Source organism: Pelobates fuscus, chromosome 3, assembly GCF_036172605.1.
Source record: "Pelobates fuscus isolate aPelFus1 chromosome 3, aPelFus1.pri, whole genome shotgun sequence".
Classification (NCBI taxonomy): Eukaryota; Metazoa; Chordata; class Amphibia; order Anura; family Pelobatidae; genus Pelobates; species Pelobates fuscus.
The window spans coordinates 146759412-146881307 of record NC_086319.1 but is presented as its reverse complement, the minus strand read 5'-3'; the positions used below and the strand labels follow the sequence as shown (position 1 = coordinate 146881307).

At 41.3% G+C, this 121896-nt stretch overlaps 1 protein-coding gene across 2 annotated transcripts; it reads left to right on the top strand.

Moving 5' to 3' along the window:
* Window positions 1-363: 363 nt before the first annotated feature.
* On the top strand, window positions 364-96939 carry FBXW11 (F-box and WD repeat domain containing 11). Of its 2 annotated transcripts, XM_063447507.1 has the most exons (14): window positions 364-542; window positions 21493-21594; window positions 53025-53087; window positions 63023-63248; window positions 67609-67795; window positions 68524-68614; window positions 69119-69256; window positions 76439-76557; window positions 84324-84573; window positions 84765-84883; window positions 85802-85912; window positions 87249-87327; window positions 88541-88727; window positions 95702-96939. In XM_063447507.1, exons 1-13 carry the CDS (start codon window positions 498-500, stop codon window positions 88700-88702), a joined length of 1692 nt encoding a protein of 563 aa, XP_063303577.1. In that variant the 5' UTR covers window positions 364-497; the 3' UTR covers window positions 88703-88727; window positions 95702-96939. The 2 variants fall into 2 exon arrangements, with proteins under 2 accessions (XP_063303577.1, XP_063303578.1); XM_063447508.1 differs by lacking the exon at window positions 21493-21594 and having other exon boundaries at window positions 365-542.
* Window positions 96940-121896: the final 24957 nt, after the last annotated feature.

The window sequence follows — 121896 nt, the reverse complement described above, 5'->3', positions numbered from 1 at the left end:
GCATTCTGCCTTTTACGGGCTAGTCCTGAAATGGCAAGACATGGACACAGCCCGAGTTTTCATTGTCTGGGATCAATAGAATAAGACCCTCACAGTGAGTTTGCTCTTTCATTCCTTGGGAATTAGTAAAACTATATGAAATCACCAGTGGCTCTTTTATTTTTATTTATTTTTTGCTCTCTAAATAAGCTACACAATAAACTATATTATAATATTTCATATGGATCTTTTCGAAAATGGCGACATTTTCTCAGCCCTAATCCTCTCCAGGCGCGCGCGCGCTCTAGTGCATAGAACTCGGAATTCCGCTGCGTCACTCCCAGGCATCCGGTGTGTGAGTTGAGCTATCGGCTAACCTTTTACGTCATCACGTCATGACCTAGCGAGCCGCCGCTGTCGCCGCCACCGCTTGCGTCAGGCTTCCGTTTACATCTCTGCTGTGTGAGTCGGGGTGGGGGAGAGAGAGAGCGAGCGAGCTGCCTCGGTGACTTGAAAACATGGAGCCGGACTCAGTGATAGAGGATAAGACAATTGAACTGATGGTGAGTTTGATAGATAACCTGCCATCGGCTGAGTGCTCCCCCTTAGCTCCCTATTCACCGTGCTCCGCCTGCGGTGTGTGTAATGTCTGAATGGTACCGCGAGCTATGTGTTCGGTCTATAGGCCCGGACAGACATTTAATCGGGCTCCCAAAGGATGATTCGGAGAAATGTCCGCTTTGCCAACCCCGCCTCATCGCAGTCACAGCTCGGGTGTAATATCACGCACTGATGGCTGTAGGGGGATGGCTGCTATCCCAGTATCGGTGTGGTTACTGGGAGGATCATTAATGCCAGGGAAGGAGCGAGCTGCATTGTCTCCCCCTCCGCCTTGTTGGTGTGAGCTTCCAGTTAGCAGGCCCTGGGTTAAGGGGAGATGCGGGGAGGATCCTTGTTTCCAGGCAGAACCCTGTTAGTATCGTTCAAACCAAATGAGATCCATAGACAAGACGACGTCTGGATTTCAGCTCTTTAATTAGTGCTGTTTAGAAAGCATGTGCATAGCAGGGCCACCTTAGTAAAATTATTTTATTTGAATAAGCCTCTTTCATTTAATTGAGAAATATTATCACATTTGGTGTGTTAATTCACGTTATTTTCATTTTCAGAAATATGAATATGAGAGGGGAAAAATAATTAATACAAATGTTGTCCTGACACAAATTTTAAATTGGAAAGTTTGGGGACCCTGCTTAGACCGTGGCATTTGGAGGGTTATTCACAAAAAAATTAGATACATTTTATAAGAAATAGGCCAAAATACTGATTTGGAAAAATACGTGTGTGCGTGTGTCTGGTGTGCGTGTGTCTGGTGTGCGTGTGTCTGGTGTGCGTGTGTCTGGTGTGCGTGTGTCTGGTGTGCGTGTGTCTGGTGTGCGTGTGCCTGGTGTGCGTGTGCGTGTGTCTGGTTGGTGTGCGTGTCGTGTGTGTGTGCGTGCGCGCGTGTCGTGTGTGTGTGCGTGCGCGCGTGTCGTGTGTGTGTGCGCGCGCGTGTCGTGTGTGTGTGTGTGTCGCGTGCGTGCGTGTCTGGTGCGTGTGTGTCGCGTGCGTGCGTGTCTGGTGCGTGCGTGTCTGGTGCGTGCGTGTCTGGTGTGTGCGTGCGTGTCTGGTGCGTTTGTGTGCGTGCGTGTCTGGTGCGTTTGTGTGCGTGCGTGTCTGGTGTGTGTGTGCGTGTCTGGTGTGTGTGCGTGTCTGGTGCGTGTGTGTGTGTGCATGTGTGCGCGTGCGTGTCTGGTGTGTGTGCGCGTGCGTGTCTGGTGTGTGTGCGCGTGCGTGTCTGGTGTGTGTGCGCGTGCGTGCGTGCGTGCGTGTGTGCGGTGTGTGTGTGTGTCTGGTGTGTTCCGCCTGTGCGTGCTGGATGTATGTCATGTTCTGCCCGTGCGTGCTGGATGTATGTTGTGCGTGTGTGTGTCTGTCATGTGTGCTGGCTCTATTTGTAGTGTTCTTGCTCTGTGTGCTGGCTGTGGTTTCTGATGCACTAGAAAGCGCCAGAGCTGCGGTTTTAGCATCTACTGAGTCCTACAGGGACTAAGAGTGTAGTGCTCACAAATACTGTCCTCTCAATAGCTGCCCTGCTGCTTGACCACTGCAGGGCTAAATGTCCAAACAAACTGTCTCAGATGCCCGGAACTGCATGTACCAGATGTCAGATGATACAAAGTCCACATCACTGAATAAAATAGAACTGTAAAGAAAGTTACAGTGCAGTACAGTAAAATAATGCACATATGAAACAGGTGTAAGTTAAATGAGGCATGTTGTGTTTGTGATGGACCTGTGTTCTATATAATCCCCAAAACACAGGGATTTTGGTGTATGTCATCTAGGAATTACTCCTAAAATGTTGTAGTGGCTATTGTGTAGGCAGTCTTTTGGTGTAATCCTTACAAAAACAAAGAAACATAATAATGAAATCAAGCCACGAAGTTAACCTATTGGATTAAAAAAAAAAAAAAAAAGAATTCTGCTGCCCCTTAAAATCTGCCACACGTGGCCCAATCTGTATTGGCCTAGGGTTTATTTGCTATTCCATCATTGTTATTCAGGCTTGGAATATTGCATACATTTCTGAGATGTATTCTGTCATGATTTACAGTGTGTGTTTTGTATGTTGGAATTTTTTTTCACTTTTTTATTTTCATCATAACTTACAGCATAGACAAAATATGTGTATTATTAGGGCAGGGCTTGACCAATGCCAGGTCGCCATGGCGACTAGGAATTTTATTCTGGCGCCTGGAATTTGTCAGCCCGTTCAGCGGCAAGGGACACAGGAGCGAGGGAGCTGAAATCTTCCTGCTCTTCTTGCTATGCTACCTCCTCCTATGTGCCATGTCCTGCTGTGATGCCAGGATATGACTTCCCTTCGGCGCCGACATGAGTGCGTAGCAAGAAAAGTTTGAAGATTTCAGCAGCCGCACTGGACCCCAGTTAAAAGATTCACTCCAGCACTCAAAAAGAAAGGGAGGCCGGGTGGACCTATAGGGTCAGAAACAAAAATATGTATTCCTGACCCTATAGTGTTAAAACCACCATCTAGCCCCCCTGGGCCCCTCATGCCTCCATAAATATAGCAAAATCTTACTGTATTCAAGCCAGAAGCTGTAACTCTGCATGCTGTTTGTCTTAAAAAAAAAAAAAAGAAAGAAAAGTGTGCTGACATCAGCAGAAGTGGTGGCCTGATCCAATCACAGTGCTTCTCCATAGGATTGGTTGAGACTGACAAAGAGGCAGATCAGGGGCAGAGCCAGCATGATTCAAACACAGCCCTGGCCAATCAGTATCTCCTCATAGAGATTAATTGCATCAATGAATCTCTATGAGGAAAGTTCAGTCTCTGCATGCAGAGGGAAGAGATACTGAATGTTTGGATGCCTTTTAGGCAGCCATGAGCCAGGACGGATCTCTAACAGCCATCTAAGCCATATTGTCTCTGAAAAGACAGTGTTTACAGCAAAAAGCCTGAAGGCAATGATTCTACTCACCAGAAAAATTCAATAAGCTCTAGTTGTTCTAGTGACTATAGTGACCCATTAAATAAAAACCTCCGTGGCTGAGATAATCCGTTTTGATAATCTCAACCAAGCCAATGCTTTCACATTGAATCAATTCATCTCTATGGGGAACATTTAGTGCCTCTCTGCAGAGCGTGGAGACACAGAATGTAGGTACTGCAGCACTGTAATTAAAAGGACCTGTAATTGCACTAGAGGTGTTATTAGTCTACAATGAGCAATTCTCGGAGAGGGCAGTGTTTACATTGAAGGGCCAGCAGTGTCAGGATTTAGACACCAAAACTACTACTTTAACCCTTTAAGGACAGAGTTAGTTGTAATCAAAACAAAACGTAAACACAACCTGGAATTTCCACTATGTGTCTGTTCAACCATAATTCAAGTCTTTCATATTAAAGGAACACTATAGTAACCTAAATTACTTTAGCTAAATAAAGCAGTTTTAGTGTATAGATCATTCCCTTTCAATTTCACTGCTCAATTCACTGTCATTTAGGAGTTAAATCACTTTGTTTCTGTTTATGCAGCCCTAGCCACACCTCCCCTGGCTATGATTGACAGAGCCTGCATGAAAAAAAAAACAGATGTAATTTACCTTAAATAATTGTATCTCAATCTCTAAATTGAAGTTTAATCACATACAGGAGGCTCTTGCAGGGTCTAGCAAGCTATTAACATAGCAGGGGATAAGCAAATCTTAATTAAACAGAACTTGCAATAAAGAAAGCCTAAATAGGGCTCTCTTTACAGGAAGTGTTTATGGAAGGCTGTGCAAGTCACATGCAGGGAGGTGTGACTAGGGTTCATAAACAAAGGGATTTAACTCCTAAATGGCAGAGGATTGAGCAGTGAGGCTGAAGGGGCATGTTCTATAAACCAAAACTGCTTCATTAAGCCAAAGTTGTTCAGGTAACTATAGTGTCCCTTTAAGTACACCCACACATATTATATATTATTTTGTTCAGGAGAAACTGCTTTCATTTCATATCAAATATTTATATATGAAACATAACTTAATTTGAATAAACTTAACTTTTTTAAGTTCTGCATGGCATTTTAACTGTTAATATCATAATACTGTTTTTGCTTCAATAAATTACACATGCTTGTATTCAGCGATGTCTCACAAGTACAAAAGTACCCAATATGTACAGATTTTATGGTGTTTTGGAGAGTTACAGGATCAAATATAAGGCTTTCCCCTTTTTAATTTCACACATTGAAATTTACCAGCTTGGTTTGCTGGGCTATGTTGCCTTTGGAACTGTATGGCAGTCCAGGAATGAAAATTAACCCAGCATGGCATACCATTTGTAAAAGTAAACAACCCAGGGTATTCAAAATGGGGTATGTCCAGTCATTTGTAGTAGCCACTTGGTCACAAACCCTGGCCAAAGTTAGCATTCATATTAGTTTTTTTCATTTTTCACACAAAGGCTGCACTTTCATTAATTATATCATAGTTGTTATCCATTTTACTGCTATAAAACACTTAACATGTCACCAGTGGGGTACCTCAGGGATCTGTACTTGGACCCTTTCTCTTTAATATTTTTTATTAGTGATATTGCAGAAGATCTTGATGGTAAGGTGTGTCTTTTTGCGGATGATACTAAGATATGTAACAGGGTTGATATTCCAGGAGGGATAAGCCAAATGGCTAATTTAGGTAAACTAAAAAAATGGTCAGAGCTGTGGCAACTGACATTTAATGTGGATAAGTGCAAGATAATGCATCTTGGACGTAAAAACCCAAGGGCAGAGTATAGAATATTTGATTGAGTCCTAACCTCAACATCTGAGGAAAGGGATTTAGGGTTATTTCTGATGACTTAAAGGTAGACCGACAATGTAATAGAGCAGCAGGAAATATTTGGTTGTAAAGTGAGCGGTATTAGCAGTAGAAAGAGGGAAGTGCTCATGCCATTGTACAGAACACTGGTGAGACCTCACTTGGAGTATTGTAAATTTGTGATTTTTCTGTGGGAAAAGAAAGTCTTACGGTTTGACTGGTGTGCAGATTTTTGTTTAACAATGTATTGACTATCCATAGACTTCAGGTGGAAGGGGTTTGTAATCACATTTTTTTTTTCCCTTACCCCACCATAACCTTTTTGGTATCTATCTATGTGGGCAAGTGGGGCTGCTCTCTCTTCCTGCGTTTGAGAGAGCAGTAATCTACCTGCAGCTCCTCTCTGCTCTCTCGCTTTCTGTAGTGATGCAAGGGCCAGAGTGACGTCATATTCCGGCTCCAGGCATCATTGAACAGCAAGCAAGGGAGCACAGAGAAGCTGCAGGTAGATTACTGCTCGCTACCTCCTTGCTTCCTGAGCTGTCTGCCTCCTTGATCACCATGGCGGCTGGCTCCAAATTTCCTCATCGCGGGCGGCTCTAATGCTCTCTCGGGTGGCTGGCTTAAAGGGCTCACATCTCTGGTGCCTGGGAATTGTTGAGCTCTGCCTGACCCAATAATGTTAGCAACACTATTCCTCCCCTAAATATAGTACAATCTTACCTTTATTCCAGTCTGCTGGTGCTGGCTCTACCACTGATCTGCCTCTTTGACTGACATCATCAGAAGTGATGATCTCCGCTAATCACAATGCTTTCCCATTGGAAAGCATTGGATTGGCTGAGACTGTTAATTTTGGCCTGGCACCTCCTGGGTGTTTGTCAGCACAGGAGAACCTGGAGCCGGGTGGCCAGGGGACCAGAAATCTTCCTGCAGTATTTGTCTGCTTCCTCATGTGCCGAGCAAGAAGAGCTTGAAGATTACACAAGCCCCACTAGACCCCCACGGAAATGGTCCACTCCAGCTCTCCCAAAGGTAGAGAAGCTGGGTGGACATAAATGGTAAAAAAAAATAAAAAATTGCATGTGTGCTCAAATGCGTGTGTCTGATGTGTCTTTCAGGGACACTGTCTGTTTAGGTTACTGGCCCTCCTCTGATCGCATGGTGAAGATATTTTTACTCACCTTTTTTCCCATCCTGTGCCGGTCTTGCCGTGACTGAGTTTAAATTTTAATCTTGCTAGTTTCCAAGCTCAGATGGGGGAGGATTTGATCTAATGTGAATTGGTAGATCCAACTGTGTGTGGTTTGTAAGTCGTGAAAGATTTTTGGTCCAGGGTTGATGTAGTATAAAGGTCCCTACCTGGGACCCTGTCCAGGGTATGGCGGTATCTTGCTGCTAAATTATTTTCATAAATATTTGGTTATGTTGAACCCCAAATGAAAGGTTAATTTTTAATAACTGCATTTTTTTTATGGTTTTTAAAAGGTTATGAAATGATCAAAAGCAAATCGTTGATAGAAGTTGTCATGAGATCTGCAACTTTTGCAAACTGTTTATAGAAAATGCATAATAAACGCATGCATGTTTTCATTGGGGTATTTCTACTAAACTGTGATTTTACAATTTTTTTTATTTTTTTTGCATTTGTGCAGTCTAGTGTGTAGTGTATCTTTAAGGTGATTTAAAACACTAGTTCAGGCATAGGCAACCTTTGGCACTCTAGATGTTTTGGACTACACCTCCCATGATGATTTCCCAGCATCGTGGATGTAAGAGCATTATGGGGGGTGTAGTCCACAACATCTGGAGTGCCGAAGGTTGCCTATCCCTGCACTAGTCAATACAATTTGATTTAAAGGAACAGTTTGGGCACCATAAAATATGTTTATGAAAATTGCTTGAAAAAGGTACTTTTTGAAGCTGATTTTCTGAATAGGGAGCTATTAATTGACTTGGAGCATCAGCTGATTCTTCTAATACAATCAGTGCCATCCTTGTCTGGCAGCTCTCGCATTCTCCTGTTCTGGATGTGGATGTGGAAATTGCAGAGAGAAACTATGCTAGAGAGGAGTTTCTGGGGTTGAAACATTCACAAAGGATATAACTCCCAAAAGTAAGCCAGAGTCAGGGACCTTCTGGCACCATAACTTAATCTCTATGAAGTTACGGTGCCCGGAGTGTTGCTTTAAATCATGATTTTTAACCTTAAGACTCATTCCTAATGGTTGTTATAATTTTTAATATTTGCAACCAGATAAAAATTAAATTTTTGAAATAACTTTTCAGATTAAACGGTTATATCACAGCTTATTTTGTTATATACCATTAGAAAACCTAAATAATAATGAAATTATTGCAAGGTATACTACCTTCAGTTTAATATATAAATTACTTGTATTTGGAGAAATATTTTATGGTGTTTATTGTGTGTACATATATTTGCATACCAATAGATTCAGGTTTTTTTCACTGAACTTAAAGCATTTAAGGAAGTTACAGAGCTTTAGATGTCCCTATAAGTTAAAGGTGTTTTTTTTTTTTGCATCTACTTTTTATATTTTCTAACATATTTGCTGTGATAAAGTGCATGTTCTCTTTGTAGACACAAGTCCAGATTAATTGGATCCGTTGAACTAATTTACCAAAAAAATTAAATATTGCATAATTATGCAGCCTCATGCTAAATGACTAATTTGTATTTCATGCTGGATAACCTTGTGACTATAATGTATCTTAAATAGAAAACTATAGTTAGATATTTTTTCCCCCCCTTCAAATGCATTTTTATTAAAAGTAATCCAACTTAAAAGGGCACTAAAGTCATCCATATCACTTCATCTCAATAAAGGTCTGAGTACAGTAGTTGTATATGTTTAACCATTCAAATAAAAAAAAAAATAATGCTGTTTTGCAGAAAGGACAATGTTTTCATGGAAGGTTTAAAGAGACACATTGGTTTTGATGTCTATAGTCTGTCCCTGCTGGCTTTTCAACATAAATTTTACTTTTTCATAGAAAAACAAAAAAAAAAAACCCAAAAAAACTGGTCTAGTGACAGTCACTCATACGGATACTAGAGATTCTTCATAATTTAGTGCTGCACTGTGTGCAACGTTGGTGTTTAGCCTCTCCATAGCTCTATATGTAGATGCTGAATATTCCCCCTAGAGATGCATTGATTCAAAGCATCTCTGTAAGGAGATGCTGACTGGGGCAAAGTGGTGTTTTGTCTTGCATGCGCAAAGAAATTGGTTTGGCTAAGATCCGGATTAGATCTCAGCCATGGAGATGGGCCCAAATGACGAGACTGCCACAGCGTTCGAGAAAAGGTGAGTAAAATCATCTTTAAAAAATAAATAAAAATGTTCTACTGGGATCGAAGGTGGGGCGGTAATCTAAACAGCCACTTCAGGACTATAGAGTCAGGAGCATAGACATAGAATACCTAGATGCCGCATTGTGTGCTGAGCGTTGAGGAATGCAGACGCCATCTTGGACCGGTCGCCGCTCTACTGAAGTTATTGAAGAACCCTTAAAAAGTCCATCTCACAAAAGGTAAGTGAAGGACTTGGGGCACTTATAGTCCTTAATAACCCTACCCCTACAGTGTTAATACCCCTACCCCAGCCTATCCCAGCACACATAGTCCTTAATACCCCTACCCCAGCACACAGTGTTATTACTCCTACCCCAGCACACTATGTGTATTAACACTGTGTGTGTGCTGGGGTAGGGGTATTAAGGACTGTGTGTGCTGGGGTAGGGGTATTAAGGACTGTGTGTGCTGGGGTTAGGGGTATTAACACAGTAGAGGTATTAATGACATGGGGTTAGGGGTATTAAGGACTAGGACTAGGGGTACTAAGGACTATAAGTGCCCCAAGTCCTTCACTTACCTTTTGTGAGATGGACTTTCTAAGGGTTCTTCAATAGCTTCAGTAGAGTGGCGACCGGTCCAAGATGGCGCCCACATTCCTCGACGCTCCGCACACAATGCCATAGACGTGCGGCGTCTGTGTTCTATGTCTATGGTCAGGAGTACATGTTTGTGTTTCTGACACTATAGTGTTCCTTTAAAACACGCCTCTAATGGCTGTCATACTTAACCATTAGAGGAGCTCCTGCTGCATTGAGCGAGTAAACTTCATTCGCAGGATGCGGCATCTCATAGGTAAGAATTAAATACAAATTCTACAGAGCAGGAATGTTGTATTCCTACTGCAAGATAATTGTATTTGAACATAAGACAAACTATTCAGTAGAAAAAAAAAAAAAAAAGGGATGTCTTATATAAAGACTGCCCAGAGGGTAAATACCCAGTCCAATCTCAACAGTAGTGTAATTGCCAAAAAATAAAAAAGCCTTTATTGAAATCTATTAAAAACCTGGGTTATCAGTGATGGACAGAATAATATTGGGAGAAATATGTATGGTAGGAACAGGGCTAGTCAAGAGCCTAATAGCCAAAAGGAACCCTCACAAAAAACGGAGAGGGGATAGAAGGCAATATGTACCCCCATACATAACTCGGGTAACAAAGCAGTAGGAGAGAACAGGGAAAGGGAGAAACACACACTCCCAACCAATCAGTAGTGCTATGCTAATACCTTATCTCCTATAAAACACATTCGTGGGTGTTCTAATCTAAATGCTGTCATAACATCTGAAGCCCCAGGTTACACACACATGCTAGAAAAACATAAATGAAAAAGGTGCTCAGAGCAAAGTGCTCAAAGAGTATTAAAAACACAGAAGAACCCGACGTACGTTTCGGCGTAACCACACGCCGTCCTCAGGGGTATCAGCAGTGAGCAGAAACTGTCCGGGTGGTAAATTTATACCTTAAGCTCATAAGCTTTATTGTAATTTGGGCCTATCCTCCAATCAGATAAGCATCTGAAGGAAATTCTGCCGTCACTCCCTTCAATTACAGCACGGAGGGGCAAAAACTTGAGAGATATCCTAGCACCTAGTCACCTCTCAACTACGTCCCCGTCAGGTTATTTTCAAAAATACCTACCAATGGGTTCTTTCCAATGTGGTCACTGCAGTGCATGCCCGTTTATTACCAAGAGGGCCTCTGACAGCAAGTGCTTAATGAATTTCAAACCACGTTCCTTCTTTAATTGTAACACAACAGGAGTAGTTTACCTACTGTCTTGTTCCTGTGGCCTAAAATATGTAGGCAAGACTTTTCGCCACTTTAGGCTAAGGATACGTGAACATGTAAATTCTGTCAAGAGACGTTTGGAAACACCCGTCTCAAGGCATTTAGATCTACATCACAATCGCTCCTCGGCAGGCATCCGGTTCATGGGTCTTGAACATGTACCACAGCCTCCTAGGAAAGGAAACTGGGACCTAAAACTAAGACAAAGAGAGGCGTTTTGGATTTACCATCTCAAAACGCTATCTCCCCTGGGGTTAAATGAAGGGTTTTCATATTCCCCGTTTATTTAAAGTACTGCAATAATTCTGATAATAAATGGTATCTTAAGTTATGCCTGTATATATGTATATATTCTTTATTTATTTCTATATTTGGTGTTCATATGTCCATTCACTTTACTTGTATTATAGGTCTAAGAGTTTAGGGGTCTGTTTTGTGTTTGCAAAGCTAATGGGTTACTATTTACAGTGGCAATAAAATAATTGTCGGCTTCTGTGTATGATTGCCCATATAGCCATTGTACTTATCCCTTACTGGTTTACAACGGTTATAAGTTGTTTCTTTAATTGTACTAAAGCTACACAATACAGCCATAAGAATCAATCCACATACTTGACCTATATGACACAATTTGGACATTCCAAGGGTTAACTGTTAAGCTATGGATACTGCCCTTTAGACATAGTAAGTATCCATTTATATCTGTTCCGGGCGGGGCACTCAAAGGGTTAATTCCCTTCCACCTGATTATGTTCAGCTTTCTGTTCTGGCCACCTCTGACATAGAAATGTGGGCTGACACTATGGTGTGTTACACCACACCCCCACAGCCCCATTCGCAGGAGGACCAGAGCAGCTTAGACACAATCACAGGTGATTACAATAAAGCTTATGAGCTTAAGGTATAAATTTACCACCCGGACAGTTTCTGCTCACTGCTGGTACCCCTCGAGGACGGCGTGTGGTTACGCCGAAACGTACGCCGGGTTCTTCTGTGTTTTTAATACTCTTTGAGCACTTTGCTCTGAGCACCTTTTTCATTTATGTTTTTCTAGCATGTGTGTGTAACCTGGGGCTTCAGATGTTATGACAGCATTTAGATTAGAACACCCACGAAGGTGTTTTATAGGAGATGGGGTATTAGCATAGCACTACTGTTTGGTTGGGAGTGTGTGTTTCTCCCTTTCCCTGTTCTCTCCTACTGCTTTGTTACCCGAGTTATGTATGGGGGTACATATTGCCTTCTATCCCCTCTCCGTTTTTTGTGAGGGTTCCTTTTGGCTATTAGGCCCTTGACTAGCCCTGTTTCTACCATACATATTTCTCCCAGTATTATTCTGTCCATCACTGATAACCCAGGTTTTTAATAGATTTCAATAAAGGCTTTTTTATTTTTTGGCAATTACACTACTGTTGAGATTGGACTGGGTATTTACCCTCTGGGCGGTCTTTATATAAGACATCCCTTTTTTCTTTTTTTCTTTTTTTCTACAATATCCAGGGTTACCCCCTTTTAACCAGTCCAGGTGACCTCTATACTCTGGAGGCTCGGCAGTGGGATACGGGAGTGTCTTTTCCTCCCCCCACTTTCTAGCCTTTTGAGTTTCCTTTTTCTTGTTATTCAAACTATTCAGTACTTTGTCTTATGGCATCTTTTTGCGTTGGAATTTCAATTAATCATAAAGATTAAATTATAATAGGGCTCATTAATCTAATTGGGACCAGGGGCACACTAACATTATAATTTAATTTTCATATTTGTAATGTTGAAGTGTCCCTTATATATATTTTATTTTTTTCCCCTAAAATTTTCCTTTTAGACCATGGTGGAGGGGACTACAAGGATTAACCCTTTAAGGATCGAGATAATTGTACTGACCAAAACAAAACCTAGAATTTCAGCTATATGGTTGTTCAACCATAATTTACCTCTTTTGTGCATCCACACTTATTGTATATCATTTTGTTTAGAAAAAAAATGGGGATTTAATTTCACATCAAATATTTATATATGAAACACCATTTGATATGAATAAAATCTTTAAAAAAAGAAAAAAGGGAGAAATAAAGAATTTTAGTTCTGGTTGACATTTTAACTGTGAATGTCACAATACTGTTGGCTTTTCCTGCCATAAAATACACATATTTGCTGTGTTGATCACGAATACAACAATGCCCCCCATATACAGGGTTTATGGGGTTTGGAAAGTTACATGGTCAAATATAGGTCTTGCCCATTTCAATTTTTACACATTGAAATTTGCAACATAAACTTTTGAAACCATTTGCAAACGTAGACCACCATGGATGTTTTTTTTTTTTTTTTATTATTATTTTTTAAGTATCCACTTAGTCACAAACCCTTGCCAAAGTTTGTGCTCATATTTGTTATTTTCATTTTTCACAACCCTTCCCCCCTCACCTCCCTCATCATTATACATTTTACTGCTGTAAAACACTCATATCTGTGATATCTCACAAGTACAACAGTACCCCCCTCCATGTACAGCTTTTATGGGGGTTTTGGGAAGTTATTAGATCAAATAAAATGCTTGCTCATTTCAGTCTTTATAAATGGAAATCTGTTGAATTTTCTTCTCCGATGTTAAATTTTAGGGACCATGGCAGCGTGTGTAATAAAATTTCCACCATTATAGCATATACTTTTTAAAAGTATTCACAATAGTGGTGTTTTTTTTTTTTTTCTTCATCTAGCCACTTTATCACAAATAAGGCCCCATTTGGTGGTTCTAGTTTTCTTTTTTTTCCCCACGCACAAACTCCAATTTCACATTACTTTTCATAGTCCTGATATGAGTCAGTGCACCTAGAAATTTAAAAGTTGTGCTCCTCCTACTCTACCACGTCTCTTGGGTATAAAACAACAATCTGCTCACATAACTCCAGCTCTCTGCCTGCCTTTGGCTGGATAGGTACTTGCGTTTTTTTGTTCCAGGGACAATCTGAGACAGCTGAGACCAAAGAGGACTCTGCTCGAGGGGTAAGTGAGGTCTCTCAGGGGCCTCTGGGCCTCGCTGCGTTCCACCTTGTATTACTTCTGCCGAACTCCGTGCCAGATGTAGCAAAGGTGCAATTCGCACACATGCTTGGGAGATCCTGGCAGTTGAACGCATGTACAGGTTGCGATGCATTCTAAGGAGCGTAATTCGATCTTTAAATTTCAGGTGCCAAATTTACATTTTTCCAGGGCCATGGAAGATATACAGTTAGGTACGGAAATATTTGGACACTGACACAATCTTCATAATTTTGGCTCTTCAATGAATTTGAAAGGAAACAACCGAGATGCAATTGAAGTGCAGACTTTCAGCTTTAATTCAAGGAGTTGAACAAAAACATTGTATGAAATGTTTAGGAATTGCAACCATAATTTGTTTACATTTTTAAAAAAAATATAATTTTTATTTTTGTGTGCATAGAGAGACTTACAAGCTGAAAGGGACACTCCAGTGCCAGGAAAACAATCTGTTTTCCTGGCACTGCAGGTCCCCCATCCCCGGTTTCTGAAGGGGTGAAAACACCTTCAGTCACTTACCTGAGACCCCTGCCGATGTAACTCGGCGGTGGTTTCGGGTCGCTGCCGCTCCTCCTCTTCCTTACGTCAGCCGGTGGGCGAGACTGATCCCGCCCGCCGGCAGAGAAGACCTAATTAGCATGCACGGCATTCGCATTAGAGCTCTCCATAGGAAAGCATTGAAAATACTTTTCAATGATTTCCTAAGGGGGAATTGAGCGACGCTGGAGGCCCTCACACAGCGCGAGGACGTCCAGCGACGCTCTAGCACAGATAATCTGTGCTATGAAGCAGGAAGTGCCCTCTAGTGGCTGTCTAGTAGACAGCCACTAGAGGAGGAGTTAACCCTGCAAGGTAATAATTGCAGTTTATAAAAACTGCAATAATTACACTTGCAGGGTTAAGGGTAGTGGTAGTTGGCACGCAGAACACTCTAATGGGCAGAAGTGGCCTGGAGTGTCCATTTAAAGACTTAATAGTAGATATAGTATGAAACGTTACAGTTGTAGCTGAAAATTTCCCTATATATAACTGCACTTTTTGCAATAGTAATTCAAAATTAAAACCACGCTTAAACTATTTTGTATGAGAAAGTATAAAATTGGATGGTTTAGGTGGTTCACATAAGTCAAAACACAAAACCGAATTTGATGAGTAGCTGAAAAGTGCGTACAATATTGAGTATACAACTGGATTTGGACCTCAGGCAACAAGCGTGCTTTAGGACAGTGGATAAGTGAAAGAAAAAGAAAAGACAATATGCCACGAGTTAAAGAAAAGTAATATGACTGGTTGCCAATAGAAGCGTATGGCTGTAGGTTCCAAGCAGTATGCCTGTGAACAGCTTTAGTTCCTTCAGCCTATTCCAGCCACTGGGATACTACAGATATCTGCAGGAGGTACGGGAAAGGCAGAAGCAGCACGTGTCTGAAGCAGGGCATCCCCGTTGCCCATATCCATTTGGGTAGGCCTGCACCTTTGAACCACAGACTTGAGGTCTTTCTGAGTTCAAGTCTCTCCTGTAAATGTGGGTGCGGATGGGCCTTATGGTCATTCACCTCTTGCGGTGGTCGGTCCTCTGCTGCGTTAGCAGCACACTAGGGCCAAGCCCCTAGAGGCCTTCACCTCTGGTAGGCCAACAAGATAGTGAGGTGCGCTGCTTATGGGTGGTATGCCCAGTGGGGGCACTCCTTTTGTTTGCACCCACGATCAGCCGTCGAGGTGTTTTGTTGGATCTCAACGACACATGCCGCAAGGGTTGCCAAGAATCGGTCAAATAGTGCCTCTAGCTGCTGGAGAGAGCGTTCAGTTGCGCTAGATATAGCCCCTGACGAAGGTGCATCTCACTTAGCACCGAAACGCGCGTTGGGCATTTTTCTTCTTCCTGGGTTATGGGCACTAGGTACTTATTTATTTAGCACATTCTATCTAAATATGATAGTATATATTTTTTATTATCTAACTTGTCTGCTCCTAGGTCTATTTAGTTAGTTTACCCGGGAGAGAGACTTTCTAATTTTATTCTGCCAGTTTCTTTTAAACTGACTTATTAACCTGTACTGCCTACTCCTCCTTTTCTTACTAACTTTTTCTCAGAAACTATCCTCTGCTTCATTTGAGATGGTGGAGATCTATCTCATGTTCTGGTATCCTTAAGGATTGATTGCTACTTTTGATATCCTGTATGGAATAACCAACATATAACACTATATCAGGATTTGTAGCTTTTAATAATTTGGAACAGTTACTTTGAGGAGATTTTCTGCAGTGTATCATAGGCATGAGATACACTGGTGGTGGTTCTCTTCATACTTAGACAATTTCAATAATGCTTAATTTTAATATTTTGAACCACACCTATATACACGTGATTCTGACCTGTTCTATACTTTTGGTACATAGGAGCCTCTTGAGGCTATTTAGTAGTAATACTATTATTTTTTGAGCGTTTGATCTGGCGACATATATCCACTGCTATTAGCCATTTGGTATTCATCTTTACCTTTAAGATTATCCATAGCACTATCTTCGTTTCCAGGAGATGCCTCTAATCCTAAAACACTGTTAGTGTTGGGATTATTAGCATCTACTCTCTCTTTTGTTCGCTAGATATAGTAGCCTGCGTTGGCTGCCGCTCGCCTGTTATTGGCATCGGCCGATTGTTTAGAGGCATTGCTGATGTGCTTAGGCCATACTCTCTTTTCTGGGGAGCAAGCCACCATCTTGCATCCTAAGCTGGCTTTTTTTATTCTTGAGGTTTATGAATGGTTTGTACCTTGTGGTTGAACCCTCTGTAGCTGCTCTCATGAAGCTTTGATGTTTTGAAGGTTTCTTTCTTGGTTTTTACCCTGGAAAGGATCCTATGATCAGCCACCACTGTTGTTTCAAGTGGATGTCCAAGCTTTTTTGTGCAGGGCATTCCTTTTTTTTTTTCCTCAGACTTAACCAAACTGTTATGTGCCCACTCATAATGTTTCTGCTATCTCTCTGGATTTTTTTTTTTTTTTTTTTGCAGCCTAAGAATGGCCTGTTTCACTTGCATTGAGAGCTCTCTTGACCGCATGTTGTTAGTTCACAGCACCGGCTTCCAAATGCACATGCCACACCTGGAATTAACTACAGACCTTTTACCTGCTTAATTGATGAAGATATAACTAAGGAATAACTTGCATCTGTCCTTGAAACGGCTTTTGAGTCAACTGTCCATATTAAATACATATTAAAGAGCTGTAATTCCTAAACCCTTCCTCCAATTTGGATGTGAATACCCTCAAATTAAAGCCAAGATACTGTTTTTTTTTTTTTAAAGTCCATATTCAATATTTAACTGTAACATGAATTTATTTTGCTGAACAGGCGTATTTACAAAACTTGCGTCAGTATCCAAATATTTCCAGATCTAACTGTAAGACACAGGTGTGTAACTACCTGCTTGCCAGTTGTTCTCAGTTCTGTTGCAGTGTGCTCTCATTACTGCTTTTATTTTATGGTCTCTTGCCTAAATAATAGCCCTTAGTGAGTTAAGCTTTTTTTTTTTTTTATATAGTATGTCTAATTCTAAATCTTTTGATAAAGCTTTGGAAAAAGGGAAATGTGTGACAAAACCCAAGCATTTGATTTGTTCCACTTCCTCTCATCCCATGCTACAAGAATAAAATTTGTAGCAATTGTTCTAAAGAGACTTCTGAGGAAGCAAAAAGTCTGAAGCTTCCTCCTTATTATCCTGGTTCAAAAATTGTTTGCAATAGTTTTTGTTTGGATATAAGAACAGCTGCCATTCAATCTGCACAGACAGCTCTACATCCTGAGACGGCTAGTAATCTTCTCCTAAAAGTAGAAAGAGAAAGCATTGAATAGAAAGGATTTATGTTCTGAAGCCAGCAAACTCCTCCTCTGTGGACTCTGCAGTCTTCTCAGATGAGAAATTATTTTTCTGAAGACTGTCTTCGCAAATTATAGAAGCCTGACAAAAAATGTAAAGCATTGCCTAAAGTAGATGTACCGATTGCTCAATTGGGGAAGGAAGAAATCCACCCTACCTATAGGAAAGTTGTGTTCTCCAGGATGCTATGAATAAAAAAAACAATTTTCTACTATGGCAGCACAAAGTAAAGTGCTTGCTGTACGAACATCAGTAGCTAAGGACCTGCATTTTGGCTCGATTTCTTGGGAAAAATTTATATGGTGGAATCTGGTGAAAATTGTACAAAACATTAGTATGGCATCTGATCTACTTTCAAATTCCAAGTCCACTGATATGTAGCGAGAGAGAAAAGTGATGCAAATATGTTACTACATTCACCTGCAGACACATGCTCTAGACCAGTATTCTCTTTTTAAACTTACAATGACACAACCCACATTCTTCTGCATTTACATATAGGGTGGCCCATAAGTCCCTTCCCATCCAGCACATTGATACACTGGATACATAAGAGATATGGATGGGTAGGGACTTACGCGCGACCTTGTACAATACAAACAACTGCACAGTGTTCACCCGATTTATAATGTAGAGAGGTACAATGCCCCATTCATCTTAGTAATTCTTTAACTTCAAATGTGTCGAAGGGGGGGTTGATAATTAGTAGGGAATTGTGTACAAATTAGTTTTACAGATGTATAGACATAGAACATGTAACATGTTGTGTTTTTTTTTTATTTTATATATTTTAGTGAGTTTCTTCAACTGCAATGCCAGTGATCATACCCTGTTGTGGAATGCAACACTCAGGATACACACATTTATACCGACTTCTATTTTAGTGCACAACTGGGATTTATACCAGACGCCTGAGATTGATGGGTTTGATTGATGTCAAACTCCTGGTCTCCAGCTGAGATTTCTGATTTGCCATCTTTATGTGCCTCCTGTCCCACTAATATGGTGTAGAGGGAGATAAGAAGACACCAACTACACAAATTAGAATATTCTCTGCAAATAATTTAAAGGATCATTATAGTGTCAGGAAAACAAACTTGTTTTCCTGACACTGTACAACCCTTAGGTGTCCCCCACCCTCAGGGCCCCCCTACCTTGGCGCTGAAGGGGTTAAAACCCCCTCAGTTACTTACATTAATCCAGCGCCAGGCTCCCTCTGCGCTGGTGACCTCTCCTCCCACTCCGGCGTCGGCTCCCGAGTGGAGCGGAATGTGCATGCGCCTTCTATGGACGTTCTGCATGCTGAATGCGATTTTTCGCATCCAGCGTTGCAGAAGCGCCTCTAGCGGCTGTCAGGAAGATCAGCCACTAGAGGCTGGATTAACCCTGCAATGTAAACCATGTTTACATCTGAAGGGTTGAAACCTGGGGGACCTGGCACCCAGACCACTTCATTGAGCTGAAGAGGTCTGGGTGACTATAGTGTCCCTTTACAGGTCCACTTGAGATACCCAGACCCCAATATCTTAATGAAGTGGTCAGGTTGTAGCGGTCCTGTAGTTTTTAACATTGGCATTTTGAAGAGTTAAATACACCTCTAGTGGCTGTCTAGTAGCAGCATTTGTTTGGCTGCGCATCTACAATCCAATGTTTCCTTGTTGAAAGCATTGGATTAGATTGCAGAAGACGTCAGGCATGCTGATGTCTTCAGAGGCAAAGCGGGCAGAAGATACCCAGTGCTGGAAAAAGGGAGAGTAAATTTAGTTTAATTTTACAGAGGTTGGGCAGTGATCACACTGCTAGAACGGAATCTATAGTCCTGAAGAAACAGTTATTTTGGTGCTGCGTTCCTTTTAAAATAGTTATGACCTGTTTTTCACTTTTCTTAAGTTACCTCTGCAGTCACCCTAGTTTTATTCTTACTTTCCCCTACAAGGGAACGTTATAGTAGACTAAAATTGTCATTTTGTGCTGATGTACTTATTTCACTGGCACTTTGTTACTTTTTCTGCTATTAACCTTGTTAAGCAGTTTGGGTCAAATTATGCTGCTTAACAGTAGTAAATCCTAAAGTAAACTCAGTAATATAGGGAAATAGGCAAAAAGGAAGAAAGTATGTTAGTTTAAAAGGACACTATAGTCACCAGACCAACTACAGCTTAATGTAGTTTTTCTTGTGATTATAGTCAGTCCCTGCAGCATTTTTGCTGTAAACACTTATTCAGAGAAAAGACAGTGTTTACATTGCTCCCTAGGTACATCTCCAGTGGCCACTGGAGGTGTTTCCTGGGGCAGTAATTCAATGCATCGCTAGAAGGAGATGCTTATTGGACAAGCCAGAGTTTGGCCTTGACCCACCTCCCTAATGTTTTCAGCCAATTCAATGCTTTTCCTTTTAGAAAGCATTGGATTGGCGGAGATAAATTCTGTCAGCCATGGAGGTAGTTCAGGGGTGGGGCCAGTGCCGGCAGACTGGAAATAGCATTTATTTATTTATTTATTTTGGTACTTTTTAAGAGGGTTAGGAGGGGCAAGCCACCTAAATGGTGGTTTTAACACTATCTGGTCAGTAATACATGTTTGTGCTCCTGACCACCCTATAGTGTTCCTTTAACCAAATGATATGGGTTACAATGAAGAGAATGTAACCATAATTACCTTAAGACATGGGTAATAGACTTTAAATTGGAGGAGCCCTAATGCTAGAACTCCCAAATGTCTGCATTTGAATTGACAATTATTGTGAATAATATAAACACATATCTACTTAAATGAAACTCTGCATGAAATTTGGAACAATTAAACTTTCCCTTTTGTGAGTAAATATTTTTTTTTTCATTTATAGAAATATTTTTCATGGGGAGCACAGAATTGAAAAAGGGGACAAGTAAACACCAAGCCTCTTTCTTTAGAGGACCACTAAAGTCACACCCAGGCTACCTCATCTCAATGAAGTGGCTTGGGTACAGTGGTCCTAAAAATTCAACCATTTAAGGTAAAACATTGCCATAAACCAGAAATGGCATTGATTACCTTTTTAAATGTTAAGCACACATTCAGTGGCTGTTACACTGACATCCTCTGGGGGCACTTCCGCTGCAATGACTGATTTAAAATTTGATCACATGAACCAAATGCCCAATTAGGGAAGCTTGCATGTGTATCAGGTTCCCAATGCATCTCTGAGGAGCATTGGTTTTAACCACCCTGAACGATGCCATGCCTTCTTCATGACGATATGGGAAAAGCAGAGGTAAGCAGCGCTGAAGGAGCCTTGGCACTGGAATAGAATGTAAGTAAAAACATTTTATTTTATTATTTGTATGGGGTTGGGGGGATATATAACTAGGGTCAGGGACACAAGCCTTAAGGAATACAGGTTTATATTCTTAACACTTAATCACTTAATCTAAGGGTTCTAATCACCGCTAATGTCAAGTCTTTTGGTGACATCCAAAAACAAATTGACATCTAGTGGGGAGATTTATCAAGGCAAAACAGGTGCATTTCAGGGTCAAAGTGCTAAATATGGACAAATTACCATGGAAACCGATAGAATGTATTTCGGCATTTAGAACTTTAGCACTTTGTTTTGTCTTGATAAATCTCAGAGCCTTTAATCTTTTTGTTTTGTGTTTTCTCAAATGTTAATTTTGGCATGTGTGGTTCATAATATATGGGTCACAGATCTCCTCTTTTTTTTTTTGCCGCCATCTTTATATACCCACCCACAAAATCATTAGAGACTGTCTCCTAGGTTTTATTTCTTAGAAAACTTCAATTTATTGCAAGTTTCTATTTTTGACCCATCAAATTTTTGTTTTTTTGTTATTCCTGACAAGATGTGAGGACAAATTAGTGTATGATGCCTGCTCAGGACACAGTGTTCATCAAACTGGTTCAAAATTGGTTATTTATTTAAAGGATCTGACCTGATAAGCATGCATGATTTCTTGTCCATTCTTATCATTGGTAATATAGTAGTAAGTTGCCTGCCTGAAGTAATTTTGTGGCATCTAACTGCTTCCTTTCTCCCTTCCTTTTTGTCACCCTGCAGTGTTCTGTGCCAAGGTCTGTGTGGCTAGGCTGCTCCAACCTTGTTGAGAGCATGTGCGCACTGAGATGCCTGCAGAGCATGCCCAGTGTCAGATGTCTCCAGGTGCCCTTCTTATTACTTGTTGTACATGTTATTTGTGTTCTCTGTGCTGTGCAACACTTATTAATGTTAACATGCTCTTTAGTTTGCATGATATGTTTTTTGTTTTAATTTTGATTTATTTATTATTTTTTGATAGTTTGAAATGCTTCAGTGGTATTGTCAAATATAAATAGATTGAATGTTTTCGTCATTATATAGTAAAGAATACCAAATAACAAATGGCAATCTCAGAAATAGTAAACCATATTATTGTTTAATGAGAATGCTCTAGTACAGTGGTTCTTAATCTTTCAGATTATCTTCCAAATTATGTACTTGGCCTTAACTAGCGGACCCATTATTCAGTTGTAATAAACTTGACAAAACCACATGCTCCTATTATAAATACTACAACTGTCAGCAATCTTAATTATTTTTCCCATTGTGAAATGGGTATTGTCACTTGAAACAACATTACGGAGGCAAAAAACTTACTTTTGTAAGCCAGATATTAGGAACCACTGCTCTAGTAGTTATTTATGTGTATACTTGCAACTAGCGACGTAGAAAAGCAACAAATACATAGGTAACTAGACCTGTTACAAACGTCAAAAATATATGTAAAAATGCCGGTATAGGAACTTCATATACTCTTTAAGTTTAATAGTTTTAATTAGTTGATGGAAATAATGTCCATTATCCTTGAGTGAACTGCTCCTATTTTGGACCCAAATCCCAGGTATGAATGTATCATAAATCTCCATCACAAAAAGAAAAATTAATGCACGTTTGAATTGTGGTATGCATTATTAAAATTTTATTGGATTTGTTTTGCATAAAGTTCTTACAAATTGGCATAATTGTTTTTTTAATCTGACGGTAATGGTTCATAATTCCTCAAAACCACAATATGTTCAAAATTACCCCCATTTTTTGGTGAATTATATATGTGATGCATTAAAAATCAAATCAAGATGTCAATCACAAAGAATAAGCATATAAGATGCATTTTCGCTTCTACCTGACGCATCTACGGCTGTTTAGGATGCACGAATCCCAATTTACCGGTGATGGAATGGTTGTGGCGAGGTGGTCCTTTATCCACTGTTGGTGGACCTGACCTAAAAATCCAGCCTATGTGGTTTGAAGTCAATACCATGTTAATAAAAATCTTCTGGTTAAACCTTATCCTGTAGATGCATGGCCTTTGTTGCTCTCCCCACACCAGGGCACCTGAAACTAAAAGCTAGAATAGCTTTCTACTCAGAGGGCAATTGGGGTGCTATGGGTAGTGCTGGAGGCATCTGTCATGGAAGCAATCATTTGTAAATCATACGAGGCTATAGAATAAGATCTCTGCACAAGTACATGACACCCCCAAAAATGTTCTACAGAATCTGGGATCCTTGGTTCATTAAAAACCATCTAGTGCATAAGTAAACCTTACTATCTCAGGATTAAATCGCTACTTATTTCTGGAAAAGATGTAGTCAGAATTATTCAATTTCTTTTTTTTGTTTTTATGTTGTCAAAATTTACAGACTTTTAGCTGTTTGCAATGAACAAATCAATCAAAAGCAATTGAAATCGCTCAATACAATGAAGACTCCCAAGAGGTTTCCCCAAATTGACTTCTCCAGCTCAAAATTATTCATAGCTTTCATGGCAAGCATCTTTAGCACTTACTAGGAGCACCCTTTTGCGGTTATGACCTGCTATAAACGAGATGCATAGCCAGACACCAGCTTCTTGCAGCGTTCCTTAGGAATCTTATGCCATTGCTCATGAGCAATGGCCTCCAGTTAGGTAATGCTCTTGGGTTTGCATGTTGCAACCGCCTTCTTTAAATCCCACCAGAGATTTTCTATGGGGTCCAAGTCAGGTGATTGGCCACTGTAGAATTTTCCAGGGCTTCTTCTGCAACCAAGCCTTGGTGGAATTTGAGTTATGCTTGGGAGTTTTTTCTTGCTAGAAGGTCCAATGACGCCCAAGCTTCAGTTTCCTCACAGACAGCACACCATTTTCTACTAGAAATTCTTCAATAAGTCCTTTTTGACTTCCACACACTGCAGGTTTCCAGTTCCAGAGCAACACTGAGCCACCACCATGCTTAACTGTAGGCAGAGTGTTCTTTTCAGTGTATACTTCATTCTTTTTCCTCCAGACATACTCCTTATCCATTGGGCCAAAATGTTCCAGTTTTGCTCCACAGAAGAGGATCCCAAAACTTCAGTGACTTATTTATTTGATTTTGAGCATATTGGAGCCGACTTCTCTTGTGCTTTTCGGTCAGTAATGGATGGAAGCCACAAAGTCTTGCTGCAGTTCTTTTGCAGTCACTCGAGGGTATTTCACAACCTGCCTTCGCATAAATCTGGTTGCAGCCATTGATAGCTTCCTTTTCCTGCCCCATCCAGGTAGTGTAACCACTGTTCTTTCAACTTTGAACTTGTAAACTATGCTTCCAAAGGTCTCTAGGAGCATTCAGTACATTTGCAATATTTCTGAATTCTGTTTGTTGTTTGTAAAGGGCAATGATATATTCTCTTAACTTTGGGGACCATTGTTTTGACTTAGCCATATTTCTATCATGCAGTCAAACATGATACTCAACATACAGTAACACAGTAAAGGAGTTTAAGCATGCGTGGGATAGGCATAAGGCTATCCTAACTATAAGATAATGCCAGGGACTAATGAAAGTATTTAGAAAACTGGGCAGACTAGATGGGCCGAATGGTTCTTATCTGCCGTCACATTCTATGTTTCTATACCCCTAGCCAGGTTAGGTATTTCAAGTGTTCTAGCTTAAGCACGCCTGGTGCAACTAAGCCTTGATTGGTTGCATCAGGTGTGCTTTAGACAACACCTGTTTTGCATATTTGTGCTGTTGTGAGGGATTCTATTCAGGGGGTTGAATCATTTTGAGACTCGAGAAGTAATAATTTGCATTTTCAGTCGAATTTGGGAAAACCACTTGAAGCATTTGTTTTTGTTGAGCTATTTCAATTGCGTACTGTTTTGATTTGTTCATTGCAAACATCTCAAAGTCTGTGCATTTTGACAATAAACCTGATTTTCAATGGGGAGTGAATCATTTTTATTACAACATTGTCTTCTTTTTTTTCCCCTCTCTCCTCCTCCCCCCACCTACACACACACACACTTCTTTTTCCACTACCATGTACCCTCTTCTACTTTCTTCTTCGATAACTTGTATATAGTTGTTCTAACTATATTGCCCCCTGGAACTTGTTACCCTTACTACTTTCACATCACCCCTAGAGACCAAAGCTCCTCACGAATACCACAAGACCTGTTAAGTTCTTAGCTGCATCTACAATGCTGGACATCTTAGTATCTAGTATAGGACATTTCTTTGGTCACCCAACTTATAACTTAGTCTCCTTATTTGGGGAATTTAAAAACGAGCCTTCCCATTACCCTTTCTTTCTTTTGACTTTGTAATTGACATATGTTTACTAATGTACAATCTGGATCGTTTGGCTTGTTTTCTGCAGCATGACTCGTCCTACTGCATCACGTTATCCAGGGACAGGCAGGTTACATTGTCTATCCTTTCTATTGATTTATCATAGTATAATTGTTTGCTGTTGCTTTCTGTACTGAACGCCTATAAATATTAAAAAAATTAATAAAAATGAATTCCTTTAAATCTTGTGAAGCTACTGTACATGCACATGCATGGTGCAAAAGTAGTCTTCCCAGACCAAGAAGATCAGTCACCAAAAACTGTTTGTCGTCAGTGTGCACATTGCGCAGGCAGCAGACATAATGAACTTTTTCCTTGTAGGCAGCATTTACAAGAGGAAGCATGTATCTCCCCTCTAAACTTTCAGTCGATTCTCTCTCCCCCCACCCACTTTTTCCTATACCCTTAACATCACATTATTTTTTTTATAATCCTTTCCTGTGTAACCCCTCTCTCCTCTTGCCCTGGCTCAGAATGCAAGCATGCTGTCTAAGATAGTAGAACCTCGAACAGGCTACAGTGAAGTAAGCGTGGGCATGGAAACCAATTGGGGTGCTTCCAGAAAACTCTTAATTTTACAGGCTTTTGGGGGGGGTTGGCAATTAGTAATGCCCCATAGGGCAATTAATTATTATTTTTTTTTTTTATTTGGGTTAGAGTAACTCGTATTTAGTACCAGAGCTGCGCCACTCACATTGCTTTGCATGGCGCAAGGTTAATATGGAGTGTTTATTTGGTATTCTGTTTACTGGTGCCGTTAACCAAGTACTAATTGGTTCAGAGTCAAACCAGTTAAAAGGCATACAGATGTACACTTTTCACATATTGCTGTCACTATTTAAATATACTTTCATTCATTTGCTTGAATACTTTAGCACTGGGCTGAGATTTCTTTTTTACTCCGTTTCTGCTCTTGCATACTCTTACAGCATGGAACATATGAGTATAAGTAAATGACTCTCTTTTCTTACTAGACACAATAACTTTAACTTTGATGGCATTTCTTGTATGTAGGCTACCTTGAGGTTAGATTTTGATTGATTGGCTTTGTAGCCTAGTTATTTTGATTTATGTAGTATGTGTATATATAATTTCATTGTTTTGGTCTACATCATTTTATTTTTTTTCTTCTGGTTTTCTGTTCTTTCCCTGTTTGTCAGTTGACATACAGGAAAACCATTTTCTTTTCTTTTTCAAATAGATGGCCCCATCTGACAACATAACAGTATGTTCACTTTAGCATTTTCAAGTTGTTAAACTTGAACCCTTTCACACCGTCCTTTATTTAATGGGCTTAAAAGTCATTGCAGCGGCATAGAATGCCATAACGGTTTTGAGCCCCTGAGTCGCCGGTTGCACAAACCAAACACAGCCCTGACCAATCAGAATCTCCTCCATAGAGTTTCATTGAATCAATACTTCTCTATGAGGAAAGTTCAGTGTCTTCATGAAGAGGGTGGAGACTCTGAATAGCAGTGCTAGGAAGCACTTCTAGCTGCCGTCTGAGGAGCGGCCAATGAAGATTACCCTAGGCTGTAATGTAAACACTGCATTTTCTCTGAATAATCATACATGATCATACATTGCATAAACCTGCAACAACGTCAGTGTCCCCCATTTTTGTCAGGTCCTAAATTTAATTCATGCATTTTTCTATTAATATCAAAATACACTGCTAATAGAATATATGTGTGTAATTTTACTCTAACTGTATTTTATTTTGTGTATCTATATCATGGGTCGTCAACCTGGTCCCTACCGCCCACTAGTGGGCGTTTTAGGATTTCAGGTGGGCGGTAGGGATTTCCAGGTTTTGACGACCGGGCGGACGGGCGGGCGGGTGCGAGCCGGCGGTACCCCTGCGACTGGGTACCGCCGTGACAAATTGCGGCTCCGGCCCGCGCGGCAAACCGCCGGGGCCGCATATGGAGGGGTCCATCGGGTGGCCCATGCTGTCAGGGCCACCCGATGGATGTGGATTGTAAGGGGGCCCGGTCAGCGCTGGGCGCTTTAACAGCGCGACCGGGCCCCATGTGATGACATCGCAGAGCTGGGAGGAAGTGACTGCACATCACTCCTCCCAGCTAACCCTGAGAGCCGCGCGGGAGGAAGACCAGGGAGTCAGAGTGGGAACTCTGACTCCCATCCACCTGAGCCACCACTGGACCCCAGGGAAAGTCACCCTCCTGAATCTAAAAGGTAGGAAACAGGAGGGTGACTTAAATATAATGTGTGTGTGTGTGTGTGTGTGTGTCTTTGTATGTATGTCTTGTGTGTGTGTGTGTGTGTGTGTCTGTATATATGTGTGTCTTGTGTGTGTATGTATGTGTGACTGTCTGTTGGTATGTGTGTCTTGTGTGTGTCTGTATGTATGTGTCTTGTGTGTTCCTGTATGTGTCGTGTGTGTTCCTGTATGTGTCGTGTGTGTCTTGTGTATGTGTGTGTGTGTGTGTATGTATGTGTGTGTATGTATGTGTGTGTATGTATGTATGTGTGTGTATGTATGTATGTGTGTGTATGTATGTATGTGTGTGTATGTATGTGTCGTGTGTGTCTGTATGTGTCGTGTGTGTCTGTATGTGTCGTGTGTGTCTGTATGTGTCGTGTGTGTGTTTGTGTCGTGTGTGTGTTTGTGTCTGTATGTGTGTTTGTGTCTGTATGTGTTGTGTGTATGTATGTGTCGTGTGTGTATGTATGTGTCGTGTGTGTATGTATGTGTCGTGTGTGTATGTATGTGTCGTGTGTGTATGTATGTACGTACGTGTGTGTGTGTCGTGTGTGTCTGTATGTGTCGTGTGTGTCTGTATGTGTCGTGTGTGTCTGTGTGTCGTGTGTGTGTGTGTATGTATGTGTGTCGTGTGTGTGTGCCGTGTGTGTGTCTGTGTGTGTGTATGTATGTGTCGTGTGTGTGTGTATCTATGTGTCTGTATTTGTGTATCTATGTGTCTGTATTTGTGTCTGTATGTGTGTTGTGTGTGTGTGTATGTATGTCGTGTGTGTGTGTATGTGTGTCGTGTGTGTCGTGTGTGTATGTATGTGTCGTGTGTGTCGTGTGTGTGTGTATGTGTCGTGTGTATGTGTGTGTCGTGTGTGTCTGTATGTGTGACTTGTACGTGTGTCTTGTACGTGTGTCTGTCTGTTATAGTGGACTATATAGTAAGTGGGATACCTAGCTCAGCCTTCCTACTGGGCATTGCTACAAGGAAGGTTAAAAAATAGAAAAAAGGGGGGAAAAAAAGGTGGGGAGGGGAATTGAGGAGGGAGAGGAGATGAGCTGACGCACAAGAAAAATCATAGAGAGATAATATGAGAAATCATATTATGCGCAAACAGAGAAGTCGTCTGAATATCACTGAAAGAGACCTTCGTTTGTTCCTTATGAAAATCGAACCGGATATCAAATATTTAGTCTCGCAGCATCAACCTCAAGGATCTCATTAATCACTAGTAAAGGTAATTTCAATTTACTTTATTGTTTTCTCATTAAACTTTATAAAGTTAAAAACCTTATAAACCTGCATTAAGTAGAAATAAAAAGATAAATGTACGTACATTTATTTTTTGTCAAACACCCTCCTTTCTAAAAAATATTCCGCATTTGCGCGAAAACTGGTGGGCGGTAAGGAAATTTTTTCAACCAAAAAGTTGCATTAGTGGGCGGTAGGTAAAAAAAGGTTGACTACCACTGATCTATATAAACAAGTGTGTGTGTGTGTGTGTGTGTGTGTGTGTATATATATATATATATATATATATATATATGTGTGTGTGTGTGTGTGTATATATATATATATATATATATATATATATATATATAATATATAATATTTTGGAGCAGAGGGTGACAGGGGATGATGCTGCAGCTGAAATTTCTCTCCCAGATTAGCCGCCTCGCTAGATAATTTTAACTTATTATTGCACACGTAGCTGGTAGTCCGCTTCGGCTGAACTTCCAGCACCAGGGGGAAGGAGATTGTTTGCTCCTTCAATAATGGGCGATGGGAGTTGGGAATATGCTAACTTTATAATTATTTGGATCTCTAGACGATTAAGACAATTTCATTATCTACTTACCCCCTCCCCCCCCCCCACCCCCCTATCCAAGCCATAGACACTAACATTAAACTGCAGTACGCTTTAGCATACCTCTTTCCTACCGTTTTCTTTACTTGGTAAGTTTTATATATAGGTATTTTAGTCTTCAATTTAATTAAGTTACATGTTTATTTTTATTGACTTAAAGGGGTTGCTTTTATACTCTTAAGGCTTTGAACAGGAATGTTTGAGACTTGCCTATTTCTGTCCTAGCTTTTTTCTTTTGTTTCTCAGTTTCTCCACAGAAACTATTTGGGTGAGACAGTAGGGACGATGCAATTGGTGCAGAGCAAATAAGTGTGGCACAAATGCTTCAGATGGTCTAGAATCTGACAGATTTAGTGCTTCTGGCTTTTCCAAAAACTAACATCACCTTTTAAAAGGGAAGAGATTTTAGACAATCAATTAGATTCAAGTAAATACGACAAGGCAGCTGATGTCAATTTCAACAAAGGATTTTCCAGAGTGTTTTGAACAGTGGAAGAGACTTTGGGTGAACTTTGTAAGGTCCCAAGGTGCTTACTTTTGAAGGTGACTGAGGCGTCATTGTCCTATGTACAATGTTTTTTGTGTCTTAAAAAAAAAAAAAAAAAAATTATTTTTCATATTACGTGGCTGGATGCTTTCTGGACGGACCGTGTGTGTGTGTGTATATATTTATAATTTCATAAATGTTTTCATAAAACTGCACATAGAATTAAAATGTTTATAAACTATATTTATGTAATATTTTTACATAATTATGTGATTTTAAAATAACAACCCAGGCAGAAAGTTTAGAGTATTTTTAATTTGAAAGCCTTATATTTGACCCATAAAACTTGTACGTGGGGCGTACTGTACTTGAGATACTTTTCTGAACACAAATTGGAGTGTTTTAGAGCAGTACAACATATCAAGATGTGAATATCATCCGTAAAAATTGCAAAAAACTAATATTAATGCAACGTTTGATTGTGGTTTGTGATTAAGTGGCTACTAAAAAATACTGGACATAGCCCATTTTGACTGCCCTGCGTTATCTACTTTTTCAAATGTTATTCCATGGTGGAGATAATTCTCCTTCCTGGGCTGCCTTATAGTCTCAAAGGCAAACCAATGTAGGGGGAAAGCCCTACATTTAAACCTGTAAGTTTGAAAAACCCCATAAAACCTGTACATGGAGGGATACTGTTTTACTCGTGATAAATCACAGAACACAAATATGTCAATTTTGTTGAAGCAAAAGCCCAACAATATTATGATAGTCCCATTAAAATTCCATGCAGAATTAAGATAACATTTCTTAATTTCTCACACTTTTTTTTTTTACATTTTATTTGTATTAAATTATGTTAAATATATAAATATTGATGTGAAATGAAAGCCCTGTTTTTCCTGAACAAAATCATATATAAGTTTTGTTACCCTTGATATGAAAGCGGTAAATTATGCTTGAATTGATCAGAACTTGTTTAATTGCCTCCTTCCTTAAGGGTTAATTTATAACTGCACAAATGTCATTAGAACCATAGTCTTAAATTGTCACTCTAAGCCTCATAACAACACAATTTTCCAGCCAGGATCCTTGCCATCCACTTGGCCTATGTGCAAGTCTCCATTTTAATCAAATGATTTGAAAATGATTTGATACAAACTAAGGTAATGTTACCCTTAGACCTTTTGCACCATAACCCTTGTGACGAACTGTAGGGGTTATTGCGTGTATAGTTTAATTTAGAGTTTCATGATGAATACAGTGTCTTTGATGTTTCCTGGAAGTACAATGGGGTTATTAGGATATTACAACTTTTGTATGTCATAATTAACCCCTTAAGGACAAAACTTCTGGAATAAAAGGGAATCATGACATGTCACACATGTCATGTGTCCTTAAGGTGTTAAAGAGATGACCCTGCATTCTCAGTTCTCAATTCTCTGCCATTAAGGAGTTATATCACTTTTGTTTCAGTTTATGTAGCCCTGGCTGTGACTCACAGCCTTTGTGGTAATATATTTAATTTTTAATCCGATATTATACAGACCCTATAGTCACAAGAACCACCATTACAGCTTAAAGTAGTGGTTCCGGTGTCTTAAGCTCAGAGCTCGACAAATCCCATGCAGATAGGGAGACACTTTAGTAGCAATTTGAGTGGCTGACACTAGAGATGTTACTAGGCAGCAATGTAAACACTACATATAAAGCCTGCAGGGACAGGGTACAGATATCAGAGCCACTATATTAGGCTTTAGTGGTTTTGGTGACTATAGTGTTCCTTTAAGAATTGTATTTTCGTTGTTTGGGGAAAAAACTGTCTCCTAACTTTTTTAGCTGGCTCCTGGATTCAAAGCAAATTTGTCAAGCCGAACACTGGCTTTTCATAGAAAAATCTGTGTTTACATTGCTGCCTAGTAACACCTCTAGTGACGTCACTCAGACAGCCACTAGAAGTGCTTTCCAATCCAGTGATGCACATTGTGCAGTATGTATGTTCAGCATCTCCACGCTCTGCATGTAGGCAGTAAACGTTCTCCACAGGGATGCATTAACTCAGTGCATCTCTATGAAGAGTTGCTGAGTGGTGCAGCACTTTCATGCGCATGCAAATAACCTCTCAATACTTAACTATGGGAAAACATTGGATTGGCTGAGATTAAGATTGATGTTCTCTGCTATGGAGACGGAGGCAGGTGGGGCTTGCCATGACGAGGGAGAAAAGGTGAATAAATTCACCTTTTTACAAAGATCGGAGTGGGGCCGGGTACCTTAACAACCACTTCAGGACTATAGTGTCAGGAATACATGCTTGTATAGCACGGGTTAAGCAACCTTTGGTACTCCAGATGTTGTGGAATACATCTCCCTTGATGCCCTGCCAGCATTTTGGCAGATGTAGTCCACAAGATCTTGAGTGCTGATGGTTGCCTATCCCTGCATTTGAGTGTTCCTTTAACTTGTTTTAGCAGTTTTTATTTCCTGCTCTGTAAATGTAACTTTAATCACAAACAGGAGACTCCTGCAGAGTAACTAAGTTCCTTTGTAGGAAGTATGTAAGAAGGCTGTAGTCACATGCAGGGAGGTGAGAGTAGGGCTGTATAAAGAAATGGATTTAAAGGAACACTTTAGTCACCTGAATTACTTTAGCTAAATAAAGCCGTTTTAGTGTATAGATCAGGGGTAGGCAACCTTTTAGCAGCACTGTGCCGATATAGGATTGTGATGTCCCTTAGCGTGCCGATCCTATTTTTTTAAATTGAGGTGTGTATGCTGCCGTATTCTGCTTGTGTTATTTTTACTGTAATTGCTTTGTATTGTTGTATTTGTGCGTATATGAGCTATTATATTGTATATGTTCATTAGTACTTTATGGTATCGTGTATGATACCTATGAATGTGGGCGGTGTATGGGGGCTGCTTGTGGAATTGTGGGTGGATGGATATGTCACATTGTGTGTTTGGTAGTGTGTGTATGTGTGGGGGCTGTTTGGGGTATTGCATGTGAGATGCTGCATGCGGGGTTGTGTGCATGTATGTGGATTGTTAGTGGTGTTGCGTTTGTGGGGATTGTGTATATGTTTGTGTGTAGGCTGTTCGTATTATTTGTATGAGGGGAGGGTTATTTCTGTGTATATCTAGCAGTATGGGTGGCTTCCCTAGGTTCCAGTGAGGACCAGGCCGGCCAGGTATAGCTCAAGTATAGGCGCTGCAACAGCAGCGGCAGGCTGCTCTGCTACAGTGTGGATTCCCATTCACAAGTGCTGGGAGGATGTGATCTGAGATCACTTCCTCTATGTGCTGCAATGCTTAAATTGAGGATTGTCCTTCACCACCTCTTCGTATTAGCAGATATTTGAAGTTTCACTGGGAATCCTGATAGGACAGAGCCTGTTTGGCTCTAGCAGCCTTGAGTGCCGTGCAAAGTCACCTTGAGTGCCGTAGGTTGCCTACCCCTGGTATAGATCATTCCCCTGCAATTTCACTGCTCAATTCACTGTCATTTAGGAGTTAAATCACCTTTTCTGTTTATGCAGCCCTAGCCACTCCTCCCCTGGCTATGATTGACAGAGCCTGCATGAAAAAAAACTGGTTTCACTTTCAAACAGATATAATTTACCTTAAATAATTGTATCTCAATCTCTAAATTGAAGTTTAATCACATACAGGAGGCTCTTGCAGGGTCTAGCAAGCTATTAACATAGCAGGGGATAAGAAAATCTTAAATAAACAGAACTTGCAATAAAGAGCCTAAATAGGGCTCTCTTTACAGAAAGTGTATAAGGAAGGCTGTGCAAGTCACATGCAGGGAGGTGTGACTAGGGTTCATAAACAAAGGGATTTAACTCCTAAATGGCAGAGGATTGAGCAGTGAGGCTGCAGGGGCATGTTCTATAAACCAAAACTGCTTCATTAAGCTAAAGTTGTCCAGGTGACTATAGTGTCCCTTTAACTCCTAAATGGCAGAGAAATGAGATGACAATAGTGTCCCTTGTTCCTTGTGATACGTTTAATTACAACTTTTTGTGATTGTAAAGTTGATGCTGCAGAGCGGTCTAGGACTGGCAAGAACTAGGCATTTGCCCTCTTGACCCCTGTTATGCAAGGATGGCTGTTGGCACAGTACTGCAGGAGTGATGTAGCAGGTAGGAATTGCCAGCCCAGCACAGTGTGGTTTTGTGCATGCATGCATTGGTACCTGTGATCTCAGAACCTGTATCGGCCCACTTGTATATGTCCTGGGATCAGATGCATTTGATCATCAGGCCAACAATTGCCAAAATGCCAGTGGTGAAGAGTGCACACTATCAGCTCTGATTTAAAATCCTTAAAGGGACACTATAGTCACCAGAACAACTACAGTTTATTGTAGAGTCATAAATAAATGTTAGTGTTCCTTTAAGTTATTAGGTTGCTGGAATAGTTTTCTTTTTCCGTGATATAAATGTTGCCTAAAATTGTGTATGCAGCATGCATCGCCATGGCTGAAATCTCTACCAGGAGGAAGTGAGCTGTGGACCAGTACATATAGCCTACTTCAGTAAACTGATAGCAGGTGCAGTGTGGCTATCTATTTACAATATAATTCTGCACAAGTGCTGGACAGGAGTTTATGGCATAAGCTAATTCCATAGACCAAAATGAGTGTCCTGATCATGGTTGGAATATCAAAGGGAAGGATATATATATATATATATATATATATATATATATATATATATATATATATATATATATATATATATATATATATATAATATCTCTATCTTTATTTTTTTAAAGTTAGGCAAACCCCATAATCCTAACTTGTGTTGGCTACATAAGAATTCACCCCTTTGAGTTCCTTTTATCTGCAATTCGCTGTTAGCCTCATGGGGGTAGGAGCTCTGCTAGCTTTGCACATCTAAATGCGGCAATGTTTAAAAACATATTTTTTTTTCTGTCAAGTTTCATCAGTTTGCATAAGGCGCCATTAAGGAACAACCGTATTTAAATTTGTTTCTCATATTTTTGTTTTGCTTAAATTCTGGGTATTGACTAGATCCCAATAAGATATTCAAGTTTTGGCTTTGATTTTTAAAAAATATATATTTATATACTGAGCTTGCAATGCCACGACAGCAGTTGCAAGTGCAGCACAATACATAGAAAAACAATAGTGTATTGGTGTGGCTGGCCTTCCCAAAGCACAACATGCTTAACGGAATCAAATTTGACAGAGTAGAACTCAAGTCGCTGCACTTCAGCCCCGCTGGTCTTAGAGCCTGGGCCGTGGCGGGATCCTGCTCCATGCAGCAGGGTCAGTGGTAAACAGGATCTTCGGATCACAAAGCACCTTGTGGATATGTGGACAATGGGTTGAAAGGGACTTCAACTGGGTTCCTATCTCAGAGGAAGATCTGCGAGACAGATCAATGCATTGCAAATCAGCAAGGCATCGTTAAGGCAAAGATACGGCCTGCCCCAGCAGGGACCGGGATAACCCACACCTGCCCGGGGCTGGGGTGTTGAATGGGGTTTATAGAAGGCTTTAAAAAGTAGGACTCACTGGAGCAGTAGATCGGCTGCCTCTCCCAGTCATCAGGCTCGCTAGGCTGCAGGTCCAGACTGTATGAGACCATCACTCCAAGGTAATCCAAGTATATAAATGTGCCGGTATAAACCGTGTCAGTCTGCAGTGGCTTCAGGACAGTTTCAGATGAGCAGGAAGGTGTATAAAAAAACGATTTTGTCTAGACACGACAGAGCTATGTAGAAACATGTCTGGCCATCTTGGGTGGCATACCCCGCCCCATTGTTTTTGGTGATTAAAGCATGCGTGATTTAGTGAACACTCTTAACATGTACCTCCTTGCATTCAGACTCCATTGAATTTAAGGGTTAGTCTAAACACCAAAACCATTTTAGCATTATTAATTGGCTTTGTCACATAGTTCATGACCCAGTATTGCATAATTTTCTCCTGTTTGGAGTTCTATCTCCTTTTTTCTTCAGCCACACCTCCCCTAGCTGGGACACACAAAGGCTATCTTCTGGTATAAAATGTTCAGTTTTGATCCTTCCATAGCAGAGTGTGTTTACTTTAGAAGCTCTTATTGTATGCTCTGTTAAAGGGGAGCTCTCATTTAACTGAAAATTGGATAACTCTTATCTTTTTTTTTCATGTGATGTTCAATTCTATTTTAAATTATATTAAAGATTTTGCAAATAACGTGACAGTTCAGTGTAGGCACAGTCATGCTTCCAGTGGAAACCTGGGAAAAGGAATAGAAAAATTGTTTAATTTCTCCCTGACCTGTTTTTCCTATGCTGACAGCATTTTCAAAAATGTTTTTTCAGCATGGAGGCACCCAGTTGCAGTATTTAGAGGTGTTTTTGTACATTTGTTGACCTTAGGATTGGAACATTCCATGCCAATTCCCAATGAGTGGACTTTAATAATATTTGGACTGCATGGGATGTTCTAATGCAGGGGTAGGCAAACTTTGGCGCTCCAGATGTTTTGAAATACACCTCCCATGGTGCTTTACTTCAGTCCTAATGTTTTTAGTGTCTATCAAAGGATACCTGGGGTTCACCTATGTCACCTATGGCCATATTGAGTGCTGCAAACAGCCCTTTTAAATGGGGATTTAAATCTGTGTAGCTCAGCCACTGTGATTCTTTGCTGCCCGTCAAGAGTCGGAAAATACAATAAGGTCTGCCTGCATGACCCTTGCTTAATTGTAAATCGGCACTGGGCTTTGCCCAACTACCTTTTATCGTACAGGGTGTGATTGGCAGAGAAGTCATGCCAGTGCTGCTGCATGAGAGGGAGATCTCCCTCTCATGCTGCAAGCACCCAGTAGATGATGCTCATGCAGCACTGATGTCTTCAGAGGGAATCCCTATAATCTAGGAGTAGGGTAAGCTCTAATGCTATTTGAGGGTTAAAGTTAGGGGTAAGGTTAGGATAGGTATATAGTTAGAATTAGTGTAAGCCTAGGGTTTGGTAAAGGTCTATCTTCAACTACCAATTAGGGATGCACCGAAATGAAAAATCTGGATGGCCTTGGCCGAAAACCGAAACTGACTTTTTAAAAATGATTTTAAAATATTTTTTTATCAAATACTCACGTAGACTGTATACACAGTCAAGAGATATACTAAAACAAAAAAGTGGACTAGACATTAGTATGTTATCTATGCCTGATGAAAGGCAAACCTACCGCTGTCAAGTTTTGTCATTTCCGCCGGCTGAAGAGAAAAAAACATGGTCTATGGAAGATCCTGTGATCTAAAGTGAGGCATTAAGACCTATTCAGTATTTTCAGCAATATCGGTATCAGCCAATAAAGATACTGATATTGCCGAGAATACATACCAGGACCGCCGGGCCCGTGACAAGCCTGGCGGTCCTGGGGTGCCCGCAGCAAGCTCTTGCTTACCTTCCCAGCAGCTCCCCTGTGTAAATCTCGCGAGTCCCGTGGCCGTCAGAGCGTTGCCACGGGGTTACCATGGCAACGCTCCGCGCTGCACACCGGCATATAAAATGGAATATTCAATTTTTTTTTTAAATAAATGCGGCCCCCCCTCACTTCCTATTTTACACAAATTACATACCTACAGAAACACACACACTGCATTCATCATATACACACACTGCATTCATCATATACACACACTGCATTCATCATATACACACTGCATTCATCATATACACACACTGCATTCATCATATACACACACTGCATTCATCATATACACACACACACTACACAAACACACTGCATTCATTATATACACACACACACTACACAAACACACTGCATTCATTATATACACACACACACACACACACTACACAAACACACTGCATTCATTATACACACACACACACACTACACAAACACACTGCATTCATTATATACACACACACACACACACTACACAAACACACTGCATTCATTATATACACACACACACACACACTACACAAACACACTGCATTCATTATATACACACACACACACACACTACACAAACACACTGCATTCATTATATACACACACACACACACACTACACAAACACACTGCATTCATTATATACACACACACACACACACTACACAAACACACTGCATTCATTATATACACACACACACACACTACACAAACACACTGCATTCATTATATACACACACACACACACTACACAAACACACTGCATTCATTATATACACACACACACTACACAAACACACTGCATTCATTATATACACACACACACACTACACAAACACACTGCATTCATTATATACACACACACACTACACAAACACACTGCATTCATTATACAGGGCGTGCAGAATTATTAGGCAAGTTGTATTTTTGAGGATTAATTTTATTATTGAACCACAACCATGTTCTCAATGAACCCCAAAAAACTCCTTAATATCAAAGCTGAATATTTTTGGAAATAGTTTTTAGTTTGTTTTTAGTTTTAGCTATTTTAGGGGGATATCTGTGTGTGCAGGTGACTATTACTGTGCATAATTATTAGGCAACTTAACAAAAAACAAATATATACCCATTTAAATTATTTATTTTTACCAGTGAAACCAATATAACATCTCAACATTCACAAATATACATTTCTTTTTTTTTTCCATATATAATCTTTATTTTGCCAACAGCATGAACAAGCATACATTGCAGACATTGTCAGTTATATCGGGTTTACATGTCAGTAGGAAATCCGTAACAATGCCAGTTGAGCAGTACAATTTATGCATCACGGAACAGTGAATATATGCACATTACTTATAAACATCAGATAACTTTGTGCTCCTGAGTTGGTGGTGCCTTATACCTAGGTTCCAACTTCGTTCATTTGGTGTTGTGTCGGCAGATTTTGGGGGGAGGTCAGGAGCAGGAGCAGATTGGGAAGGGGGAGGGGGGGGGAATAAACTTGGAATGGAGACTCCCCAGCCTTGCTACCCTTTTCTTGCTCGGTCTAGTTAGCCTCTCAAAAACACTTTTAGACTTTCTCTGGGTGCTATAACATCAAACAAATATACATTTCTGACATTCAAAAACAAAAACAAATCGGTGACCAAAATAGTTACCTTTCTTTGCAAGGACACTCAAAAGCCTGCCATCCATGGATTCTGTCAGTGTTTTTATCTGTTCACCATCAACATTGCGTGCAGAAGCAACCACAGCCTCCCAGACACTGTTCAGAGAGGTGTACTGTTTCCCCTCCTTGTAAATCTCACATTTGATGATGGACCACAGGTTCTCAATGGGGTTCAGATCAGGTGAACAAGGAGGCCATGTCATTAGATTTTCTTCTTTTATACCCTTTCTTGCCAGCCACGCTGTGGAGTACTTGGACGCGTGTGATGGAGCATTGTCCTGCATGAAAATCATGTTTTTCTTGAAGGATGCAGACTTCTTCCTGTACCACTGCTTGAAGAAGGTGTCTTCCAGAAACTGGCAGTAGGACTGGGAGTTGAGCTTGACTCCATCCTCAACCCGAAAAGGCCCCACAAGCTCATCTTTGATGATACCAGCCCAAACCAGTACTCCACCTCCACCTTGCTGGCGTCTGAGTCGGACTGGAGCTGTCTGCCCTTTACCAATCCAGCCACGGGCCCATCCATCTGGCCCATCAAGACTCACTCTCATTTCATCAGTCCATAAAACCTTAGAAAAATCAGGTTTGAGATATTTCTTGGCCCAGTCTTGACGTTTCAGCTTGTGTGTCTTGTTCAGTGGTGGTCGTCTTTCAGCCTTTCTTACCTTGGCCATGTCTCTGAGTATTGCACACCTTGTGCTTTTGGGCACTCCAGTGATGTTGCAGCTCTGAAATATGGCCAAACTGGTGGCAAGTGGCATCTTGGCAGCTGCACGCTTGACTTTTCTCAGTTCATGGGCAGTTATTTTGCGCCTTGGTTTTTCCACACGCTTCTTGCGACCCTGTTGACTATTTTGAATGAAACGCTTGATTGTTCAATGATCACGCTTCAGAAGCTTTGCAATTTTAAGAGTGCTGCATCCCTCTGCAAGATATCTCACTATTTTTGACTTTTCTGAGCCTGTCAAGTCCTTCTTTTGACCCATTTTGCCAAAGGAAAGGAAGTTGCCTAATAATTATGCACACCTGATATAGGGTGTTGATGTAATTAGACCACACCCCTTCTCATTACAGAGATGCACATCACCTAATATGCTTAATTGGTAGTAGGCTTTCGAGCCTATACAGCTTGGAGTAAGACAACATGCATAAAGAGGATGATGTGGTCAAAATACTAATTTGCCTAATAATTCTGCACTCCCTGTATACACACACTACACAAACACACTGCATTCATTATATACACACACTACACAAACACACTGCATTCATTATATACACACACTACACACACACTGCATTCATTATATACACACACTACACAAACACACTGCATTTATTATATATACACACTACAGAAACACACTGCATTCATTATATACACACACTACACAAGCACACTGCATTCATTATATACACACACTACACAAGCACACTGCATTCATTATATACACACACTACACAAGCACACTGCATTCATTATATACACACACTACACAAGCACACTGCATTCATTATATACACACACTACACAAGCACACTGCATTCATTATATACACACACTACACAAGCACACTGCATTCATTATATACACACACTACACAAGCACACTGCATTCATTATATACACACACTACACAAGCACACTGCATTCATTATATACACACACTACACAAGCACACTGCATTCATTATATACACACACACTACACAAGCACACTGCATTCATTATATACACACACTACACAAGCACACTGCATTCATTATATACACACACTACACAAGCACACTGCATTCATTATATACACACACTACACAAGCACACTGCATTCATTATATACACACACTACACAAGCACACTGCATTCATTATATACACACACTACACAAGCACACTGCATTCATTATATACACACACTACACAAGCACACTGCATTCATTATATACACACACTACACAAGCACACTGCATTCATTATATACACACACTACACACGCACACTGCATTCATTATATACACACACTACACACGCACACTGCATTCATTATATACACACACTACACACGCACACTGCATTCATTATATACACACACTACACACGCACACTGCATTCATTATATACACACACTACACACGCACACTGCATTCATTATATACACACACTACACACGCACACTGCATTCATTATATACACACACTACACACGCACACTGCATTCATTATATACACACACTACACACACGCACACTGCATTCATTATATACACACACTACACACACGCACACTGCATTCATTATATACACACACTACACACACGCACACTGCATTCATTATATACACACACTACACACACTGCATTCATTATATACACACACTGCATTCATTATATACACACACTACACACACTGCATTCATTATATACACACACTACACACACTGCATTCATTATATACACACACTACACACACTGCATTCATTATATACACACACACACACTACACACACACTGCATTCATTATATATACACACACACACACACTGCATTTACCTTTGGAAATAGTTTATTTTTTTCAAAATGGTAAATGTACAGAATATCATTATTGGCTATCGGCCTGAAAGTTCACAGATTAGTAGAATATTTTCCTTAATAAAAAAACAAAAAAAAAAAACTCTTCTTGAAAATACACTCCTGACCTCACTTGTACTAGTTAAAGGTGTAAATGGAATATATCTTAAAACTTATATAAGTCAAATATAACATTGGATTAGTATTCAGTTGATATATAACTACTAACAGGAAGTCAAGAGTGTACTTCATAACAAACCCTTAAAAACCCATACAAAAGAATATAAAAAAGTGTATAAATAAATATATGCACCATTCTACTAAAAAATAACTATAAAAAGTGACAGTTACCCCTCCAATTTATTTTCACCTTTGGAATTCCAAATTTTTTACATTTATTAGGGTCACTATTATGAAAATGTTTAAAATGTAGGGATACACTGTGCTTAACAAAGCCATTCGTCATGTTCCTAATGTGCTCTTGTAGACTCACCTGAAGGGGGTGAATGGTACGTCATATATATATACTAATCCACATGGGCAAGTAATCATATAGACTACTCTCTTGGAATGGCAAGTAATGATATCATCAATTTAATCAATTTAAAACTTTATTTATGGGGGATTTTTTGGATGTGTGAATTCCTTAATAACCCTTTTTTTTACTTGTTGTGTTCCTACAGGCCTCACAGATACCACAACCATAAAAGACTTTAGATTCATTGAATGGTTTCTGTGTATCTATCCTTATATTTGTGTAATTATTTGTTAGGTTGTTTTGCAAATTGGGTACACCTCAATAAATTATTTTAGGTTTATCAGGTAAAATGGCAATATGTGCTTCATCATTTGTTAAAATTGGCCAGTGTTTAGAGATCACTTTTCTCACTTCTTTGCTCTGGATATTAAAATCACCTATAAGAGATATCTGGCTTTCCTTGGATGACATTGTTTTTTCTTTATAAATCAAAAGAGTGTATCTCTCTAAGCATTACTTCTTGGTATGCAGTGTTTTAAAGTTCTCTATTATAGCCTTTATCTGAAAAATAGTTTGATTTTTTTTTTGTGCCTGTTCTTGAAATATATTGGTGTCCATACAGTTTTGTTTAATTCTTAATAACTGGGCTTTTGGTGCATTTAAGAGCCAGGGAGAATAGTGGCAACTGTTTTCTTTGATGTAACTGTTCACATGAACTTTCTTAAAGAAAGTGCTATTTTTAAAGTTATCTTCTATATAAATATTCAGGTCTAAAAATTCTACTGAACTTTTACTGCAATTCTTCGTAAGTTTAATGCCCCAGTCATTGTTCCCAAGGTGTGTAAAGAAAAGTTCTAGGGATTCACTGTCCCCTTTCCAAATAAAGAAAATGTCATTTATGTACCGGCGATAGGTCACCAGGTTTGCAACCCATCTTTGATCTTCAAAAAGACATAAATTTGTGTAGCTATTTGCTATTGCCGTTCCCCAGACCTGTAAATAAAAATTCTCATTAAACCAAAAATAATTGTTATTAAAGATCCAATTAATTCCTTCTAGAATGAAATCTACCTGAGGTTGTGGGAAAGTTCCCAAGTTTTCCAAGTTTCAAAAATTGGTTGCAAACCTTGGGAACAATGACTGGGGCATTAAACTTACGAAGAAGTGCAGTGAAAGTTCAGTTGAATTTTTAGACCTGAATATTTATATAGAAGATAACATTAAAAATAGCATTTTGTTTAAGAAAGCTGCCACTATTCTCCCTGGCTCTTAAATGCACCAAAAGCCCAGTTATTAAGAATTAAACGAAACTGTATGGACACCAATACAGTCCAAGAACAGGCACAACAAATCATAAACAATTTTTCAGATAAAAGGCTATAATAGAGAACTTTTAAACACTGCATTACTCTTTTGAATTATAAAGACATCTTTTATAATTGATTTTAATATCCAGAGCAAAGAAGCGAGAAAAGCGGTCTCTAAACATTGGCCAATTATTAAAAATGACTAAGCACTTAATGCCATTATACCTGATAAACGTAAAATAATTTATCGAGATGTATCCAATTTGCGAAACAACCTTACAATTACACAAATATTAGGCTTTTATGGTTGTTGTATCTGTGGGGCCTGTAGGAACACAAGTAAAAAAAAAAAAAAAAGGGGGTTATTAAGGAATTAACACATCAAAAAAAAAGTTGTAAAATTGATATCATTACTTACCATTCCAAGAGAGTAATCTATATGATGACTTGCCCATGTGTATTAGTGTATATAATAGGATGCACAATTTGCCCCCTTCAGGTGATTATACAAGAGCACATTAGGAATGTGAGTAATGGCTTTGTTAAAGGGACACTATAGTCACCAGAACAACTACAGCTTATTGAATTTGTTCTGGTGAGTAGAATCATTACCTTCAGGCTTTTTGCTGTAAACACTATCTTTTCAGAAAAAATGCAGTGTTTACATTACAGCCTAGTGATAATTTCACTGGCCACTCCTCAGATGGCTGTTAGAGATCCTTCCTGGGTCATGGCTGCCTAAAATGCATCCAAACATTGTCTCCTCCCTCTGCATGCAGACACTGAACTTTCCTCATAGAGATTCATTGATTCAATTCATCTCTATGAGGAGATGCTGATTGACCAGGGCTGTGTTTGAATCATGCTGGCTCTTCCCCTGATCTGCCTCTTTGTCAGTATCAGCCAATCCTATGGAGAAGCACTGTGATTGGGTCAGGCTACCACTCCTGATGTCAGTAGACTGCTTGTTTTTTTTTTTTAGGCAAACCGCATGCAGAGTTTCAGCTTCTGGCTTGAATACAGTAAGATTTTGCTGTATGTATTGAGGCATGAGGGGCCCAGGGGGGCTAGATGGTGGTTTTAACACTATAGGGTCAGGAATACATGTTTGTGTTCCTGACTGTATAGTGATCCTTTAAGCATAGTGTATCCCTACATTTTAAAATTTTTCATAATAATTACCGTAATAAATTAAACATTTTTGGAATTCCAAAAGTGAAAATAATTTGATAGTGACAATATAACAAGAAAAATGGGACAATACCAAATGAGAGGGATTTTTAATCTGGACATCTTACATCTACAGGGTTTAAATAACGACTTTCAACGTTGTCACTTTTTATAGTTATTTTTTAGTAAAATGGTAAATGTATATTTTTATACACTTTTTTTTTAATATTCTTTTGTATGGGTTTTTAAGGGTTTGTTATGACGTACTCTCTTGACTTCTCGTTAGTAGTTGTATATCAACTGAATACTAATCCAATGTTATATTAATTTGTTATATTCGACTTGTATAAGTCTTAAGATATATTCCATTTACAATTTTAACTAGCACAAGTGAGGTCAGGAGTGTATTTTCATGAAGTGTTTTTTATTGAGGAATATATTCTACTGATATCCTCCTTTCTTTTATTTTTTTCTATATAATGGACTGTACTGCAATATGTTACTGCCAAATGAACTGCCAAAAAGTTACACAAACTTTGGACTATCCGTTACATTACTCTTTTGCACGACTGAACAGGGCTATGTCCACACTGAAAATGGTGACCTTGACCAAACAAGAAGTGACATTACGAAGACTCCTCCGATATGTCACTTTGCATACGTAAGAAAGGGGAACTACTGTCAGCTGAGTGGAAATACACCTCCACATACCGGTTGAGTGATTGGTCGTTGTGCCCTGTAATCAACCAATCACAGGAAGATCTCTCGGTATATACACTAACACATGAGAAGCAGGAATCTGATTGAGACAGCCTCTGAACAAGGTGAAACTCGTCTCTGGCGATCAGGATTTACTTTGGGCCTACTACCCTGTGGTATTTAGCTTACTTTTTATTGTTTTTAAAAAAATTTGGTTTGAATAAATTGGTTTAGCCTTTACAAGTCATGTGAGTTCCTGCACTTTCCTGCTTTTAAAGAAGAGTTGTGCCCTCTTAAAGGCACAGTGTCCAGAACACCGAGAGTCCAGTTTATTTGGCTCTCTAAAATGTGAGCAGTTTATTGCATTATTTCAATGAATGTTTATGCACTGAGGATGATACACTAGGAGCATTTGTTCAATCTTTCTTTCTCCTGAGAACCTAGGTCCACATATAGAAGAAGTTTTTATTATCTATAAATACCTCTGCGATTGTGACCTGAGCCTATCCTCCCTAGGCTCTATGCCATGTGAGTGTGTTGCACATATATCTTCTAACCACTCTGTGGCGAAAGTAACCTCACCACTGTTTTTTGGAGGGGCCTGTTTTCCGGCCTCCTACCCTGTGACTATGGCCCCTGCAATAGACCTGGCTAAAATACTTTAAACAGGTTTTGTTCATGCAATTGGGACTATATGGTTTGTTTGTCGAACAGCCGCACGAACCGGAGACCACCCTAGAGCTTGTTAAGCTTAATTGATACATTGTTGCAATTTCCACCGCAGTGGTCTATGTTTGTCAGGGTGGCCGCAATTCCTATGGACGACCACGAGGTGGCTGCCATCTTGTTCGCATGGATCAAAACTGAGAATAGAGTTCAGGAGGACTGTGATTCTATTGACAACAAGGGGCACCCTACAGGCATTGGCGTGGCGTCCTGTGCTGGTGAAGTGATTTGTGCCGGAGGACCGGTGTTCAGGTAGGGAAATTTAATAGAACACCGAGTTTATTTGCGAGAGCGCTGACGCTCAAAGGAATGGGAGATTGGCATGGGAGATGAAGTATTTCCAGGCACATAGAGGAGCATGGATAATATACTGATAGCATCAGAGCACATTACTTATGAATTTAGCAGTGCAGGACTTTGCTCACAGAAGGCTTAGAAAATTAGACATTTACAGCAATAACCCTCTCTTGCATGTCTCTGACAGGGTTTGTGAAGGTGCAGGCTAAATAACAGTGTTGTAATTTTGTTTTAAATCATCATGAATACTGTGGGGGAAGAGGGAGGCGGGTGATCTTCGGCAGATTTGACCCATTTTCGTGATAGGCACATTTTTGGCCGAAAATTTCAACTGCCGAAATTTCGGTGCATCCCTACTACCAATACTTTATTTCCTAGTCATATAAGCAACAGTCTGATAAGTCTGTGAGTTCTTGGACTTGATGTGTAAAAATTATTAGGATATTTTTCCTTTTCCATCCTTGCTCCCTACACTCTTTTTTTTTTTTTTTTTTTTTAAATCTTCTTTCACATTTTATTTATACTTTGTTTTGTTAGGTGTACATTTAGGATATTGAAATTTGTTTCCATAACTTAGAATAGGGATCGAAATATAGCAGATAGCTTACCGATATTCTGTACATTTACCATTTTGAAAAAATAAACTATTTCTAAAGGTAAAGGCACAAAATATACATGCCACATGTAGTGGATGCAGTGTGTTTAGACAGGGGATCAGTGTGTGTGTGTGTAGTGGATGTAGTGTGTATATAACGAATGCAGAATGTGTTTGTGTAGTGTGTATAGTGAATGCAGTGTGTGTGTGTGTGTGTGTGTTTCTGTGGGTATGTAACTGGGGGTAATGGGGGAATTTTTTTTTTCCCCCTCCCTTCTACTTACTTGGCCAGGGAGGGGGATATAGCACTCCCTGGTGGTCCAGTGGCATGGACTGTGCAGTGGGGGCCCGCAGCAAGCTCTTACCTTTCCAGCAGCTGCCCTGTCTAACTCTTGCTGCCTGTGGGTGCACGGAGTGTTGCCATGGCAACCCATGCTGTGAAGGTAAGAGCTTGCTGCGTGCCCCCCAGGTATGTATTATCGGCAATATGGCCTAAATACAGAATATCGGCCAGACCGATAATAGGTCGATCCCTAACTTAGATAACCATATGTAGTGAAGATCTCTTAACCCCTTAAGGACGGCGGGCTTGCTATGCCATCCTTGGGGACACTGCTCTAAACGCCTGCGGGTGGCATAGTACGTTCCCGCAGTCTGATCTGCCCCCCTTTGGGCCATGTGATCGTGAGGACCTCACGATCACATGGACGGAATAGCTGTCCATTGCAGTGCCAGCAGGGGAAGTGCTTGGAATGACAGGTAGTCCCCCTGCTGCCTGTAGTAAAGTAAAATAAAGGTTTAAAACACCTTAAAATTAAATATATACTTAGATTTTTATATATATATATATATATATATATATATATATACACATACACTGTCACTTTATTTTAATATATATAATAAATATATACATGCATTATAAAAAAGGGGGGAATTTTGTTCTAACTGTATTTTGATATTATATATTGATATAAAAAAACTTGGAACAAATGAATCTATATATCTATATACTTTAATATATGTATATATCACTATATATGTTAAAATAGTTTTAAAAATTATATATTTAAATTCTATGTGTATATTGTATTTAATATTTTTTACATAATTAAGTAATTTTATTAATTACAATTTGCGGGACCTGTCTGATAACCCAGTCCAGAGAATTTGATTTGCTAGCACTATATTTAACCCTGTAACTGTCCAAGACACAATAAAACCTGTACATGGGGAGTACTGTTTTACTCAGGAGACTTTACTGAACACAAATATTAGTGTTTCAAAACCGTAAAATGTATCACGATGATATCATCAGTGAAAGTGACTTTTTTTTTTTTTTTTCATACACAAATGGCACTTACACTGACAATATAATTCTTGTGATACATTTTATGGTTTTCAAACACTAATATTTGTGCTCAGCGAAGTCTCCAGAGTATAACAGTACCTATCATGTACAGGCTTTATGGTGTTTTTAAAAGTTATATAAGTCATATAAGACTTGTTTCAGTTTTTTCACATTGACATTCGCCAGATTGGTTACGTTGCCTTTGAAACCGTATTGTAGCCCAGAAATGAGAATTACCCCCATGATGGCATACCATTTGCAAAAGTAGACAACCGAAGGTATTGCAAATGTGGTATGTCCTGTCTTTTGTAATAGCCACTTAGTCACAAACACTGGTCAAAATTCTCGTTCAAATTCGTTTATTTGCATTTTTTACACACAAATATTAGCGCTAACTTTGGCCAGTGTTTGTGACTAAATGGCTACTAAAAAGACTGGACATACCCCATTTGCAATACCTTGGGTTGTCTACTATTGCAAATAGTATGCCATCATGGAGTAATTCTCATTCCTGGGCTACCATACAATCTCAAAAGCAACGTAACCAATCTGGCGAATTTCAATGTGAAAAAAATGAAAAATGTAACATGCTATATTTACCCATGTAACTTCCCAAAACACCGTAACACCTGTACATAGGGGATACTGTTTTACACGTGAGACATTGCTGAACACAAATAAGTGTATTTTTTTTATTGCAGTAAAAGCAAACCGTATTATAACATTCACAGTTAAAATGTCATGCAGAACTAAAAAAAACAAAACTTAATTTTTCAATTTTTTTTGTATTTTATTCATACTAAATTGTTTCATATCTAAATATTTGATGATATATAAAAGTCCTATTTCTCCTGAATAAAATTTGTATAATAAGTGTGGGTGCATTTAATATGAAAGAGGTTAATTACGGCTATTCTAGTCAAATTCCAGGTTTTGTTTAAGTTTTATTCTTATCAAAACGTGTACATTTGGCTCAGTCCTAAAGGGGTTAAATTACGGAATAAACAAACAGCACAGATTTCTGTTTTTGTTTTGGTTCAGAAGTTGGATAATGTTCTTCCTAATGAATTCCTGAATATTATCTCTTAAAGGACCAATATAGGCACCCAGACCACTTCAGCTCAATGAAGTGGTCTGGGTGCCAGCTCCCACTACCCTGTCTGCTGTAAACATAGCAGTTTCAGAGAAACTGCTATGTTTACAATAGGTTAATCCAGCATCTAGTGGTTTTCAGTGAGAAGACGCCAGCGTCCATAGGAAAGCATTGAGAATGCTTTCCTATGGACTGACTGACTGCGCGCGCATTCAGCCGATGACGTCCAAAGGAGAAGGAGAGTCACCGGCGCTGGAGTAAGGTAAGTTTTTTTTTTTTTTTTTTTTAATTCTTTATTTTTGGAAGCGCAATGTTAAGTACAAGCTCAAAATAAGACATGCATTTCACAAGAAGTATAGTCACAGGTATATGCAGAAAATGTCAAGATGTTGTGCGCTTAATTTTTTTTTGTAGGTGTACAAGTAAGATTATACATGCAGAAAAAATAAGAGAATAAACAAACAGTTGTCGCTGAGTAGTCGATTAATATAAGATAAAGCATTTCTATCTGAGTGTTGCGCTACGCTTGTGTAGACTATTATACAATAACAAGTTATCAACATAAAGTTAAGCACATTAAGAACAGTGAGACATACGCTTAATATCGAGTAAGCTTTTAACAAGCATGTGCCATGAGGAACAGTGTGACACTAGTACGGTAGAGCAGTAGACTATTGGCATCAATAGTGAATAACAGAGTTAAGCTGGTCGTAATGGCTTACTAATATTATAGCTTAAACTGGTGGCGAAAGGTGTTTACAGCAATACATTTGTGTCAGGCAGGTTATAAGTTCGCACAGGTTTGCCTGTGTGAGAGTGTGTGTAAGTAGAGGAGTAACATGGAGGGAGCTGTGAGCTCATAGCAAGCCTGGTCGTTTGAGTGTAATGGGAAGACAATTTTAAGGCTAAGTAAAGGGCAATACCAGCGCATACCAGTATGAGTGGAGCTACGGTGTGTTAGCGTTGTAGCATCATAATTAACTAAGCGTTGCTTTAGCATATAAGTCGCTTGCTGAGCTCTGTCAGTTGAGAGGTTTGCGTTGCGCTTTTTAGTAAATGCAAATCTAAATAATAATAAAACATAACATCATATAAGACTGTGGTGATACCAGAAAATAACAGTGCAAGCAAATCGGTTTGGCTCAAAATTAACCGGGTACAGGCTTAGTTAAAAACGGCCAATTATATTTAGCAAACAGTTTAACTAGGTAAATTATTCAAAGCAGGTATGGGTTATATTCAGACCCAGATAGGGAGCAATATGGGGTATGGGGCAGTTGTCTTATCTGAGGTGGTAAATGTCCCGTTCAGCCAACTCCTGCCTGGGGTATTTTACAGTCCCGTTTAGATGTCCTTGACGCTTTTCCTCTGCTTGGGTACAGGTCTGATGGGTGAGGTTGATCCATAGGGCTGTGTGGAGCGGCAGTGTTACTCCTTCCTTGTTCTGATTCTACCGCCATGTAGGGTGTAAGTGCTTGTGGGTTAATCAAGGTGGCATTTATGCTTCTGTCTCGTTTTGAGCCCATCATCTTGCCTTCGTGTATTCGATGGCCCCAGGAGGTTTGTGGTCTTCCTTGCCGGTGTCTTGCGCCAGGGTTGCTTTGCATAGTGGGAGTTGCATTGCAGTGTGGTGACAGGGAGTCCCCTCTGCCCCGGGCCTGCGTTGGAGCTGGTGCCCTCCTGCCACTGACCTGGGGTCCAGTATGGTCCTGGGTCATCCCTTTCGGGATATAGCGGTGAGTGGTGTTGCCCCGTTTGTTTTGCCGCTTAGTAGCTCTCCGCCGATGTGGTCGGCACTTGTGGGGTGTTCCCCTCGTTGCTCCCAGCCCGGGCGGGTCCATTTTATGGGGGTTCGTAGCTTGGGACTTCTTCATGCCCTGAGATGGAGGCCCCGACCTCTTCCCACCATAGGTTCCATCGTGTGTGGGCATTTTGGAGAGAGACTTCACTGGTGTCAGTCGTACTATCCATTTAGCCCAGAGTCGGTCAAAGATTTCAGAGATGGGGTCCCTAGCTTGGTTGTAGGTGCCTGGGGTGAGGCAATGTTGTTGCGAGTCTCGTGTAGCTGGGTAATTCTGCGCCGCCATCTTGGAGGCCGTCGCCACCACTTTACATAGGGGGCTAGCAGGGGCCATCGCTTGGTGTGATGTGCGAGATCTCCCTTCTGGCGGGGACCGGGATATCCCCCACCGGTCCACAGGGGGGGGGGGGGGGGGGGGGGGGAAGCCTTTTCCAGTCGCTTGTGTGTCGCAGAGTCGGGCGGGAAGGCGGCCGTCCTTCCCCCTCACCTCCTCCGGTAGGCCCAAGCCGGCCACTGCGGTTCTCGGGCATGCCGGGTCTCGATTTAGGTATCGCCGGGTGCACAGATGCTGCAGCTTTCCGGTGGGCTTGGTTTCGGGTGAGTCTTGCCGTTGTGACCCGAGTTATTCACTCTGTTAAGCCCCCGCGTGGCCGGAGCTCATGGTGTGTGCGACTTGTCGGTTCGCCTGCTCGGCTCCGCCCGTAAGGTAAGTTTTTAACCCCCTTCCTCCAACTTCAGCCCGGCGGGAGGTGGGCCATGAGGGTTGAATGGGACGTATTAACACTATAGTGCCAGGAAAACTAGTTTGTTTTCCTGGCACTATAGTGGTCCTTTAATAGCCCTTCAAATATTTTCCCAGCCACAGAAACTAAGCTCACAGGTCTATAATTGCAAGGAAAAGATTTTGAATATAGGCACCACATCTGCCTGCATCCAATCTTTAAGGAAGGAAGAGCATTTAGTAGCAGTCTAGCAGAAACTGCAAAAAAAATATAGCATCTGTTCCTCAAAACCACTTAATTACGAGGAAATTGTTTTAAAGCTTGGTGTGTCCATAAAGCTAGGCCGAACCCTAAGAAATCTTTAATGTAGCATCCCCCCCAAGTTGACTGCCAGTCTTATAGAGACAACTGCTTCAATGACATTGCCTTAGATGACTGATAAAGCAAGTGTTTATTATGATGACAGCTTAGGGGTCATTTTCTCTGCATTTAGTGTAATTTAATTTGCCTCTCCAACCACTATAAACACAACAGGGCACCATTTTGTTAAAGTTTTGACATCTTACCCATGGCTGCTGGGCATCACTCCATGTATCCACTATTTCATATTAAGAGCACAAGCTCCCAGCAGTGCAGGTTTAGCTCATTTGCTGAGAGCAATCATCTGATGCTCTCTGTCAGTGAGCTAACCCTGCACTGAAGGACTTGACTGAGGTGAACTTACAGAAGCGTCTTTTTCTAAATCGGGAAAGTGACAGACAGACGCCAGGTTAGTCGTCAAACCGTTCTAAACAATTGGACTACTTACACTGGAAAATACACCAGGGCGCTCCACTTGTAGCGGTCATGGTGCTTGGAGTGTTCCTTTAATACATTTTGAAACCTGCATAGTTTATATATTTGCATTCTGTTTATGGTTAGGAATAGCATTGGGGATTTGTTAATCTTAGACCAGGACATGCATGTACCAATATGCTTGATGTTAGTGGGAGTTGCATTACTGGGCAGCAGTTGCCACCATTCATTTAAACCATATCTCTTGGTAATGTGGCTTATAGAGCATTCGCAATTATTTATCCACATCGTCTCTCTATAACAGTGGGAGAAGGCTGAATTGAAAAGGTAGCAGCTGCAAAGTCAAACTTCTACCCAGGAATCAAACTCTCACTCTTCTCATGTACGTGTTGTCTTTACCTGGACCTTACACCCATGTACTGCTCAGTCAAACCAAACATTAGAGTATGATAAACAGATGCCACCATCTACGGTCCAGTTGAATGTTTCAAAACACAGTTTTTACCTATTAAAATAATGGATAGATTTTCCTTTATTTGAAGAAATTTCATTAGGGTATCTACTGCTTGCATGACAATAAGTATAGTATGGCAAGTTTTGAAAAATAATTGCATTGATATTGATAAATGCTTGTATTTTTGACATATTGCCATGTTCTCTTTTGTTTAGAATACTTCTAGAATGGATGACCTAAATGAAGATGAGTCTCCAAAGAAAAATACTATATGGCAGGTAAGGCTGTTATTTTAGAATTGTGATTTAAATAAATAAAAAAATACTAAACTAGTGTCCTATATTTAATCTTTAATGACTGCACCCTGGCCTTTCAAGATATTCATGTTTTGCTTTTGGTTCTGTTTGTTAAATATAAAATATAAATATATACAGTAAAAGTGTAACTCCACCTGGATGTAATTCAAATACTGTACATTATATTCGTGGTTGCATGTTTCCGAGGTGTACTTTGTGATGACTAAGCAAAGTGGTATTTCCTTTGTGGCATCCAATGCACTGACACATTTTTCTACCAAGAAATTATGCAGGCAACCAACTGTACAAGTAACATTGTTAAAAGGAAAGGCTTTTACAGTTATATAGACCTGCCTAATGTCTGGGCATGATGGGAAATTAAATACAGAAAAATATATTTGCAGTAATTACTAACTTTTTTTTGTGAATGTATCTGTTTTTGGACGTAATTTATTATGAAGCATCAAGGTTGCCTAAGAATCCTGAGAAATGATAACAGATACAATCACAAATCCCCGTGTTTGCCATTGGGCATTCCAGACTGGCACACATCTATGCCCATGGCCGCCGCCTCCTGGAGATTACATAATAGACATTTCCTGGCCATAGCAATAATGCTCTCGGTTTGGAGATCAAAGTAAGTGAGGGGGTGGGGAGGAGGGGGAAGTGTGAATGCTACTTGCGGTTACAGAAATTTAGCCTGATTAAAAAAAAAAAAAATATATATATATATATATATATATATATTTTTTTTTTTTCTGCGTGCTGTGATAATTTTTATGTCTCTTCTGCTCTCCCTATAATGCATTGTGATGCTGTGCCAATATATCACACCCTCCCAGCAGTTGCATAGCTAGAGCTTTTGCAAGCCCGGCACCATCCGCACTGTAAGGAATACAGGAAGCAGAAAAGGACTGTGGCGAAACCGACCTCGCCACGTGTCCTTGGAGGGGGCTGATTGCCCGCCTCTTGCCTTTGGACTATGGACCAGACTTTATGGGAATGTGATACCCCAGATAGCCATACCATGGAGCCTATTCATATAATGAAAGACTATGGGAAAGACTTTAGCTCCATGGCAATTGTACTGTGTGAGTAGGATCTGCGCGCTATTCGGTAGTTTTGTGCGTGCAGATCCCAGCTATCTGGGGGATAGGTGAAATGTCTGTGTGTTATGTGTAAATGTGACTTTATGTATTTTAAAGTGTTTTATGTCGTTTTGCAACCATGTGGTTAATGGAGTCTGCCTTTAGTCCTGGGTAATTGGATTACTTCTCCAATTAACTCCAGGGCAGAAGGGAGGAAACCAGGGTGCATTGTGGGGATGTTTTTCTGCCAGCCAAAAAGGAACAAAAGATACTTTTGGCAACTTTTGAACCCCTGGTCGGATTCATGCAATTTTTTAATATGTTGTTCCCCTGAATGGATTGATTGTGGATATGTATTTTTATGTGAATGTGATGTATGGTTTTAAAGTTACGAAAGTTGTGTAAAAGTATATTTTACACTGTATGCATAATGGGATTATGTGTCACACTAAGGGGAGGGGATGTGTGGGAGGTAACATCTATGTCATTGGTTCTTTTATGCCTCCCCCTGGGTGTGGCATGTATGTGTGAGTTGGAAATAAAAGCCAGGCTGGATGAGCCAGTCCAGAGTTCCTGTTTTACCCTCAAAGTGATGTGTCGTCTCATTATTGGGGGGAAGGATTTATTGCATGCTGTTCCAGTTGACTGCTAGGAGTACAAGCCTATTCGTATGGTTCCTATTCAATGGTCTACAGCATTCATATGCTTGGGAGAATTTAAAGGTTTCTCGGATTCGGTGATTGTGGTGTCTGCCAGAGTGCTTGGAGTCCTCAGGAAGCACTAGGAGCATCCATTAACGGAGGTACTCAGTCGGGGTGCCAGGTGATCCGTTACAAGGACATGATTCAAATTGCTGCCCCCTCCACACAGACTGCAGCATGTGTATTTGTAAGCAGTGTTGGAATGCAGGGGTGTGCTTGTGTGCAATGTTGGCATTGGAATGCTGGGATGTACACATTGACTGACACACACACACACACACACACACACACAATTCAACAGGAGGTTGGCTAAAGTAAGTTTAAGAAGGGTGACATCGGGGGTGTGGTTTGGACACCAGCGAAGATGGCCGCATAGAGCGAGTGCTCCGCACCCTGGTGCTCAAAAACGCACTGTAACCAGCTATAGCCCCGACTTTGGACCTGCAAAACTTACCCCAAACGCCCCGTTATTGCAGCCGGACTGAGGGGCCGGATGTCCAACCGCAGGCCACCCAAGAAAAGAGGCACCAACAAAGCTCCGTCAGTGGTGGACATGTTTGCAGCACAAAGGCCTGCTGCACATGGCGCGCCCACGACCACAAGCCCTGGCGCAACTCACCCAACTGGCTCCCTCCGGATGGGGGACCCTCCACAGGAGGCATCCTCTAGTGCCATCCTGCAATCTCTAGCAGAAGTAAAAGGCTATCTGGCTGAAGAAATCAAGCGAACAGCCGCAGAGGTCAAAGCTGAAATAGCAGCCATAGGGCCGCGCACCACTCAGGTGGAACAGCAACTGGGAACCGTTGTAAAAGCCCATAACAAAGCTGCGAGTCTCACAAATACACTCTTCTCCAGGATTGCAGACCTTTAACTGCGCATTCGAGGCCTGCCGGAAATGGTAGGGGAAACAGACCTTGGAGAGACTCTAGTCGCTAATTTTAAACGGAGCCTCCCAGACATCCCCGACCATCTCTGGATGATGGATAGGGTACATAGAGCCCTGCGGGCCAGAGGGCCGAAGAACAGCCCCCCGCGAGATATCATCAAATGGCATTATTAAAAGACCAAGGAAGCCATACTGCGATATAGCAGGACGAAGGCCTACGACCACGAGGGGACTGCTATCCAAATATATCAAGACGTGGCGCCAGCCACACTCCTTCGGAGGAAGGAGTGGAAACCAGTCAGAGACCTACTGAGGAGCAATGGACTGCGTTTTGCCTGGGTAAGGATAACCCTTTAAGATCCTGGTCTTCAAAGGCCCGAAGCAGTCGGTACTGCTCCCGTTCATGGATATCTCCGCCTTCCTTCAAGATCTGGGCCTGGACTTTCTGGCGGACTTCCGAGCCCCACCAATGCATGCAGAGGCTCTGTCCATGCTCAGAGACTGAGGAGCCCTGAGGCCCCCGGCGGACTGATACCGGGGCAGTGAACACTCCGTAACCCTAACACAGGCCGCACATAAGCCCCCATCGACTGCTGGACATACTGAACCCGCATAAGTATATACCTGGGCATCATGGTTACTCACCTTAATGTGTTTACTAGTGGGGCGGGCGGTGGATGCAGGGCACTGGCACTCACTGATGTTGGGCTGGGGGGTGGGGGTGGGAGTGCGGGGGATCGGGATGTATTTTGTTTCTGGCATTGTACTTAACGTGTTGCTTAGAGGTTGGGGGCAACAGCTGCAGACGCAGCTTAAACCATTACAAACCGCAATAGACAACTATATTTGGGCGGGTAAGAGACACAGGATAGCAAGACACACGCTATATGCTCCAAAGTGTAGAGGAGGCCTTGGGCTCCCGAACCTACACCTTTACTACCTAGCAGCTCATCTAGCGCAAATCGTAGAATGGCACTCACCACCTGATACGCACTGATGGGTTGACATAGAAACGCTTCTTATGAGCACCGACTTGCCTCAATACTGGATATGGGTACACAGGCCTGACCGCCTAGAGCTACGAACCACATGCCCTGCCATCCTGAACTCAATATGAATCTGGAATGCTAAAGCACACAAGTAGGCCCTCACACATCCTGTCTCACCTATGACACCATATCTCCGAAATAAAGCCTTTCCCCCAGGCATGACCCCTAGGGATTTCCAGGGCCTTGAGGACACGGGTTTACAACGGTATTGTCACCTATTCAAAGACGCTACATTCCACACCTTTGACAACTTAAAAACCCGGGCCCCACTAACCACTAGAGATTATTTTAGATACCTTCAATTAAGGGACTATGTAAGAAAACCACACATAATAAAAGCGGCTAGAACAAAGCCCAAGCTCTGCAAAACACTGTGTATGTCAGACGGACCACGTGCCGGCCTTATAACTCGACTATATGAGCAGCTCAGCGCACCCACAAAGAAAACCCAAACACCCTCATACATATCACAATGGGAAGCAGAACTCCAGCTAACACTTGATAGCGGGGACTGGCAAGACATATGGGAGGTAGTGACCAAATCCTCAATATGCGTCATTCACCAAGAACAATGCTACAAAACGATAATGAGGTGGTACACCACCCCCGTCAAGCTACATCGCATGGGTAAAACACCCTCAGATGTGTGCTGGAGAGGCTGTGGGGAAAAAGGTTACCTATTTACACATGTAGTGGACCTGCCCGAAGGTTGCCCGATACTGGAGTGATATAACTCACCTTCTGACAGAAATACTGAAAAAAACAATACAACCTGACCCCTGGACTTGCCTACTAGCCAAACCATTTGACAATCTCCCCAACAAGGAACAAAAGCTCTTAAACAAAATCAATTTGTCAGCCAGACGCGCCTTGGCGCAGACATGGCTTCAAGTAGATACCCCGCACATGGACAGAGTAATTGGCAACATTAAAGAAGCCTTTCTCATGGACAAACTCACGGCACAGGTGCGTGATCCGTATACAAATTTTCTCAAGGTGTGGGAACCGTGGGAAGACTATATATATTGACTCTTGAACCCAGACTTAATCCCCATTAGAGGAATAACCGCTGACCCACCCTGACAGACCCTTTCCTCCTCCCAGCACTGGGTCCTACACGGATGGTAAGGGAGACATGTTCTTGGCACGAAGACCAATATCTGGGTCTTAAATTGACCTGGAATCTTTAACACTTGTACAACTGTGTTATTGGGTATTACAGGTTTGGAGGGCTTCAACAGCAAGAGGAACTATTATAGTATTCCCTGGCAGGCTCTGCGAAAGATAAAAAAATAAATTTTTTCACAGAGAATGAAGCTTTATACCCCATGATCCTTAATTTTATTTGAAGCACACAGTTACGCTTCTAGCTATTACAGCACTGCGCAACAGCCCTCTTGCCTTTCCTATTAATTTCATGTCAGGCACCTTTTACTTTTTGATGATTAGTCTTTAGTCTGGTAATTCGTTTGTCTTACGTCATTCATTTAAGTCAGATTGCACAACAGTTTACCAATAATAAATACATAATAATATTGCAATTATTGGTTTATTTTATATTATTCTATACTTTATTTAACCCTTTCCCGACCAGAGACTGACATTTTCCGTCAACCTTGTCCTTGAGTTAAGGACCATTGACGGAAAATTTCCATAATTTACTAAAGTTAACCCCAGATCGCGGCGATCGCGGTGTTAACGGTGCTCTGGTCTGCCTCTCTATTGGAGGCAGACCGGGAGCACCCGATCACGCTGCCCCTGCAGCAGTGCTCGCTCTGACAGGCTGTCAGAGCGAGCACATGTACAGCAGGTACTTACCATCCGCCTCCCTGCACTTCCAGGTTCTGTGTGAAGCGCAGGGAGATGGATCAGTGATGATCCTGCTTCCTGTAAAAATAAAAATGATTAATGATCCCACTCCCCCTTTACCCATTTTAATAAAAAATTAACCCCTTCCCTGCCAATTGATCACTGACTACAGTGATCAATTGGCAGGGTATACATTTTACTATGATCTATTTATTAATTTTTAAACCCTCCAGGGTTAATTTTATTTTATTAATTTAAATGTATTAAAATAATATATTTAGGCCAAGAGTAGCCACCAGGCTCTTGCAAAGACCAACCACAAAAGGGGGACTGGGATTGCCAAGCATACACACATACTACAAAGCAGCCCAATTAGCAACAATCAAAGGGGCGACGACAGGGAGGGAGTTACCACAATGGACCCAGATAGAGACCCACTGGATAGGTAGTCCAACACTTGGGGAACTATTTTGGATCCCACAGCAGCTTCGACCCCGGACCATGAAGCCCCTACAGACCACACAACAGACACTCAGAGCCTGGGATGATCTCCGAACGCAGGGAGGGGAAGGGGAAGCCATAGACTGGGATGCCCCAATATCATGCCTAGCAATAGTGATCCCGACATTTGACTCCAAAAAATGGGCGAAGGCGGGGTGCACCAAGATCAAACATCTATACCAGGCAAATAAGCTGATACCTTTCCTGGAACTACAATCTAGGTATGACATCCCCACCAGAGCTATGTTCCAACACATGCAACTACGATCACTGCTGACAGGGGTAAAACTACAAAGTAGGTCAGCACTACAAGGGCAAACAATAGAACAACTATGCCTATCAAATAAGCCACCCAGAAAAACACTCTCAACCATATACAACGCACTCACAGACGATAAGACAGAAGCAGACATGACATTCCAAGCAGCATGGCACAAAGAACTGGGGTATGTCCTAGACAAAGACCAATGGCGCAGGTCTCTCACAATACATAAAGGTAATACACGATGCATGACACACCTCGAAACGATTAGGAAGCTGCAATATAGGTGTTACATGGTGCCAGAGAAACTGACCAGGTTATAACCGAACCACCCTAACGTGTGCTGGAGATGCGGGGTGAAAGGGGGGTCCATGAACATACGTGGTGGTCCTGCACACAGCAGGACCTACTGGAAAATGGTAGGGGACATAGCAACAAACCTACTAGATATACCATGGCCACTGACCATAGAACAGAGCATATTATTCATGTTACCACAGACACTGACCAAAACAGATGAATGCCTGTTATTCCACCTGCTGATTTCAGCAGTAACACTCCTAGCCAGAGCGTGGAAATCGACTCTGGTACCAACAAGAGAAGCTCTAATAACACAAATTTCCACAAACTGGAAGTACGAGATAATGGCAAACACATAAGACCACTGAAACACACAGGTCAAGCGGGGGAGAGATGGAGTGCATACACAGACGAGGGCACATAAGTGCAACAGCTCCAAGAAGGTGAATAGGGGTGGAGGAAGGGGGCCACATGAAGGAAGCCCAACAGGCATCATACTATGAACACCCAAGCACAATAAGAAGCAGGCCACAAAGGAACAATGGGAAACCCAGGGCTAGAGAGCCACAGCAGGCAGATACAACACAGGCATGAGGCCAATGAGACACATTGGTAACCCGGTGATGAAGGGTTAAAATCACCTGCACAATCCAAACTAATCTCTATAATGTCCCCTTGTGCAGCACACACCGAGTGGCGAATCACATGCGTGGTAAACTATCAACAAACTGTATATCATGGAATGTTTGACTTATTTTTTTTTCCCCTTCCCCTTTTTTCTTTCTGTACCCCAAAGTTCATATATCTTAAAATGACAAAAATAATAAAAATTGTCAAATTGAAAAAATAATAATATATATTTAGCTGGGGTGTGTGGAAGTTAGTGGGGAATTTGGTGTTAGGCTAACTAGGGGTTAAAGTTTTAAAATAAGCTTTAAAAAGTTATATATTTTTAAAAAAAGTTTTTGTAACGTTTAAGTAAAAAATAAAAAAATACCACCCCCTTTACCCAGTCCAAATAAAAATGAACCCCTTCCCTGCCAGTTGATCACTGCCTACAGTAATCAAAATACAGATCACATACTGTGATCTACATTTTTTTTTAACCCCTGAGGATTAACTTTTATTTATTTTTTTTAACCCCAATTTATTTAATTTAAATATTTTATTATATATTTTGCTAGCTGGGGTGGGTGGGAGTTATGGTAAAGTGGGGAATTTACGGTTAGTGCTGCTTACTGCTAGTTAGGGGTTAACGGTAAAAGAAAAGTTTCTAAAAAAAAATTTAAGTGTAAAAAGTTAGTTTAATACATTTAATAAGTAAAAAAAAAAAAGTTTAAAAACGAGTTTTACAAAGTAAAAAAATACATTAAAAAATGCTCCCTACCACTACACTTGGAACATACTAGCGAAAAAATGATCCCACGCTAAGGTTCACAATATGCCTTTTGAATTACCCCATGGTGTATTCTTTAATACATAGTATGTGTTTGTGGGGAATTTGAATAACCAGCCAGCTAATCTACTCCAAAATGGAACATGGACACAGCTTAAAACTTCAAAGTTAGAAAAAAAATGAATCGCTGCATCTCAAATGTGCCCCTTCAACATCCACATATACCTGGCAAAGGTACATATGGGGGTATTGCTGTACTCAGCCAACATAGCTGAGCAACATATGAAATATGATACAGGCGTAGCACACATAAGGTTTCAAAATATACTGCGCAAACTCACTTTGTGTCAAAAAGGCACTTGGTACAAGCTAGCGGAAAAATTATCCCATGCTAAGGTTCAAAATCTGCCTTTTGAATTGCCCTGTGATGTCTTCTTTAAGAAATGGTATGCCTTTATGGGGTAATTGTAATATGTAGCCTCCTCAAGTGCTCCAAAGTAGGACATCAAAACCCTCCCTGAAAATTCAAACTTAAAAACCTGAACTTGTCACGTCTCTTTTACAGCTCTGTAACTTCACAAAATAGTGTCTAGTTCATGCATTGGGCATATTGTTTTACTTATTTAGCTGAGCATAATTTGTGGATTTTTATGACAGTGGTACATATCAAATGCAAGAAATACTCAGCAAAAATGCAATTTTTTTCCCCCCTCACTACAAACATTGACATAAATTGGTGACAAAATGGTGACAAGTTAAGGCACAATATACACCATAATATATACCCTGGGGTGTCTGCTTTATCAAATGAAAGCCCTTTGTGGGGTTATTTGAACAGTCACACTGCAAGAATACCCTAAAATGAGACACAGGCCTGCCAAATCCATCTATGACAATTCTAACTATAGAAACTGAAATAGCCTTGTCTCTTATATGGCACTGTAGCTTTACAGAAAAGTGCCAAAGGCATACAATGGGGGTATCGTTATACTCAGCAGATGTAGCTGAACACAATATGGGGTTATGTGCAGGAATAGCACACTCCAGCTGTACAAAATACACAATACAAAAACCTTGTTATATGAATATATGCCAAAATAGAGAAAAAACACAATTTTACTCCAATATTTAGCAAAGATTGGCGATGAAATGGCTATGTAAAAAGTGTCAAACTAACCTTCAGTAAATAGCCTGTGATGTCTACCTTATATAAATATATACTTTTGTGTGGCAATTTTTTCTGTGGTGGCTAGTAAACCTACAAAACAAACATACCAACTTCTAAAATTGTTTCACATTAAAATTGTATTTTAGTCCTTGTATTTTGTGACCTGTAACTTTCAAAATAAGCTGAAATCCTATATATATTATGTATTCTGTAAATCAAGACACATGGATGAATTTATTTTTAATTACTTTTTCTAAGCTGGACATATTATGGACACGCTATTATTGCCAAAACTGTGAAAAGTGTTTATTTATTTATTTTCATTTTTTGGCATTTTTTTTTTTTTAATAATTAATGAGTATGTATATGTGACCTAAAATGTCATAAAATTAAAGCCATGTTTGGCCTCTGAAAAACATATATGTGTTGTTGCAATAAATGACAGAGATGCAAATTGCGTTTGAACACAAACAGCATAAAAAGGAAAAAATGTCTTGTGTCCTTAAGGGGTTAAAGCAAAGTCATACTGCTTTTGTTTTTCATTTTTTTTCGTAACTAACAAAAGCTTGTGTTGTGAGAACCAAAAAAATTATATTTTTATGTTATGTAACACTATACAGTAGAACACTTTCTTAAACATATTTGCTTGTCTAATAGTTTCGGTGTCAAATGAATCGATTTTGTTTAAGGAAGAGTGCAACAAACGCACATGTCTATTGTACAATATTAAAGACATAGAAATATTTTTTTTGACCAGATAAGTAATGGAACGTCTTCAATGATTGTACCAAGAAAACGTGCATCGGAAGGAAATTATGAGAAAGAAAAAGACTTGTGCATTAAATTTTTTGACCAGTGGTCTGAAGCCGACCAAGTTGAATTTGTGGAACATCTTATTTCACGAATGTGTCATTATCAGCATGGACATATTAATTCTTACTTGAAACCCATGTTACAACGAGACTTCATCACAGCTTTACCAGGTAAGTACAATACTACATATTTATGAGAGTAATTTCTCTGTATACATTGGCTTTTTGTTTTTAACATTTTCAGCATGTTCCAGTCAACAATTTGTTAGAACAAAAATAAATTTATACTCTTGCTTATTTGCAAGCCCATTTATTTATTAATAAATTAAAAAAGACATAAACATTAAAAATAAAAGAATAAAAAAAAAAATAGTAATTGTGCACAGCTGTAAATAAACTTCTTGTATCCTTTAAGTTTATTAGTGGATCTACAACTATAATCTGTGTTCCATAGTTATTGATGGATGTCTTTCACTTTGGTTTTTTTTTTTACCTGTACTTTTTTGGAAATGAACAAGATCCATGAAGGTAGCACTCAGTTCTTAGTAGTTTGAGGATTAGCTTTTTTTTCTTCTCTTTTCTAGAGAACTTTTTATAGTTTGATGGTTCCCCACCATGCGGCTGCAGCATCTATAATAATCTGCCACTTTTTTGTTCTTGAATAAGAGACCTTGGTGAAGGTAATGGGAAGTTATCCACCAGTTGAAACTGAGTTGTAGATTCCCACAGTGGTATTAGTTACTCCAGAGACCTTTCGCTGATCCCATTCTGCTAGGATGTTGATCTCAAAGTGGTCTCATCCTTGATTTTTCCCAGTTGACTGCTGTCATAGAAGAAGTGAGACGTCTTAAAGTTCTCATGGCATTTCTGACTACACAAATCATCTTCTTTAAAATAAAAGTTTTCCTTATTTTCTTCAGTTTTTCTCTGGGGAGCATGATTTTCAGGTTTATGTAGTCCAGTAAGACCCAAGAAGTTTATTCTTGAGTCAAGTGCGACTTCTCCCAGCTTAAAATCCACCCATGCTGTTGCAGACATTCTGTGGCTATGTGAATTTGTGGAAATAAACATGCTTTAAATCCAAGGATATCATCTAGTCCAAGCATGTCAAACTTGCGGCCCACTGGCTGCATGCCACCCACAATGAATATATTTGCGGCCCGCCTGCCCTGGGTCCACTTTGTGCTGTGGCTTCTGCCAGCCACAAGACGGGAAAGGTATTTCCTGTCTGATTCTTGCCTTCCCTCTCATGGCCTCTAGAGGGCAGGCTGTCTGTCTGCAGAGCAGGCCAGCCACACACTCTTCCTTCCTGCTCGCAGTGCCAGAGGAGCGTCTGGCCTGCTTGAGCAGAACTGGAACATGGGTGGCTCATCTTAACATAGGAGAAGAGGGGCTTGGGGGAACTTAATGTGTAGTGTAATTTGGGCGAGGGAGTGGGGCAGTGTATTAAATCGGGGGAGGGAGTGGGGCAGTGTATTAAATCGGGGGAGGGAGTGGGGCAGTGTATTAAATCGGGGGAGGGAGTGGGGCAGTGTATTAAATCGGGGGAGGGAGTGGGGCAGTGTATTAAATCGGGGGAGGGAGTGGGGCAGTGTATTAAATCGGGGGAGGGAGTGGGGCAGTGTATTAAATCGGGGGAGGGAGTGGGGCAGTGTATTAAATCGGGGGAGGGAGTGGGGCAGTGTATTAAATCGGGGGAGGGAGTGGGGCAGTGTATTAAATCGGGGGAGGGAGTGGGGCAGTGTATTAAATCGGGGGAGGGAGTGGGGCAGTGTATTAAATCGGGGGAGGCAGTGGGGCAGTGTGTTTAAATTCGGGAGAGGGTAGTGTTTTATAGTCGGGATAGGGGGACTGTATATTAGTGGTGGGAGGGCGTTGTATGTTAAATTGGGGGAGAAGGGCAGTGTATTCAATTAGAGTGGAGGGAGGAGAAGCAGTGTGTATTTGGGTGGAGGGGGAGCGGTGAATTAGATTGGGTCTGCATGGAGGCGCTGAACGCTCCCAATGAAGATGCTGATTGGCCGTGCAGCTTTTTGCCACACATGCACAATAGCCTTCCGATTCTTTCCTATGGAAAAGCATTTGATTGGCTAAGATCATCAAGTTTGATGATCTCAGCCAACGTGAAGAACACACTCATAGGCCTGAAGTATTTGTTTTATTTTGTGGCCCACATAAACTTAAACCTTTCCTATTTGGCCCTGTTAGCCTTTGAGTTTGACATGCTTGATCTAGTCTTTTTCTTAAAGTATTTGGGTTGTTGAGAGAATAGTTTCCATTTGGCATTTGTTCTTTACTGCATACTGATACACATTTTCAAATCCAGAACTAGCCTGTAACATTAGTCTGGTTTCTGAACCAGAAAGATTCACGAATAGGTGCCCTTGTTTCTTTTTGATATTGGGACTTCTTCCACAACCTTTTTTTCTACTTTTTGAAATATGTAATTTGAAAGCCAAAAGGGGTGGTGAGCAAGGGAATCTTTCTATACGGTAACCTTATGGAATCACCATTAGAACTAATGAATCAGTTTTTTTTTTTCTTTTTCCTCTCCTTATTTTTAGGATGGAATCTGTCCTTTTCTTTAGATTTTGAATTATGGTGTTTTGCACAGCAGACGTTTAAAATACTCCCCTTTAGCAACATTACTAGCAAGACAGCCACTAGAGGCGGGATTAACCCTGCAATGTAAACATAGCAGTTTCTGGCACCCAAACCACTGCATTGAGCTGAAATGGTCTGGGTGACTATATAGTGGTCCTTTTAATATCTAGTTATGTCTGTTGTAAATTTGCATGGAACTAAATGAAGAATGAAGACACACTTTCATGGCTTCATCTGCAGCACCTTTCGTGCAGAGGATTCACAACTTCTCTTTAGAACATGACTGCTGTTAGCGCAGACCAACTAATTGTCAGTGGGCCCTATATCTACAGGGGCCCAGTCAGCGCTGCGGCCGTGCAATAGCGCGACCGGGCCCCATTAAAAAAAATGGAGCCGCAACTAGTGCTGGGAGGAAGTGACGTCTGGTCACTTCCTCCCAGCTCCCTCCGCTCGGGAAGGAAGAGAGGCAGGACGGGAGAGCCATGCAGACTCCCATCAGCCATAGCCACTCTCCTGCAAAGAAAAGTAAGAAAAATTAGCTGTGTGTGTATGTCAGTGTGTGTATGTACATCTGTAAGTGTATGTATGTATGTATGTATGTATGTGTGTGTGTTTTTGTGTGTATTGTATGTATGTGACTGTGTGTATGTATTTCTGCATACATGCACCTTGGGTCAGACAGTGTTAAAATTTGACAGGTTAGTTAGTCTGATGATGTCCATGCACTGTGCAGAGAAGACCATTATTATATAGAGCTTTTCAAACCGTGTCTGACCCAAGATGCATATATATGGCTGCATGATCCTGTTATATAAAAAAAAAAAAAAAAAAACTATTTCTAACACTATAGTGTCCCTTTGACCCAACTCCTCTCTCGCTAAATAAAGAGCTTTTAAATCTTTTTGTACTTACCTGATTTCAGTGCCCATGTTCCTTGTGCTAGTTTGTGCTCCTCCACCTACGTCAGCCGAGTGGGGAATTCAATACGCATGTGATTTTCTATGGCTATTTTAACTCTGTGAAAAAGCAGGAAGCGCCTCTAGTGGCTGTTTTGTACACAGCTACTATGAGCAGTCTTAGCACTGAAATATATAATTGAACAACAAAAAAACTATTCCTTTTCCTGTTTCCTTTATAGTTTGAGTCTTCTGCATGAATATGATGAAATGGCAAAGACTAGTGTTGAGTTTAAGTTTTTAAGCCTTGGGTGAATAACCTCATTTCAAGTTATCAAATATTTGTTTCCAGAAATGACTCTCTGGCACTGTACAACAGTAAAATGTAAGCATGTGTGATGCACAGAAATGTTTCTTTCTTTAAACCATATAGGGTCAGTAATACAAACGTATTCCAAACCCTATAGTGTGAAAAAACCTATAAGTGGCTGTACTCTTATAAAGAGTCACAACTCATATTTATTCCAACGCTGCATGGGTCTGCTGGCACTGGGCCTGCCCCCCCCCCTTCCCACTCCCTTTCGGCTGACATCAGTATTGATCTCAGCCAATCCAACACTTTCCCGTGGGAAAGCATTGGTTGAGATTTTCAAATCTGACAACAGCCGAAAAGGCAGGGCAGGAGCAGAGCCAAACACTGTGCAGTCCAATAAGCATCTCCTAACAAAGATGCATTGACCCTTTCTGTGTGGAAAGTTTCAGCGTCTCCACGTTCTGAAGCATTGACCCAGGAAGAACCTCTAGTGGCCATCTGAGTGACTGCCAGAGGAGGTTTCTCTAGGCAGCAATGTAAACGCTGCCTTTTCTCTGGAATGGCAATGCTTACTTTAAAAGCCTGCCTGGAAATGCTATACTCTCCAGAGCTACTACATTAAGCTGTAGTTGTTCTCGTGACTATAGTGTCCATTTAAGTGCATTTCTCTTCTAGAAGCTCTTATTGATTTTCTAATATATGATGTTTTGTTTTGTAGAACAGGGCTTAGAACACATAGCAGAAAATATTCTCTCTTATTTGGATGCAAGATCCTTGTGTGCTGCAGAACTTGTGTGCAAGGAATGGCAAAGAGTTATTTCAGAGGGTATGCTATGGAAAAAATTGATTGAAAGAATGGTTCGTACTGACCCGTTGTGGAAGGGACTATCGGAAAGAAGAGGCTGGTAAGTGACTGTTTTTGTAATGGAATTACATATTGTGACAAAAGTACTCCTTTCCCTTGGTACCTTGTCCTGGGATTGGGGTGTTACACACAGTCTTTTCAGGCTTTAGAGACACTTCACACGCTGGATGAGGTAAAAGGACTTGCTCTTTTATTGTGGCTCCCAAATAAATGCACAGTAAGGTATAAAGGTAACAAAAATATACAAAACAAAAGCCTTGCTCTTCTGAGCACTAACTAAACAAAATAATCAGCTAATTGGGTTGGATGGCTTGTCCATTTCCCAACATAAACAACCTTACTGTTTCAGGTTTTCAGCTCTCTGTTTCCACTCACAGAAACCAAACACAATCTCCCTCCTTCCTTGGCAGGGGAGTACTTTATAGCACTGGTAATTGACAATCCTTTTCAGGTGAGTTAAATTAGGATTCAAACTCTGGAACTGGACTTCTCACCTGTAGGTTACAAGCAACTTCCAAAATGTGGAGTGGAGCACTGGCCCACCCTACTCTCCAAGTACTCCACCCCAGGGCCCAAATATACACATATTTAAAGTGCATCATTCATTATAACATAACACATTTCCCTGGGGCTAATTACACAAAGTAGGATCCTTGCAAAATCTGGGGAGGTATATAGATTCCCTCCAGCACAATTCCTTGCTTTCGGTCACAATATGTATGTATATGTGTATTTAAGATTGAAAAATTCAAAATGTTTGTTTTTCAGGGATCAGTACCTTTTTAAAAATCGACCTACAGATGGCCCACCAAACTCCTTTTATCGGTCGTTATACCCCAAGATTATTGAGGATATAGAGGTATTTATTTTTATTTTGTGATATGTAGACAAATAGACCACTTGTACCATAATGCACTAAAATTCTTTCATTAAGCAATGCTCAGTTTTTATATTCATAATTGTATTTTTTATGTTTACTTTAGGCCTTCATGTGAGCTCTTTTTTCAGTAGATAATAAGACCAACTCATTGATTTGCTAGCATTGAAATATGCATGCTATTTGCTTGTGCTACTGAAATCTAAATGTAGGAAGATATCATCATTTTGTCTGTGTGTGTATAGCGAAAATATCCTTTTAAATTTGTAGCTTTTATATACTGCATTCAAAAATATTTGTACTTCACTTTTTAATCCAGTAACAAGGAATGTATATATTTAATTAGAATACCTCTGCATACAAAACTTTACATTTTGTAAGTGTCATAAGTCAGATGCACATTTTATTTGTGTAAAATGTAATTAACGATAATTTTTGTGTGTAATTTTTGTATTTCAAATCTGTTTACTACTCATTCTGTTTTAGACAATAGAAGCAAACTGGCGATGTGGAAGGCATAACTTACAAAGAATTCAGTGTCGTTCTGAAAATAGTAAAGGAGTGTACTGTTTACAGTATGATGATGAGAAGATAATAAGTGGTCTAAGGGACAACTCAATCAAAGTAAGAAATAAAAATTTTAGTATTTTACTGTGAGTTTTTGAATTGGTAATTGTTAGCTAGGATTGGTGGAAGTTAGTGGAAAATTGGAGAATTTAGTGTTAGGCTAGTTTGGGGTGTAAAGTAAAAATACATTTGAAAAAAATGGTAATTGTCATTTGTGCACCATGCTTTTGTTTAAGTATAGTGCCGAGGAAGCCTATAGAACTTTAATGGCCGGCTCAGAACCAACAGACACCAGACACCTCAGAGAGTGATGCTAGTGACTATTTCCTGGGTGCTGCCCATGATTTCTTACCTGATATCCCTGAGTTCACAGGCATTCATGCTGATTTATCTCACTATAGCTTGTTGGATTTTATGCAGGTACTCTTGGGGGATGATATATTAAGGGAGGTTGTCACCCATACGAACATTTAGTTCAAGCAGTACCTGACACAAAACAAAGTCTCTCATCACCGAAAAAGAGAGCTAAGCGTTAGGTCCAAAAAGTATTCTGGTCCAAAATTCCAGTATGTAGTTCCCCAGTTTTCCTCACATATGGTGGCAGTACCTAAGGGATGTTCTCAGCTATGGTGGATGAGTAAACCTGGCACTAAAGATGAAATAAAACCTCCCTCTTATACCTTTTTAAAAGGTTGTCCCCAGCAGAGCACCCCAGGGCAGACAGGTACTCAATGGTTAGGATCTGGTAAAGCACAAGGGTTGATGCTTGAGGTTGTGCGGCCTTGTAGCTCCCCACATGGTGAGCTGCATGGCATTGGTTTCCGGATAATCCGACATCGCAGAGTGCTAGAAGAAGTCATATTTTTCTATTTCCAGAATTATAGGCCGTCACGGGTGGTGCTCCAATCACATTTCAGCACTGTAGTCTGTGCACAGCAGTGGAATGCCTGCCCGGATGTCCTTGCATTCCACAGTAAGTCTGATTTGTGCTACTGCACATCCACAATCGGAATTTCAATCTTTTGAATATTCTGTTTGTTTTTCCAGATGTATGAAGGCTAAACTTGATGGACGCATGTCTCTTTTCAGTTATGTAACTAGTCCTGCCTCTTCTTAGTTTTTCCTTAGACTTTCTCTTTTTCCTGATGAATGTTCCCACACATTTATCCCTGAGGTCTCTAGCGTGGACTCTAGTATGGAGGCGGGTTTTCCACCTGAAGAATTAAATCCGATAAGAGGTTACGGTGGTCATGAAAGATGAAGATTCTTCTAAAAAGAAAGGAAATGATTTCCTGTATATCCTAAATTACTTGAGTTGATACAGAGAGAATGGAAACACTGTGAACTGCCCCTTGTGTAAATTGCCCCTTGTTTATTCAAGGTTGTTCTTGGTTGTAAAACAAGATCTTTCATTCCAACGTGTTAGACTTAAAAATGGTCAGTGGTTCTGTATGGAAACCATCCATCACTCATGTAGTCTTAAAAAGGAGACTAAATGGCTACTCTAGATTTAAGATTCCTACTTGCATGTGCTTATGGCAGTCACTTCAACAAAGTTAAGATTTGCCATCAAATCAGAGAAGAGATTCCAGCACTTCCTGTTCAGGGCTTTACCATTCAGCCTGCTCTAAGAGAAAAGGACATTTCAATCGTTCCATATGGGGACGACTGGTTCCTCAAACCCTACTCTACATCAAGGGGTTTAGTCCGAAGAAGAGGCAAATCAATCCTCCAATTTTCAGGATATAAGGGCAGTTTTCTAGTATTCAAGACATGGATTACACATGAAGCAATAAATATAAACATATATTGGCACTCAGAGCTGTAATCAGGTGCAGATATCAAGGTTACCCACCTATTGACAACCTCAAAATATAAATACAAAATCTAGTTAATGATACTGCACTCCAATTTATTATTTATATATCACCAGCAAATTCTGTAGCACTGTACAGTGGATGGACTAACAGACACGTAATTGTAACCAGACAAATGTACGCACAGGAACAGAGGGGTTGAGGGCCCTGCTCAATGAGCTTACATGGGAGTGGGGTATAGTGACCCAAAGGGTATAAGTAGGGGTAATGAAATAGGTTGCTAGAAAAGTATTCACTGGGAACTTGATTATTTATTTTTGACTGTTGCAGGAGAGGAACTATGGGTGGGAGGGGGATTGACCGATATAGCATTTTTTTTTTTTTTTTTAGAGCCGATACTGATTATCTGTGAACTTTCAGGTCAATAGCCGATAACTTATCGATACCGATATTCTGTACAATTACCGTTTTGAAAAAATAAATTATTTCTGCACACATCTACTGTTAACTGAACAGGTTTATTTATTGTTGTTTTTTTATTTTTTATTACGGTAAATGCACAAAATATACATGCCAATCAGAATTTTGTTATGTGTTCAAGAATATGTGTGTAGTGGATACAGTGAGAGTATTTGATTAGTGAATGCAGTGTGTGTGTGTAGTGAATGCAGTGTGTGTGTGTAGTGAATGCAGTGTGTGTGTGTGTGTGTGTGTAAATATGTGGGGTAGGAATCAGGGGCACTGGGGTAGATGGGGTTGTAGGCACCCACTGGTGGGGTAGATGGCGTAGTAGGGGCACTGGGATCGTAGGGACACTGGGGTAGTAGGGGCCCTGGGGTAGATAGATGGGGAGCAGGGACTCCTAGCTTTCCCCACACTTACCAGTCCGTGCCAGATTTAGCCCCGCCACACACTAAGCTCCGCCCCATTGCCCCATCTGCAATATCGTTATCTTTATAGGCCAATACCGATATTGCTGAAAATTCTGAATATCTGCCAATAATATCAGCCAGACCGATAATCAATCATCGATCCCTTCCGCTAACAGTTTAAATTATATGCTCTCCTGAAGAAGTGTGTTTTCAAAGATTTTATGGAGTGGAACCTGGATGAAAGTCTAACAGAGAAGGGAAGGGAGTTCCACAGAAAAGGTGCAGCCCTGGAGAAGTCGTGGAGGTGAGCATCAGATGTGGGAGTACGGATTGAGGATAGACGCAGGTCTTCGGCAGAGCGCAGGGGCCTCGAGAGGACATACTTGTGTATTAGGGAGGATAGGTAGGTTGGAGCAGCATAATGTAGGGACGTGTAATCAAGCACCAGAATCTTAAATTGAGCCCTATATCTAACTGGAAGCCAATGTAGTTACTGACAGAAGGGGGAGGTGCAGGCGGTCAGGAAAATGAACCTCGCCGCCGCATCTATTATAGATTGCAGTGGTGCAGTCTGGGAACACTTAAGACCATTGAGAAGGGGATTGCAGTAGTCAAGGCGAGAAAGAACAATGGCATGGACCAGCACCTTAGCTGCCTCTGGTGTTAAATAGGGGTGGATGTGAGCTATGTTTATGAGATGAAAGCGGCAGGATTTGGCGATCAACTTGACATGAGGGGTGAAGGAGTGGTCGGAGTCAAAGAGAACACCTAGGCAGCGATTCTGCGAGGTAGAGGTGATGGTAGCACCATTAACGTGGAGGGAGACAGAGATGGGAGTAGCAACACTTGAGGGAGGAAAGACCAGAAGTTCTGTTTTGGACAGGTTGAGTTTAAGGAAGTGAGCAGCCATCCAGTTGAAAATCGCAGAGAGGCAGTCCAGATAGGCGGAGAGAGATCAGGAGAGGACGGGTATATTTGCATGTCATCTGCATATAAAAGATAATGGAAGCCAAAGGAGCTGATGAGTTTACCAAGGGAGGCAGTGTAGACTGAGAACAATAGGGGACTAAGGACAGAACCTTGGGGAATGCCAAAAGAGAGGGGTTGGTGAGAAGAGGCAGAGCCAGAGAAAGAAACACTCAAAAAGCGCTGGGAGAGGTAGGAAGAGTACCAGGAGAGAGCAGTATCTCGTAGACTGAGATTACAGAGAATGAGAAGAAGCTGTTGATGATCAACAGTGTCAAAAGCAGCAGAAAGGTCGAGGAGAATTAGGATAGAGTAATGGCCGTGAATTGTAGCCGCAATTAAATCGTTGGATACTTTGGTCACAGCTGTTTCAACAGAGTGACGAGTGCGGAATCCAGACTGAAGCGGGTCAAGCAGAGAGTTGGATTTGAGGAAGTCTGTCAATCTCTCATACACAACTCTCTCAAGGATTTTGGAGGCAAATGTCAGTAGCGATATAGGGCGGTAGTTTGATGGGCAGTTTAGGTCGAGGTTGGGCTTTTTCAGAATCAGTGCTATAGTTGTATGCTTGAAAGGGTGAAGGAAATGTGCCGGAGTTAAGGGAGAGATTGATCATTTTAGTGAGAGGGAGACAGAGTGCGGATGAGATATGAGGGAATAGAATCCAAGGGAAAACCTCTTCCCTTGTAGTAAGTGCAAATGAGCATAGAACAGTTGGGTTAGGTGATTGTAGAAGTCTTCTCAGTGAAGTGAGTTGCAGAGTTTGAGGCGGACAGGGTGGTATGGTGAGGGGGAGCAACAGGGTAAAGGAGAGCATTAAATGTGTGAAATAGGCATTTGGGTTGGCGGGACAGTGTGCTTATGAGGGTGTTGAAGTAATTTACTTTTGCGGAGCAAAGAGCCAGAGTGTAGGAGCGCAGCATACATTTATTTTGGAGGAAGTCCAATGCAGAGTGAGACTTTCTCCAACAGCGTTCAGCCGTTCTGTAACATTGAGATATCGGGTCAGCTTGGTGTGCCAGGGTTGTAATTGGGAATGCTTGCTGCGTTTAAATGTAAGAGGTGCCACGACGTCAAGTTGAGAGTGCAGTTGTAGAGTGAGGTTGCCGAGTTAAGGCAAGTGAGATTTGAGATGGGTAAAAGGAGAGTCTGGAGATTAGTGGAGAAATGCTCTAGGTCAAGACATTGGAGGTTTCTGCGAGATTGGAGAGTTGGGAAATTTGGGTATGTGATTGTGTTGTTGAGGGAAGTGGGTGTAAGGAGATATTTTGATGCTGAGGGAGAGGAGAGGAAAGGAAAAGAGGAGAAGATAGAGCATTGCTAAGATGAGTAAGTACTTTGAGAAAAGCAGAATGGGCAGAAATAAGGAGAATGAGGACTGAGTGTTAGGGGTTAAGGGACTGTAGGAGTGTTCTGATTGTAGGTAGAATTGGCAGCTGTTATTTCTAATTATCTAAAATTGTATGTGAGATTCTATATATAAATGGAATAAAGGGTTTGAGGTGGGGTGGGCGGGCAAATGAGAACCGTTCTGGTTTCCAGCAGGGAACTTTTAACGCAGATTGTGGAAGACAGAGATGATCGGGTCAAAATGGCCTCCATTAAAGCTATGGAATGGAGATGCACAGATGAGGTGAGGATTGGTCAAGCAAAACATTTGGGTGGGTATTAATAAAATAAGGAGGGGGGTGCAGAAATAAGAGAAAATCTTTAAAGATAGGTGAATAACATTTAAGTTAACAAGCTTGAGTGTGGCTGGGAACAACTAGCTTTAGCATGCAGGGCAAGACAAAGTAAAATATATATGTTTAAATAAACATGTACACATACACACCCACAACAGTAAATACATATATGGTATGAGGTGTGTAGATGAAAACAAAACACATAGTAAAAATAAAAAATTGATGCTCACAAAAATATATATTTTTTTTAATTCATATTCAAAATCAAACAAAATATGGGAAAACGTAACTCCTATTCTGTACAAGATCAAAAACATGGTTCATATTATGTACAAAAATCAAAAGCAATCTATAGTGCATCCCTTCATACCTGAAGGATTATACAGTAAGGACAAACAATATCCTAAATCCTATTATGCAGTAATATATGTCTCAAATAACCTTATATGAGTTAATACACCTTGGGGTTCCTCCCACAATAGAATATATTTATTCCAAGACCCAAAAAATATTCTGCTTGTCTCTCTATGTGTTAACTCTCTTGAGCTACTCCAAGGCCTCTAAAAAAGAAAAAATTGAGAAAAAAAAATCGAAATCAAGAAAAATAAATATATATAAAAAAAAACTAGTCATGAAAAAAATGAAAAAAAACTTCTGAGTGCGGTTGTAAACTGATACCTATCTGAATATACCACTGTGTATGGATTTAAAAAAAAAAAAAAAAAGTCTTAAAAATCTTAGCAGATTTTGTTATGTGATCCAAAGTCAAATTTTCACTTGTCTGTCAAACCGTATAACGTTTTCTAGAATGCACTTTTTATGCTGTGTCACGTTAACCGCTTTGTCAGTCAAAACATGAGCAATCCTATCTTAGTCTTGCAGTTGTTTCTTGTGAGTTTATGGGAGAGAAATCCACTGTTTATCCTAGTAGTGTATCAATCCTGGCGTTCATGGACATTATATTTGATAAAAGCTCAGTGTTGTCTTACTCCGGGTCATTCAGTGAGAATTCAAAGTGAATTTCTAATTTATACCACTGTAGCTTAAAGGGACACTATAGTCACCTGAACAACTTTAGCTTAATGAAGCAGTTTTGGTGTATAGAACATGCCCCTGCAGCCTCACTGCTCAATCCCTTTTGTTTATTAACCCTAATCACACCTCCCTGCATGTGACTTGCACAGCCTTCCATAAACACTTCCTGTAAAGAGAGCCCTATTTAGGCTTTCTTTATTGCAAGATCTGTTTAATTAAGATTTTCTTATCCCCTGCTATGTTAATAGCTTGCTAGACCCTGCAAGAGCCTCCTGTATGTGATTAAACTTCAATTTAGAGATTGAGATACAATTATTTAAGGTAAATTACATCTGTTTGAAAGTGAAACCAGTTTTTTTTTCATGCAGGCTCTGTCAATCATAGCCAGGGGAGGTGTGGCTAGGGCTGCATAAACAGAAACAAAGTGATTTAACTCCTAAATGACAGTGAATTGAGCAGTGAAATTGCAGGGGAATGATCTATACACTAAAATTGCTTTATTTAGCTAAAGTAATTTAGGTGACTATAGTGTTCCTTTAACTGGAAGCATTTTAGAATTTGAAATTCAATTTGAATTCTTACTTTAGTGAATAACCATGTACTGTGCTTTCCATCCAGGTTTATTTATCACACAGACTGTTATTCTAGGAACTGGTATTAAGTAGTTTTATTCGTTAGCTGTAGCAAAAGCATGGTTTGTGAGGAATTGTTCTTCACATCCATTATATTGTGAGCAACATAATATAATGCTTGTTGTTTTTTGTTTTTTTTTAATAGGAATACAGCCTTTAAGAACTACATGGCATTTTGATTACTTTTCCTCTGCTTTAACGTATATACTTTTTCTTTTGTATTCATAAACAGATTTGGGACAAAACAAGCTTGGAGTGCCTGAAAATACTGACAGGACACACTGGTTCAGTCCTATGTTTACAGTATGATGAAAGAGTTATAGTTACCGGGTCTTCAGATTCTACTGTTAGGTAATTTCTTCTCACATTTCTAGTTAAGTTTTATTAGAATATGCCAGTAACTGGCTCAAATATCCCACTCACCATTAATGATTGGTGAGTAAAAACTTCTCTGGCAAGATTTACCCATGGAGGTTATTCTTCGGCTTGCAGTGGTAAGTAACTTTTAAATCGTCAATGTTGCACCGAACTTACCTTTCTCCTATTGTTTCCTCTTCTCTTCCTCTATCAAAATCTGATCTTTTTATTCCTTCTTTATTTCTGATCTAGTTGTCTTTAAAACATAAGACAAAGTAAGGATTACTTTGTCTTGCGTATTTTTGTACATCTGGCATTCTCTGAGACAAGGAGGAGCTTAAGTCAGCTCCATTTACTATGTCGAGGAGGGCGAGTATTGTTGGAAATCTTTCTTTGACACAGGAAATGGATCTTATTTAAGCGCCTTCTTGTGTCAAAGAATGTCAGGGAAAAAATATATATGTAGTGGGAAAAAAAACAAAACAAGCTTAACCTCTTAAGTACCGCAGACATACTAGGTACGTCCAACAAAAAAAACTGTCCTTAAGGACCACGGACGTACCTGGTACGTCCGCGGCAAATATGAGACATATTGCAGGATGTCGAGGCATCCTGCAATAAGTCTCCTGACTGCTGGGCCGCCGAGTGATCGCTCCCCAGGAGCAATCTCTTCCGGGTTGCCCCACGTGGCGCCCGGCAGTGTAGCAGAGCATAGGAAGCCATCGGGCAGGCTTCCAATGCTCTGCCTGTGTGCTGAGTGCCTCGAGGGTTCATGGCACTCAGTGAAGATTTAAATAAAATAAATTACATTGAAAAAAAAACAAAAAAACAATAAAATGTATGTATTAATCTGTGTTTAGGTAGAGAGATTAAGGTAGTTTTATGTAGGGATTTGTAAAATTGTGAGACCCAAAGGCTCTTTTTAGAGCTATTAATCCCTATCCTGCCAGTGATCACTATTAATCGCTGGCTCTTGCACAGCAGCACTTTTTTTGCTGTCTGTGCATTTTATTTAGGTGTTAAATTTTTTTGTGATATGTTTATTTATTTTTTTGACAGATCATTAATGTCAGAGGTTGTATAGCGCTGAGGAGGCATATGCTATCCTTGCTTTAGTCTGGCATGTCTATGTCTGACTCTGACCATGATTTTTGACCCTGCCAGTTGCTCAGATACATCACTAGATACAGTGTCTGCTGCTAGTGATGTATCTGTGGCTGCTAGGCCCCCTTCCAGAAGGAGACGTGCTGCTCCAGCTGGCAGTGCTGCTGAGGAGTGGGTAGCGCCTCATCGACAGAGGCCAGATATCCCACCCTTCACTGTAAATTCTGGCATCAATGTGGATGTTGCAGGATTTAGCCCCCAGCAGTTTATGGAGGTGTTTCTGGGCAAAGATGTATTGGGGAACATTGTCGCCCAAACTAATGTATATGCCCATCAGTTCCGTGCTTCAAAGCCTGACTTTTTTTTTTGGTGGGGGTGGGGGCAGAGCGCATCAATTGGCCCCCATCAATGTGCCAGAATGTAAAAAATTCTGGGCATTGACTAATCTGATGGGCGTCATAAAGAAACCCTCCATCCGCTCCTACTGGAGCAGTAACCCCATCTTCTCTACCCCCATTTACTCCCAGTGTATGTTGCGGAAAAGGTATGAAATGATTCTACATTTCATGCACCTCAGCGACAACAGCCTGTGCCTCCCTATGGAGCATCCCCTGTTTGACAGGCTGCATAAAATCCACCCCCTGATTACCCACTTTGCCAGGTTTGCAGAGGCTTATACACCTGGAAGGAATATATGCGTGGATGTTTCCCTGATGAAGTATAAGGGAAGGCTGGAATTCAAGCATTATATTCCTTCCAAGCACTCCAGGTATGATGTAAAGGTGTATATGCTTTGTGAGAGCGAGAGTGGGTATATTCAGGCCTGCCGGGTGTACGAGGGAAAGAATAGCCACCTTGACCCTCCAGGTTGCCCAGAACATATGGGAACCAGTGGCAAGATTGTCTGGGACCTGATATTCCCCCTGATGAACAAAGGGTATGTATCACTTGTATATAGACAATTTTTATACAAGTGTCCCTTTGTTCAAGCTACTGTAATGTATTGATACAGTAGTTTGCGGTACAATCCGAAAGAACCACGCAGGTTTTCCAGGACAACTTGCACGCACTCTGCTATGAAGGGGGGCTCCACGCCAAGGAGCTGTTGGCAGTTAAGTACAGAGACAAGAAGTATGTGTACCTTCTTACCACCATCCACACTGAGAGGACTGTGGAGGTCTCTGTACGTGGCAGAGCTGAGCGCACAAGGAAGCCAGTGTGCATCAAGGCCTATAACCGGCATATAGATGGGGTTGATCTGTCAGATCAGCTGCTGCAGCCCTACCTAATTATACGGAAGATAAAAGCCTGGTACAAAAAGGTTGCAGTTTACTTAGTGCAGATTGCAAACCACAACGCTTTTTTGTTGTTCAAAAAAGCAAACCCCAGAATGAAACTGACTTTTTTACAGTTTCAGCTCCAGATCATTTCGTATATGGCTTGATAGGGGTAAATTATATTGACCGGCTTCACAAATGTCTCAAATAGGACATGGGTGCATGATAACCAAATGGGAAAATTCTATGTTGGAAAACTGGAATGCACACCCTCCAAATAAGGTCTTTAAGCCCCCCGAGAACCTGACATACCTATACATGGGTGGTATCGCTGTACTCGGGAGATGTTGCTGAACACATATTGCTATGTGTGTCAAAAAAATCACCCAATATTTTTTTTTTGGTGGTAAAATGGTTGCATGAAGAGTCAAAATACCCCAAGTGTAATACCTTAGGTTGTCTTCTTTTAAAAAGAAATATATACATGTGAAGGGTTATTCAGGGATTCCTGACCAATATCAGTGTTACAATTTAACCTTTTTGTTAATTTTGAAAAAAAATAAAATGGTTTGGAAATAGCAAAAGTGCTAGTTGTACTCATTGCCCTATAACTTTCCAAAAAAAGCTATGAACATGTTAACGTTGGGTATTTCTAAACTCAGGACAAAAATTATTGAAACTATTTAGCAAGGGCGTTTTTTTGGGGGGGTTGGTTGTAGATGCGTCACAGATTTTGAGGGTCAAAGTTAGAAAAAGTGTGTTTGTTTTTTAAATTGATTTCATCATAATTTTTTTATATATAGTCAATTATATGATATGATGAAAATAATGGTATCTTTAGAAAGACCATTTAATGGCGATAACATTTGCTGTGGGTGCATCTAGCCTCTGGGTGCAACCATTGCGAGACAATAACTCTGAATGTGCAATATTTCAAGCCGAAGCACTGCACATCCAAACTCCTAGCACCATGACTACTACAAAAAGCAAGTGGTCATGGTGGTTGCAGTAACCCTTTAAAGTTCAGTCTCGTGCCAGTAATGTTTTGTTCATACAAATTTCCTTTAAGGATTGAGAAAAGGTCAGTTGTGTCAGAAAATAGAAACCACATTAGGAAGTACCGTGTATACAAATGTACTATATGATTAACACCAACTATCACAAGATCTTTTTTCCCCATCCTCTGCCTCGACAGCTACCTGACCAAGAAACCTATTTAACCCCTTCAGGACGGAGTCAATAGTACACGTTCTGATCAAAACAAAACGTAAACAAAAACTGGAATTTGCGCTATGTGTCTGTTCACCCGTAGTTCCCCTCTTTCATATTATATGCACCCACACTTATTATATATCATTTTGTTCAGGAGAAACAGGGCTTTCATTTTATATCAAATATTTATATATGAAACATAATTTATTATGAATAAAATTTAAAAAACTGTGAGAAATTAAATTTTTATTTTTTTAATTTGTAGTTCCGCCTCACATTTTAGCTGTACATGTCATAATACTGGTTTTACTGCAACAAAAAGCACATATTTGTAATCAGCGATGTCTCACGAGTACAACAGTACCCCCTATTAACAGGTTTTATGGTGTTTTGGAAAGTTACAGGGTCAAATATAGAACGTTCCATTTTCAAATTGAAATTTGCCAGATAAGTAATGTTACCTTTGAGACAGTGTGGTAGCCCAGGAATGAGAATTACCCCCATAATGGCATACCATTTGAAAAAGTAGGCAACCCAAGGTATTGAACGTGGGGTATGTTTAGTCTTTTTTAGTAGCCACTTAGTCACAAACACTGGCCAAAGTTAGCGTTCATATTTGTTTTTGTGTGGAAAAAGCAAAAAACTAATATTTGGCCAGTGTTTGTGACTAAGTGGCTACTAAAAATGACTGGGCATACCCCATTTGCAATACCTTGGGTTGTTTACTTTTGCAAATGGTATGCCATCATGGGGGTAATTCTTATTCCTGGGCTACCATACGATCTCAAAGGCAACATAACTAATCTGGCAAATTTCAATGTAAAAAAAATGAAATGCAAGCCTTATATGTGACTCTCTAACTTTCCAAAACACCATAAAACCTGTACATGAGGGGTACTGTTATTCTCGGGAGACTTCACTAAACACAAATATTAGTGTTTTAAAACAGTAAAACATATTACAACAATAATATAGTCCATAAAAGTGCCGTTTGTTTGAAAAAAATGCAAAAAACGTCACTTTTACTTAAAATATCATTGTTTTAATAAAATTTACCAGTTTTAAACACTAATATTTGAGTTCAGCGAAGTCTCCCGAGTAAAACAGTACCCCCTATGTACAGGTTTTATGGTGTCTTGGAGAGTTACAGGGTCAAATATAGTGCTTGCGAATTAAATTTGCTGCACTTTCTCCGTGTTGTCAGGCATGTCAATCAAATTTTAATTAATCAAATGACATAATTATGTTAAAAAATGACTTAAATATATACGTAGAATTTTAATATATATGCATTTATAGGTATTTAAATTCTACGTGCATACTAATGTAATCTTTTATGTAATTATATGTATTTATCTCTATATATATATATATATATATATATATATATATTTATATTTGCGGTTATTTGCATTTTATATATAGATAGATATATATAGAATGTCATTCTAAGTGTATTTTGTTACCAATATATATATATTAATAGCAAATTACAGTTAGAATGAAATTACATATGCATATATAATTTATTTTAAATTTTGTTTCAATATTTTATTTATTTTATTATTTTATTTATTATTGTAATTAGACGTATTTATATATAATATATGTGTATATATCTATTATATATACATATTATATATATGTAACGTCATTCTAAGTGTATTTTAATATTAATATATATACTAATATTAATATTAAAATAGACTTTGTATGACATTACATATATATGTGTGTGTATGTATATATATATATATATATATATATATATATATATATATATATATATATATATATATATACACACATACTTTTAATTTAATTTTACAGATCCATAGCCAGCTATAGGGGGCCATGTGAGAGCGATCACATGGCCCCCGGGGGCCTCATTTGCCATGGGGGGGGGCTGCCTGGGCTGTCAGGCAGCCCCCCAGAAGAGGATCGCGGCGGAGGTAAGTAGCTGCGATCTTCTGGGGGCTTAAGCCGTTACATCGTTCTATGCCGCCGCAACGGCTTTAAAGCCCTTTAAAGCCGTGACGGCATAGAACGGCGTTAACGGGTTATAATAGCAGTCATTTGTGTTTAGATAACTATTTTTGGATATTGTCTTTTTGTATTTCCATCTTCTTTTCCATGTAGTTTAAATGTCATGTTAGTTTAACAATTAATCTCACTTGGCCCATTATCTGAAATAGCTTTTTAAGTTTATGGCTTTGATACAAAGTGCACTGTTAAGGTAGATGTCACAATTTGAGTTGTTAGGTCCAATCTGTTTGTATCTATCTGTGTCGGTGATTGCAATTTTCTACATTATATATGTATAGTATTATTTATTCATTGATCTGAAAGGTAACATTTACTTTAAAGGCACTGTCTCAGCACTTTAAACCACAACATGCCATTGTTGTGGTTATACTGCTAGTAGGCTGTGGACATCTCCCACCCCCGTACCTGTGACTTGGCCCCTGTTTGCTGCATTCATTGCTTGTGCTTAAAGGAACACTCTGGTTACCGTAATAACTTCAAACCGTTTAAATCGAGATGGTATTCAAAAAATGTCAGCGCTATATATGGTAGCCTATACAATGAGGCAACCTGTAACAATGTGCAGAAAAAAAATCGTCAACCAAAATTCTGTGAGTTCAATAGTGAATAGATAGAAACACTTAAAATCCCACAGTAGTCTAGATTTATGCACTAGAAATATATAAAAACTTGTTTAAGAGTCCATATAGTCTTATAAGGGAATCTTGAAGGGGTTAATCCTGTGTTGAGATGGGAGATACACTGTAGCTTTTACCTTTAAAAGATACAAAAGAAAACTTTCATAGTGTAAAACCGTTTTATTAAATCACAAGATACCCTTCCCCCCAAATAGGAACCCTTACTTGAACAAGTTGTGATAATTGTTTCCAATATATCACGAAAAACACTTTTGTAAAATCAGAGGCTGTGTAGCCGTTTACCGTCCGCTGCTACTCAGTGGTTTCAAACTTCCCGCCCGATCTCAGCGCTGATACGGTGGGTATTCTCCTGCAGCTTGGGAGCGTCAGTGTGTGGACGATGGTAAACCGGCTATGAGCATCAGACCTCTGCACCCGATATCACATCAACGCGTTTCGCCCCTTACACCGGGCTTTGTCCACACACTGACGCTCCCAAGCTGCAGGAGAATACCCACCGTATCAGCGCTGAGATCGGGCGGGAAGTTTGAAACCACTGAGTAGCAGCGGACGGTAAACGGCTACACAGCCTCTGATTTTACAAAAGTGTTTTTCGTGATATATTGGAAACAATTATCACAACTTGTTCAAGTAAGGGTTCCTATTTGGGGGGAAGGGTATCTTGTGATTTAATAAAACGGTTTTACACTATGAAAGTTTTCTTTTGTATCTTTTAAAGGTAAAAGCTACAGTGTATCTCCCATCTCAACACAGGATTAACCCCTTCAAGATTCCCTTATAAGACTATATGGACTCTTAAACAAGTTTTTATATATTTCTAGTGCATAAATCTAGACTACTGTGGGATTTTAAGTGTTTCTATCTATTCACTATTGAACTCACAGAATTTTGGTTGACGATTTTTTTTCTGCACATTGTTACAGGTTGCCTCATTGTATAGGCTACCATATATAGCGCTGAAATTTTTTGAATTCTATATACTAGGGCATGATCATTAAGGAGTTTTGCTTTATGTCTAGCTGCTAACGTTTATACCACTATTTTTATTATTTATTACTTTTATTACTTGTATCTTGTTTGTATTTACTTTTTAAAAGGTGCGCTCTCCTGTATTTTTTAAATCGAGATGGTGCCTATCTGCTCATTAATTCTCCACCTCATCTGACACTGTCATCATTAGTTTCTTATTGAGAAAATGCACAAGAGAGACTTAGAGCCCAGTGTTCCTTTAAGTTCCTCTTCTACATTCACAAGATCCATTTTGCCATTATTTGGACACCAGTCTAGGCTGAGCAATCAAAAACAAAAGGAAGTTAAAAAAACAATGCAATTTATTATCCAGAAGGGAATACGTAGTCATGTTTAAATATACAAAGTAACATCTAATATGTGGGATTTTTTGGGCCTCCGTGTGTATAGTGCAATTTATCTCTGGAAGATGTCCAACTTCAGTAATGGAGCAGTGTCTTTTATTGTATTGTAGAGTGTGGGATGTAAACACTGGTGAAGTTTTGAACACATTGATTCATCATAATGAGGCAGTGCTTCATCTGCGTTTCTGCAATGGTTTGATGGTAACCTGTTCAAAGGATCGGTCAATTGCTGTTTGGGATATGGCATCTCCTACTGACATCACTCTTCGTCGTGTCCTAGTTGGCCATCGTGCTGCTGTTAATGTAGTTGACTTTGATGACAAATACATTGTTTCAGCTTCTGGAGATAGGACCATCAAAGTAAGTCCAACTCTGGGGGATTTTTAATTTTTTTTTTTTTAACTTTGTGATGGTTATGATATGTGTTCATTGTAAAAAGCAAAATGTTATGTTTCCACTTGCAGTAAAATCAGCAATTGCTCTAATATATAGCTGAAAAAAACATATGAACATAGAGAAGAGACAAGGCCACTTGTCTTCTTATATTTTAGGTTTGGAGCACTAGTACTTGTGAATTTGTTCGCACATTAAATGGGCATAAACGTGGCATTGCTTGTCTCCAGTATCGAGATCGGTTAGTTGTCAGTGGCTCTTCAGATAACACAATACGGTAAGCAAATTATTTACTTTCATTTGCTGTTCCTGATGTTCGTTTTCTGAATAATGTTCTCACATGCATAAATCATTTAGTTTCTTAATTAGTTTTGTTAAAATTCAATGTTTGAGGAAAAACTTCAGGCTAAAAAAAAGCAGATGACAAAAACTTTTGAATCTACAAGCTTGGGCCCAAATATAAAAAAAACAATTATTTTTTAAATGTCCAGGCTTTTATTACAGTGGAATCTTGCTAAATGTATCACAAAGTTAATCTAGTTTTAGCTATAATTACACACAGTGATTTCCAGTGCATTTAAGGTTTTAAATTGCATTGCAACTTAAACACCATTGTAAAAAAAAATAAAAAAAAATTCACTAATTCAAAAGGCAGAAAACATGGATAGATTATGTAATTACAATCCTTATAGGGTTTTCCACTGAACTACATGTTGTAGGGAATTTATATCCTAACTGCAACTTGAGACTAAAATTAAAAAAGCCATTACTCCAGTTTATTTGGAGAATTTTTCAAATTGGCAATGTTGACCTAATTTGTTCAGTTCTTATCCTTCACTTTCCTCAATTTACTGCATTATTTTATTTAAGTGGAATGTCTGTTTATTTAAGGCTTATACTATTAAAAATATTTTATGATTAAGTGCCACTATTGATTTTATTATGCACAGACTATATTTGTATATCCTAAATTGCACATTGCATCATGCCATAATGAATGTTTTCGATACCAGACAATGAGGATCCATGTCCGCTTCTGGTGCATGGGCAAAAGGCTCTGGCAACAGTACACATAGGAGAATAGCAGCATCTCCAAGTGTAATTTGTGCATTTATTTTCAGTTTTAAAGATTTTTGATTTTCACTGTTATGTCATTTTTATTTTTACTCTTTAATTGTGGATCCTATGCAAACAGACTATGGGACATAGAATGTGGAGCATGTTTACGAGTATTAGAAGGTCATGAAGAGCTTGTTCGATGCATTAGATTTGATAACAAAAGGATTGTAAGCGGAGCATATGACGGGTATGTATTTTTACATTTGTTAAGCTCTTTGACTATGAGCGATGTTTCTGAATCAGCCAGCCTGAGCTCAGTGAGGACAAGGCTTTTTAGATTTAGATTGCTTCAGCTTTGTACTCATTATTTATTTTGTGATGCTCGTCGTTAAAAATAACTTCCTTAAATGTAATACTTTTATATTCAGAACTTTGGCTCTTGATTATATCTCGAAGTAAAGCCACTAAAATGGTGAATTGGCCAATATATATCCATACATATGGACAATGTATTCATCATAAGTGACACGTCGGTATAATCTAAAGTGACATAAACAATTTTTGTTTGTGCTCATGATACCACTTAATATATTTTGCTTATTTAATCATTCAGAGTAATATACTACTTGCTTGGTTTAAAATAATCAAAAACTGTTTATACACAACTGTTTCCTCTGAACATGTAAAATTAGATTAAATGGGCACTGCAGGTTTTATAGGCACATCATCTTATTTTAATTTATTATATTGCCTGGAGTCCATGCTGTCCCTACATTAAGTGTTAAACCATTTTCAAGTAAAAATGGGATCTCCTGGCATATGCTGGAGGTATGGCTGAGGCAGAGATTATGCTTCCGTTTGGCAATACCAATTTATACCAGCAATGGGTGCTGTGCTAGGCTGAAATTAGTTCGCTTACACTCTCAGCCATTCAAAGCCCACCTAGTTCTGTTTAGGCTGATGCTTCCTCTTTAGCTAAAGGGGATGGGCTGCTGGAGACTCTTGTTTACCGTTAAAACATTTTAAAACGCTTAAACACTGAATGGAAGGAATGAGCTTGGGGTACTCTAGACACTATAACCATTTTAAAGAGATAAAGTGCTTACAGTTACAAAATATATATATATATATATATATATATATATATATATATATATATATATATATATATATATATATATATATTCTCGACTATAAAGACTTTTATTTTACCTGAGCTGCCTTAGTGTTGTGTGTCTTTATAAATTGCAACGCAGTATGGAAAACCTAATTAACCCCTTAAGGACCAAACTTCTGGAATAAAAGGGAATCATGACATGTCACACATGATGTGTGTCCTTAAGGGGTTAAAGTGTGCAGCTTTTAAAACCTGGAATATTTTCCCCTTTTCAGTGACCACTAGTTAGGCTCATTCCAGATAATGATTTTAAAATATATTTATTATGCACAATATACCATATGTAGTAAATGCTTTCCTTCCATGTAAGCAGATCTTTTGATTTTTTGTGTATTGGTTGTATTTACTTGGTATACATATTTCCTTCCATGTTTTCTAATCTAATGTATGAATGTTCTTCATGTAGAAAAATCAAAGTGTGGGACCTGCAGGCTGCTTTGGATCCCCGTGCACCGGCAAGCACCTTGTGCTTGCGTACGTTGGTGGTAGGTACACATTCATTAATATGGCAATAATACATAAAGTATGAGTCACATTTTATAATATCTCGTCCTAAAGAAACTTTGGGCTGCTTCCATGTTTGTCACAATCATTTAGCGGCAAGTTGCCAATTATTACAATAGCTGCTCCTGCTATTGGCTATTACTATAACTGGCTCTTTTCAGGCTATAAAACTTAATGTTTAACACTTATTTAGCAAATGCAAAAAGCTTTATTTATCCAGTCGACATGTATTAAGAGTTGTTAAACACAAACTAGTACCAGGTTTCCATTCTAAGCAGTAAAGCTACCATCTGACTAAAAATAACTACTGCTTCATCTAGTTGTAAAAATAACAGGTCAAGTTAACAATTATAAAAGGTTAGAAACAAAGTTTAAATGGACACTATATTCACCAAAACAACTACTGGCGTCTATAGCCTGTTCCTACAGGCTTTTTTTTTTAAATGTAAAACAGCTTTTTTAAAAAAAGGCATGGTTTACATTGCTGCCTAGGGATATCTCTAGTGGCCGTTATTCACTTGGAGGCACTGAACTTTTCCCCACAAAGATGCATTGAGTCAATGCATCTCTACAAGGAGATACTAATTGGCGTAGCATGTTGTTTTGCTGCGCATGCGCAACAGCCTCCCAATGCTTTCCTATGGGGATAGCTTTGGATTGGCTGAGCTAAAGTTTGATCACAGTCACGGGGCGGAGCGTGGGAAGGCCAGCTTCACCCGGAAGCTGAGAAAGGTGAGTAAGCTCACCTTTTTAAGATGAGGTAAGCGAGCAGGAGCCTAAACTGCTATTTAGACCTGTAGTTTTTAGGAATTAAATAATGCATGTTTTTTATTGAAGAGTTAAACAGACAGGGACATTGTACCCAGACAACTTTATAGCGTGAAGTCCATTTTGCAAAATGATAAATGTTCAGATGAAGTTATATTGGCTATACCTCTTTGTATGTTTTAGCTGCAAACATCTACCTATTATTGGCAATGGCTACCTTTTTATTAACATACACAGAAATTAACCTCTTTCTATTTAATAAATTTTAATCTGTGGTTATTCTTTTTTTATAATATCAATAACTATATGTATATTTGTCTACCAGTTCAACATGATTACAGACTATACAGGTGCTTAATTAACAAATATCTTGTTAGAAAATGTGTTGACTAAGAATGTATTTGTAACGGTTTTAAATATTTGCAGGAACATTCTGGGCGCGTGTTTCGTCTTCAGTTTGATGAATTTCAGATCATTAGCAGTTCCCATGATGATACAATTTTGATCTGGGATTTTTTAAATGTTCAACCTAGTGCGCCTAATGAAACACGATCTCCGTCTAGAACATATACCTATATCTCCAGATAGCATGCACTTTTTTTGTCCTTACCAGGTAAGTAGAGAAAATAGAAAATCCTAGTTAATGCAAATTTTATAGAACAGTGTTTCTCAACCTTTTACAGAGAAGTACCCCTGCCTCAAAGTACCGTATTTATCGGCGTATAACACGCACCCCATTTTCAGAAGGAAATTCCAGGAAATTCCCCTCCCCCTCCCATAGTATCCCCCCCTCCCCCTCATCCCATAGTGTCCCCCCACCTTTCCATAGTATTCTCCACCCCCTCCCATTGTGTTCCCCCCCCTTTCCATAGTATTCTCCCCCCCCATAGTAATTCTCCCCCCCTTTCCATAGTATTCTCCACCCCCTCCCATAGTATTCTCCACCCCCTCCCATAGTATTCTCCACCCCCTCCCATAGTATTCTCCACCCCCTCCCATAGTATTCTCCACCCCCTCCCATAGTATTCTCCACCCCCTCCCATAGTATTCTCCACCCCCTCCCATAGTATTCTCCACCCCCTCCCATAGTATTCTCCACCCCCTCCCATAGTATTCTCCACCCCCTCCCATAGTGTCCCCTAGTGCACTTTCCCTCTTGTCCCATATTTACTTACCTGTCTTGAAGCGTGGGCCGGTGTTCAGCGTGCACCGCGGTACTGGAACTTCAATTTCAGGTTCCAGTTTCCGGCGGGACTGAAAGGAAGTGTGCACAAGTGTGCACACTTCCTTTCAGTCCCGCCGGAAACCGGAACCTGAAATTGAAGTTCCAGTACTGCGGTGCGCGCTGAACACCGGCCCGCGCTTCAAGACAGGTAAGTAAATATGGTATATCGGCGTATAACATGCACACATCATTTTCCCCCTATTTTCAGGGAGAAAAAGTGCGTGTTATACGCCGATAAATACGGTAATTTCTATTGATTTTAAGTTCCAAATGAAACATGTAGACACAGATATTTGTTATTTCTATATTGGAGTCTGAATAAAGAATATTTTAAAAATAAATATAAAATAATTTGAATATTGTGTATGTAAGGTGGAGTGTATGAACTGTCAATCTAAAGTATAAATATAACACAAAATATAAACATAATACACTCATAACCGTTACACACAGAGAGCACGGACACATACGCTTACTGATTTGACACATACTGAACGACACATACACATTTTTTTTCACACACACTCACAAATTATTTTGGGGACCCTTCTGTAGGAAATCCATAAGTCCTGGATTTTCACACATCAATGGATATGATATATAAAATGTTGCCATTGAAACATTAATGGCCAGTTAAGTCTGTTTGAAATTGTCTTTCCTTACCGACGTTTACCTCCCACCTTTAAAATAGGTGGAATGCATCCCATTAAAGGCAGCATAAGCAAGTATATGCATCTCCCTCATGTTCATTGCCTATTTCCTTACACATCGTCACTGGTTTCTCTGCATCTGCTCAAACCAACCTCTTTTTTTTTTTTTTTTTTTTCTCCTCTCGCATCTTCTACTTCTGTCTGTCTCCTGTTCACTCCTTTTATCCTTTATTTTCCCTCCAGTTTAGAGGCAGTGCACAGCAGGGATATCCACCATGTCTTTACTGAAAAATGTAGGCAGGCATATTTAAAATTTAAGTCCCTCCTAATACTCCTCCCCAGGCACCTGAGTTACACTACTCTATCAATTCCACCTACATCTGTGCTGGAAATGGCTAAGCTTGGGCAGACTAGATGGGCCGAATGGTTCTTATCTGCGTCATAAGCTTCATCTAACACCTGCTGGGACTCTGGCATGCACAGGTTGCGATACCGTCCACTGGGGGTCTTGGTGTGCTATGCACAAAATGATCTCCAATTATAGGTGCCAAATTAATTTTTTCCATGGCTATGGAGGCTATTAATTCCAAGTTTGCAGCTACCTGTTTGGGTGCTCTCACAAGCCCTCCAACACTTTGGCACTTTGATTTTACTTCTGTGGTCTCTTATTTTTTTTTTTTTTCTTTCAATTGGCATTTCTTAACATTTTTTTCTTTTTTTGAGAAAGGGAAATGTCTGTCAAAGCATTTTTCACCATCCCCTCTCCCCACATGCCATTTTCCCTCAGACTGTGACAGCTCAGTCTGAGGGAAAGGAGGAGGGAGGTGCTGGAGACCGAATTCAGGTTGCCAGGCTTTTGGAGGTAGTAGTGTGAGGCTCCCTTCTGAATCCCTAGCAATTTGTTGCCTTTATGCTTCGCCCCCCCCACACTCACGCGCCGGAAGGAAGAGGACAGACTTAGCCTCCCAGTGCTCAAGTCTCCCACAGCCTTCTGGGACAGGTAGTGAGTGAGCGTGTGTGTGTGCCTGATAGTGAGTGAGCTTGTGTGTGCGTGTGTGCCTGATAGTGAGTGAGCTTGTGTGTGCGTGTGTGCCTGATAGTGAGTGAGCTTGTGTGTGCGTGTGTGCCTGATAGTGAGTGAGCTTGTGTGTGCGTGTGTGCCTGATAGTGAGTGAGCTTGTGTGTGCGGGTGTGCCTGATAGTGAGTGAGCTTGTGTGTGCGTGTGTGCCTGATAGTGAGTGAGCTTGTGTGCGCGTGTGCCTGATAGTGAGTGAGCTTGTGCGCGTGTGCCTGATAGTGTGAGCTTGTGTGTATGTGTGCCTGAAAGTGAGTGAACTTGTGTGTGTGTGTGTGTGTGTGTGTGCCTGAAAGTGAGTGAACTTGTGTGTGTGTGTGTGCGTGTGTGCCTGAAAGTGAGTGAACTTGTGTGTGCCTGAAAGTGAGTGAACTTGTGTGTGCCTGAAAGTGAGTGAACTTGTGTGTGCCTGAAAGTGAGTGAACTTGTGTGTGTGTGTGTGTGTGTGTGAGAAAGTGAGTGAACTTGTGTGTGTGTGTGTGTGAGAAAGTGAGTGAACTTGTGTGTGTGTGTGTGTGTGAGAAAGTGAGTGAACTTGTGTGTGTGTGTGTGTGAGAAAGTGAGTGAACTTGTGTGTGTGTGTCTGAAAGTGAGCGAACTTGTGTGTGTGTGTGTGTGTGTGCCTGAAAGTGAGTGAACGTGTGTGTGCCTGAAAGTGAGTGAACGTGTGTGTGCCTGAAAGTGAGTGAACGTGTGTGTGTGCCTGAAAGTGAGTGAACGTGTGTGTGTGCCTGAAAGTGAGTGAACGTGTGTGTGTGCCTGAAAGTGAGTGAACGTGTGTGTGTGCCTGAAAGTGAGTGAACGTGTGTGTGTGCCTGAAAGTGAGTGAGCGTGTGTGTGTGCCTGATAGTGAGCGTGTGTGTGCCCCTGATAGTGAGCGTGTGTGTGCCCCTGATAGTGAGCGTGTGTGTGTGCCCCTGATAGTGAGCGTGTGTGTGTGTGCCCCTGATAGTGAGCGTGTGTGTGTGCCCCTGATAGTGAGCGTGTGTGTGTGTGCCCCTGATAGTGAGCGTGTGTGTGTGTGCCCCTGATAGTGAGCGTGTGTGTGTGTGCCCCTGATAGTGAGCGAGCTGTGTGTGTGCGTGCCTGCTTGTGTGTGTGTGTGTGCCCCTGCCTGATAGTGAGCTTGTGTGTGTTTTTGTGTGTGCCTGATGGGGAGTGAGCTTGTGTGTGCGCGCGCCTGATGTGGAGCTTGTGTGCGCGCCTGATGTGGAGCTTGTGTGCGCGCCTGATGGGGAGCTTGTGTGCGCGCCTGATGGGGAGCTTATGTGCGTGTGCCTGATGGGGAAAGAGCTTGTGTGTGCGCGCCTGATGGGGAGAGAGCTTGTGTGTGTGCGCGCCTGATGGGGAGAGAGCTTGTGTGTGTGCGCGCCTGATGGGGAGAGAGCTTGTGTGTGTGCGCGCCTGATGGGGAAGAGGGCTTGTGTGTGTGTGCGCGCGCGCCTGATGGGGAGAGGGCTTGTGTGTGCGCGCGCGCCTGATGGGGAGTGAGCTTGTGTGTTTGCGCGCCTGATGGGGAGTGAGCTTGTGTGTGTGCACCTGATGGGGAGTGAGCGTGTGTGTGTGTGCGCCTGATGGGGAAGAAGGCTTGTGTGTGTGTGTGCGCGCCTGATGGGGAGAGGGCTTGTGTGTGTGCGCGCGCGCCTGATGGGGAGTGAGCTTGTGTGTTTGCGCGCCTGATGGGGAGTGAGCTTGTGTGTTTGCGCGCCTGATGGGGAGTGAGCTTGTGTGTGTGCACCTGATGGGGAGTGAGCGTGTGTGTGTGTGTGCGCCTGATGGGGAGAGAGCTTGTGTGTGTGTGTGTGTGTCCGCTGGGGAGTGAGCTTGTGTGTGCGCGCGCCTGATGGGGAGTGAGCTTGTGTGTGTGTGTGTGTGCGCGCGCCTGATGGGGAGTGAGCTTGTGTGTGTGTGTGTGTGTGTGTGTGTGCGCCTGATGGGGAGTGAGCTTGTGTGTGTGCGCGCCTGATGGGGAGTGAGCTTGTGTGTGCGCGCGCCTGATGGGGAGTGAGCTTGTGTGTGTGCGTGCCTGATGGGGCGAGAGCTTGTGTGTGTGTGCGCCTGATGGGGCGAGAGCTTGTGTGTGTGTGCGCCTGATGGGGCGAGAGCTTGTGTGTGTGTGCGCCTGATGGGGCGAGAGCTTGTGTGTGTGTGCGCCTGATGGGGCGAGAGCTTGTGTGTGTGTGCGCCTGATGGGGCGTGAGCTTGTGTGTGCGCCTGATGGGGCGTGAGCTTGTGTGTGCGCCTGATGGGGCGTGAGCTTGTGTGTGCGCCTGATGGGGCGTGAGCTTGTGTGTGCGCCTGATGGGGCGTGAGCTTGTGTGTGCGCCTGATGGGGCGTGAGCTTGTGTGTGCGCCTGATGGGGCGTGAGCTTGTGTGTGCGCCTGATGGGGCGTGAGCTTGTGTGTGCGCCTGATGGGGCGTGAGCTTGTGTGTGCGCCTGATGGGGCGTGAGCTTGTGTGTGCGCCTGATGGGGCGTGAGCTTGTGTGTGCGCCTGATGGGGCGTGAGCTTGTGTGTGCGCCTGATGGGGCGTGAGCTTGTGTGTGCGCCTGATGGGGCGTGAGCTTGTGTGTGCGCCTGATGGGGCGTGAGCTTGTGTGTGCGCCTGATGGGGCGTGAGCTTGTGTGTGCGCCTGATGGGGCGTGAGCTTGTGTGTGCGCCTGATGGGGCGTGAGCTTGTGTGTGCGCCTGATGGGGCGTGAGCTTGTGTGTGCGCCTGATGGGGCGTGAGCTTGTGTGTGCGCCTGATGGGGCGTGAGCTTGTGTGTGCGCCTGATGGGGCGTGAGCTTGTGTGTGCGCCTGATGGGGCGTGAGCTTGTGTGTGCGCCTGATGGGGCGTGAGCTTGTGTGTGCGCCTGATGGGGCGTGAGCTTGTGTGTGCGCCTGATGGGGCGTGAGCTTGTGTGTGCGTGTGTGTGCGCCTGATGGGGAGAGAGCTTGTGTGTGTGCGCGCGCCTGATGGGGAGAGAGCTTGTGTGTGTGCGCGCGCCTGATGGGGAGAAAGCTTGTGTGTGTTTGTGCGTGTCTGCTGGGGAGTGAGCTTGTGTGTGTGTGCGCCTGATGTGGAAGAGAGCTTGTGTGTGTTCCTGATGGGGAGTGAGCTTTTGTGTGTGCGCCTGATGGGGTAGAGAGCTTTTGTGTGTGTGTGTGTGTTCCTGATGGGGTAGAGAGCTTGTGTGTGTGTGTTCCTGATGGGGAGTGAGCTTGTGTGTTTGTGCGTGTCTGCTGGGGAGTGAGCTTGTGTGTGCGCGCCTGATGGGGAGTGAGCTTGTGTGTGCGCGCCTGATGGGGAGTGAGCTTGTGTGTGCGCGCCTGATGGGGAGTGAGCTTGTGTGTGCGCGCCTGATGGGGAGAGAGCTTGTGTGTGTGCGCGTGCGCCTGATGGGGAGAGAGCTTGTGTGTGTGTGCGCCTGATGGGGAGAGAGCTTGTGTGTGTGTGCGCCTGATGGGGAGAGAGCTTGTGTGTGTGTGCGCGCCTGATGGGCAGAGAGCTTGTGTGCGTGCGCGCCTGATGGGGAGAGAGCTTGTGTGCGTGCGCGCCTGATGGGGAGAGAGCTTGTGTGCGTGCGCGCCTGATGGGGAGAAAGCTTGTGTGTGTGCGCGGCTGATTGGGAGAGAGCTTGTGTGTGTGTGTCCAAACATTGATGTCATTACAATTAAATTCATACGGACGCCCATGGCTGTGAGGTCTATATTTTTTTTTTAATCTGAAATGCCTCTTGTTTTAATGTTGTAACATCTTTGCTGATCGCCTTGTGTATCTAATTCAACACACATCTCATGAAACTTACTACTACTAATTTTCTGCTCTACAGATGTCCGTCTGGAATCATGGGTGCTAGTAGAAACTTCCACTAATAAGATACGCCTCACACCACCCACAATTGCATCACTTAGAACATAAGTGCGCAAATAAACTTTTCAGTATTACACAAGGAGGCATGTTAAATGGGGCCTCTTCTCCTTTGTCTATGGAGATGTCATCCAATGAGAATGTGGATCATTCTCCTGTAGGCGCCATATTGGACCATGAGTCCAGTGGCGCAAGGATGAGATTGCCAGGTTCTGGACAGGTAGAGACTATCTGCTTTTTGGCATCTTGCTTATGTGACCTATATCCAAAAGTGAGGTTCCGGTGAGAGTATGCTCTCAGAAGAAGATTGTGCTGCTGTTTTGACTTGTCACTGGTTCCTCACATCCCAGTGGTTTTGTTTTATTATTGCAAGTCCTTAACTCTTGATTTTTTTTTTTTTTTCTTCTTTGTTAGCTGCTGGGGCTTCATCCCCAGTGTCTAGTGGGAGCAGAGTCACTAGCGCTTTATTTCTTCCAGTAGTATCTAGCACAGCTCTAGATGGCTGTTCATGGGACCGGAGAGGGATATTGTCCTGGGACAAGAAAACCTTAGTTGGCCTTAGCTTCTTCAGGAAATTTCTTTGGTTGTTTTGAAATAAATGTAGAAATATTTTTTCCTTTTTAAATATGTGTGCGTGTACGCGTGTGTGTGTGTATGTATTTGTACGTGTGTACGTGTGTGTGTGTGTGTGTGTATATATATATATATATATATATATATGTATATAGAAGTGTATTTATTTATACATATTTTTAATTAAACAATGCTTTCTCTTTTCAGGATCTGGCTATCTTGAACTACTGGATAAGTGGCTACCACAAGAAGCTAATAATTGGAAATGGTTGTCAATACCATGTTGATGCAAAGCAGAAAGTTTAATTTTATATCGTTACATTTCCATATCGTTTAATCTAATTTCTGCCATACTTGGATCTTCAATTAATTTCTGCAAATTGAAAATATTCTGTATAGTCACTGCATCGAAATACCCAAAGCTTAAAATGTAAATTGTGCATAAGAACTGAACCTTTTTCTGGGAGAAAAGAGGCTAGAAAAGTTGTGACCTCACATGAAATGTTTTGCACTTTGTGACTTCAAGAGGGAAAAAAAAACATTTTCCAGTAATATTTGGGTGCCAAACACATATCCAAATTATGCCATGTGTTTTGATTATTTTTTTCTCACCTGTACGACCACAAAACACAGCAATGGTCTTTCATTTTTCTATTTTTTTTTTTTTTTTTTTTTTTTTTAGCATGTGTATGTTAAGATATTAAAACTGTATTTGACTGTGCTACTTTTGTATCCTTTCACTCTTGTACACAGACCTACTGTGTTAAATAATTGTTTGTGTTTTGTAGGTTTTTTTTAATGCTATTAAGCTGTGGTGTTTCATGGTCAGTGTAATAAATTAATCAATACATGTATAGTAATTACACATGCTACTAGACCTTTTGTACTACAGACGTAGTACAAGCAAATTTCTATTGCCAAGAACACAGATCTAATCTTAATTGAAAATGCCCTCTTGTGAAAAAATAAGAATCACAGTATTCCATTGTACTATACGTAAAACTGTTTTTAAACTTAATTTCCAAACCTTTTAGTATGTTTGTCTTGTTCATAATTTGTGCCAAAGTATATACAGTAGTTTTTGTTTAGGGTTTTTTTTTTGTAATATTCTTATTTATATGCAATGTATTGGATGAGGTTCCTCTGGAGTTTAAATGTATAATAAAATACAATCTAAATATATATACTTCAAAGACAAGTGTATTTAAAGGTAACACTTGTGATTCTTTTGCTTCTGCATCCCAGAAAGGCCTATAAATAATAATTTTGTTTTCGCATAAATTAATTTGAATGAAAACTTTAAGGATAAGTATTAGACCTCTTGATTTTATGCGAATCAATGTATTATACACAGAATTTCCTTCCAGGTTTACCCTTTAAACTCATAGTTTATGTACAGTAATAACTAGATTGTGTAGATGCGTGTGTGAATATAGCTACATATCCATACAGAAAAGGTCTATGTTGGAATAAAAAGTGTTCAGTAATATAATGCCATTTTGAAGATATTTTAGTAATTCACCCTGACTGCGATATTTATATCTGTATCATTGATGGCACACAACTAAGCTTTAATTTTTATTTGACACTAATTTTTAAATATGGTTAAAGAGTTTTTAAGTATACAACCAAGGTAACATCATACTCTTTTTATTTAAAAAAAAAAATAAATAAAAAATCAAGGACTAATCAGTGCACCGTACAGAAGTGCTTTTGTTTATTTATGCTGGTTGGTTAGGTCACTTATTTAAAAGTGCGCAGTTTGTTGAAGCTGTTAAAAAAATTAAATCACTAGTTTTATACCGAGCAGGGCCAGCTTGACCCATGATCCTTCAAAGTACCATTGGGCTGGTTTAATAACATCTGTATCCCAGTTCATACTTCATAAACCAAAAAACTGCAATGATTGGTACTTGGTAAATTGCTCTGATGTAATAATTTGTTTTGGATAACAGGTACACCTTGAGAGTGCATGCTAACAATGTACTTTTTAAGAGTGTTCATAAGTACAAAACATAGGATATTTCAGAACTATATATATGTGTGTGTATATATATATATATATATATGTATGTGTATATATATATATATATATATATATATATATATATCTGAGTGGCTAGTTATTCAGACCTACCTACATTAACAATATTTTTAAGCCCTCAAACGTGAAATATTACGTTTACTGTTTCAGTAAGGTTTTGCATAAATGATACAGGCAATCTGGCTCATTCTAGACTGACTACATCTCACAGCTGTTATAAATGTGTAGGTGGCAGAGTTCTCTTGAAGCAGTTACATCCCATCTCAACATCCATATACCCAAATTACTTGAGATATATGAATTATGGAAGGTGTACTGAACTATGCAAAAATCTATTTCAAATTCCTGCAGCCTTTTTTAATTAGCCATGCTTAGCAAGTATTCATTTTGGCCTGTAGCTATGATTGGATAAACACAGCGGGCATGGTACAGATATACTGTGCAGTTTAAAGGTTGATCCACTACTGTTTTGGGACATAATGTCCATTAATCCTGTCACTCATGTGTCTATTTTCCTTGTTCCTTTGTAAGTGCATAGCTTCTTGTTCGTATCTGACAGGTATGAAACATGGTGCAGAAGTCTGCTACTTTACCCATTTAATTATAAGACATTTCCTCTCACATTTATTGTCATTGAAATAACTTGGAGGTTCAATTATTGGCAAGGTTATGTCAGCCATTCAGTCTTCTGTGGAATTTTAGGGTGTTCTTAAAAACTAGTGAATACAAAATGCAGTCTTTGATGGTAAACCTAATAGACTGGCTGCTCAGTGTACATGCTATGTATATAATTTATTTGTAGGATATGAATGAAAAGGTCTTTAAATTGTCTCTTTACATGTCACATACATGTTCATCCACACTTTATGGTAGAAATTTTCAAATCCACAAAGCACACTAAGGAAGTATTAATACCCCCACCCCAACCATAGACACAACAGTTTTTTTGTTTGTTTTTTAGAGGGGGAGTTTGTGGTTTTATGATGTGTAATTAAAAATAAATGTTGCTTTAAAACAGTTCACATTGGTGACATGAAGAAAAACTTTGTAGATCGTTACGCAGTCCTTTTAAACAATGTCTTTGCAGTGTGCATTTGAATAACATTGAGGGTAGTTTGTACAAACAAATGCTTCTTTCTCTATACACAACTTAGCTTTAACACTTTCTGTAAAAGAAAAAAATACGAATCCGTAATTTTGATGTATATACTTAATGGAGTTCTTTAATGCATGTTTGAGTGACCATTTTATTTGAACAAGAACTCATGTAAATCTGTTGAATGTGACTGAATTGTGAGCTTTGGTACCCAAATACCCAAGTACCTTAATTCCTGACTGCATTCTGGACATACTCTGCTAACCATGAATGGGCAAATGTACATTATTTCATGATTCTAAGTTTAGCCTACAATCATGTTTGTTCGCTGTTGGAGCATCTGTATATGAATAGCTTACTGAATCTGTACATATATTGTTTATGATGAAGCTTTGTACTGTGGAACGTGCCTAATAAAATAAATAAATCACTACTTTAAGTAGGAAGTCATTCCCACTATTATCTGGAACTTGATTTTTGGAATATGTAAAACAAGAATTGAAACGTTTTGGAACATGAGTTCATTTTCCTAAGGTTTGGCGCAAAACTGTCTAATTGGCATAGATATTTAAGTATCTCTGTCGGCTTCTGGAGTCTTTGCAGAAGTTACAAAGATCTCCAACTGGGACATCGCCGCTGGCTGTCCTGTGGCCCAATGGTGCAAGGTATGGTGAGTTGTGCTTGAACTCATCCCTCACGATAATTTTTTAACCAGTCCCCTTCTGCTGGTGTACCGCTTCAGCTTCCAGAAGCCTATGTCTGCCCTGTACTCTCACACTCGATTGATAGAACACTGAAGTCTATGGAGGAGTTTGCAGGATCCTCTATAGACAGTCTTTTCATTAGTGACAGCTGTGGGCTTGACAAGGCTTTACTGGCTTTTTGACAAGCGATGGAGAAATACTAAAATAAAGTAGTCCCTGCTTTGTTTTAGTATTTCTTTTTACTGGGTAGAAATTTCAGTGAAATTACAACACAATCAATGTATTTCATATTTTGCTTTAATAAATACAGATCACAAGTTGGGTCTCAATAGGGTTATGTTTTTTCATTCTGTAAAATATATTTCCAAAACTTGTTTACACAATGTGCATTTTAGTATTCCAGTATTCAAGTAGCACTTATAAAATTGGAAGTGCTTCAAACTAGGTTTTTTTGGTTTTGCCTTTTGGATCAACAGCAAAAAAACAGAAGTGAGGAAGGCTGAACTTGATGGACACGTGTCTCTTTTCAGCCTTTGCAACTATGACATTCAAATGCTTTCAAAAACAGCCATAAAGCAATCCAGAGACTATTTTTATTTTGTATGATTTTTTTTTTTTGGTGTTTTTGCCTGCCCCATCTTGCCATCATAGAATCTCACACTTCAGTGAAGATATAATTATGATACAATTCCTGATTCCGACTCCTAAAAGAAGGAAGAGGTTTATGTAAGTATGTGCTAAAATGAAAGCAGATGGCTCACCCAGTTCATTTTTAATGGATGCTCTTTAGAACCCTTGGGTATTGATTTTCCATATATTTGTGTGTTGGTTATACACAGATAATTTGACCCTTCTTTTCAAATGTTTTTTTTTTTTTTTTAATAAAAATAGATTTTTTTTAGATTTTACAATAATATATTCAGTATTCTAAAATGAAAAAAGTAAAATAAATATTTGTTCACTTAATCAAATGTTTATTATACAATTACATCATTGCATCATTATCTTATTTGTATCAGCAATATATTCAACAGTACATAATGAATTCAAAAGACAGTTAAATATATAGATATCTGTAAAACAATAACTTCATCATACTATTATCTTATTCATCTATAATTAACTTTTTTGGCGGGGGAGGGAAGAAAAGAGTTTTGAATGAATCTATTTTAAAGAGAAAATAAAGGAAAGGTTGGGGAGGGGAATTGTATTAAAATCTTTTATAGTTATGTAATGATGTGCAAATATTTATTATAGCGTGTAGGAGGAAACATTTGACTATTCTAGGACTAATTTTCTTTCTGTATTACTTTGCGGACACATGCACTGAATTTAATGTATAGTGTCTTGATACAAGTAATGAACACATTTTCTGTTATTAGCAGGTAGGCATGTGCATGGGGAAAATTTTCGGTTTGGTTCGGGATTCCGAAATTCGCACCTTTTCTTGCCACCGCTTAGTAGATAACTAATTCTCACGGAATTTAGATTTTTTTTATTTTTACAGGTACTTAGTTAATGGTCCCCCCCCCCTCATTATTTTTAGGGTGAGTGGGGTAGGTAGGGGTAATTTTTTTTAGGGGGGGTGCCTAGGGGTTTGGGGACCCATAGTCACCTGGGGGAGGGGGGGTTATTTTTTTTATTTAGGGCCCCCACCCACTGCTCAGGGGTGGGGGCCAGGGGGGAGGACGTTAGGGCCCCCACCCACCATTCAGGGGTGGGGGCCAGGGGGAGGACATTAGGTCCCCCCTTAGTATTTAGGGCCCCCACCCACCGCTCAAGGGTGGGGGTCAGAGGGGAGGACATTAGGTCCCCCCATTTTACTTTAGGGCACCCACCCCACAGGCTGCTCACTGTTTAATAGACATGCCCCTACTCGCGTTATAGCGAGTAGGGGCATAATTTACTAATACTGAGTAATCTTTACTTAGTATTCGTAAATTTGGCTGAAAGACCAATCTAGGTCTTTTAGTAGAGAACTCCCTAATTCCCACGGTATTAGGGAGCTATCTACTTATTCATTCCTGCGATTACATTGACTGGCTAAGTAACTTACATTTTATATGAATGTATGTTACTTGATTGTTGTAAGTGTTGCAAATGCTTACAGCTGAATCCTGGCTATGTTTGTATACTTTTCATTTAAAATTGTATACAGTGTAACATTCTTCCACTGGGTTAGTCTATTAGTTCTTATGCAATACTGTGCTTCGGAAATTCGGTAATTTCGGGATTTCGGCAATTCATCTATTCAGACATTCGGAAGTACCCGAATGTCTGAATTGCCCGAAATTCGGAATGAAATTCAGAATGATTTTGAATATAGTATTTCCATCCCAGAACAAATTTTACAAGTGTAAATATCTGTAAATTCAGAGAGAATTCCTTAAAACAATTATAGTGACCACAGGAGAACTAATTTTTTTTCTTTTTCTTTAAGTAGAGTAGTAGAGTTGCTAACTTGGTGTTTTATATTATAATAATCCGTTTGCTTTAACACCCTCAGAAGCTCTTTTTTGTGTGTGTTTTCTTTAGGTTCACATGAGACTTATTGATGCACCTTATTAGAAGAAATAAATTGCAATTGGTATTGTTTTTATTATGATAATTTGCTGGAGAATACTAGCTGATAACTACTGATATTAGAACAGCATTGCATTCTTTGCAATCATTAGGGAAATGTTAACATGCAATGCAGGATTGCATGAAAGTAATCCATAAACAAATGCTCAGTTTGACCTCTTCAGCTCACTTGAGTGATTATGATGTAGAGAGTCCTTGGACACCAGTCTTTGGTTGCGGTCAAATAGCTTCAAATAACAAAGTCACTGCAGCTTGGTTAATGCCTACAAACATCCATTTTCATGTATTTCTGATCACTAACTATGGCAGCATTAAAGGCAGACACTCTGCACTCCAGCTTGCTGAATTCTGCCGCCGCCTCCCCCTCTACATTTTAGATATCACTTCACCTCCCTGTTTGTCAAACAGATCTATGCAAATAACAGGATAGTGTTACTGCCTGTACTGTTCTTTGAGAAGCAATGGAAAGCTCTGGTTGTGTGCTCATTATTATTATTTCTAAAGTGTCAACAAGTTCTGTAATGCTGTATAATGGGTGGACTAATAGACAACTATTTGTAACCAGACGAGTTGGACACACAGGAACAGAGGGATTGAGGGCCCTGCTCAATTAGCTTACATGGTAGAGGCAGTAGGGTAATGTGACATTAAGGGTAGGTTGCTAGGATAGTGTTCATTGAGGGCTTAGTGTTTTGTTTTGATAACAGTTGCAGGAACGAAATCGGGGTCCGGGGATGGAAAGCTGTTCACAGTGTAATTGATATGCCTTCCTAAAGCAGTAAGTTTTCAAAGATTTTTTGAAGGAGTGGAGATTGGGTCTAACAGAGAGGGGAAGGGCGTTCCATAGGAACGGTGCCACCCTAGAGAAGTCTTTAAGAGGAGCATCAGAGGTAGGAGTATGAACAGAAGTTAGACGTAGGTCTCTGGCAGAGCTTGGGGGCCTAGATGGGGAATTTTTTTTTTTTTTTACTTTTTTATTTGCAAAAAGTTACATTACAAATATTAACGAGACGTTCACATTGTACATTGAGGTGTTACAATAGTCTGTGAGCTTTGGAAACATTGAAAACATGGAAGTACTAAGTACAATTATCTGTAATCATTGAAAACCGAGACATACTTAAAACCGATAAAAATATTACATGGTTAGAAACTTGTGAGTGCTGGGGTGCTGACATTTGATTCACTTGTTTAAGCTACTGTGCTGAACCCAAAAGGTCCCTGAGGTTATGACCCTAGTGTGGTGTTTTGCAGGTATGTGCACAATCAAGACCATATGGCTGTATAGGAGTGGTATTTGTCTGAGAGGGAATAGCATATCTCCTCCATACATCTCATAGTCTCAACCTTCTGTATCCATTCTCTGATGGGTGGGGTGTGTGGTTTTTTCCAGTGCAACGGGATTAGCTTGTTCGCAGCTGTCACCAGATGCATGTGTAGTTGTCTTTTTGCTTTGGGAAAGTCTTGTGGGAGACGGAAGAGTAAAGTGTGAGGGGGAAGGGTCAGTTTTTCCCCTACGATTGTTTGGATGAGTCCTGAGATGCGCATCCAGTATTTTTGCATTTCTGGGCAAGTCCACCAGATATGCGACGCCGTACCAATGGGTTGGTAGCATCTTCAACATTGATCTGATTGTGGGAAAATGGCACCTAGTCTTGCTGGGGTATAATATCATCTAACTATTCTTTTGTAGTTGCTCTCTTGAGCCTCCGTGTTACGTGAGGTTTTGTGAATATTTCTAAAAAATTTGCGCCATACATCAGGTGGAATGGTGATGCTAAGCTCTGATTCCCATGTGTAGGTGAAGGTCTGGGAGTGTTTGAGCTGTATGGAGATAAGCTTTCTTTTTATCTTATGCCCTGTACAATATTGTTCAACGGCTGTGAGTTCTCGTTGAGCTCCCTGGGCCATGTGTCCCTTCTTTAAGAAGTGTACGAGTTGGGTGTAGTAAAGAGTTTGCATTGCCGTGATATCAGTATCTGGTAGCAGTTTGTGGAGGGGTTTGATTTCCTTCCGTTACTGCCCCTAACGACAGGTAGTGGGAGTTGTGGTATTGTTTATAAGCCTTCCCATCTTCTCCCGGGGTGAACAGAGGTTTGTGTGTGATCGGGTATAATGGCGAGGGGAATGGGGACATGTCTAGGTGTTTACATATATGTGCCCACATGCGGAGTGTGGGTGAGATGTATGGTGTAGCAGAGCTGAGCCTGCCTTGTGCCACGGGACTGTGTAGACTGGGGTCCTGAAGCAAGCGTCCTCCAGTTTTACCCATTGTGTATCAGTGTGGGTTGCACCATTCGTATAGCCTAGTTAGTAAGGTGGCTTTGTGGTATAACTCCACATCTGGGAGGCCCAACCCTCCCTCTTCCTTTGGCCTTTTGAGTAGTGTGAATGGTAGACTAGGTTTTTTGTTAGCCCATATGTAGGTGGTAAATATCTTGCGTAGTGCGTCGAATAAGTGCTTGGGTAGGGATATGGGTAGAACTTGTAGTAAGTTAAGAATGCGCGGTAGGATATTCATCTTACGAAGTTTACTCGACAGAACCAACGAAGTGGGGTAGGTTCCACGACTTAAGGTCAGTGGATATTGCTTGGATCAATTTGGGGAAATTGTTGTAAATCTGTGGAGTATCGCCAGGTAGGTGTACCCCTGGGTATTTGAGTGACCCGGTCGCTCATGTGAAAGGGTAGTCATGTCGTAGTTGATCCGTGGTGTGTGAGGGTAGTGTGATCGGGAGAATTTCGCATTTACAAAGGTTGCTTGAAAGTTGGAGAGTTTGCTGTATAGTGCCATTTCGTCATTAGGTAGGGCAATGAGGTGGTGGGGTGTGTGATCGTAAACAACATATCGTTTGCGAATGCAGCTGTCTTATGGATTATGTCGCCTACTTGGATACCTCGAATGTGTGTGTTATCTCTGATTCCCTGCAAGAATGGTTCCAGGACCAGTACAAATTGCAGAGGTGACAGGGCGCACCCCTGTCTCGTGCCATTGGAAATCCGGACTGGGTCCGATAGCTGGCCGTTGATGCGTATATGTGCTGTTGGTTTGGAGTATATAGCTTCCAGCCATCTCATCCAATTGGGGCCAAAGCCTATATGTTGAAGTGTGAGCCTCGTCAGGGTCCAGTCTAACCAGTCAAAAGCCTTTTTCGGCGTTGATTGACAGGAGTAGACTTGTGTCGCCTAAGCGTTTTGCGTGGTGTATGAGGCTTAAGATCTTAGTCGTATTATTTTTGGCTTCCCTCCCTGGCACGAATCCCGACTGGTCTGGGTGGATTAGGTCTGGGAGCAGTGGACGAAGGCGATTTGATAGAATTTTAGTGAATATTTTGAGGTCTATGTTGATATTGGCCTGTAACTTCCGCACTGTGTTAGATCTTTTCCTGGTTTGGGTATGAGTGTAATTGTGGCATTCAGCGCTTGTGGAGGGAGGGTAGTCCTTTGCTGGTGTGCGGTAGGTGTGTTGAGAATGTTTTGTAATATATGAGGTATAACCATCTGGACCTGGGCTTTTCCCCAGTGGCATGTGTTTGATTGCCTCCTGAAATTCCTGAATGGTAATGGGTTGGTCTAGTGAGTGCCTAAGGTTGGTTGGGATGGATGGACGAGATTCTGTTTGCGAGGAACTCCTGGATTTCAGCTAGTGAAGGGGGAGTGGTTCTTAGGTTGTAAAGTGAGGAGTAGAATTCGTGGAAGGCTTTGGTTATGTCTGGCATGAGATGCAATGTTTTGCCCTTCTTGTTTTGTATAGAGGCTATAAAGGTAGTTTCCCTTTGCTTTTTCAACGCGTGTGCCAGGAGGCGACCACTTTTGCCTCCTTGTGCATAGTATTGGCTCCTCGTTAGGGTCAGTTTGCGTTTAGTTTTTGTGTTTAAGTGAATGTTAAGCGTTGTCCTCTTTTTGACTAGTGTTTTGTAGGTGTCTAAGGTCAGATTAGCTTTGTGTGTTTCTAGATCTCTGATTTCTCTGAGGAGTCGTGTTATGTGGTTATTCTGTTGCTTTTTATGCGTGGAGGCTAGCTGAATGAGTGTGCCCCTAATCGTACATTTGTGTGCCTCCCAAATAGTCGGGTACGTGGAGCCGGGATGCTGATTGAGGGAGAAAAATTGGTCCAGTTCCGTGGAGATGTGGGTGCGTATTTTGGGGTGGTTTAAGAGTGTCTCATTTAGTTTCCACTGGGACCTTGTTGCGTGTAGTGACGGAATGTTGATAGTCCTAGCTAGGGGAGCATGGTCAGACCAGGTGATTGGGGCGTATGTGCATGAGGATACCAGAGTGAGTAACCTATGAGGGAGGAAAAACAGGTCAATCCTCGAGTATGAGCCTGTTGTGTGAGAGTAATAAGAGTAGTCCCTTTTTGATGGGTGACATGACCTCCAACAATCATACAATTGATGTGAGTCTAGGAGACGTTGGGTGTGTGCCCTAGTAGCAGATAGGTAAGAGTGGGCTCAGGAAGTGGTGTCTAGCGTGCTGTCTAGTGAGATATTGAAATCCCCTCTAGGATTATGAGACCCTCAGCAAAGGTTTCCAGCTTTTTGAGTATCTTGCGGAGAGCAGAGGGTTGTTTCCTATTGGGCAGGTAGACATTCGCGAATGTAGTCTCAGTGCTACCTACCGTCCCCTTCAAGAATATGAATCTCCCCTGCTAGTCTGCAATATGTTCCTTGTATGTGAAGGGGAGACGGGAGTTCAGTAAGATTGCTACCCCCTGGATTTTGACCCTGGGAAGTTGCTGAAGTAGTCCTTCGGGTATGTATTGTTTTTAAATGAGGGAGCAGAGTCTGCTCGGAAGTGAGTCTCTTGGATAAACACCACCTCCACTCTGTTTGTGTTGGTCTGCCAGGGCTAGGTGGCGTTTCTCTGGGGTGTTGAGGCCCCGAGCATTGTATGTGTGGATGGTGATAGAGGCCAGTGGAGCCGTCATGGCCGCTGGGAGGTGATGTGGGTGTGAGGGGAATGGTATACAGGAGATAGTATGGTGTAACCCTCTCAATAATAGCGTTTGTCCCCTATGGTTCAGCGTGTAGTTAGGTTCATGTCGTAACCAGGGTTTGGGGTTGCGGTAAATAACAAAGTAAACTATGTACAAATGTTCAGTTCTAGGTTGCTCGGTGACCCTGTGAACAGGTATGGGCTGGTGTCTGCCTCTGCACTGTTCCAGATACCACAGAGGGTCAGTATCGGTTGTATGACACCGCCCGTGGGGCAGAGGGGGTGGTGTTGAGCGCGCCAATTTGGTGGCTGTGTGGGTGTTGAGAGTTGCGTGCTTATTGGTTTATCTATTAAGTCGTCGTCAAGTTACAATTATGTGTGTGGGTTATTCGATTGTTTATATATATATATATATATATATATATGTATGTGTGAAAGCCAGTGGGTGTGCAGGCACTAGTGGCTTATATATGTGAACTTCCGGAGGAGTGAGTTTGCTGGTGTATTGTAGTCGCACGATCCACAGGTGGATATGTGGGGCTGTCCCCCATGTACAAGATTGTGTAGCCTTTCCATCCCTAATCTTATCACCTTACCCCCCTCCTCCCATGAGCTATCTCTCCCTCTCATTAATGTACCTTGTCTGGTGGTGTAAGCGTTGGCGTCTCCGAACATTTCCCTGAGTTAACCCCTTAGGGGAGAATTTGAAAACCCTGTGCATGCTAGTAATACAACAAGACATTGCAGTAAAACATTTAACATTACATTGCTATGCAAGTGATGGGTGTTGTGGGCAGTTATACGACCTGTAAGGTGGGAATTCCGTGGGATTTTACCCTAGAGAGTGTTCTAGGGTACTGCAAGTCCCGTATTGCGGACGCCCACATTGGCTTGTGTGGCTGAACGCCGGTTCACGTGGGTTTCGTCTCTGGGATGTGAAATTAAAGGGTAATGTTTGTCTCTTTTAACTGCTTAAGGTTGCTATGTTGGCGCGGTTAGGTGAAAGCTCAGGTGCTAAGAGTCTGCTGTAGTGTCCAGACTGTGTGGGGGCAAGGCTTGAAAAGTTCGGCAAGGTGTGATCGGTGGCTGTATGCAAATTCCTCTGGATCTCCTGCATACCTCTGCCTTGGGGGTATACTCTGTGTTTGTCGAGTCTAGGCGTCTGTCATCTCGGTGGCGCGGTTCTTTGCTTCTTCTGCGGTGGGCGCCATCTTTGGCCCTGGGGGCGTTGGTTGGTTAGCTGCGCTGGGTCGAGGGCATACCAGTCAATGATTCGCTCCTCTGTGAGGTCCAGTGCTTGTATGAACGGAGTTACATCTTGGTGCGATGTGATGGTGTGGGTGGCTCCCCTGTGAGTGGCGAGGAGGGCAAAGGGAAACCCCTATCTGTACCTGATGTACCCTTAGGCCTACCTGCCGGGTCTCGGATCCCAGGCTGTCCATCTTACGTTGGAAGGTAGCTTCCAGTTTGCCCAGCATGTCGGTGAGGTCTGCTTTGGAAGATAAGTTTCTGATTAGATCTCTAATGTCGAGGTCTGTACAAGTTGCTGAGACTTCAGATGCCGCTGGGCTGGGTGGATTTGAGTACGGTCTGCCGAGTGTCGACGACATGTTGGAGTCTCCATGTTCAGACACGCGGTCAGCGTACTCTTTAAACAGAGCCCGTTTTACCCGCCCGGGTCTTCCCGGAGCTTGTGTTAGTGTTGTGGGTCCTTTTGGGATTACCCATTTCAGCTTGTAGAGTCCTCCGTGTGGTATTATGTGCCTGCTTTGCCCAGAGCTGCTCTAACATGCGGCCATTCCGTTTGTCAGTTGGCCACGCCCCCCTAGATGGGGCATATTTGTGTATTAGTGAGGATAAGTAGGTTGGAGCAGTATTGTGTAGAAATTTGTAAGCAAGTATCAGGATCTTAAATTGAGTCCTATCTTATGGGAAGGCATTGTAGGGACTGACAAAGGGTGGAGGCATGGGTGGTGCGGGTGGACAGGAAGATGAGCCTCGCCGACATATTTATTATAGACTGTAACGGGGTAAGTTGGGAACATGAAAGACCACTGAGAAGCAGATTACAGTAGTCAAGGCGAGAGGACAGCGGCAAGGACAAGCACCTTTGCCATATCAGGTGTTAAATAGGGTCGGACGCGCAGAATATTTTTGAGATGGAAATGGCAGGATTAGGCGATTGGACATGAAGGGTGAAGGAGAGCAAAGAAAACACCTAGGCAGCGAGCCTTAGAGGTAGAGCAGATTGTAGTGCCATTGAGTTGGAGGGACACAGACAAGGGAGTAGCAACACTTGAGGGTGGGAAGACCAGAAGTTCTGTTTTGGACAAGTTCAGTTTATGGAAATGAGCAGCCATCCATTTGGAAATAGCAGAGGCAGTCAGAGACACGAGTCAAGAGGGGTGGTGAGAAATCAGGGGCGGACAGATAAATTTGCGTGTCACCCGCATAGAAATGATATTGGAAGCCAAAGGAGCTGATTAGTTTACCAAGGGAGGCAGTGTAGATTATGAATAGGGGTCTAAGGACAGACCCTTGGGGAACACCAACAGTGAAGTATTTAGGAAAAGAGGCAGAGCCAGAGAAAGAAACACTGAATGAGCGCTTGGAGAGGTAGGAAGAGCACCAGGAAAGAGCGGTATCTCGTAGACCGAGATTATGTTGATCAACAGTGTCAAAAGCAGCAGAAAGGTCTAGGAGAATTAGGATAGAGTAATGGCCATGGGATTGTGCAGTGATAAGGTCATTAGATACTATGGTCACAGCTGTTTCAACAGAGTACGAGCGCGGAATCCAGATTGAAGCGGGTCAAGCAGAGAGTTGGATTCGCGAAAGTATGTCTCGCATACATATCTCGCATATACAACTCTCTCAAGGATCTTGGAGACAAACAGCAGTAGTGAGATAGGGCGGTAGTTGGACAGGAAATTAGGGTCCAGGTTGGGCTTTTCCAGAATCTGGGTTACAGTTGCATGTTTGAAGGGTAGAGGAAATGTGCCAAAGGAGAGGGAGAGATTGAAAATGTTAGTGAGAGGCAGAGCAAGAGGAGGAGACAAAGTGCGGATGAGATACAAAGCAATAGGATCGAGGGAACAGGTGGTGGGGCAGGAAGAATGGAGCAGAGCAGAAACCTATTCTGCTGTAGCGGGTGCAAATGAGCCTAGGACAGCTGACGGAGTCTGGTTAGGGGAAAAGTTGGTAGTGGATGGAGAGAGATGAGATTTCTTCCCTGATTGTAGAAATCTCAGTGAAGTGAGTTGCAAAGTTTGTGGTAGTCAAGTTGGTAGGAGGAGGAGGCACGACAGGGCACAGAAGAGAGTTAAACGCATAAAACAGTCGTTTGGGCTCGCGGGAGAGTGTATTGAAGTAGTGTTCTATTGAAGAGGAAAGAGCCAAACTGTAGGAGAGCATACATTTATGGTGGAGGAAGTCAGATGCACAGTGAGACTCTCCAGCAGTGTTCAGCATTTTTGGAGGTATCAGGTCAGCTTGGTGTGCCAGGGTTGTAATTGGGGGTGCTTAGTGCATTTAAGTGCAGGAGATGCCATGATGTCTAGGTGAGAGGAGAGAGTGGAGTTGTAGAGGGAGGTTGCAGTGTTAGGGCAGGTGAGATTTGAGATGGGTGAAAGACTTTGGAGGTTGCTGGAGAATTGCTGTAGGTCAAGACAATGGAGGTTTCTGCAAGACTGTTGTGGTGAGGTTGGTGTACTTTGGGTACGGGGTATGCGGATGTCAATGGACCGCAGATGGTGGTTAGAGGAAATGGAACATTGGAGAGATTAGAGGTAGTACAGAGGTTGGTAAAGATGAGGTCAAGAGTGTTTCCGGCTGTATGAGTTGATGAATTAGACCACTGTGTGAGTCCAACAGAGGAGGTGATAGAGAGCAGACGAGAAGCATCAAGGCAGTTAGGGTTGTTGATTGGATATAGTAAAGTCCTCAAGAATGAGGGAAGGAGTGCTAGAGGAGAGGAAATGGGATAGCCAGGAAGAAAAGTGTTTAATGAATAGCTTAGGATGACCGGGCGGCAATAAGTGATGGCAATTCTTAGAGGAGTTGGTTTAAATTGACAGACCGTGTGAACTTCAAAGGAAGTAAAGGATAGGGCAGGGGCAGGGAGGATAGGTAAAAGGTACATTAAAGGGAGAGAAGCATGCCTACACTACCTCCTGCACAGTTATTTGATCTAGGAGTGTGGGAGAATTGTAGCCCACCATAACACAAGGAAGCAGGAGTAGCAGTTTCAGAGGGGGAAAGCCAGGTCTCAGTGAGTGCAAAAAGTATGAATGAATTTGAGACGAAGAGGTTGTGTATCCCCTTAAGGACACATGACGTGTGTGACACGTCATGATTCCCTTTTATTCCAGAAGTTTGGTCCTTAAGGGGGTATGGCTGTTGATTTCAGATTGCTACAGATGCAGCGGGCATTCCAGAGTGCACACTAAATATTGGTAGATGAGGATAGATGGCATGGTATTGGGATGAGGCTTGTGTGGTTTCTGGTTGACTTAGTGTGAGTAGAGGAGATGACGGGCCCTGGGTTGGGAGAGACATCATCAGCTGCTAGAAGCAGGTGCAGAGAGAGACAGAAGTTGTGAGCAGGTTTTATATGGATTAAGTCTGGGATGAGATTGAGTGGGAGAAGGATGGAGAGAATAGAGAAAAGAGTGCAGGGCATGAAATGAAAGAAGGGGGGAGTGCAGCATAGAGAGGTTAATGTGGAGGTTGTTGGGAGTTTGAGAGAAGTATGTGTAAGGAGAGATTTTGAGAAAAAGGAAAATAAGAGGAGGACAAGACAGAGCATTACTCAGATGGGTATGCACTTCCAGAAAAAAACTTGGAAGTTGGGAGAAGGCCAGGGGAGGCACATAGAGGAGATGCAGTGATGTAGAAAGCTAGAGTGTAACAGGCAGAGGTGAGGAAGATAAAGTGTGAGTGTTACGGGTTAAGAGAGTGTAGGAGTGTGCTGATTATTTGATTTGCAGCTGTTATTTCTAATTATCTAGATTTGTGGGTGAGAGTTTATCTATAAATTAAATGAGCGTGGGGTGGTGAAGGGAGGAGTGGGTGGGCAAGTGTGCAGCATTAAATGTTGTCCAAAAGGCTACCTTGCTTATTGCAACTGGCTCAGCTAAAGTTTGACTGAGTGCTCTTCTGATGTGAGGCAGGGAAGTTTAAATTCACACTGTGGGAGAGAGGTAAGATTGTCAAATAGCTGATGATATGAGTTATTCAAATAAAAACAAACATACATTTGGGTATGTACCAATAAAAGAAGGGGGGAAGGGGGCAGACATTACAGAGGAAAGTCTTTTTAGATATATAGATGTATGTGTATATATTTGAAGGCTTGGCCTGTAGTTGTGGGAGGGGCTTGGTTCCCCTTTAAAAGGGCTGCCCATCCACTCCCACCTTACCGTTGCTGGTCTGGCGAGTCTGAAACGTTTACTTCCGGTTCAGACCGCCATCTTGGATTCCTTACCTGTACTCCTCGTGGCCTCCTGGTCCAGTGTTTCCCTGCCTCAGTCCTCCGTCACTGGCGTCCGCGCAGCCCGTTTCTCTGCTTCTAAACCGGGTTTAACCGTAAGTCTGGCTCCGCCATTAAGCAACAGCCGTAAAACATCCCTAGCTTACATGGCGGAGCCCCGTTCGTTTCTAGCAGCGTTAGTTTATTACAGTTATGCATTCGGGCACTCACACCGTTCGGCTAATTTCCCTATGCCCATCTGGTTATGTACACATGTTTCACTTAACTCAGTTACACAAACGCAACCATTCTTTTCACATCCTATCGTATAAACCTTTCGGTTCGTATGGCAATTAGGGGACGCATCCATTTGTATGTTTCTACTGCATGCATCCCTATTTTGGGGATTTCAACCCAAACTCACGATATAGGCACAAATTTCAATCAGTACTCTTTATGATTCTGCCCCTGCTGGTTAAAGATATTACGGTCATTTAAATAATTCCACTGTTGGATTATAAAAAAATGGTATAAAGTCTGGATGTTATAAACTTAGATTCTTGACCTTTTTTCTTCAGGTCCTTACCCAGGATTTGTACTTTAGGAATTGTGATTACTGACATCTGTGTAAATTTTGGTTGCTTTCTAGGTTGGTTGATATTTGATTTAGGTTTTATGCTTTGGGCTAAATGTCATGTGAATTTACTCTTTTAGGTTCTAGAACTTCGGACGGTAATTTACAAACACTAGAAAACCGTCATCATCCTCTGTTTATTTACTACTCTCTGCATAGTGTCTGGTAGGTCCATTTGATTTCAGGCCCACGCTCTGGCCAGCTTATACCATACGCACAGATGCTTATATATTGATTTTCATGTCCATAGGTCGCATCACGATATTATTACAACCACTGCTTATTTCTACATATCAGGTACTACGCCAGATCCCAGTGCTTTTCTAATTTAGAGTGGTACTGCTCCTAGGTTACCTGGCCCAATTAGGAATATATTTTCTGGTCTTAATCCATAGGCTAGTGGTCCTGCGAGACCAACACCCTCATCCTCATACTCGGAGGTATACGTCCCTCACGCCAAATCATAGCTAGCCGCCTCGCATAGTTGCTCCCATTCTATATTATGCTTTAATTGCCACCGAGAGGCCAACACCCCGCCACAACATTCGGTGGCCTCATACTTTCCCCTCGGGCCCACGCATAGGTAGTGCCTCTCAAGCCGCTTGGCAATTAGCAGGGACTCATATGTCACTATCACGAAGTATAATTGTTTTGCCACTTGGTATCTAGCTAGCCTCACCAGTACCCACCCAATTCATTACAGAGTGATTGATTACAGCTACCTTGTATTTTTCAGTTATGTCAAATACTCCTGATATCCCTGAGGAACTTTCGCTACCCTGCACGCCCGCTAGGCCTGGTACTCCTGTTCCTGTAACAGATGTTAATAGTCCTTCGTCCCTCAGATCATGGACCATCCCATGTCTCACTGCAGAACTTAGAAGACGCTGCATCCCTTTCCCAGCTACTGCTAGGAAGGCGGAGTTGTTTAGACTTTTAAACACTACCACTGACAACTCCGATGCAGGGGAAGGCCCTAGTGGGACCCAGTTGCCAGCTTTTCACACCATGATGACTTCTCTTATGTCATCCATCAGCACAATTAGCGATAGGCTGGATAAATTGGAAGCAAGTGGTGCCAACCAGACCGCTACAAATCCAATTGTTGCCAGTCACCCTCTTGCTGATATTATGCCTGGTAATTCATTGGAATCTATTTCGATTATTGAATCTATTAATCCTTCGCACATGGTCCCATCTCACCTTAAAAAGGACATTCTGGAGGCAAGGATGTAAACCTGGTTTCATTGCTCATAGCCTCCCAGGATGTCATAGAGAATAGGACCTTTGCATATGGGGATATATCAGTAGTGCTAAGGGTAAGAGACCCAAGGCTGAACAAAAAATTGACCATCCCTGAATTCGTACTAGGTTTTGGGATCTAAAGGGATGTCAACTGCTCAGTATACCTGGGTAAAGGGCAGAGTTGGATGCATACATGCACAAGATGGTGGACCTGGGGCACAAATACAGTGGTAGCGCTTTTTACGATTACCACCGTTCCTTTTCTGCAAATTTGGCTGCGGCTCTGACTCAGTTCAATTTAAGCATTAATTTGAGCAAATTGGACACTGAGTTACTCTGCAGGCACTGTGCAGGTCTCAGGCCTCCAGTTTGTGCATCTACCGCACATAACACCAATTTATGCCCAAACACAGCCGAAATTGTACAAAGCCAAACTACCTCTAACTTTCAAAGACCTGCTAGGGGATTAAAAGACAAACTGGGTAGGGATATTGTATTTCTAGGCAAATCCCAGGTTTGCAACAATTTTAATGCGGGGAATTGTGGTTTCAACTCTTGCAGGCTGATGCATGTATGTTCCCACTGTTTCAAGGCCCATGCGAACACAATGTGCCCGAATAAAGCGTTCCCCCAACCATATCTCACGTGTGTGAACATCACATTCTTGACCTCGCTGTTATGCCCATCACGCCATTTCATTGACTACATTATCATGGGACTGACTGAGGGATTTCACACCGGGTTGGTTCATTTACCTTCCGGTACACTGGAATCCGACAACCTACAATCCACGTCAGAGGATCCACTGTTGGTAAACGCACTTATCACGACCAAGGAGAAACAAGGGTTTCTGTTGGAGCCATTCATTTCTCCACCCTTCACATTTTGGAGAACCAATCCCATAGGGGTTGTCACGGGGAAGACTTCACTCAAACCCAGACTGATAATTGATGTATCTGCACCACATTCCTCCACTGTCCCCAGCCTTAATTCAGTCATAACTTCCGAAGAATTTTCACTATACTACGCCACTATCGACCAGGCCATAGGGGCCATTCTTCAAACTGGCACAGGGGCATGGCTAAGCAAAACCGACGTGGTAAACGCTTTTAAATCACTACCTATGCACCCTTCCCTATGGCATCTACACGGCTTAAAATGGCAGGGGTTGTATTATTTCTTCACCCGTCTCACTTTTGGCTCCAAAAGCAGCCCACGTATTTTTGACACGTTTGCAGAAGCTTTTTGTTGGTTATTACTGAATGTGTGTAAGTGCCCTTCGGTTATTCACTATCTGGACGATTTCCTCACGATTGAGAATAACACACTCCCCCCCCCAGTAGTTTGAAACACATGTTGGCTTTGTTTGAATCCCTCACTATCCCTGTCTCCCCTCACAAGACTTTGGGTCCGGATACCAACATGAAATTTTTGGGGATCCAACTAGACACGATACACATGCAGGCTACACTCGCTCAGGACAAGATTAAGCGTACCCTGGCAACATTACCTGCTTCAAGGTTGTTGCAACCGGAAAGAACTACAATCTGTCAGGGTACCTGTGGTCTCTACCTCCGAAAGAGGTAGAGACTTAGCAGTTCCTCCATCCGGACGGTCTGATGGCTTCCTTCCTCGCGGTCTATCCGGTCGTGCAAAGCCGGCCGCGAGGGAGTGACGGCCTTTTACAGCATCACGTCCGGAAGTACGTCAGGACACTACCGGAACGACCTGTCAGTCAAGTGCTGCAGGACCAATCAGGACGCCTCAGAGGCGTGGTTACTTTTCTGAACAGGGTATTTAACGGAGCTTCTCTCGTCAGCTCATTGCCCTGTCGTGGTTCTAGCTTGTTCTAGTCACTCAGTGCTTGTATTCTGCTTATCCCCTTTGGTTTTGACCCGGCTTGTTTATTCTACTCTGCTTACCTCTGTATCCTTGATTCGGCTTGTCTCTCGCTCTCCTGTCTTCTGTTACCCTCGACCTCGGCTTGTCTTTGACTATTCTCTCAGTACTACTTACGTTAGTCCGGCCATAGTAAGGTCCGGTATACGTATCTGGCTACTGTTTGTACGCTGCGTGTTGGATCCCTGTCCCGATCCTGACACAATCACTGCTAGAGTCTCTCAATTTCGCCATGAGGATCATACCACAAGGTAGATCCTTTATTTCCCACCTGCTATCTTTATTTCCACTATTCACCTCGGACACTTCACGCATCACGTTAGATGAACACGCAACCTCGGATTTACGCAAGTGTTTTGTTTTTTTTCTCACCTCTTGGAACAGGCGAACCATGTTTATACCACCCCCCTCCGACACTTCACCTACACTGTGGACAGATGCTGCAGCAAACACGGGCTTTGCGGCCATCTGGGGTAATCAATGGCTTTGGGGACCTTGGCCGACCGAAGTCGGATCACTGCCCAACTTCTCTGATACCTCGGGTTTATTCCAGTTGTACCCTATCGTGGCCATTGCTTGGGGACCATATTGGTCCAGTCACACGGTTAGATGCTACTCAGATAATATGGCCACATGCCATATTGTCAATAAAGGCCAATCGCCATCACTGGTAATTATAAGACTACTAAGGCGACTCACATGGGTAGCGGCCACCTGTCAATTCTTTATCACATGTATCCACATTCCGGGGTACACAAACACTGCTGCTGATCACTTGTATCGGTTTTGTTTCCAGGCTTTCTTCTTGACACTACCCACCGCTTCCAGCCGAGTGACACCTGCACCACCATTCCAAGACATGATAATGGATTAAAGACTCTGTTAGATCACGCACGTCACATTTCTCATCTGGCACTCTCCGTAAACACTAGGAACACTTATGATAGGGCCTTTCACGTGTTCACGAAATTTATCACAGAATTTCACATCCACGACATAGTTAGAAACGATATTAGGTTTTACTTCATTTTGCCACATCAACCTTAAACTATCCTTCAATACTAATAAACTGTACCTTACCGGCATCCAGCACTATATGCTTATCCAACAACCTAACACTACAGGTTTCTTTTTTTTGTCAATCTTTATTTTCTGATATAAAAGAGGACAAGTTGCAAGAACAAACATTGTAATATAGCGTCTTAACATATACTGAGTTTGCACGTATTGTCAAATCTGCTAGACACCTCACCATTCGAAGCCCATACTAATCGTATAATTAAAACTGCCATCTATTTGGTGTCTGTTAGAATGTTGTTGGTCCGGTTAGGATTGAACCCGGCCAACTACTCTGGTCACTCATTTAGAATAGGAGCCGCCACTACAGCTTCTAAAAAGAATGTCCCGGCTCACATCATTAAAATATTAGGCCGATGGAAATCCACGGCGTACACCAGATACATCCCTCAGCCAATAAAAGAGGTGCGCCTAGATGTGATATGCTATGTTGTATTTGTAGGATGAATGAACTGGTTTATATCTTTTTGCCCTCTTTTATTTCAGGCCTACTTCCTCGTCAGTTCCAAATAGATGGCAGTTTTAATTATACGATTAGTATGGGCTTCGAATGGTGAGGTGTCTAGCAGATTTGACTGAAACAATAGATCGTGGATGGGTAGTCTGGATGGTGAGGGTATAGGGGTGGAGTCTTTTAATACCTTTAAGTATGGCTTTAACTTGGTAGGATGACAGAAAGCGTTGTCTTTTAGGCCAAGTGGTGAGGATGTGATGCTGAATACCTGTGATATACAACTTAATGGTATTGAACGATAGTGTTAGATGAAGGTGGCAAAAATAAATGAATGCAATGATGGTCTCCATGGAAAATTGGTCAGTGATATTAAAGTCCAGCAAGAATCTATTGAAAACATGAAAAGCACTGCCATATGCCTTCCTGATGTTATCGGAAAGACCAAGTTGCGAGAGTTGTTGCCCGTGATAGAGCAGTTCTTTTAGTCCCAAACCATCTCCTGCCACTGCGGTACCGGAGTTGGTATCAGGGTAGCTGTTGGTAGTGCTGCCCGGAACTCCTGAAACCGAGACCGAGACCGTGATAAGTGATCAGCCGCAATATTGAGAACCCCAGGCATATGAATGTAAGTTAAAAGAAAACTATGTTTTGCAGCTAGCCATGTAAGAGTCCTCATAAACCGCATGATGGCCAGGGAAGAGGAACGTCCCTTGTTTACAATATGGCACGTTGCCATGTTGTCCGAGAAGCAACGCACCGTATTCCCGGACCAGCAACCTCACCACTTAACTGCTGCTACCACAATTGGATAGAGCTCAAATAAGGCTGATGTGTCCTTGAACTTGGGGATCTCAGTAATTTCCCCCTCCCCTTTACCCCACATCCATTCATTGCCACAAATAGCGGCAAATCCTGAAGTGGCAGTGGCATCCGTCCAGACTGACACCGATGTATCTGACCATACCGGGATGAAAATGCTTCTCCCATTCCAATTGAGCAAAAATTCCCTCCACATACGTAGGTCAGCGGTGGCATGTACATCTAACGTAATGCGGGAGGCATCAGATTGCAACAGGGGAAAAAGGCTAAGCAACCGGGATATGAATGCTCTACCCTGTGGAATAATTTTCATAGCGAAATTTAGTAAACCCAACAGGGATTGTAACTCCTTCCTACTAGATGCATACTTGCAAAGACAGAATATTCAAGGATATAATCTTTCAATGTAGGGTAATAACTGCTTGATTCAAGGATAAATCTGACTGCCATTCTGGGGTCAAGAAGGAATTTTTTGTCCTAGCTTGTTGCAAAATTGTGCTTCAAACTGGGTTTTTTTTTTTGCCTTTTGGATCAACAGCAAAAAACAGGTGTGAGGAAGGCTGAACTTGATGGACGCAAGTCTCTTTTCAGCTATCTAACTATGTAACTATGTAACTATGTAACATGAGCCACCTGCTAGGTAAAGGTCGATGGCTGCCAGGATGCGTTCAATCTTCTCCCCTGGGAGGCTAGCCTGCATATGCACAGAGTCCAGCACCACCCCCAAGAAGTTGATGATTGTATCTGGACCTTCAGTCTTTGTTGGTGAAATAGGTACTCTTAGTTGTGTGAACAGTCGTGTTATGGACAGGAGGCTACTAGGAGGTACCAGGTTACTTTCTATGGTCAGGAAATCATCCAGGTAATGGATAACGGTGGGGCTTTTACAGATGTTAAGCAGCATCCAGCACAACGTCTCAGCAAATATATCAAAAATCCTGGGGCTGCTCTTAGAACCAAACGTGAGAGGTGTGAAAAATTAATATGAACCTTGCCACTTAACACCATGTAAATGCCACAGGGATGGATGGATAGGGAGTAACTTAAAAGCATTTACTATATCCGTTTTACTCAGCCATGCCCCTACCCCGGCCAAGAGGATGGCAGTGACGTCATTATCTATGGTAGCATATTGGATGGAATTAGACATACTTCTGATGGAATTAGTGAATTTAGACTTGGGGTAGGTGATGCATGGGGAGCTGACAGGTCGAGAATTAACCTTTGTTTATTGGAAGATTTATTAGTGATCAGTCCTATGGGGTTAGTTCTCCAAACCGCGAAAGGCGAGTCGAAAGGGCCTAATAAGAAACCTTGGTCAATTTCCTTCTGTAGGAGTAGGTCAATAGTGTCAGGTGCTGCTTGGGCTGTCTGTAAGTTTTTACATTCCAAGATTCCCGTAGGCATGTGAATAATACCCGTGTGAAACCCCAAAGTAAACCCTTCCACCAAAAAGTCAACAAGATGTTGTGATGGGTGACCACACAAAAGCTCTTTCAGTAGGGAGACATTAAGAGACGATAAGTACTGCTTAGGATATAATTTATTGGGGCACATTACTTTGGAGTGAGCCCTGAAACATTGGGAGCAGACATGCAGTAGTCTGCAGGCACTGTATCCGCAAGTGCCAGTGTTAAAATCGTTACAGACTTGCGATTTTCCCCAAAACACTATATCACGGCCTAGTTTATCTTTAAGCACCCTGCCTGTTCTCCCAGTGGGCATCACATTAGTAGGAGAAAATACAGCATTCACCTCTGGAGAATTAGGGCACAGATTAGCCATGTGGGAGTTGGATGAGCAAATGGCACAAGCTGGGGTTTTGAGGCCCGGAAAGTGTCGACAAAAAAGCTCTGTATCAAGCACACCCCAATCAGCTTGATAATTGAACTGAGATAGGGCGACCGACACCTTTGTGGAAAAGGCACGGTGGTAGTGGTACCACCGTACTTGTGCCCCAAATCCACCAGCTTGTGGAGATAAAGGTCCAATTCCTCCCTCCTATCCGGATATACAGAGCATATCACATCTCTGTATATCCCGAAAGCCAACACAAATTCGGGAATAGATAGCTTCCGATTCAAACTAGGGTCCCTAGATTTCAACACAACCGACACATCTCCATATACATAGGTCTTATTTTCAAGGACATCCTGCGAGGCTATAAGAAGTGATACCAGATTGATATCCTTCCCCTCCAAGATGTCCTTTTTAGTGTGTGCAGGCACCATGTGTGCTGGATTAATAATATGTGGGTCTTTCAGACCGGTTGGTATATTACCCGGTAGGGGGTCCAGGCGCACTGTAGCGACCGGATTCCCTAAAGCAGCAGATGACTGTTGCTGGCTATCTGCATCCATCTTGTCGAGTTATCCGTAATACAACCCAAAGAGGTCAGGACTGAGGACAAAACCGTATGCAGATCAGAAGACTGGCTGCCACTGGACCCTTCCCCTGCCCCTGAGTTATCAGTCTGTATAATTCTGCTTTCCTAGCCGTAGCAGGGAAAGGAATATTCCTCTTTCTTAATTCGGCAGTGATCCTAGGAATAGTCCATGCCCTGAGTGATGCAGGGCTCGCGTTGTCGTCACCCCGGGATGGAGTGACCGATCTAGCTGGTGTACTGGGGATGGACAAATCTTCCCCGCCTTCAGGTATTTGTGACATGCTACAACATAAAAATAATGTTATTTGGGGTCCTACCCAACTGGCTGGTGTAACTAATGCCAAGCGGCGAAAGTATTACTTAGTAACGTGACAGGTGAGGCCCTACTAGTTGCCAAGCGGCTTGAGAGGCACTATCTACGATTTGGCTCATGTGGGGTACGTGGCCATTGGCATTATGGCGGGGTGATGGCCTCTCCGTGACTTGTAATAGCATAAGACAGAATGGGCGAGACAAGTGAGGCCCTCTCTATGCAACCAAGCGAGGCGGCTAGCTATGAATTGGCCCAACGGAATGTCGTGCCTCCGAAATGAGGATGGATGTTGGCCTCGCGGGACCACTAACGTAAGGCGTAGAAGGCCAGAAAAACATACCTAGAGGCTCCTATTGTGTATGCCAGTATATCTGTACTAATACAGGTAAGGGTAGGTAAGGAGGGAGAAATAATCGAGGAAAACATGACGTACCTGGTGAGCAAGTTGCTAGATAGTATGACAAGGAGATACAGGCGATCTGTAGTAACCTACGAGAGTAATTTTGAGTTTGTAAGGGTAATAAATATGGACCCTTTAATCACCTGCTATTCTGATATCTACCAGTAATTATGCCAACAGTAGGGGACTGGAAGCAAATACTCAAAAAGAGCAAGGATGCCTATATCTAGTAATACAGAAAACACATATAAGGACCCAGGTCTTGCGTGACCATTAAGGTATAATTAATTGTGATTACTGACCTATGTCAAGTGAAAAAGTTGGTAGAGTAGCAGCCCAC

Coding starts and splice junctions, on each gene's coding strand:
- FBXW11 (XM_063447507.1), top strand. CDS start 498: ATGGAGCCGGACTCAGTGATAGAGGATAAGACAATTGAACTGATG. Junction 67,796..68,523: donor CTATCGGAAAGAAGAGGCTG/GTAAGTGACTGT, acceptor TTTGTTTTTCAG/GGATCAGTACCTTTTTAAAA. Junction 85,913..87,248: donor GTAAGCGGAGCATATGACGG/GTATGTATTTTT, acceptor TTCTTCATGTAG/AAAAATCAAAGTGTGGGACC.